Source organism: Leptinotarsa decemlineata, unplaced genomic scaffold (genome assembly GCF_025532065.1).
Source record: "Leptinotarsa decemlineata unplaced genomic scaffold, Ldec_3_MD MMD2_tig00000218_RagTag_RagTag, whole genome shotgun sequence".
Taxonomy (NCBI): domain Eukaryota; kingdom Metazoa; phylum Arthropoda; class Insecta; order Coleoptera; family Chrysomelidae; genus Leptinotarsa; species Leptinotarsa decemlineata.
Genome location: NW_027412545.1, coordinates 5,792,168 through 5,936,346, shown reverse-complemented (window position 1 = coordinate 5,936,346; position 144,179 = coordinate 5,792,168). Strand labels below are relative to the sequence as shown.

Sequence of the window (144,179 nt, the reverse complement as noted above, 5' to 3'; positions counted from 1 at the left end):
CAAATAAATTAGTAACGTTAGATTCGTCAAAAAATCTTTTTTTCGGAAATTGCTTGTTAAAAAATGGTCGCCATTTGAAAAATAATAGTTAGACACGAAAATGTTATTTTGTAAACTTGTCTCATTCATATTCAACACACTAGTCACTAAAACTCCGCTATTGCAATTTTCTGATATCACCTGAGGTCCATAGATTAGTTTACGTCCGATCATGGCCACCTAGATGCAATTTTAAAAGTGACTCTGAAAAAATCAAGTAGGCTGAAAAACTTCCGGAAATGTCAGTTTCTGATCCAGAATTGTCTCAGAAATCCAAAAATGTTACAATATACAGGGTGTTCCATTTAAAAATTCAGAACCGGAGCCATTTCCGCTGAAACCGGAAGTGACCGGAAAGTGAAAAATATGTGAAAACATTAGTCTCCACATACTATTCAACTATACCAAATCTCATTTCAATTCTCCTAATAGTCTAGAAATTATGACTTGTCTAATAGATTCGTTGACACCCGGTATATATATATATATATATATATATATATATATATATATATATATATATATATATACGTTTATATATCAAGACACTCAATAACTTTCATATTCGTATAATTTCCTGGACCCGGATGTCACACAGGTAGCTATAGCTGCCTCCGTGGTGATTTTGATAGTTTTCTTGTAAACACAAGATCTATCAACTGAAACCACAAATGTGCGGTTGGCTCCTGCTGGTGGCTCCGTGCATTTGTATTTCTATCTTTTGATAACCAAGTGTTGCCCATCCTTACACTTGGCTGCACCATACTGATGATGGGCCAAAAGCCCGAAACACGTGTCTATGGTTTGCCACTTTCTTGAGTGCTATGTCCGATATTAACTTCTGTTTATATATATATATATATATATATATATATATATATATATATATATATATATATATATATATATATATATATATATATGAGGCCAATAGCCAGAAACACGTGTCCGCGGTTTGCCTCCATATTTCTTGAGTGTTCTGTCCACGAATTTCCCCCTTTTGATGTATATCATACACACTCGATAATAATCTATATCTATGTATATATATATGTATATATATATATATATATATATATATATATATATATATATATATATATAAATATATATATATATATATATATTTTCTATTAATGATTCAAGAAACGTTCAAAATGATTTCCATTCTTTTCAAGACAATAATAGTTTTTAAACATTTCCCGAACTAATAATAGAAAACAAAATGTTAATTTCAATAAATAGTGTTGTATTCAATAAATCAAAACTCACTACATCGGATGTAGCTTTATAGAGTACCATTGAAGAGCAGTTATCAAGAGCTTTTAGTATCACAAATAGGGGGTTGCCATTCAAGAATAAAAAGTTGGGTTGGCGGGGAGCGAGGTGATGGGTGAAAAAAGTTAGCTATTACATAATTTTGTTTCCCCTTCCCTATTACGGAAGTTGCTTTCACCGATTTCTCATATTTCATTTGGTTGTAAATTGTCACCCTGTATATTAATTTTCTACGAATATTCCAATTCATTATGGGTTTTCATTGATAAATCAATTTTTTGAATAGATTTTTTATTTTCATTATCGGATACATCAGTAATTACTGTGGTTGATTGTAATACCGAGACACAAGGTTTATGGTACGAAAAATAAAATACATATGTTTTTGAATGAAAATTAGAAAGATATTTGGAGAAAACTGCATCCATTGTTGTTCCATGTTCTTGTAGGCTCATTTCGGTTAAAATTCATTTGTAGTTCTAATTTATTTTGTACAAAGTGTACCTAGAGTTGTCCATATTCGGACGCTTAAATTAATGGCAGCGTATGACAGTTTTCTCCTAATTCTTCAGAGCCTACTCGACCGTAAATGTGTGCTCGCACCTCTCTCTAGCGCTAACAGTAATATATAAGTAACGTGACTCTCTCTTCACCAACTTATCTCCCTCTCAACTTTCGTTCGCCTCGCTCGATCACACTTTTCGTAACGCTCTCGTCACGCATTCACCAGCTTACTCCCCAAGTCAAGGGCGAGTAAAAAAGTTTTACTCCAAAAAAGAATTATTCCTATTGACTTTGTAATCCAAACATTCGTTATGAATTTCAATCTGGAATCATTCATAGAAACGCTACATCCATATAGTAATTTATGAAAGAGTTACGACATAAAATTTCACTTGCTTGTCATCCTCAAAGGCGGACTTCGAAGTTTCAGAATAAGACACCTGTCTTATTACCTCTTAAACAGCTAGGTGGATAATATAATCTATTTCATTGGTAACGTTATGACTTCCTTCCTTCCTTTGGAAGTTTTCCACAATTTTATGTCTGAATTGGAGAAGTGAAAGCCAAAAAGGCTTTTGTTCCAAAAACTCATCTCTCCTAAAAATACCCCTTTCAATTCAAATAATATTGAATCAAATGAGCGAATGAATGTCTTCACGTATCTCATGCGTGAGATAAAATAATGTTATATATAAAATAATGTCTCGCCTTGTGATATTATCCAGATAGGTGCTGAAGATGTAATAAGACAAGTATCTTATTCCGAAACTTGGAAGTCCACCTTTGAGGATGACAGTGTTCCATGACAATTTATGAGATAAAATTGGCCGATACTTTTTCCAATAAGACTTCATTGTCAGGTTTTCACGTACATGTAGTATGAAAACAGTTGATAAAGCTATTGTATAGTGAAACATGTGTTGCGGTCTTGTAAACTATCTAGTGGAAATTTCACAATTGCTAATCGAATGAATTCCCACAGGTTTTTGTATAAATAAGTGAAAACCAAATGGTTTCTCCCTAAAATTTTTATATTTGTTTTCGCGATACTCGATGGATAGAGAAACAAACAGTATGAAGTCATATATTGGTGGTTGATGGCGACAGAAATCTCAGACTCGAAATATTTCGAATAGTCCGTAAGCATTCATTCACTTCACATCAATTATCATGGTACCTACCTATTGTTTATAATACACATAAAAGGACTGATATATTACCGTTCACCATTCAAATAAACATTTTTATTGTCCATTAGCCGAATTATTCTGCTGTTCTTTCAAAGTTTAACAGCGGATGTCAGAACGTAAACCTTTATCAGTTTTGTTTTATAACCTCCAATAAGTACCCCTTGAAAATGCAATAAAATATTGTTGAACCACATTGAGATGGCTTCTGGTAAATCGGTTTTACAAGGTGGATACTAATACACTTTTTAAATTGATAAAACAGCCTTAAAGAAGCGGTTCAGCGAAAGAAGGCGTGACATCACCAGATATACGAAATGCGTAGCCAGCTAGGAATCTTCATTAGTTTCAGATGTTTCTGTGCAAGCGGTATGAAAGTTCAATTATTTTCCAATGGCTCGTATTCATATGCCTATATTATACCAGGAATTTTCAACCCATTTGCGCCCCAGTATAATTTACCGTAAAAATTGGTTCTTCCATCGCGACTGGCGGGCAGTGTATATCACTTAGGCCAACACCAATTAGCCGATGAGTGTATTTTCAGTATTTTCATCAATCCTGTGAGTTTCATCATTCTACCTTGATAATTACGGAAGTTACGGGGGTGCTTCAATGAAAAGTGAGACAAAGTTGGAATTTTGTAACATCCCTGATGATGGAAACAATTTATTAAATTTTCGAAGGCTTGGAAAAACTTCAAAGAGTACTCTTTTATTTGCTGCAATTGAAAGTAAATCTGATAAAAATCTGTTTGAAATCTGTTTTTCCGTTCACCAGCTGTCGTACCCCTACGAAAATCCACCCTGAGAAGTCGAAACTTGTGCGAGCTAAAGATTAACGAGGTCTTACCTTTTAACGTGTGATTCCTAACATGGAATGAACGATAGCAAGTGAAAATAGATTGAAAGTATTTTTCGTATTCAATAATTTTGCATATCAAAATAAACTAAGAAACTGTACAGATACTTGTTGGAACGTTTCAGAGGCCAAAAATATGTCTCCGTCATCAGAGTTGGTTTTATTTTCAAAGTTCCACGTCAGATGTGAGAATTCAAAGAAAAACTACAAGTTACATTTGACTTTTTCAGTTCTGAAGATGAAGACAGATTTTTGGCATCCGGAACGTACAATCTGTACAATTTCTCAACTCTTTTTTGATAGGCAAAATTATTAAATACTGTTAGTTAGTTACTGATAAATAATATTTTCTTTGTGAAAAAAAAACCTTTAGTTTTCGCAATAACTTATCGGGTGTGAAAAAAAAATAATTTCTTGACTTTTAAAAAGTTTTTCTCCGGAAAAAATCGACAAAAACTCGTATTTCCTCCTTTAACATAACTTTGGTTCAATATGTAAAATTCAACAGTTTGTATCATTCTTTTGTTGGACAATGCAAATAAACTGTTTATTGATTTTTTTCACATTTTATAAGGTCACTAAAACTATCTTGTCAAACAAAATTATTTGTTGGCCAGACATCTACAGAATGTTTCACATACCACCCCTAATTGAATAAATAAATCTGACGCACCATTGACCATCCCATTCACATTTCCTCGAAGCGAGAGCGGATAAAACTTTAAGTGGGCACTCGGGCCTCCGCTGGCCCGTACTAAACTTTGATATTGTTTTATTTGCTGCCCTCTCGCGGGTCAAACGTTAACAAAATTAGTTTCCTGATCCTATTTGTATTCCAGAATTGCCTACGTTTTGTTATTACCTCGGGAATAGACATTCTCAGTAAGAAATCGCTCCTCAAGCCACTCCCGAAGAATTCTCGGACCCGATTGTATTGCTTTAACAAGGTAAACGGCGCAAATCGATTTGGTCGCCCGACTCAGCGACAAGGGGAAGAAGAAGTTTGGTGTTTTGTAGAAGAAAATTTGAATAATATTCTAGTGAATAAGTGCCATTTCACCAAAAACTTTGTATCAAAGAGTTATTCAATATGGAATTGTAATTGACTATTGGGTCCGATGTTACGTTTCAATTTAGCACTAGATCAAAACTGCTCTTATGTGACCTTTCAAAACACTACGTTACCTTTTAAGATCTTTATTCAACGGATATTAACAATGTAATTAAGTTACAAGTAGATTTTATTCATTTAACATCATAGTAATGGGAATCTTCCGTTCCATAGAAAACTATACCTGAAATGTACAAGAATATATGTATGCTCCCTCACTAACTGCTTTGACCAGTACTTACACATTCTCCTATTGCCAATCGACGTTGGAGATCCGAAAATTCCTCGCTAGGTTGAAATAGTTGTTATTGTTTGTTTCTCAGTTTACTTCGCCTATCATTTTTCAGCCGTTGCCTGCCTTATTCTCTATACCTTTCCGAGAATATTTCTTGCAAAGATTGTTATTCATCACTTCCAGAAGGTTTACTGACATATTAGAGCCATATCGCCTGAAAAACAATATTAGTTAGCTCTGGGTTTCTGAATACTGTTTGATATTTTCGGTAAATATTCTGCATAATACGAATGCTTAAATATTTGTACTGAAAGGGAAGGATGTGGCGACTTACCTTATATGTTTCTATTCCATCGCATGAATAAGGATTGGTAAATAGTTGAAAATAGGTTGGAGCAATATTTTGTAAACATTCGTAAACAAGGTTAAGAGACAGCTGTTGGTTGACATCTGCCGAACTTTCGTAGTGTCGTTCCGTCGACTTACACCGAACTAGTTCTACAGTTGTTCACGGGTTAGGGATTGATCGGCTACTCAAGTTGTCAAGGGTTGTTTAGGGTTGCATTGCTTTGAGAAGGAGTTTTGATGGGTCATGGACTTGTTGATATTGACTCAAGTGGCTGTGTAGGAATTGATAGATTTATGATGTTGTGCACAGCGCCCCCTTGGTGCTTGTAGGGTAGGTTGGACGCACTGTGGCAACAACTGGTTAGCTGTCAGATGTGGCAGTCTCTTAGTATTCGGAAGTTGGCCTTCGATGAGTTTGGTTCGGAGTTCAAGCGTACCATCAGACTGATTGTAGGATATATATGGTTGTATTTGTGCCATCCTTCACGGGGATTATTTCTACAAGTCAGGATTGTATAGTGGAAGACTGATTGGTCATTTTGGTGTGGATATTTGCAGTCTGAAACTTAAGCTCTTTTGAGGATTTGTGGTGGTTACCGAACTCGTGCCAGGTGGAAGGATTTCCGAAATTAGGTATGTCTGAATCACTGTCGCATCTCTCATGTGGTCTTAGCTATGATATCACCTCTTCAATTCTACAACCTTCGTTTCTCGTCTCTAGATTCATAAGAAACAGAAGGCCCTTAGTCACTCATCAAGTCCCAGTAGGACTTCCGTGCAGAGCACCGCACACGAAGAAACATATAGAAAACCCCTTGGCCAGGGTAAGAATTTTACCATTAAATGTGTTTTTGATGATTTTAGTAATTTCTGATTCCATCGTTATATCTCAACTGAATATTAGTATTGAAGAGAGGTTTCAACACTCATTCAATTTTCTTGATTTTTACGGGTTATATGGTTATACAGGGCACCCAAAAATATACTCTTGTTATCTTGCTACTTTGCTTAATGAAAATATACCAGGGGTATTGATTAGTCAAATAGTCCTATTGAATGGGGGTTGAATCTCACCTTGTTTTTATCTGATTCTGATTCTTCCGTAGGGTTTTTTTTTCCTGTTTTCCGGTTTTCTTGTTTTCCTGTTTTCCTTTTTTTTTCTTCTTCCTTTTTTTATTTATCTTTCTGGATCTTATTTGGTGATCCATTACTGGTCCAGCTTGGTCCATCTTAGCAGTATTACAGGGTGATCCACTTCCGTCGAACCACGGGGTAGCCTAACACCATATACCGGGTGGCCCAAAAGGAGCACGCAAGTTATAATTGATTTAATTGAAAATTTGTGATATACTGAGATATTTGAATAATTGTTGCCCTTCTGTTTATTGATACCTGTTTGATTTAGTGTTTGTTTATCGTTTATTGATTAAGAGTTTGTTTATTGATACCAGATTGATATAGTGATTCATCTGTGAAACGGAAATTGAGGTATATTCTTCCTTTCACGATTGCTTATTGACACCGATGCGCCTACGCCTGAGCTCACGCGACGCAAACGAGATTGTCTTACCTACCGATACTAGTATTTACGATTTCACCTACTCAATTTTCGTAGTAGTTTTACTTGACGTATTGTAGTTTCTTTTGAGCGTCGTTACTACCGTAATTTATGGCTGATTGAATTCGAGGTATATATACCGCGCTCTTGTATTGACATTTGAACATCGCGTAGTAGTGTGAATATTGCATTGTTGTCTTAGAAGCGTTGTTGGTTAATCCATGTAAGTTAGGATTACTGAATAAATCATATTGGGGATCTTTATCTTTTATTTCCAATATTAATTGGAAATAATATTGATATTGTGAGTTACTTAGGGTATCTGGAGGATTAAATTTACTTGGCGTCCATTAAGATCTATTTGAAATTTGCTAAGTTGTTTAACCCACTCCCGTCTCCACTGTTTAGCTTAGCCGCGGATACCCATCTGTCTTATTTGTTACCGACAGATGATTTAGTCTCCTCTTGTGGTTTTTGAGGTGACACCGAGAATCATATACCCTTAGCAGACGCAATGAGCCAAGAAGGACAGAAATCTTCATTTGTACTTTCAAGTTTTGGGTATGATATTGAAATACTATCAAGGGATCCAATAAAGAGGACATCCATCCTAACACAGTTGTCTGGACAGAGTCTGCTTAGTTCGAAGAGACAATATTTCATCTGTTTCTCATTCGCACGTTTGGGGTCACGTTATGTCGAAGGATATAGGCTGCGACCGTATATGGCTGCCAATGCATACAGGCACCTAGCGGTGTCGGGGGCCTAGTGGCAGATAGACTAAGGTTTTGAAGAACCTATTCTGGCAGACCATATTGAATTCCTTAGTTTCTGATTCCATCCCGTTCGGGCTGAGAAAAGCAAATGTCCTTTGCTTTGATGAGCCGGGAAGAGCAACACAAAAAAGTTCAAATGACTTTTTCTTGAGTATAATATTGCCAGTGGCAGTGAACCATATCTGGAGTTAATCATATGACATTACGGAATATACCTAATATAGAATATTTCAGTTATATAGTCTATCCATTCCCAATTGGAACGGCAATAAAAATAAGAGCACTACGAGGGGTGTTCATAATCACTGCCCGGCTAATGGGAAATGTATATACTAGCAGTGCTTTTATGTTCAAAGCGTCCCTGGTACAGTCATACTCATTTCTTGCCTGTGGCCCCTAGTCGCCCAGATAGTTAGTAAACGTGATATCAAATGTAGTTGAGGAATAAAGGCTCGGCTAGCTGGACTGCCTGAATACTAATTTTTTGTTCGTTTCACAATATTTCTTTATCAGTGCCGTGTGTTCGTGGAATTAGGTGAGGTAGTGAGTGGTTTTGAAAACCGATTTTCGAAAACTTTTTCTAGAGATCAATTACCCTGACACCAAACTGATATTTTTGCACTCGACGCGCGTTTTGCTAACAAGGTTAGCATCTTCAGGAGAAGCAAATTGATACTGAATCTAAAGACAAGGGTTAGCTGTTTATATACCTATAAAGTTTTTTGGTCCGATGTGGACTTTGTTTGTTAAATGATGATTATCCTAATTGATTTTTCGGTAATTAACTAGTGGAACCACTACCTGCAAATTAATTTGTCAACAATAGATTAAAAAGCGGACAAATTTAACAAACAAATTCCACATCGGACCAAAAAAATTTAGGTATATAAACAGCTAACCCTTGTCTTTAGATTCAGTATCAATTTGCTTCTTCTGAAGATGCTAACCTTGTTAGCGAAACGTGCGTCGAAGGCAAAAATATCATTTTGGTGTTAGGGTAATTGATCTCTAGAAAAAGTTTTCAACTTTTACACCAAAGGTTCCAATCTCATCGTTTCAACCACTTTTTGTGAAAATCTTAATGTTTTTGGGTGATTTCATCAATATGGCTTTCTGGAGACGAAAACAAAGGAATAAAAAATTTGAAAACGTTGATGGTGCTACAAAAGATGTGATTCGGCGAACAATTTATGGTATATACCAAAAAAATGAGGTACCAACCTTGGAAATGATTTGGTATAAATTACTCGACTATCCCGATTACAATTACAAATCTATAGAAACTTTACGAGGTGTCTTATTGTCTTGTGGTTTCAAATATAAAAATTGAACAATCGAATGGTCATAATGGAATCGATACGCATTGTTCAACTCCGACAAGAATATTTGGGGCAAATGAAAAGCTACCGAGAATCCAGCAGACATATAATCTACCTCGACAAAACTTGGTTTGATACCCATGATGTCAAATATGGCTGGGTAGACGAAACCAAGTATTGTGCTTTGAACACACCTTCTTCGAGGGGAAAACGTGTTATAATTTTGCATGCCTGGAATTGAAGTGATTTCGTACCTAACGCTTTGCTTCTGTCAGCCAAAAATATAAAAGATTCGTCTGCTGATTACCACGAAGATATGACTGTGATATACTTTATAAATTTTAAATAGTTCATAATTGAAAACGTGAAAATTACGAGACAGATTCAAATTAGGTAAAAAGCAACGGGATTGGTAGGATCTTAGGATGACGTCAAAGTCCATGTCAACAACATTTATTTACATGCTGTTCTGTACTATTATATTATTGTTTGTCTGTCTAATTAGAGTTTTGCAGGCAGTTATTTGGCTATTATCATTTTATCATTACTGTGAACGTCCCAGAAAATAAATACAATGACTGAAGCCGGATATGTCATGGCACAATCTGACAACTTGCCGAGAATAGATGTCTTCATGAGTTTTTTCGCAAATCATCCCGATTTCACTTCAGCTGAGATTAGAGGCGTCAAAGCTGCAAGGTATTTGAATAATTATTGTGTATGAGTGTCTTTAATTTCAGCTTTTCGTTCAGTTCTCTAGTTATTTGCTTACAAACATTGAGAAAGTTTACATAACCTCAAATAATGTAAAGAAAAATTTGTTTAAGAAAATGTTTACAATCACTTCTTATTCTAACCTGATAATATTTGTGTTATAAGGTCCGAAAGATATTCTTATGGCGATTCAGCTATTGGATATGTTCAAGTAAATATGTGCAAACATATGTGTAGTGAACGATCGTATTACTCCCGAACATAATGTGAAACAGAAGTGTTAATCTTGGTTTGTTCTGGTTCTACGAAATTCAGGTTCTAGGACGTCAGGATCACGCGCAGTTGATATAGAGCATTCTGATTTATTGAGGATAATTTCGGACTGATTAATCCTCTGTTCTGGTTTCGACTGCGAAATGATCCTAAACTGTTTTGAACCGTCCCGAATCGTTCTTGCTCTCAAGGCTGAACTGTTGAGAACTGTTCCCGTTGCTCATGCGCATTCGTGTGGAAATTTGTTTAGGCTGTTTGCTAGGATGTTTTTTTATTTATTTGATGATTGAGGGTAGATAACATTTGAACTGACTATAGGGATACGCTACATAACAAAATGGACATGATTAATAGTATTTTCTTGTCTTCATCTCTTCATATATACGATAGGTGGCACAGTGGTTTCCTCAAAAGCGTTCTGGTTTAAACAAGTGTCCGAGACTATTTCGGACTGTTTGAGATTTTTTGCTTTTACGCACCATGTCTTACGCAGTTTCGAAACAGTTTCGGATGTTAGAACCAGAACAAACCTTCGTAACAGCAGTATGTTATGAAGCTGAACAAAGAATTGTCTCTGCAGAATGTGAAGATTGCGAAGCACATTTAGGTACATATAATTGATTGGTAAAGTATTATTTAGAGGGCACGAATGAGTATTAACACAAGTTGCAACTTACACATTTTGTTTCATGAAAATAAGAGTCTGATTTCAAAATGTGATCATGTTTTATCCAGAAAATATAATTATTATACAGTGTGTCCAAGATAAGGATCCTAAGCATGGGAATCTCAGTACCTGTTGGAGATACAGCTTAGGTTAAATTAGGAAAAAGTTGTGTTCTTTAAAGCTTATTTACATGCCGTTTAAAAACTTGAAGAATTTTCATGGCCTGCTGAGATATTTGGGAAAAACGAGAATTTGACAATATCAATTTTATTTTTATCTGACTTTATTTGAAAAGATATCAAAAAACGAATAACACTTTTTCATTGGCACTTTCAAGGTACTACACGATGGTATTTTTAGTTTTTATATCCGACGTTTCGTTTTCAAAAAACCATCATCAACTTTATTTTTTTAAACAGCTCGAAAAAAAAATACACCCTGTATCTGATTCCATTTTTTATTACGAATTCAACGATGTAACACATGCCATTGTTTTCTTTTTAGTTTAAGGGAAAATTGCATTTTTTCTATTTTTAAAATGTATTTTTAAGTAGGTTAATAATGATTTTTTTAAAGTAATGAAAACAACAAAGAAATTAACGCATTTTTTATTTAATTCAAAGGAGGTGTTCAAACAGGTTTCCGTTATTTTCCAAACATAAGTATGATCTTCTAACTGTAGAACTTAAAACATCACGTAACATCTCTGGTGTAATACTGCTAAATGCGACAGTTACACATTCTCGTAACTGCTGTTCAGTTTCAAAATAATGTTGGTAAACCCGATTTTTAACAAAACCCCATATGAAGAAGTCCAGAGGAGTTAAGTCAGGGGATCGCGCTGGCCAAGACACTTCACTAAAGGTTCCAATCCACATTCCAGGAAATCGCTGCGAAAGATACTCTCGAACTTGTCTAGAATTATGTGCAGGAGCACCGTCTTGTTGAAACCAACAGTTATTGACCTGTGCCAGAGGTAAATTATCTAAACAGTCTTCTACATAGTTTTGCAATAAATGATGGTATCGTTCGGCGGTCAAAGAATTATAGTAAAAAAACGGACCTAGTATTTTAGTTCCTAAAATTGCACACCACATATTAAACCCAAAACGTTCTTGATGTCTTGATATTTTCTTAACACGCGGATTTTGCTGAGCCCAGTAATGCGTATTGCGGCGGTTGAAGATACCATTATTAGTAACCATACTTTCGTCGGACCATATTATTTTTGAAGGGAAATTATAATCTTCTTCACACGCGCGTGTATACCATTCGCAAAAATTTCGGCGCCGTTCGAAGTCCCCTGGTTTAAGTCCTTGGCAAATCTTAAATTTATAGGGGTGATATCTATTTTTACGCAAAATAAATTGAGCTGTGGATTTGGCTACTCCTACATTATTTTCGATTTGCCTAGTTGATATTTCAGGGTTCTCAACAACTGCTTGTAAAACATTATTTTGGGCTTCTTCTGAAGATTCCTTTTTTTGAGATAAATCAGGCTTTTTAAATGAACCATATTCTTTTAAATTTCGAGCCAGCTCTAAGAAAATGGACTTACATGGCTGCTTTCTTTCTGGATATGTATTAAGATACATTGCTGCTGTATTCACAGTATTTTTGTGACACAAAATGTAGCACGTTAGCATGTCAAACTTTTCTTCATGGCTATAATGCTCACCCGGCATATTCGACGATAATAACACAATTCAACAATAAACAATAATAACGACAACAGTAACAATAACTCTAAAAACAACAACTCGACAAACAGGCTAACAACAACGACAATTACTATTTCATCGTGTAATTAAATAATATTTGACAGGCTCGGTGACAGGTATTTACGTCAAAGCGTTTGTTTGCAACGCCTACTTGAATATTTTTTTTATAATAGAAAAAATGTAATTTTCCTTTGAACTAGAAAGAAAACAATGGCATGTGATACATCGTTGAATTCGTAATAAAAAATGGAATCAGATACAGGGTGTACTTTTGTTTCGGGTCATATAAAAAAATTAAGTTGATGATGGTTTCTTGAAAACAAAACGTCGGATATAAAATCTAAAAATACCATCGTGTAGTACCTTAAAAGTGCCAATGAAAAAGTGTTATTCGTTTTTTGATATCTTCTCAAATAAAGTCAGAAAAAAATAAAATTGATATTGTCAAATTCTCGTTTTTCCCAAATATCTCAGCAGGCCATGAAAATTCTTCAAGTTTTTAAACGGCATGTAAATAAGCTTTAAAGAACACAACTTTTTCCTAATTTAACCTAAGCTGTATCTCCAACAGGTACTGAGATTCCCATGCTTAGGATCCTTATCTTGGACACACTGTATATATTTTTAATTTTCACAGGTGGATGTAAGCATGCAATAGCTTTTATAGCTTGGCTGCACAGGCGTAGCGAAGACCCTCCCTCTACTAGTATCGACTGTTACTGGAAGAAGTCCAAATTATCCACGATAGGCACAACCCTAAAGTATATAAGAGCTAAAGACTTAGGTAGTAGTTCAAAAGCCAAACCTGCTCCATCTGCCAATACTCGAAGCCTTCTGCCAACTCTAATAAACCATAGCAAAAGCATCGGTCACCTGGAAAGTTAACTCATGAAATACTACAAGGAAAAAAGCAGAGTAGAAAAATTATCCATTCATCATTTAGTAAATACACTACCAAATAAACCGGCTTACGCCACAGAGTTCATCAACTATTGCAGGAGTATGATGGACACATCATCTTGCAATGAAGCTAATCTAGCTACAATTGATCAGAATGACTGTCCGCTGTGGCATGAGCTACGGTATGCTAGAATTACTGCTTCGAAGATGCATGAAGCAGCACACTGCAAAGTTTTCGAAGGCACTTTATGTGAAAGTATAATGGGAGCAATTAAATTAAAGGACACAGAGGCGATAAAAAGAGGGCGTTTTCTAGAGAAAAAAGTATTGAAAGAAGTCGAAAAAAAATGAAACTAAAAATTAATGGGTGTGCTTTGATCTTAAACCCTAATTATCCCGTATTTGGTGCATCTCCTGATGGCGAGAGTATTGATTACAGTATTGAAATCAAATGTCCATCATCTGAGAAAGCCATGACTAGATATATTTCAAAAGATGTTATATCCTCAAAATATATGGCTCAGGTCCAAATGCACATGTATTTTTCAAAAAAAAGGGCTTTTCTGTGTTGCACATCATGATTTTGAAATATCAAAGGAAGTAGACATTTATATTGTAAATTATGATAAGAACTATTGTGCAAATATTTTGGAAAAAAGCATGCTCTTCTGGAGTAATGCTATTTTTCCTATTATATGTAAAAATATCAAGTAAATCATAGTACGAGGAGCGAGTTGAAATTTTAGTTGTCAGTTAGCCAAGTTACTTGTAACCTATATTCATTCTATTTGGAGTTTGTACATTGAAAATTAAGTACCTTCTGAGTGTGCCACACCAATATGAATAAAAATAAAACAGTTGAAAATTTTATTTATTTTTTTTTATTAAAACGTTTTACATATTGATTATGCCACATGCTATTACTATTACTTCATCTACTATCGGAACTAAGTTGTGATGTACACATGCATGAGGCAACAACATATGAAATTTTCTCAACCTGTTTATTACACGCTCTACATGAATTCCTAATGCTGCTATTTTTTTGGACTGCTTCACCTCATGTGTTGTACTTGCTGTAGACTTGAACACTGAAGGAGGCCGAATAAGGGTACTTTTTTTATTTTCTATCATATGAGACAAGTCTTTGAAGTCTCTGTTTGCCATAAAAGCTGTGTTTGGAGGTAAACATTCTAGATAGCCACAATTTTCTACTATTGTGATGTCAGAAGCCCTTCCACCATATCCTTCTGAAATAAAATTGACTAACCCATCTGGAGTACAAGAAATAAGGTATTTCAGAGTATTACATTTCTTATATTGTGACCATGACAGAGACTGGTGGATTGCATTGGACGGTTTTTCAATTTCTATTTCTAAGCAATCTATAATTGAAACAACTTTAGAATACCGTGCTCTTAAAGCGATAGGTAAATTTTTAACTATGTCAGATGGTTTAGGCCACACAATTAACTCCCTCATTTTTTCTGCTAGAACAATTACTGTTTTCGAGAATATTCTACTTATAGTGCTCTGTATATAGCCAAATCGTATACCTAATATGTCAAATGATTCATTTAACTTTATTTTCTTCAAGGTTATTAAAATGTCAATAGTGGGATCACTTAATAGTTTTATCAAATGGTAACTGTCTTTAGGCTGTCCTAACATCATTTTAGGCTCTTTTTCCACAGCGGTCAATGTTGCACTACGCATTACATTTTGAAATTGTCTGTCCTTGTTATCTTGAGACCAACTCGCTTCGGAAGAAGTAGTTTCTTGTTCATACTCACTAGGGATTGATGAAGATTGCGATATAATAAATAAATCGTCTTTTGGTTTTGTATCTGGGAATAACTTCCTTTTCATACCGGCAATCTGGGCGGTTTTAATGGGTGAAGTTGATGTGTTTTTAACTGGTACTAGAAACGGTGATAATGCTACATTTTTTGTCTTAGAACCAACAGTGACACCTTTAATTCTTTATTTTATTGTCGTTGGCTTCATTGTGTTAACTTGAACGGCTTTGTCACAAGCAAGGCTTTTATTTTCTGTTGAGAAAACGTCTTGTGAAGATGAACTAGGACCAGATTCATAATAATTTATTTCTCTGGTGATTGTTTTATCTGCTGTATCCACAGGGCCTACACATAAATTAGTTTCTTCCATAACTTCTCTGGGAGCAGCTTCTGATAGAGTCTCTTGAAGCAACCTAAGTCTTTATCTTTTGAGAGCAGCCTCTCTCACAGGTTTTGGCCTATTTACTTTCTGACACTGAAATTTGTGGGGCAATTAGAAAAAAATATGCATGTGACCTATTGGTATTGGAAATACTATACCTAACTTGTACTTGTTTTTAATGCTTGTTATTACCCTTATCGAAACTTGTTTTTGTATAATATTCAGATGTGGAAGTTAGTCTAGTTGATATACAGGGTGTTTCGCAATTCGATGGACAATCGATGTATTTTTGATGAATGTATTAGATAACAGAATTGAGGCGACAGCGGACAATGAAAGATAAAATTGGAACCCCTGTTTTCTTCCAAGTTGGCGTCTTCGGGAGATGAAGAAAACTCTTTTCTCCATCTCTGAAGACGCCAACTTGGTTGGTGAAACGCGCGTCGAGAAGAGTATTGCATTTCAGGTAACTGGGAAAAGTGCTCGTTTTGGAATGGAGTGATAGTTTTTCAAAACATTTTTGTACAACTGTGGGAGTTGAAATATCGTTTAAAGAAAAGTGAATATTGATGATCTATTGGAAAGTTGAAAATATCAAAAAAATCAGCAACAAAGTGATGGGGATTAGAAGAAAATATTATCGGATTTTTACTTACGAATCGGCTATAAATATGAAAAATCTAGTAACAACAATTACTCATATCAATAACCACTACAATAAATTCAAATAATGGAATGGGAAGTATAGAAGAAATAAGTAAGTAAGTATAAGAGTATGTTCCTATCATTTTCAAACAAGTGAAAATTTGAACTATGTAACTAGCTCCGTCTATCTCAAGGAATTCTACAAAAATCTGAACGGTTTTTATAACTACAATAGTACGGAAATTACCTGAGGAAAAGTGAAATTTGTTTTTAAAAACTGCTCTGAAGGCGCCTATACATTTATAACAAACGAACACGTGTAACACATTAAGTTACACCTAGTGGAAATGGAGTACTGTTTGTTGCATTTTATTCTCACCATTTGATTACGCGTAACAGTACGGGCCTAACAATTTGTCAATTTATAGCCGTCGGATTAAAGGATTTTCAGTTATGTACAGCGACAGGTTGGGAAAAGTATACTTGTATAGGATATTCACGACACAGTTACAGCGTTGCCAACATATGCACCATTTCGAACTTTCAAAAGTCCTCCATTCTCACGTTCTCTTTCAAAGTAGTCTATTGAATACGCTACTATTTGTTGAGACTGAAGGGGTTATATTTTTTTTTTGAGACTGTTTCAACAATGCTTTAAGCATATTGAATATACGCAGGTCTTATTTAAAGAATTGATTAGTTCTGAAAAGAAAAGAAAGACTGACAGTTTTCGAGTGCTTTTAGATTCGGCAACGTCTGAAACTTCACTATCAGTTGAGCAACTTACAAAATGAAATTTTACTAGTTTCATTGCTATTGAACGCATTTCATTGGGAATTTTAACGTTGTTATGTCAGATATACAAAATTACCAAAAAGGCGGTATTCTCTTCTCAACGTGAATATCCTATATCACGAATCTGTACCTGTTGCAAGAAGCGTTGTTTCGTTCCCCGTTCGGTTGGATTATGGTTCGGCAACCAGCCGAACATATACGGTAGTACGATATGGTCCATTGGATCATATAGCCTACAAGCCAAACCACCAATACGCTTTATTAAGGTAAGGTACTTTACAGAATTATTTTTACGGCCAAAACTCAAAATGCTTCCGGAAGTGAATAGTGTACTTTCGTAACAAGCCCAATATATGCGGAAGTACAACTACAAGCCAAACCACCAATGCGCCTTACTTCGATTAGTTCACGGAATGATTGTTACGCCCAAAACTCTGAATGCTTCCGAAAGCAAACCGTGTTGGATTCATCAACATCACATCAAGTGGGCTCAAGCTGAAATCATCCCCAAGGAGGAACACTGTTTAGGAGAAAATTCAAAGAAACCGCATAAATGTTGTCCAACAACGCATTCAGCCAAGCTAGTGTAGAGATACGCAACATATGGAAACCTCTAATCAAGCGGAACACGACCAACTCCCGCCAAACGGCAAACTTCCGCTAAAACCAATGAAACGGGAGAAAGAAGAGGGGATAGGTGAAAGCACTCGAATGACCTATATGTAATCAGAATATTCAAATTTCGCGGGCTACAACGTACATTCGATTAGCGATTTTTTTGGTTTTTTTATATTGGTACACTCGTCTCGAACATATATGTTCACAGTTTACCATGTTTGGTTTGTTGGTGAGAGTCATGAAAGTTAGAAATGTTTTGCGTGTTCGGCGATTTTCTACAATCGAAAAAATTAATCAAAGAATTTGCATCTAATTTTGTATAAAGACCGGAATCGAGTGCACAGAGGTCATAACTGGTGATGAATCATGGATATATGACATCGAAATCAAAGTCCAATCGTCCCAATGGAAGAGACCAGGAAAGCCAAGATCAAAAAAAGTAAACCAAGTTCGATCAAATAACAAGGTTTGGCTCACCGTTTCCGTCGATTACCATGGCTTAATGCATCGGGAGTTATTGCCACATGGTCGTACGGTTAATAAGGAGTATTATCTCGAGTATTATCTGCTTGCGAAAAGAATTTCGAAAAAAACGTTCGGTATTGTAGAAGAACCCTTCACGAATTTTGCATCACGATAATGCACCTGCTCACTCGTCATTGCTTGGTCGTAATTTTTTTTGGCTGAAAGCAACACCGTAATCATTCCCTAGCCACCGTATTCACCAGATTTGACCCCTTGTGATTTTTGCCTGTTCCCAATATTGAAGAGACCCATGAAAGAGCGGCGTTTTGCGACGAGTGAGGAGATAAAATCTGAATCGTCGAGAGAGCTCAAGGACATACCAAAAAGTGCATTTCAGAACTGCTTCGAGGAATGAAAAAACGCTGGCACAAGTGTATTAAGTATATCTGAGGGGGACTATTTTGGAGAGAACAAAATTGAAATTAATGAATAAATGAATGTTTTTTGAGGAAAATGAAAATTTTGAATAGATTTCGTATGTTGTTACATTACTGGTCATTGCCTCATAATACACGGAACATTGGTTGGTATAAACTGAAAATATCAAAATACTTACAGAATTTGCGAAAAAGTATTTTGGCTTTTCACTTCTCCATCAAAAAACTAATCTCTTCTAAAAATATTTCTTTTTTTCCATTTTACTTCAGTTTCTGATAAAAATGTGAAAAAAAGCTTCATTATCATTTTCTGGTCAATTTCAATAGAAAGTGGATAATGTAATATAGGAAAATATAAGTTTCATCATAACTCATAATTCAATCTAATATAGAGTTTAATATTTTTGAGTTGAGTTGTTGGTAATTTGAAAATATTTGTGCCAATATCAAGAGAGATAATTTGTACGTTCCCAAAGTGAGATTATTCTATTATCATAGGAATTTGAAAGCTTTATCAAACTAGAAATAAAAACTTTTTGAATAGATATGTATAATTAATAATATCAAAAGCTATCCTCTATATTTTTCTAATAAAGAGAGTCGTTCCAAATAAATTACTCACTAATAACAGGAAATTATTGGACCAAGTATTGTGCACTTTTTTATTATTATTAACACGCTTTTATTAGTTTCACCTGTATATATGTTTGTATTTATGTATGTTTGTTTTTTATTTGCTTGTAATTCTCAAGCTCAGGATCGTATTTGACAGAAATATCGACATTATTGCTCGATCTATTCGCGGGCAGATGGCGCTGTACGTAACCCCCTTGATATATCGACATTATTTCTTGATCTATTCGAGGGCAGATGGCGCTGTTCGTAACCTCCTTGATATATTTCGAACTCACTTTACATGTATTTCTTCATGGGTATTTTTTTTATTAAACAATATACGGCTGATCCCAAAGTTTAGATAAGATAAATATAGTTTAAAAAGACTAAAAAACACGCTTTTATGGAATACGAAACTACAAAATTAAAAATAAATGTAGTTTTAAAAACACGCCTTTAAAGAACATCGAACTAAAAATTAAAAATATTTTTTTTAAATAAGCTTGAAACAATAACGAACGAAAAATACTAGTACCTATGTGAAAAAAGCGTGGGCGCCATATGTTTTGTATATCAAGCGCCCGTCGCTTTTCTTACAATAATACTAGTATTTTTTTTTTAGTTCGATGTTCTTTAAAAGCGCGTTTTTTAGTTTTTTAAACTATATTTATTTATGTAAGTAATTTGAGTAAATACGTTTTCGAAGGCTTATAATTCTAGACTCTTTTCTTCTTTTTCGGTGAGAAACTTTCTGTAGGAGAAAATGAATAGATATTTTTTATGAGATTCTTACGTAATTAAACATACATTTCCAAAAAAAATTACTTATTACTTCATAATTCATAGACAAATTACCGAGTCAAGTTGAATTCCTGGCCGAATCGATTGAGTCGTTTTCACTCCACCTCTTTGAATAATACATTTTCGCCAAATTAAATTGGAGCGAGTTCTTCGAAGAAAATTAAAATATAAAAATGACTCTTGGGTCGATCTAAAGCGCTGTCTATCTCAGCAGATTCCCCATGGCAGCTTAATTCCGATTTCGTATTCTGAAAGAGTATTGTGCAGTCGTTCTCTTGTTTTATTCCAGCGAGTTTGTACATGTGGTTGGTCGGCGAGTCATAGCTCACTAGATCCTCCAGCCATCCGTCTTTGTTTCTCTCTAACAAATCCCTTATCGCCTCACTCGATCTGATTGTTAGTCTTTCGTCTTTGTCGACGTCACATCAATTTTTCAAACATGGCGCGGAAACAAATGAGCAGCACGGTAAATTGAAGTAAGAAATAGCGGTTAGCTTTTGTTTTATGCGATGCCAACTGCCGCGCTATTGTTATGTTTAAGGGTTTTTATAAATCTTTGAAAGCCACTGAATTGTTCGAGCAGCCTGAAACCGTCTGCTTTTTATTACTCTACGGGATTACTTTTCTTGCCCCAATAATTCTCTGCTACCGAGCCGGTTCAGTCACTTTATGATCTAGTCTTGTTACGACTGCTTTCCAAATTACGAATGACAGCTAGGTACATAAACATGCAGTTTCAATCTTATATTGTAGCCGTAATCGTAATTTATGACTGGGAACAGCAACATTTTATCTGGATGAGAAAGGACTGCCTCTACGTGTTTTGAAAGAATGGAACTGGACGAACTCTGTTACCTATGTTTGAAAGTTTCATTTAATTGAATTTGCAGATTCATAAATCGCTATGTAATATTTCATGAAGATATTTCAGAAATGTTTCAAGATCTCTACTTCATTTCACGAGAAGAAGTTGACCATAGCAGAAGAACTCTAATAGTTACCGCGTTCAATTATTGAGATTCTTAATTAGATGATGTCCTTTCGACTTACTTTTCATGGTGTTGCTGCATGTTGTAGACCTGTTTTGTGTTGTGTTGTACCACTTCCTGATCACCTTAAAATGTTCAACACTTTCATATCCTGTCAATGACATAAAATAAATAGCAGTATATGTCCACTGACTAGTCCTAACAACACCGCGGATCTTCCGGATCCCTTTCAGTTGTGGATGGGTCTACATTGGGTACACGAAGAGGATGTCCCTTATGTATAACGGCAAATCAACAGTATCATGGCATGCACTTGGAGAAAACATCCACGTGATCACGTTTGATGAGATCCAAGAACTCGATAGAAAACTACTATCTAGAACAGCTAGACCATATATCAGTGATTCCCAAAGTAGTCCAGGTGGACCCCCAGGAGTCCACGAGATACTCGACGGGGTTCTACGTTGGCGTGACCAAAAAATGTGGATTCAGAATTCTAGAGCGGGGGTCCACGAAAATGTATCTGGTTTATCATGTAGAGCTACTATTCGCAAAATTTTTGGAGACAGACCCTAAAGGGTCCACCGAGACCAGCAAAATTTTGAAAGTGGTCTATAATTGAGAAAGTTTGGGAATCTCTGGCATATAGTATACAGGAGGTAAACATTCAGAAACAGGTACAACCGAAAGTAAGATGGAATTAACATAAATAAAATCTGAATACCTGCAATTAATTGCACACGTTTATTAGAACGAGATAGAAATTCAGAAATACAGAAATGATTTTAACCGAAGGGAAGATAGGATCTACATGAACCAAATCTGGTTTTCTACAAGTGATTGCATGAGTTTATTTAATTCAACCAATAGGAACGAAGCCACGTCATTAATGGAATAAAAACGGAGAACAGAGACACATACCAATAATGCAGTATATAGTGTGAAGATAACTATAAAGCTCTTCGTCTCTTGCATTTGATGTCTCCTGCAATTGTAGAATGTCAGTCATAAAAACCGGCATACCACAAACCCGGAAAATAGTGTTAACATAATTATTCGGTTTTATTATTAACATATTTTCCATCATTTTTCACTAAACAAAAAAATTGTATATGATTTCATAATTCTATAAGAGAAATATTATATACAGGGCCTTCTATTACATAAAATGGTTTTTAATTCAAAAACTCGAAATGAACTATTCAGTATTTCAAATCATCTAAAAGAACAATTCGTTCAGGCCAGCCTCAACACCCTACACAGTAGGTTAATGGACTGACACCTATCAGAAAACAACTACTCCCCTGGCTAATACCACGAAGGGCGTTGGATTAAATCCGACAGGTGTCAGTGCAGGATTCTTCACTGAAGTTATTCCTGCATATGCTGTTGGCGATACAACTGCCGCAATAGATTTTCAATTATTGGAACACACTTGCAGACCGGTTTCGGGCTGTTTGGCCACTCGTCAGTGCAAGGTAGTGTATATCATCAACATAAAGTCGATGATTTCCGATAATTGAAAATCGAATTCCGTCAGAGTATCATTCCTCGAACTAAGCTGAAGACTACAACAAACAACAGGTTTGTCGTCGCTCCATCTGCCTGTGAACGAGGTAACCAACTGCATATCCAAATTTGCCCAATTCCTCGTAAAAGGAAAGAAATCTTTCACGTATAGTCAGTGGGCATACTTGAAGACTGGCTATAAATCAAATCATCTAAAAGAACAATTCGTTCAGGCCAGCCTCAACACCCTACACAGTAGGTTAATGGACTGACACCTATCAGAAAACAACTACTCCCCTGGCTAATACCACGAAGGGCGTTGGATTAAATCCGACAGGTGTCAGTGCAGGATTCTTCACTGAAGTTATTCCTGCATATGCTGTTGGCGATACAACTGCCGCAATAGATTTTCAATTATTGGAACACACTTGCAGACCGGTTTCGGGCTGTTTGGCCACTCGTCAGTGCAAGGTAGTGTATATCATCAACATAAAGTCGATGATTTCCGATAATTGAAAATCGAATTCCGTCAGAGTATCATTCCTCGAACTAAGCTGAAGACTACAACAAACAACAGGTTTGTCGTCGCTCCATCTGCCTGTGAACGAGGTAACCAACTGCATATCCAAATTTGCCCAATTCCTCGTAAAAGGAAAGAAATCTTTCACGTATAGTCAGTGGGCATACTTGAAGACTGGCTATAAATCAAATCATCTAAAAGAACAATTCGTTCAGGCCAGCCTCAACACCCTACACAGTAGGTTAATGGACTGACACCTATCAGAAAACAACTACTCCCCTGGCTAATACCACGAAGGGCGTTGGATTAAATCCGACAGGTGTCAGTGCAGGATTCTTCACTGAAGTTATTCCTGCATATGCTGTTGGCGATACAACTGCCGCAATAGATTTTCAATTATTGGAACACACTTGCAGACCGGTTTCGGGCTGTTTGGCCACTCGTCAGTGCAAGGTAGTGTATATCATCAACATAAAGTCGATGATTTCCGATAATTGAAAATCGAATTCCGTCAGAGTATCATTCCTCGAACTAAGCTGAAGACTACAACAAACAACAGGTTTGTCGTCGCTCCATCTGCCTGTGAACGAGGTAACCAACTGCATATCCAAATTTGCCCAATTCCTCGTAAAAGGAAAGAAATCTTTCACGTATAGTCAGTGGGCATACTTGAAGACTGGCTATAAATCAAATCATCTAAAAGAACAATTCGTTCAGGCCAGCCTCAACACCCTACACAGTAGGTTAATGGACTGACACCTATCAGAAAACAACTACTCCCCTGGCTAATACCACGAAGGGCGTTGGATTAAATCCGACAGGTGTCAGTGCAGGATTCTTCACTGAAGTTATTCCTGCATATGCTGTTGGCGATACAACTGCCGCAATAGATTTTCAATTATTGGAACACACTTGCAGACCGGTTTCGGGCTGTTTGGCCACTCGTCAGTGCAAGGTAGTGTATATCATCAACATAAAGTTGGTTACCTCGTTCACAGGCAGATGGAGCGACGACAAACCTGTTGTTTGTTGTAGTCTTCAGCTTAGTTCGAGGAATGATACTCTGACGGAATTCGATTTTCAATTATCGGAAATCATCGACTTTATGTTGATGATATACACTACCTTGCACTGACGAGTGGCCAAACAGCCCGAAACCGGTCTGCAAGTGTGTTCCAATAATTGAAAATCTATTGCGGCAGTTGTATCGCCAACAGCATATGCAGGAATAACTTCAGTGAAGAATCCTGCACTGACACCTGTCGGATTTAATCCAACGCCCTTCGTGGTATTAGCCAGGGGAGTAGTTGTTTTCTGATAGGTGTCAGTCCATTAACCTACTGTGTAGGGTGTTGAGGCTGGCCTGAACGAATTGTTCTTTTAGATGATTTGATTTATAGCCAGTCTTCAAGTATGCCCACTGACTATACGTGAAAAATATTCAGTATTTGTTTGTTTCCAGCATCTTAACGATATATTTGTCAATTTCAACGATTTCTGATCGTCAATAATAATCTACGCATCTTTGTGAAGAGCTCATTTTAAAACAGATTGCTTTCTTCCTTCCTTTGGAAGTTTTCCAAATTTTTTTGTTTGAAGGTGGAGAAGTAGAAAGCTAGAACCTCCCTTTCTCAAAAACTGATGTCTCCTAAAACCCCCTTTCAATATCAACAGGAATATCTTATACCAAAACTTTGGAAGTCCGCTATTGATGATGATAGTGAATTTCATTAGTTCGGATTTCCATTGTCTACTATCATATAAAATGATTTGAAATCCTTGATAGAACTAATACAGATGAAAAATTAGAAAGAGAGTAGCTGAAATGAAATATAGTGTACAACTCGGCACTTTTTACTCGTAGTTTTTCCTATACTTCCGCTAAACTGTATAATAAGTTCCCAGTGACTTCAGACTTTACACGATGATGACATTTAAAAAATGCTTGAAACTTCTTAAATCCTGGTAATTGGTGCTCGGTATGTCGATTTTTGCATAACCCTTAATATTATTCATTTTAATCAAGCTTTTATTATTGTGTTAATTATTGTATTGGTTAATTTATCTTCTATTTTATACTTGTTATTATTATAGTTTTTTATTATATACTTTTGTAAAGTTGATTTGAAAAACAGCTTATGCTGATAATCCGCCTGTTCATCTAATTTATTTTTGATTTTTGATGATTTATAATAATTATTATTATTATTAAATAAAATACAAGTAAAAGTAGAACAAATATAATATAATAAACAAATATAAAAAACAAAAAATTAGGAGATTCCAAGCCAAGTTACTTCACGATGTTTCTATTGTTAGTATCCACATTCGTCTTCGGGTAATGACTGGACTGATTCCTCCGAGAAATTACTATTTACGGGTTATTCCAGTACTTTCACTTATCTCCTCTTTCCAGTTACAGCTTCAACGGTTTAGCGGGAGATGACCAACTCCCGCCAAAAGGAAGAGAAAATAGGAGATTAGTGAAAGTACTCGAATGACCCATGATAGAATTCGATCTCACTTTACATGTATTTCTTCACTTGAAAAAAATATTTTTTAACACGCGCACCTACTGCCTCATTTATAATCCTCCTTTACGTGCCTACTGCCTTTCTTGGGCTTGGTACCTGATTTTCAGGCTCCCTCTCCGGAATCGAAAATATCAATGGTCATTTTTCGAAACAATATACGGTTGATCCCAAAGTTTAGATAAAATAAATATAGTTTGAAAAGACTGAAAAACACGCTTGTATGGCATACGAATCTAAAAACTGAAGAATAAATATAGTTTAAAAAAAACTAAAGAACACGCTTTTATAGAACATCGAAGTGAAAAGTTGAAAATATTTTTTTAAATAAGCTTAAAACAATAACGAATGAAAAATACTAGTAAAATTGTGAAAAAAGCGTGTGCGCTTTGTGTCATATTTTTTTGTATATCAAACGCCCGTCGCTTTTTTCCCAATAAACTAGTATTTTTCGTTTGTTATTGTTTTAAGCTTATTTTTAACTTTTCAGTTCGATGTTCTTCGAAAGCTTGTTTTTTAGTTTTTTTCAACATATATTTAAAAACACTTTATTGTGACATATAATCAATTCATTATAAGATTAAAATCAGCAGTTCAAAAATAACTTTTCAAAACGCTCAAAGGTGGGAACTCGTTTCCTCCTTTTCATTAAAAAGGATGTATGCATCTCCACTAACAAGCGATTTTGGTGAAATTGGTAACACGTGTAAATCATTGTATTCGTGCCACGTACCAGTATAAGGATGTCTGCAGAATGCTGTACAATGTCCGCTGTATGAAGACCCACTGTGATTCGAAAGTGCATATAGATTATAACGACAAAGAGTCAAATTGTCTGCTGCATAATTGTTAATATCTGATCCATCTATAGTCTATTTCAAAAGAGTGTAGAGTAATAAATCATGAAGTGTCATAAAATTTGCCTGAATTTCGTTGTCGTCCATGGGCGTAGGCAAATCTTAGGATTATTAAACTTAATAATTAAAGTAAATTAAAAATTACAGACATAGATAATAATAAAAGGCCATTTTTGGGAAGTAATTTGGTCTAAAACTAAGTACCTACATGTATTCAGGTAAGTAAAATTTCTTAAAAAAAGATTAAGATGAATTTTAGTGGTTCTTGTAAACTTATTTAATATGCAATTTGGGTTCATATACTTGAGCATGATTTCTCAAAATAGGGTTAACACTTAGTTCCGAGGTGCCATGCCATTATAATAATCCCTTTTTGACCCTGCCCACCAATCATGCAATACCTATTAAACCCAGGTAATTAAGAAAAAGGGTTTAAATATATTGTAATAGTGTCTTAAACATTCGAGTTATAATAGTAATTGTTACTACACCAATTAAACGTACAGTGATATTGTGATATAGAAATAGTGAAAAAGTTATAAAATGGGGACATTTACTCCAAAGAAAAGAAGTGTAAAAAATTCTCCGCTATCTGTTTGCGAAAAAGTTATAATTTTAAATGTATATGATTGCATAAAACACGATCACCCTAGTTTGTCTGTGCAAGAAAGTGTTGAGCGATGTGCCCGAATGACTGGAATTGGACAGTCTACGATTTTTAAATTATTGCGAGAAAGAAAGATATCTGGCCAGGTAAGTCCATGCAAGAGAAAATCAGGAAGACCAATAAAAATCTTAGATGAAGACACCAAATGTGACATTCGAAGAAAAGTTCATTCGTTTTATTTTAAAAAGGAAATACCCACTCTTGAAAAAATATTTATCGAGATAAGCCAAGATAACGATATTCCTTTGATATCCAGAAAACTTTTATGGAAAACTTTAAAAAGTATGAATTTTGCCTGGGAAAAGCACAATCGAAAGGCACTATTACTGGAAAGTGATGAAATTGTTTGCTGGAGACGAAAATATTTGACAACTATAAAGCAGTACCGCAGAGAGCAAAAGAAAATTTTTTATCTTGATGAGACGTGGATAAACGAAGGTTATATAGTCAAAAAAATGTGGCAAGATAAAAATATAACAAGTTCTCGCCAAGCTTTCATAGAAGGCCTTTCGACGGGTATTAAAGTGCCTTCGGGAAAAGGGAAGAGGCTTATAATTGCTCACATTGGAAGCGAAGACGGATTTTTAAAAGAAGGTTTGTTAAGCTTTGAGTCGTGCCGGACGGGAGATTATCATGAGGACATGAATTCGGATGTCTTCGAAGACTACTTCGGGGAAATGTTAAAATTTCTTTCAGCTGATTCGGTCGTGGTTATGGATAATGCAAGCTACCATTCAAGGCGCTTAGAGAAGGTACCAACTTCAGCTTGGAGAAAGCAAGAAATTATTAACTGGCTGTCAAATAAAGGTATTCAGTTTGAGACGAATTCAGTAAAGAAGGAACTACTAGCCATAGTAAAACAACATAAATCTCGCTTCATGAAATATGCCGTAGAAGATGTAGCAGAAAAGTATAAAGTAACTGTGCTGCGCCTACCGCCATATCATTGCGAATTAAATCCTATAGAACTTATATGGGCACAAGTTAAAGGATATGTTGCAAGGCACAATACCACATTTAAAATGAAAGATGTCAAGGTATTGTTTGATCAAGCCATTATGGAAATCACATCAGAAAACTGGCAAAAAGCAATCCAGCATGTTTTAAAAGAGGAAGATAAAATGTGGGAACTGGACAACTTGGTCGATCAGGTGGTTGACCCTATAATTATAACACCAGGGGATGATGACAGTTCTTCGGATGAAGACTATACTGATGTAGAATAATTTAATTGAATTGTAAATATACTGTAGCGGGATAAGCAATCTGGACAGAGACCAGTGTATCAGTGACAGTGACACTTTTGCTTAGGTTAGGGTTTAGAATTAAGGGTAGTCTGAATAATTATTTTCTCGGAAGGTTCTCGAAAATTGTACCTAGTAATCTCTAGAACATTCAATTAGGGTATAAATAGAGTGTTGTTAAACGTTAAGGGAAGTTCACAGTTTTAGTATTGTTCAAGTGTCAAATTGTAATAACGTATCCAGTAAAGTTCTTGTCGTTTTTGTGAATAAATTGATTTAAAGTCCCCACAAGTGTTTCAATACGTCAAGTTCGTTCGTGTGTGTTTGTGAGTATTTCCCGATTTCGGTTCGTATATATTTTATTGTTACATTTTATATTTTTTTAATAACACTGTTCTGCTGTATTAAATTTTCATTTCCTTTAATATAATTTTTATGAATGCATATTCTTTTGGCAATTATCCCACTAGCGCGCCTCTGGCTCAGTATTTATCCGTCGATAACAATGGACAAATCCCTTAAAACAGGGTGATACCTACCTGCTCTTTATGAAACGACATAATTTTGCAATGCGGACTAGGGAAGTGACAGAATTTATTGACGGATCACCCTGTAGCGCTTTTGAATACTTAATGAGATTTTATTACTCTACACTCTTTTGAAATAGACTATAGAGGAAACTCGATGGCAACATTTAACTTGCCTCTAAATTTTTCTGTCAGAGAAAATCTTTTAAAATAAATGACTAAAATACGGGGAAACTTATGGATCAATAGAGACTTTGTGCATTTTCTTCTTTCCTTGAACACACCGGTTTTTCATGCATGTCCATCTAAAGTTTTCTCTCTTGTGAAGAAATCCAAGCACAGTGATAAACTCAATTGACCAGTTCTTTGTGGTATGGGTAGTGACAAATCCCAGAAAGAATCAAAGGTTACAGATGAGTGTACACAATGTGTCCACTTCATCGTGAATTTTAATTGGCCAACGAAATTAGCTACAATCTTAAAGTTATATGTACTCAAATAAATCAGCCATGACACTTGTGCTTTTCCGCTGTCGCTCAATTTTTCGTTAATCTCCGTTAAGGTTGGTTTAGGTCTCGATAATTCTATTAACGTCATCATGTAAACCTTCTAAAAGATAACGAATGAACTCCTGGGCGTCTTGATATACATGACCCATGAATCGAGGGGCAAAACTCTGAATCTGACTTTTTAAGGAGACTGTGTTCACTGCTCTATCAAATTAATTTTCTGACCATAATTCCTTTATAACTTCTGCGAAAGCTATGATTAAAGCATCCACCGTATTAGAGATATTAGTATTGATATCTTTCATGTACTCATCCTTTTTCAAATATTCCAGTAACCATCTCGTATTCGATAAACATCGAATTACACTGTTCATGAAACAATATTTGCCAATATTTTTCAAGCCATTAAGCCCAAAAGTTTTGACTGAGGAATGTATCACTGATCTAATTGTGTTGTAGCGATGATTTTTTCCATCATTGGACCAGCGGAATGAGGAATTTGAAGTTGAATTTCTTGAAACTGAATCAGATATATTTGCATGGTGTTTTTTTTATGAAAGAAAGATAATTCCAGAACTTGCTTACTTTCCTTTGCATCTTCTGAGACAATTGGGAAATGATCTGCTTGCTCCATTTTGCGATGTTCATAGGAAATTTTGATTTGATTTGTGGGTTGAGGAATATTTCATCTAATTATTGAGTAAACGGAAGAGTACTATATTTATTAATTTTTCATTTATATTGGTTCTTTCAGGGACCGCTGTGGATTGTGGCTTATTCGCATACACCTGCGACTTAAGAAAACCCCATAAAAAATGTCTAACGGGGTAAAATCGCACGATCTCAGTGGCCAGTTCACATCACCTCCACGTGAGATGACCATGTCCTCAAATCGCTCATGCAGAATATCCAATTTCGTAGGCGTCCAGATCATCCAGAAATCGACTGCCTCGAATTCTCCTGCACACTCTCGCAGACAGTGACGATGTTTTCGGCACATCTTGCGCCTCGTCGACGCACTCAATAGAAGAAGTGATTTTTCTGTGATTCAATGTTCATATAAAAATAGTTATTTTGGGAGGGGTTTTTTCTTTCCGTTTGTATCTGAAAGTAGCTTCTATTCATGATCTATACATCTTTGTAGAGAGTTCATTTTGAAATAATATTTTTGTAGAAAGAAGGAGAATAAGTAGAAAGCAAAAAACATTTCCATCACAAAAACTAATCTCTCGTGGAAATATACCACTTTCAATTCAACCATATATATTCTCAGTCATGCACATTTTTCAACGTATGTCATTATGCCTAGCGCATAATCGAACTAAATGAATTTTAAAGCGCATCTCAATCCGTTAGACTCGTCCCAGAAGTTCCTGAAATATTAATCGACCCCTTTTTTCGGGTTCATTGTCATTTCCATTTTAATAATTAGCAGCTATTTGGTCGCTCGAGACTGCTATAATGTTTAGAAACGGTATGGAGTCAACTGTTTAAAGCCTTATGAAATATTTAGCCGACCCTTTTTAACTTCAATTAAGTCTGGAAAACGGTATTGGTGATTTACCATATTTATTATACATGGCTGGGGATCCGGTAATGCAAGCGATAGAATTTTGTTTCGAAGACGACTATTAATTTAATCATCAGAACAATGGCAACTTCGAAGTTCGTACATACTAACCGGAAGGAATATTGAAAGCATATAATTATTTAGAATGAATTGTTCGAAACCCCTTACCTTCACCTATGCATTATTGAGTGGCACATTATTGATTGATTTCATCCATGAGCCCATTTTGTTTGTGTGGTGTTCATAATTGATGGTTTTCCTTACTTTGAACATTCATTACATCCATACAATTTTTTTATTGATCGTGATAGTAACTTTTGGAAAAAATTGGAAATAGTAAGTAAATAAGTGTCTGTTTAAAAAATCTGTTTTTCCGTTAACCAGCTGTCGCACCCCTACGAACGAAAACCCTCAGAAGTCGAAACTTGTGCGAGCTGAAGATTAACGAGGTCTTACCTTTTAACGTGTGATTCCTAACACGGGTTGGACGATAGCAAGTGAAAATCGATCGTTCAGACTAGGGCTTGAACCACCGACCAACACAGCAGTCAATTCGAGTGAGTGAACAAAGCACCCACGCCGAACCGCTTGGCTACCGACCGACCAATATTAGGGTGTTTCGAAAGCGACATTTGAATCATTGCACTTTACCAACGTACTAATACAACGTAATACAAGTCGACTATTCCGTCAGCATGAAAATTGAGTTATTGGGATTCGATGAAGTTAACGAAGGCCGTTTATGCCTGGTTCTGATTGGCAAAGGTTCTACCGGTGAGAAAGTTATCGAAGTGCTTGAAAAGATGGTAGTTGAGAGGTTTGGGGTTTATGGTGGATGAGGTAGAACTTCGAAGCTCAATTCGTTTAACTTTTAGACGGTGATTTGCGGATGGGAATTGTCGTAGAGCAAGATCAGACCTCTTCTTTTGACCAGTGTCGGCTGCTGTGACGCAATTTTCAGTAGGTACATTTTGTTGATTTCCTCACAATAAGACTCTGCTGTGATGGTTTGGCCCAGTTGCAGAAAGTAACAGTGACTCACACCAGACGCTGACCATTATAGAGTAAACAAAGACTTTTCTGGTAGGTTTTCGCCTTTGGGATGTGCCTGAGTGGCATGTCTCATGTTAACGTAAAGGGTCTATTCCGTTAACCACCAATCGCACCCCTACGAACGACAATCCTCAGAAGTGGAAACTTGTGCGAGCTGAGGACTAACGAGGTCTTACCTTTTAACGTTGATTCCTAACATGGGTTGGACGATAACGAGTGAAAATCGAGCGTATCTACTGCCTGCCGCTTGAACCATTGATTCATACATCGACCGATTGACTGACGGAACACAGCATCCACGTCGAACCGCCTGGCTACCGACATAACACGATACGATCCAAAACACGATCGTTTTGGTTGTGCAAAAGCAAAGAAGAAGAAGAAGCAACGAAACGTAGCAATTTCTGTCGATTGTTCAAATCGTGGGGCATCCACTTTTCGAGCTTTTTGACCATTCCAATACGATTTAAACCTCCAAAAACCGCATGGGAGTTGACGCCCAGTTCTTTCGCTATAACACACACCATTTGTGGTGGTCAGTCTCCACAAGAGTCCTAGACTAAAATCTCCGGAACAAAATTTCGCAATCCAAAGTCGAACAGTTCGTTTATTAACACCTTCATTGCCAAATGCCAGGTTAATTTTTCGGTCTTTTTTGGCAACGCTTTAGATTCAATTTGAATTCGTAGAGAAAAACTGGCAAAAATCGCTTAACGACATCATTTAGCGATAGGATGAAAAAAAGGAAATAATCAAAATTTGGAGAAAATAAACAGCACCAATGTACCTACAGGGTGAGTCAACAATTTTTCGAATTGAGCCCAGAGGAAATCCCAGAGGATACCTGGAAGATGTAGAGAATTTGTTAAAAAAAGTCTGACATCATGGATTGCAGGAAATGGTCGCCATTTTAAACATTTTTTGGACTCCCCTATTCATCAAAAAATTCAGGCGTTATTGTTCATATTGAAAAAATTTTGAGTAAGTGAACGTAAACAAATGATTTTTTTGTGGTTACAACAATTACTAAAACTTGGTATAATTTGTAAAATATCAGTTTTTCGTATAGTATACGGATACCTATGGTAAAAGATGTAGTGAAATTTTTAAACATTTCATACGAATGAAAAAATACATTTGAAAAAGTTGAATTATGTCTATTTAAAAGTGAATGAAACTAGACCGGTTTTACCGATCACCCCATATATTGTTTGCGAAAGTCGAAATTCCCGAAATTATCACAGTAATTGTCTAACTATTCTTAAAAAAAACACTTAATTGCTGTAGACATGCGGGTGGTGAATAAACAAAATATTGTTTATTCACCACCCGCATGTTATTGTAAACAAAATATTGTTACATATGTAATCGAATGACGTATTCATATAATGGGTGTTTTATAGTATTTATCGATATGACTGCAAAAAAAATTCAACAGTTCAAAAGTTTGTTTCCTCTGATAGCAATGGACCGACGGAATCTTGTTGACTCACCCTGTATAGAATAAGTACAATATTATCTATCGATCAGATGTTGAGCTACAACAACATGACATTATAACAGTCAAAAATTTGGAAAAAACTTAATATTTACTGACTAGATGTTGGAATATCACCCAAAAACTGACAGATGACGGATATTCAATATTTTTTGAAGTGTTACCATTTCAAAGCTCCTTGTAATTGCAGATTGGACACAGCATCCTATTTTTTCATACCATACAAATAACAATTGAAAGTATTTCGAGATAACCTTATAGTTTATTTCCACACCTTATGTACAGTTACATTTACGGCAATACACAATACATATCGGGTGGTATGCATGAAGCGAAGTACTGGACGTCAAACGTATTGGAAATTGTCACGTTTCAAAGTCTGTTCTTCTTTGCTTTTACGCAACCAGAACGATCCTTTTTTGGATCGGATCGTCGCATGTAATGAATAGTGGATCCTCTACGAGAGCAGGAGACGTTTAGGGTAATGGTTGGACAGCGATGAGTCAAACAGGCACTTCCCATCTTTTCAAGCACTTCTATAACTTCCTCACCGGTAGAACCTTTGACAAAGAGGACCAGTCAAAAACGGCCTTCGCCGACTTCATCGAATCCCGATCACACAATTTTCATGCTAATGAAAGTATCTACTATTCCAAAAAGTTTTATCACGTTCAGGTAGTATCTCTCTCTGTAGAGTAGGATGGGTGAGTGTAAGCCCACAGTACTTAGGCCACGTGTGACCCATTGAACAACCTCCCGGGGAGTTGTGCTTCTAGGTCATCGTCCATCCTGTCGTTTCCAGGAAGGTGGACAGGTCGCTGGGAGACATTTCCTTTATATCGGCAGGTGTAGGCCAAGACTCGCCGAACACACACTCTCTTATTGACGATAACTCCGGGCACTCGCACAGGACATGCCTGACAGTATTATCTTCCTGTTCACACATCCTGCATAGAGGTGTGTCCACTAGCTCCATATTATGGAGATGTTTCCTTAATTGACAGTGGCCAGTCAGAAATCCTACTGTTAGGCGAAAATTTTTTCTGGTCATTATCAGATATTTCTTCGGCGCAAGCTTCCTAGGGTCGCCCAAGGTTATCCTGGCAAGATTAAATCTTTTGATTCCATCCCATCTCTTCAAGGATTGAGCATGAGTGTAACATTTGACTAGTTCCGCAATTGTCGAAGTCATCAGGCTGTAGGTGCCACTGGGTCCTAAAACTCTTAGTCCAGCCGCTTCCTTGGCTAAAGAGTCGGCAATGCGATTACCTTTACTCCTGTCGTGCCCTTTAACCCACCTCAGGATAATGTTATTATCTACCGAGGCTTTGACTAAATCTTGCTGACACTCTAGTACTAGCCCTGAGGTTATACGTTGTCTGTTCAAGGCTAATACGGCTTGTCTGCTGTCAGTGCAGATTGTTATGTTTTTGCCAGAAATTCCTTTCTTAGTTATTTCTTTTGTGGCGATTGGGATACCAGCCAGTTCTGTTTGGACCACGCTGGTATTTCTTTCCATTCCCCACTTAATTCTTAGGATCAGTGATCTGGGGTACACTCCACACCCTGAGCCTTCTTTTTTGAGCCGTCTGTATAAATCCGTATTGAATGTATCATCTGACTCTATGTTCAGCTTAATTTTTATTTTGTAGGGTCTATTAAACACAAACCTGGGTTCAATTGCATAGCTTGTTGCCTGCAGCAAAGGTTGCGCAGTAAGCGCTTCCCGCCACAGGCCCAGCCTCAATTGACCCATTCCTACTTCGAGGTTTACACCAGCCGTGCGGTATCGTACCATGGCCATTAACGCAACCTCCTTGGTTGTTGTTCTCATGGCTCCTGTGATGTTTAAACAAGATAGTCACTGTATTTGGTATAATTTTTGGATGATCGTTGCTTGTTGAACTTTCGGTCCCTATGCAATGGCTCCATACGTTAAAATAGGTCTTATTATTGCACTGTAGATCCAGGTGACCACACGGGGTGAAAAACCCCATGCGCGTCCCACTGTCCTCCGACATTGCTCATAAGCCACGTATACTCTTTCTGCTCTACTCTGTAGATGAGAGTTCCATGTTAGCTTCTTGTCGAGGATAGTACCAATGTATTTTACCTCTTCAGAGAAGTGTACTTTGCTTTTGAAGATTTCGGGAGGTTTTGAGCCTGTTGAACTTCTTTTCCTGGTGAAAAGGACCATCTCAGTTTTCTTGGGATTGATCGACAGTGAGTGTTCCTTATACCATGTTTCTATTAATTTGAGCCCATCCTGCGCTCTATCGCACAGTGTTTTTACAAATTTGCCGGTCTGCAAGATAACTATGTCATCTGCGTATGCAATTGTGTAGAATCCATTTTTGTTAAGGTGATTAATCAGGGTGTCCAGAACTATGTTCCAGAGAAGGAGTGATAAGACCCCTCCTTGTGGACATCCCCTCATGACCAGTCCTTTCATTGTGATGTCTTCTACATTAATACTTATTGCTCTGCTAGAGAGCATCTGGAGTATCCATTCTCCTACTACCAGGGGTACATTCCTGAAGGGTAGTTGCTGGGTAATTGTTGGAAAGGTTGTTTTATCAAACGCTCCCTTGATATCTATGAATATACCAGGGTGAATTCTTTGTTGTCCAATGATCTCTCAATTCTGCCAACCACATGGTCATGACCTGTGAGAAGCCCTTCCCTCAAAATGTACCGTAGATGTGTAGAAATCGGTTATCAGTCTGTTATTTTATTCGAGCAGTAAACTTAAAATTCCTTTTTTTCCTTATACATTCTTTGTCACAAACTTTACGCAGATACGATTTCTCCCACCGGTCATGAATCCGTCCGGTAACTGTATATCTTAAATTATTCAAGTAGGCAAAATTAACGAAACCGCCTGTTTACGCTGGTAAATATGAGAATCAGTGTTTGTTCAATCAACGTTCAAGCTAGTTGTGATGCTAATGAATGGTTTACTAGTGTGGATGCATCATTCACCCTGAAGAGGCATAGCAGGGCCCCACACAAAACACATTCACAATATTTTGTAGTTAATCTTAAAAACTAATAAACATTTTTCACTTGACTTGTGAATGCATCTTGACGGGGCTCAGTACACGAAACTTAGCTATCTGAATAATTATGTTTGATAATTGTAAGGCGATGGAGGGTATGGTGACGCACCACAGATGCTTTAAACAATTTTCGAACCCAAAAAGAAGCTATACCTTATATGCGAGAGAACGAGTTGTCATAGAACGTTGTTTTGGACAATTGGGACATTGTATAGTTTTATTTGCATTGTCCAAAAACTTGTGTTGTATTTCGAAAGAACTGAGAGAACCTATCAAATGGGCTGATTAGCTTTGAACGTGGAGGAAATTTACCATTTTCATGAAGAAAAATGAAGAAACAAAAGTTAACCCTGCATACTCGCATATAATATACATATACCAAGAATGAAATTCAAAGGGTAACATGAAAGTTATGATAAGAGACATGAAAACACATACTTCAATGAATCAATTGACTCAAAAGTTTGAAATGTCAACATAATGGTCTGCTGAATTGAAACAATAGTAGTTATCTATAGCAGACATTTTTTGATCACACTTTCAAATGTCATGAATTATTAGTATCCAATCAAGGCAAGAAGGACATTGAAAATACTTATTTCAGCAGTAATGGACCGCCTTTTCCTAGCTACTTGTAGGACCCATTATTGACTATGAAGTAAACAAATATTCTGACCGTGACTCTGTAGACAACAACTGTCATTTACTCTTGAAGAGGCGATAAGAGAAGGGTATCAAATAATGAGCTGCAAAAACAGAATCTGCAGCAGAAGAGGAAACAAACTCCCGTTCAGCAAACGTTGACGCTCAAAAAATGATTCACCTAAACTAGAGGCAAGAAAGCCAAGCATGGTTGCATCAGCTATAGCTGATTCACAAATGTCCTCGTATTGGAAGGTTACTTTGGGCAATAAGTTGCGAATCTGGTACCTTCAATATTCTGCAACCTTGATATGAACTGATCAACTTCATAACGTCTTTATGGCTGCTAGAAGATAATCCACAAGTACGATTACAGAGCTGCATAAGCAAATCCTAGTAGGTCTGGATAGCTGAAGTCTACCTGGAAGCGACTTCTGGCTGGCGGGTGTAGAATCCTGTAGCCATCTGAGAGCTTCTTCCTAAAATAAGACCTAGGAAGACCTAGTTGCCTAGTACCTGTACTTGTACCTGCACTTGTACATGCACGAGTACAGGTACAAGTGCGGCTTTCAAACTCGAAAAGCAATGACACGGAAAAAATATATTTTTTTAAACTGCTTTCTAGACAATTCTGACGTATTTTTCCACCTCAAACACCATTCAAAAGTCATGGAGTTTCACAGCGAGCATTCCCTGAATAATAAATTGAAAGAGAAAATATTTCATACAACCGTCAATATAAAGTTAATTTGGGGTGAGCAAATATCGAAATGTGTCCCTTGAGCAGAACGTTTCATATGTTTGTCGTATAACAAAATAGAGCTCATTTTTCCGTGAAATGCAATTTTTAATTAAGCCCTTATTCGCGAATATTGCGCAAAATGAAAATAAATTTACAGTTTTAATTGGTTGTCAATTATGAGAAATATACCCATTTCAGTTATCCGGTGTATTATACTTTGCGAAAATATGGATGCGTATTGAATTTTTTTTGCATTACGTATTTGAAAAGAAAACATAACCCGAAGTTGTTGGATTCCATCTAGAAAAGAGCTATCCGTCTGATTGGAGAAGCAAACATCACGTGCACCCTTGATAGCCTGGAACATCGAAGAAAGGTTCGAGATTTGTCTCTCTTCTATATAGATACTTTCACGGGAGGTGTTCAAGTGATTTGGTACATTTGATTCCACCAAGAGCGGTAAATATCAGAAATACGCGACGGACTGTATCTGCTCATCGTTTCGAGGTTCAACGCAGTACACCTCATACACCACTGTTCAAGATCTCTTCTATCTGGAGAACTGCGTTTATGTGGAATAAACTTCCTGAGAACGTTTTTCCAAATGGATTTAATCTCCATCGATACAAATCCACTGTGAATTGCTACTTTCGAACAGGCACCACTCTGAGAGCTTGTGTTCTGTCCTTAAAAAAAATGTGAGATTTCCACTTAAAATTTTCATTGTTTCATGGGGTGATATTTTCAGTATTGAGTTGATACACTCGTCGTAGATACTTTTGAAAATGCAAAGCATACAGTTATAATATAACATCATAGATCCACTGCTGCACCTCATAAATCAGTAATTTCTTAGCGGAGAGTTTCCTAATCTCCTCAAAATAGCTTGTATAATCCCTATTTTTAAAAAGGGCTGCATGAGTGAAGTAGAAAATTATAGACAAATATCCTTGCTAAGTGCATTTTCAAAAATTTAAGAAAAAATTCTCTACTGGCGCATTTTAGCATATACTGAAGTGAACAAAATGTTTACAGATTGTCAACATGAATTTAGGCCATTAAAATCAATAGAGACAGCATCCGCTAAAGCTTTTGATTCTGTGGACATGAACATACTTTCTAAAAAATTATATAATATCGGTATAAGAGGATGTCTCCTAAGCTATATCAACTACTACATGGAAAATAGGAAATTAATTGTAAAATGTAATGAATTTCAATCGGACATTCATCACGTAACTCTTGGTGTTCCACAAGGCTCTATTTTAGGCCCACTACTATTTTTAATTTATGTCAATGATTTACCAAATCATATTCAATATGGTGCCACCACTTTGTATGCTGACGATACCACTGTTACTGTGTCGGGTGTTACTGAGGAGGAAGTTTACCACAAAACTCAGGTAACGCTTGACGAAGTATATGCGTGGTGTCAAAGAAATAAACTTATTTTAAACCATGGAAAAACGGTGTTTATGAATTATAACTATAGAAGACCATTAACACCCGGCTGTAATTTTGTTTTATCTGTAACAACTAAGTTCCTTGGCACCTTTATAGACAGCAAGTTAACATGGGAACCACACATTGACCACATCTGCAAGCTGCTTAATAAAGCTTATTTCGCCATTTTACAGCTAAAAGACACAATTGCCAAACAGGGTATTTCAAGTGTGTACTATGCTTTAGCTTATTTTCAATATAAATCGTTTAGATAGCTGTAAAGAAATTTTTATAAATAATAATATTTTTACGGGACCTAGTATTCACATCTATAAATGTACGAAACATGTACGAAACACGACATAAAAAATTATTGTCGATACCTGGGCATAAAACAGCTGCATTTAAAAACTCTCTATTCTATACTATGACTGTATTATTTTATTTTATTGTATTCCTTTGCCTATCAAAGAAATGAAGTTATATTCATTTGAACATGAAATAAAAAAATATTTGATGCTGAATGCTTTTTATAGTATAGATGAGTTTATAAGTAAAAATAAATGACCTGTTAAATTGAAAATAGGAGGAATGAGGAATCTAAATTATTTCCTCATTGTGTAAACTTTTTGTGCAGTGTAAATATTTTGTTTTTCCCATATACACCTGTTTTTTTGTGAAATTTACAAGTATAAGTTATATTATACAATCATATTTTCAAAATATTTTTATGTGTAACATTGTGATGAATTAGTTTTCAATCTATCTTTTCATCATTTATTTTTTACATGATACTATTATATTTAATTGACGTGCCAAATGTACAATACTGTATCAAATATTGGTAAATTAATATTCTATTCTATTCTATTAAACAAAAAACCAAATCCTAATTGAAAAAATGAGCGTTCCAAAATATTCATTATCCGTTGTTGACAACTTCAAATTTTTTCAAATATCTAAGGAACAACTGAAGTCCGTTCAATCAAAAATATAGATAGTCAATGGTCTCTCAGGTCATACGATATTATTGCCCACGACTTTTTTCTACAATGCTATAGATATATCCCTTGCCTAATGTGGAAGCCAATTGAAAATGTGGCTTTACCCGGTATACGAACATATAGCCTCTAGGATACAAGAACCTCTAAGAGTACTCAAGCCTTGCATCCATAAACAGGTCTTACAAACCAACTTACATTGTAGCAAAATGGGGCTTATGTGAATTATAGGGAATATGAGAACATAAAATATGCTTTCCCGGCCGAAGTCCCGATTGAAGAGAACAAAATCTGGGATAGTAGGCCGTGATCGAATGGAACCTGAAGTACCAAACGTTTCGTCTGCTACTGCGGTATTATCAGTGTGTGTTGACTGCTAGACCGAAAGGTATATACAGACGTCTCAGCAACGAATAAGACTTGCGGATTTAAATTGGTGGGTTTAGTCGTTAATACGTAATAGGGAATCATATGGAACGCCGTTTTACTTTTCATTGTCACAAATATTCATTCCTCAATTTATTCAACTAACAATTTATTTGTTTGAATTTAATTGATTCATGAATTCGTTGGACACATTAAAAACGATTGTTCGCAAAATTTGTTCTATTTTAAATGACACTTGATTTAAAATGTTACATGAATTAATTTGTTTGATGAAAAGTTACGAACAGTTATAATATAGATTCATTGTTTGAAATTTTTGGAAGTAGGTAAATATTTGTTATATATACTTCTTTTGTAACTATCGAATAATTCACTTCAATTTCTGTGAAACATGAATAAAATTGTTTGTTGATAATTATAGTTACATGAATTAAAACTATTGTTGATAAATTTAATTCGGCGCTAGCGTCGAGCGGATTCTTACAGAAGCTGAATTTTTAAATCTGGCAACATGATAGTCTAGTGATAGTAACACAATATTCCGTCCGACCGCAGCACAGAATGAAAATTATCAACAGACAATTTAATTCATGTATCACTGAAATGCAACAAACAAATTAGTTCGAATCTTTCCAAAGAAATAATAATAAAAAGTAAAACGGCGTAGCACGCCGTTTTGCTTTTTATTAATATTTATTTGAAATGAGCTGAATTATTTTGTTTGTTGAATTTCAGTGATACATGAACTAAATTGATTGTTGATCATTTTTATTCGGCGCTGACGTCGGGCATATATTTATGGCGTTGGTCATAGTATGGTAATAATCCGTTCGACCGCAGCGACGAATAAAAATTATCAACAAGCAATTTATTTCATGTATCTCCTAATTGCAACAGTCAAAACAATTCATTTTTACAAAATACCAATAGAAAGTTTTTCAGACAAACGGAAGTCTATTTTTATTACCAAAAATGTTTCATGGGAAAACTTTGACAGTCATTCAAATATATTCATTGAAATTTCATTCCCAAACTTACTTTTAGAAAGTGAATTTGAAGTTTTATTATAATTCATCAGTCATATAAATAACTAACATTTTATCCAAAGGTCAAAATTATATGCGGAATTGAAACGTTTGTTGAATTTATTCGAATAATACATTCCATTGCCTGTTGAATAAAAATGTTTGTTCATTGCTGAGTTGAACTATATGTATATAGATTATTTTTCAGCATAATATATAGTAAATTGGCGTTCCATTTTCCAATACTCTGAAACAATATTTTTCTTCGGAATCAATAAAAGCTTCAAGTTATTTCATTAGCCTTTTTTATTCAAATAACAATTTTATTCATGTAACATTTTAAATCAAGTGTCATTAAATAGAACAAATTTTGCGAACAATCGTTTTTAATGTGTCCAACAAATGCATGAATCAATTGAATTCAAACAAATAAATTGTTAGGTGAATAAATTGAGGAATGAATATTTGTGACAATAAAAAGTGAAACGGCGTTCCATAGAATCATCATGAAAAATGAGAAATAAAACTTCCTATGTTTTTGTATAAGTTTGAAAATGTCCTTGTAGGACGACACTGCAGTTACGTTCGTTACAAATTCATAAGAAGTTTTATTTCTCATTTTTCACTTGCGGATATGTTGCGTAAAGTTGAAAAATATTAAAAAATGAAAATAAATAAATAATGGGTATGATACTAAAAAGTATAAGAACACTAGTTTGTAAAGAAAACAAATTATTTTGATCTGAAATTGGAAATGAATTGATTAATAGGTTAAACAATAAGTGAAATGTCAATATCATACAAAAAAATTGAGAGACATCATGATGACAATAATAAAAATAAATCTATTGTTTGGATCCACAGTAAAGATAATGAATGAATATTTCGAGTCTGGGATTGCTTGATAATTCATTCACTTTATTCATTAATTTCATTCTTAATTAGATTTCATATCTGTTATCACTTTTTTGAACAATCCTCACAAACTTCGCATTCATAATAGTTCTAGAAGTAGGATTAGTGGGATTACCAATGTATTTCATTCCAATCTTTTCAGCTGCTGACCCTAGGATCTTGAAATATGCTGGTAGGTTCTTTTTATAAGCATCAGAAATTTCACAAACTACAACTCACAATTTGATCCTCACAAACTTCATTTGAAAAATATATCACAACATGTTTCGCTAGCACAGTAGCTTTTTCAAGTTACTGTGTTAGCAAAACATTTTGTGATAGATTTTTCAAAAAAAGTTTGTGAAGAACAAATTGTTAGTTGTAGTTTTTGAAATTACTATGGATCTTCATCAAGTTAACGGCCGAATCAATCAGGAAAAGAAAAAAAGCATAAGAAATTTCCACCCCACGGGGAAGAAATAGGGGTTTAAAGATTGTATTGAATTTCTCAGTTTTGAAATTGGAAACCTGAAGTTTTGGGATCATGAAAAAATGTTGTAACTATTTGTTCTAAATAGTCTGTCATGCATAGGACCATTTTATTGAAGCTTTTCAAAAGTAAATTGTGTTTTATTTTCGATAATTTTGAAAAATTATTATTTTCATAAATGTTGCATTTGAATAAGTAGGTATTAGACTATTAACATTTCGAATATACAGGGTGTCCCTGGACTTCCTCTTTTCCTCTCGGGAATGTATAGATGGGGTTCCTAAAAGTCTTCGTAACCAAGTTACGGGCCCTCGAAGTTACAAAATGAAAAATGTTTTTCTTTGATAACTTTTCAAGTGAATATTCAAAATCATCTAAATTTTGGTAATTGACTAAACAAATGAATTCCGTCGATGAGCTTTCATGCAGGAGTCAGTTGTTTTGCTACAAAGTCAGGAACGGACTACCGCCGATGGTCCACACCCCAAAACTTTGAAATGACAGATATTTTTCAATATTTTTCAACAAAATAAGGTTACTTGGACAATTTTATGAATAAAAGTACTCGTGTGGAAAGTCGATCGGAGCAACGAGTCTTGATAAAAATGTAGTTCTACTCGACGACATCAAACCCGCTCGTCCACCATTATTTGAAATGAATAATTATCAAAGCAGAAATAATAATGATAACGTTAATTCAACAACATTTATAACAGGAATAATACAAAGTATGCTAAAATGAAGTCGTAAACAAAAAGTACAGTACCTATATGGAAGTTTAAGTCACAATTGTGATAGCAGATATTTTTTCAAAAGAAATATCAAGTTCTTTAGATTCGTGGTGTTTTTAAACTAACAAGCTACTCTACTATGAAATATCGAATTCGTTCCATATTTTGTATGTACATAATACGTGTGGAATAATCACGTTTCGTGTTGATCAGTTATCTGAATCTCATGAAACTCAACATTCGAATGTTTCAAATTCTTCTTCACAGCTAAACTGTTGAGGAGTTTCACTGATAATTATAATTTTATGGGAAAAATTCTTTAACACGAATCTAAATTCAGCTGAAAAAACGCACATCGGAAAAAATATTTACTATACTAATAAAAAGCAAACGAATGAACTACAAAAACGGCTGCACATGATCAGGTGAAAAATATCCAGGGAATAATTATGTTCCATTTCTTTCACAGATGTTGACAAAAAACCTTTTAGAAAGTTTTGATAAAAAATGAGAAACTGGAATGCGATTTTGTTTTGTTGAGTGGTGCGTTGTCATATGACTATCATTGTATTGTCAATATTCTATAGGATATTTTGAATTTTTTTGATATGGCCGAACAGTTTACATTCAATGAATATGCAGATAAGCATGTATTTTATGGACGAGCATTTTGTAATGCTGCAGAAGCTCGTCGTCTGTATTCCGAGCATTTTCCCAATCGAACGGTACCGTCAAGAGAAACATTCGAGCGTGTCGATCGCAGCTTGAGGGAGACAGGTATGTAATAATTGATAATTAATTTGAGCACGTTGTTTTATTTCGATATTATTGTAGGTACAGGTTTGCCAAAACGAGGTGGTGAGGGCGCTCCTAGGACTGTACGTACCATTGTATTGGAGGAAAATATTTTGGAAGCCGTCGCTGATGATCCTTCAATGAGCATCAGAAATCTATCAGAACAGTTCCATACATCCAAGTCCACTATTCATAGAATAATTAGGGAACAACTGCTCCACCCATTTCACATCCAGAAGGTACATGCCATGACACCTCAAGATTTTCCAGCACGACTGGAATATGCCAATTGGTTCATGGATAGGCAAAGAGAGGATATGACTTTTATTAATCGAGTTTTATTCACTGATGAAGCAGGTTTCAGTAGAGATGGAGTTATCAACTCTTATAATCTCCATATATGGGCCGAAGAAAATCCCCATGGGATATTGCAAACCAAACACCAACGGAAATTCAACGTGAATGTTTGGGCTGGTATCATAGGAAACCATCTTATAGGACCATTCGTTCTACAGGACCGATTGAATGGAGAACGTTATTTGAAGTTCATTCAGAACGATTTGAATGGACTTTTGGAACATGTTCCATTGCAAACCCGAAGAGATATGTGGTTTATGCATGATGGCGCTCCTCCTCATTTTAGTTTGATTGTGCGTGACCATCTGAACCATATTTTCCACAATAGATGGATTGGTAGAGGTGGGCCATATTCATGGCCATCGCGGTCTCCGGATTTAAATCCATTGGATTTCTTTCTGTGGGGGCATCTAAAAAGCCTTGTTTACGCTACACCTATTCACACAAGAGATGCATTGTTGAATAGAATAACATTACATTGTGAAGCCATACGAAACGACCCTGGAATGCTATTTCAAGTACCGAGAGGGTGTCTTCGCAGACTAAGAAAATGTATAGAGAGAGAAGGTGGTCATATCGAGCAGTTTCTGTAGCGGATTTTTCATTTCTGTTTGCTCTTGAGGCTCTTAAGTTTCGTTAGTTAAACGTGTTTGCATTATAAAAATTCGTTATGAACATTTTACCTATCATTTCCATTTTCCTTAAAAACTAATATTTTCGAATAATGGTAGACATCTCAGGATAAATGTTGTTGAATTAACGTTATCATTATTATTTCTGCTTTGATAATTATTCAGTTCAAATAATGATGGACGAGCGGGTTTGATGTCGTCGAATGAAACTACATTTTTATCAAGACTCGTTGCTCCGATCGACTTTCCACACGAGTACTTTTATTCATAAAATTGTCCAAGTAACCTTAATTTGTTGAAAAATATTGAAAAATATCTGTCATTTCAAAGTTTTGGGGTGTGGACCATCGGGGGTAGTCCGTTCCTGACTTTGTAGCAAAACAACTGACTCCTGCATGAAAGCTCATCGAAGGAATTCATTTGTTTAGTCAATTACCAAAATTTGGATGATTTTGAATATTCACTTGGAAAGTTATCAAAGAAAAACATTTTTCATTTTGTAACTTCGAGGGCCCGTAACTTGGTTACGAAGACTTTTAGGAAAAAAAGTTATATGAAGTACTGGTGATATTTTGACCCCATCTATACATTCCCGAGAGGAAAAGAGGAAGTCCAGGGACACCCTGTATAAGTAAAATACAGGGTGTTCCTTAAACACATACTAATATTCGAGGAGGTAATTCTTAGACCCATTTTAAGGAAAAAACGTCCAATGGACGTATGTCCTAAACGCCTTAACTTTTGAGATACAGAGTGGCAAAGTTTTCAAAAATAATCAGTTTTTTAATAATAACTGAGATAATTTTGTAGACATCTTTGGCATATTTGGTACATATGTTCCATGCCTTAAGGCGCATTTTCAGATGTACAATTTTCTTAATTTTCTCTGCCAGTGGCGTACGTACGAGTTTTGAAATGTATATTTTTGGCGAAAAAAATACTACGCCACTGCTTTATCTTGAATTAAAAATTATTTTTAAAATCTCCATACAATTTTGAGCATATTTGATTTGCTGGGTTTTCTTTGTCCGACGCATGGTTTTCGCTCAAAAAATTAAAAATCGCTTTACTTAAGGATAAATTCATTAAAAATCTGATGCGGTATCGTGCATCGACTGAAAGCAAACTAAGAGATCAGATTTGTTGCAAAATAATTGAGGATCTAAAAGGTATTTGTTTGTTGTCAGATGCACTGCTCTCAATTAAAATTACGTCATAACGCAGCACCGCTTAATAATTTTTGAAAATATAAATTTAGTTATCCTGGAATAAATGACGTGTAGCAGAATTTATTTACTGCACCTCTTGGAAATATGGAGTTTGTCGATATGTGATTTCTTTTAAAGATTAAAAGTATAAAAAACAGCGTACCCACCATAGCAATAAAAAACGAATTCTCTGTATGTACAAACGTCAGTAGCTAATATTGATGTTGGTTTAAAGTAAGGTGTTGGTGTTACAAACTGTCACAGCGCGTTTTGATTGATTTTGAAGTGTTATTGAAGTTATTTTGGTTGTCCGCTGTTTTTCTGAATATCAGTAAATGTGGTAAATTATACGAATGCGGAAATGGCGCAAATGCATTACGTATATGGCCTTGCCGATGGTAATGCAACAGAAGCCAGGCACATTTATCAGGAAATATATCCTAATCGTGCCTTACCAGATAGCCGAATCTTTTCAAATATTCATCGTCGACTTGGGGAAACTGGTAGTTTGAAGAAAGGGACTCCAGAAGGTAGACCTCGTGTAGTATGAACTCCTGAAATTGAGGAAGCGGTTCTGCAAGAAATTGAGGAACATCCTGAGACGAGTATGAGGAAGATCGCTAGATATTTGTCATCAAATTGTTTGGCGTTTTTTGGTTGATTTTTTGTTATACCCATACCATATTTCAAGAGTGCAGGCATTACTCCCCAGATATTTTCCACAGCGTGTGAACTTCAGTCAGTGGTATCTACAAAGTATTGCACTAAATCCGCGCTTTGAGATACAAATTTTGTTCACAGACGAAGCAAATTTTTCTCGGAGAGCCATTCGAAATTTCCATAACAATCATGTGTGGGCTGAATAAAATTCCCATGCAATAACCGAAACCCATTTCCAACACCAATTTTCGGTTAATGTATGGACAGGAATTATAGGTGATCATCTAATAGGCCCATTTTTTCTACCAGGACGCCTTTCTCGAAGAAGACTTACCTGGGTTACTGGAAGATGTGCCACTTGCGTTAAGGAATCGAATATGGTACATGCACGATGGCGCCCCTGCTCATTTCAGTGTAATTGTCCGAAACCATTTGAATACAGTTTATTCTAATCGTTGGACAGGTCGCGGAGGACCTCAGCAATGGCCAGCAAGATCCCCCGATCTCAACAGTTTAGATTTTTTATGGGGTCACCTTAAAACTCTTGTGTATAAAACTCCCGTTGATACTTTAGAAGATTTAAGAGAGCGAATAGTTGCCTCGTGTGAAACTATACGAAATACGCCGGGAATATTTGAACGGGTGCGTAATTCCATGCGTAGAAGGGCGGAAGCATGCATACTAAGTGCAGGTGGCCACTGCCAACAATTTTTATAATCAGTTTTGGTATTATTACTAATTAACAAATTTGTGCTATTCGTTTAGACTTACTGTCACAAAATAAAATAAAACTCGTTTTTTGTGAAAAATTTATTTTTTTGCAGATTATGTTTTCAAATAATATTAGGGAATTCGTAATGCGTTATGAAGCAATTTTCAGATTCTCATTCATTTTAAAATTGATCTAATTTCTTAATTTGCTTTCTGTCGATTTTTATTTTTTTGAGTGAAAAACATGCGTCGGACAAAGAAATACCAAGAAATCAAATTTTCTCAAAAATAAATGAGGATTTTAAAAATGATTTTATTTTGAAAAGAAAGCATTGGCGTAGTACTTTTTCCCCAAAAATATTCAATGCGAAACCCATAGGGATGCCACTGTTTGAAAAAATACAAATTTGTGTACATCAGAAAATGTGCCTTGGGGCATGGAACATATGTACCAAATATTCCAAAGATGCCTACAAAATTATCTCAGTTATTATTAAAAAACTGATTATTTTTGAAAACTTTGCCACCCTGTATCTCAAAAGTTAAGGCGTTTAGAACATACGTCCATAGGAATTTTTTTTCTTAAAATAGGTCTAAGAATTACCTCCTTAAATATTAGCATGTGTTTAAGGAACACCCTGTATAAAACATCATAAATATAACATATCAATTTCATATGGACAATTACATATAAACATTACATTTCAAATTGAAAATATATAGTAAATGTAATGTACCTACATACTTCATTATTGGTTCGTAATAGTTTAACCTAATAAATTTAAATAAATTTAACGTAATAAATTAACCTCTAACGGAAGCAAGAAACTCTTTGGAAGGTTCGAAATAGATGAACATTTCAACCTAGCAGACCACTATTATAATATTCATGCAGTCATTGTTCACTGTGGTTCTGGCGTTGAATTTGGTCATTATTACGCCTTGGTCAAAGACGAAACGGACTGGTTTAAGTTTGACGATAGTCGTGTCACGAAGTGTTCTGGCGATGCATTGAATTTATTGGAGCCTCTAGAGACACCCTACATTTTGTTTTATAAGAGAAAGAGGACATTGTTGGATCAAGATCTTCAGATGATGTGGTGCTGTAGGTTTTTCCAGGTTTTTCTGCAGCTGAAAAAGCAAATGCGCCACTGAAATCAATGAAGTCGCCCCGGAACGCCAATTAAATTTTATTGTTGTTTTTATTTTATTTTTATCGTTGTTTCAATAAAACGTTAAATTTATTCAATATTCTAAGTTTACATTACTTCACTTTGGTTGCAAATTGCTAACGTTTGATTATGAAATTTTACAAGGATATTTAAAATGTGTATATTTGTTTTTTGTTATTCACCTACAGATATGTAATTTCATAGCTAAACGTAGTTAGGTTATATCAATTCATCATATGTAATTTAACGTATTCAAAAACACACTTCAATGTGAGATTTCCACAATACTTAGTAGTCAGGCCCGAAGATGATATTGTATAGCGAAACAAGTGTCGCAGTTTTGTAAAATTTCAAGTAGAAATCTCACATTGAATTGAGTTTTTGAATACGTTATAATGGATTTTCATCAATATCGTTCATGATGCACTGTTTGGAACCTTTGGTATAGTAATAAATATTACTGTAGTTTTTTCCCAACACCATATCGTTATTTTTAACACATCGACACATGTTTCTATCACCAAGTTATCATCTTCAAGAGGAAGATTAAACTGGAAGAACTTGTAAGGCTACCCCTATTTATACTGTACAGGTAATGTAATAATTTATTTCGTAATAATTTTTTCAATATTCTAAGTTTACATTACCATAGATTTCAGTTCATTAAGATTAGTTAGGCAGGTTAACGAAAACTGGCAACTAGTTGCCTATGACAGTGTAGAAATAAGTAAACATAATAATATTATGAATATCGATGACGGACCAATACCAAATAGCATGTTAAAGTAGCTTGTTGAAATAATAATATTATATTTACTGACTATCACGTAAGGACACATTGTAAAAATAAATTTAGGACAAATAGATAGGCAGTATTGTGAAATTAATTTTCATATAGCTTGAAAATGGTTTTATATATATATAGCTATAACATTTGAATATTAGATTAGATCAGACGTATTGTAAAATGAATAGATTTTTATTTATTTTTATTTATTTATATATATATATATATATATATATATATATATATATATATATATATATATATATATATATATATATATATATATATATATATGAAAATAATCTTTCAATATTTTTTGGCAGTAAGCAAAGAAGTATTAAAAATATCGAACTAGTTTGCGAGAGAATTACCCCATTTAACGCATCGACATAGAGGAGAGTTCTGCGAACAGTTTGTTCTCTTGAAAGGTAAATTAAATAATTAATGTGCTCTCATTGTTCTATTTGGAACATTTAAGTAAATGATTGATAATAACTATGGACAATTTATTTTGTTTGTTATTATTTTTTGTAAAAATAAAATATCTGATATGTTACGCCTATGTTCCAACGATACTAAGTGGAGGTCTCGCCTAATTCGCAAAGTATCACTGTTTTCAGTAATTCGAATACCTTGTTTGTAAGCAACGAGTTTTAAAAATCGATTTTGAATACGTTCTAATCGATCGATGTATATATTATACTGTGGACTCCAGATGGTTGATGCAAACAATAACTTACTCAATACAAAAGCATTATAGAAATTTTGTATTGATTTTGTTTGATTGAAGAATTTACATTTTCTCTTGACATATCCCAGAGCTCTACTGCTCTTATTTATTACATAAACTATATGTTTATCGAAAATAAGTTTGAAGTCAAAAATAACTCCTAAATCTTTAAATGTATTAACTCGTGATAGCAAGATACTATTTATGTGATATGAATATGTAAGAATATTTTTGTTGCGGGTAAATGATATACAACTACATTTATAAAAATTGAGATGTAATTCGTTTTGTTTACAAAATTCAAATAAATTATTTATGTCACTCTGAATTCTCAAGCAATCTGGCAATGATTTTATTTGAAGATTCATTTTCAGAATAAGGGCCCTAGAGGGGACCCTTGTGGCACTCCAGAAGGTGTTGGATAAGGTTCAGATGAATAACCGTCTATAAAGATATATTGAGTTCTGTTACACTTACACTTACACCGACTTCAGCAAGTAGTGTATTATGACTAATTTTGTCAAAGGCCTTGCTGAAATCTGTGTAAATAGTGTCAACTTGAATTTTATTATCCAAATTATCATGTAAAAATTCAGAGTAACAAAATAAGTTCGATTCAAGAGATCGATTTTTAAAAAAGCCATGTTGCTCAGGTATAATAATGTTTTTAATTAAATGAAATATATATTTAGATTGAAATATATATTTATAGATAAGGCAAATTGTAAAATTAATTCAAAACACCAAAGGTGTGATATACCTGTATGTGTGGTACACCTGTATGGTGTACCTGTATAGTATAAATAGGGTTACCCTTACAAGTTCTTTCAGTTTGATCTTCCTCTTGAAGATGATCACTTGATGATCGAAACACGTGTCGAGGTGTTAAAAATAACGATTTGGTGTTAGGAAAAAACTCCAGTAATATTAAATATTGTTCAGTTGTATATGATATTTATGTAATTTATGATGGCTGTTACGTGAAATAAAGTATATTAAGTCGATTGATGACCTATTTGTTTTGTAGAAATTAATATCGAACATAAAACAATGAAAATACGTTTGTCTAATTTCTACCAAGTTTATTATTTGTTAGGACCGGTTTCAGTTTGTTAGACCATTCTCAAATAACTGGTCTAACAAACGGAAACCGCTCGTAACAAACTTAGTAGAAATTAGACAAAAATATTTTCTTTATCCTATATTTTTGTGTTGGTTTGCCTATGAAATAATAGAACAAAATGAGTTTCCGCTGATTTTTCAAACACAAACATGCTCTAGCAGGTGAATCTTATTATGAAATTGATATAATTCTTTTCCATATGAATACCTATATAAATAATACTGGAGTTTTTTCACAACACTGAACCATTATTTCAACGCCTAGACACGTATTTCAATTACCAAGTGATCATCTTTAAAAGAAAGATTACACTAAATATTCTTACAATGTTATCCTTATTTATACCATAGATACATCTTCTAGGTAACTTGAGTGTCTAGAATTAATTTCACAATATTGCTTTATCTAATTAGTATCTACTAGTCTTAAATTAATTTTACAATGTATCCTTATGTATCCTTTAACATCTAAAATAATATTTTGACAATCTATATAGTATACCTACTATTAGTTAGTGGTCCACCATCGTAATTCAAAATATTATTATGTTTACTTATTTTTACACTCTCATAGGCATCTAGATGCCTGATGTTGTTAACGTGTCTAACTAATTTTAATGAATAAAATCTATGAAATGATTTTGTTGGAAAATAAAATGGGCGACTGCTGATTTTTCTAGCAATATTGTGCAATTATTTTAAGACACTCAAGACACAGGTATCTAGAAGAGGTATATGTGGTATAAATAAGGATATTTAGTTTAATCTTCCTCTTGAAGATGATCACATGGTGATTGAAACACATGTCGAAGTGGTAAAAATAACGATTTGGTGTTGTAAGTGCAATTTGTTACCATTCATTTAAAGTAGAACTCATGTGAATGATATCTGATTTTTATTCCACAACGAAGTATCTTCTGTATAATTCAGTGTTCATATAGAAGTATTTGTTTCGAAAGAATTTTTTCTTTCGTATTATTCAATGTTTATATGAAAGTAGCTATTTCAGGAGGACTTTCTTTCAGTTTGTGCCTGAAAGTTACTTCTTTGCATGATCTGTACATCCATATATAGAGTTACTTCCTTCCTTTCTTTTTTTTTGTATCAAGATGGAGTAGTAGAAAGCCAAAAACTTTCTTTCCCAAAAACAAGATTCCTTTTGGCTGGGATTTAATCAAATAGGCGAATGAGTCATTACGATGTCATCGATGACATAAGTAGATCAAACTTATTCCGTGACATAAAAATCGTAATTTATGAATAAAATGTGTGTTTGTTTTTTCTTATAATGTTATCCAGATTGGTATAGTTCAAGTAAAAGATATAGTGCCCCCTACCTTCCAGCAGTTCCCCTTTAATAACACATACAACGCGGTATAGTCGAAGTAACCGATATAGTAATCTTAAAGGTGTCGGCGAAGTCAAAGGCCAAAAAAACCAATACAAAGGAATTATGCCGCAACGAATTAGTCCACGTGGGCTGAAGAATTGGCGGTTTGTATTGGATAATTTTTACTAACCGAGTTTTATGATTGGCCGAAGAGTCATAAAACTAAATTTGAAGTCATGTTACGGTGACCAACAGAATGTAGCGATGAGTACCGCGTTGTATTTGTTATTAAAGGGGAACTGCTGGAAGGTCGGGGGCACTATATCTTTTACTTGAACTATACTCATCGCTATATTCTGTTGGTATAATTCAGTGTTCATATTAAAGTAGTATTTGTTTCGAAAGGTTTTTTATTTGGTGTAATTCAATGTTTATATGGGAGTAGCTATTTCAGGAAGGCTTTTTCTTCCAGTTTTGTGTCCGAAAGTTACTTTTTTGCATGATCTACACATCTATATATACAGTTACTTCTTTTGAAATTTGTTACTTCCTTCCTATCTTTGGAAGATTACCACATTTTCCTATATCAAGATGGAATAGTAGAAAATCGAAAAGTTTCTGTCCCAAAAATTAGTCACTTCTAAAAATATAACCCTTTCAAATTATATAAACTTCACTTGTCGATATCCGAATCTAAACGCTCAAATGACCAGTAATAGTAGATATCTTATCCGTAGATAATGGAAGAGATGAACCCTCATGACTCGATACTAAATAATTCAGAACAAGGAATTTAAAGTTAATTTCATTATGAAAGAGTTATTCATTTATTCAGTTGAGCGGGCATAATTGGACAGCGACTCTAGGAAAATCAAAATGGCTCCGACGAGAAACAAAAGCAAAGAGGTTACCAAATGAAAAGTGACAATTAATTCTCAAAACAAAACACTTGACTTGCTTTTGCAACGCGGAGAATCGTTCGTTCTGAGTGTCTTGCCCATACAATACGGCAGCGTTGCCTGATTTCAGTAAATATGTAGAAAACTTACGAAAACTTACGTAACTTCCTTACGACTGGTTCCTTCATTTTTAACAGATTTCAAACCGCTCGGATTTCTTAAACCATATACAATGCGATCTCAAAGTAAACCATAAACTCATGAGAAGCTAAACAGTTGAAAAATTATCGAAACAAGTCGATTTTTTATTTTGATTTACTGCAGTTTTTTCAATCAATGATATACAGGGTGACCAACCTCCCTCTAATAACGTCATAACGGAATGTTTATAAAATATTCTATTTGTTTCAATTTTCAAAGATATTCGCTAATCTAGTTTCTTGAGTTGTTTCCAACTGATATATACTGACCAACAATATCAGAATTATCCATGATTATAATTATAAAATTTTCACAATACATTTTATTTGAGGTACGTTGCGTTACGCGGAAGCTTCATCAGTTAGACTGAAATTATTATCATGGATAACTCTCATCAAGCAATAGGTTACAGTATTCATAATTTGAAACTAGTTTCCACAAGAAATTTGGCCCTTTGGTATTCCAAACTTTTTCTACAGTATATGCAATAGATAACCAAAATCTAGGGTTTTTAAACGAGTGTCCTAGTTAAGCACTAGTTCAGAAAACTCAAGACAGCAAATAAGAGACTTCCAGCAAGAACAGGTACTCAGCATCGAATAAAAAAATATATCCAAAAGAAAAATATAATCCAATATACACCACCACAGTCTAACTGATGAAGCTACCGTGCAGCCTAAAGCGTCTTGAATAAGAAAAATTATAATCAAAAGTCTATAATTATTATCATGAATAGAGTCAGATACCATCACAATATCACAATTACAACTTACTTGCAAAACACTAATTAAAGAATTAACGTATAGACGCACCCAAAGAAATGAAAGTCTATATTGTTAATAACCTAATAATAACAATAATGGCAAATAACCTAATGATAAATACTAATGATCAAAGAATGTGAACTTTCACGGCCAGAGATACCTGTGTGAAAGCTAGCCAGACTTTATTGATGTTTATTGCCTCTTCTTTTCTACTGAAATTATCTCCATGCTTTTAAATTACTATATATTGCCTCTCCAGATAATCTCGGATAGTAATATTGTATTTTATCGAGTATCACCTTATCTTTGAGTGCAATGATATTAGTGCCTTCCTTGTTGAGAGCATCTTCGACTACAGCAGATTTGCCGATTTTTCCGTGTGTTCAGAGAGCCGTGTACCTGCATTTCTTTCCGTGGTTCCCATGAAAACCGACCCACAACTAGATACAAGGAATCCGGTATATCCCGGGTGTCGCTAAAGTTTCTCTGCGGTTCTTAGCTGACCTTAGACTTTGTCTGATAGTTTGTCTTCTTCTAAATATTGGTTTCACGTCATGTCTAAAAACCTTCTCTATGAAAAATTACTTATACATGTCAAGTTTCATCATGATCGGTTGAGCGATGTAGAAGTTTATCACCAACCAACAAACATCCATTTATATATATACAGGCTGATTCACGGTGGATGGCACATTAGACGTTTCTGGTGAACCAGACAACGGATCACTTTGAAAATTTGATGGAGGGCATATTCGGACATTCTCTAGCCAACTAAAATATTTTCGACAATGCGGTGTTGCCGCTTCTATTAGAAAGCAGTAGCAACTTTGATTTTTTAAATGGAACACTCTGTATATAATATTATTTTTGGAATCTCCAACAATTGCCCGACAACTTTTCTTGATATTTCCCTATACCTATCTGTTACCGTTTTCGAAATAAAAATTAATTTCAATTTTTTTCTTCGAAAATCATGACTTCTAAAAATGCCGATATCTTTTAGATAAGAAGTACTATGAAATCGAAATTTGGTTTGGAGTTAGGTGATACTTGGACACTTCCCACACGTCAGCCTAATCTCCTTTACTTCAATACAGGGTGGTAAAAAATACAGTTTTTTCGTTTGCTTGAAAAAGTTGCTGAAATTTGATTATTTTAAATGGAACACCCTGTATATTATTGAAAATTCGGAAAGCTGCTGAAATTTGCTTTCTTTCTATGTATATCATACCTATACTTAACTAGTCAAGTTTCGGACTTATGAACATTTATTTGTGAAAATGTCCCTTCAGAATGGTATTTCCATTCGGTATTTGGTAAGCAGGCCATGATTACTATTTGACAGTAGCGTTGTGACATTCTCCTAATAATATCGACATTTTCGTCACTTCAGAAGTTGCAAATACCTTCAAAACGATGGAACAAAACTATTCAAACGAAGTTCTTATGAATTTGTTTATTATTTTTGGACAGTGTGACAAAATTATCAGCAGAACATGTAGAAAGTTCAATGAAATGTATCCGAATCTACCGCCAATGAACCTCAAGAAATTTATACGAATTCAGAACAATTTCAATGCATTTGGATCAACTTTAAAAAAGCACCAAGAAACTTGAAATTGGAAATATTGATATGAATAATTATAAAAAAGTAAAACAATCATGTGGAATATTTCAAAATATGTTCGAATCGCTGGCCGTTCACTTCCAAGCACTTTAAAATGCGGGTGTTGACTGCTTTCAAAGTGATCCGTTGTCTGGTTCACCAGCAACGTCTAATGTGCCATCCACCGTGAATCAGCCTGTATGAAAAGGCCACGCAAAATGATTTTTTCATATATATATATTGTAATAATATAATCTTAAAACAATGAATATAATTTTGTCTGAGCTTCAAAAGATTTCTGACTTTGAATAATATAAAAAACAAAAATTTAAAAAAAAATCAAAATCCGAACAATTTTAGAGGGCTTCCAAGAAAAACACTTCTTGGATTCGACTAATTATTCTCAATACTTTCAATGGCCCTACTATTTTTCATTTTACCATAAATACCTACCAACCACGTATCCATCTATGTTCTTTCTTCAGTAATTTCAAGATTTTTACAAGGTAGGTATTGTTAAAATCTGTTTATAAGATAATCTTAAATTCTATAAGTCCTATAAATCATCAACAAAAAATACAAATGTCGACGTATCCATATCAATTCTTTATCGTTATTTGTCATAAAACCCATATGAAGTTCACATCAAATCAAAAATTGACAAGACAATTTTATATTCAAAGGCAAAACACTTCGAAGAACTTTACAAACCGCTTACTTGATCTCCAAAAAAGTAAACACAACGATATCCAATTTAGTTGGAATCAGTTTAATCCAATGGGAAATGGTATGGGAGGAGCTAAAATAAGCAATCTGGCCAATGATTGGACCTGAGTTAACTACGCTGTCGATGCCATGGCAACCGTTTAGTTGGTGGCTAGTGTTCAGCTGACACTCGCTTGAGTTTGCAGAGTCAGATAACTGCTATTCGTTCTTCACCTCGTCAATTTATATGTTTCACGTATCCCTCAGAGCACTCTGAACTAACTTGCGGAACCGAAAAGTAAAACATGATCAATTAGTCGTTAATTGTTGAGTGATAGTGCTAATTAATACTTTATTATACGAGATGATTTATTGAATCTGTGATAGTTTTAGTATTAACAATCATGTCTGATCACGAGCTAACCGAAGATGACCACGAAATAAACGTGTTAGATACGGACTCTAGATTGTCTCATAGTGACAGTGAAGCGAGGAGCTCCAGAAGCCACTGCAGTAGTCCAGATAATGTCACTACTTCCCATCATGGTTCCTCGAATGCTTTACCCTTCAGTATTTCCAACTTGTTGGGCAAAAATTTCGAACAAAAATCCGAAAATGACTCGGGGTCGTTATACCAAAATCCGGCGGGAATTTTTCAACACCGCAGTGCTCTCGGATTGGTTCCGTCGGGTTTTTACGGACATGGTGTTCTTCGGGTACCTGCACATCGGCCTCTAGGGGGTCCTGGGAGTCCCCCAGGACCGATGTTCAATCCGTGGTCTCTTGGACTTGACCCGGTGTTGCAGAGATCTGCAGCAGCTGCAGCTTTCGCCACGCAAGTTGTAAAAGATAGATTGGCAGGTATGTGCATTTTTCATAGGTTTTTGATGTGATGACGACTTTATCATACAGGGTGGTCTTTCCGAGAAATGTGCTGAAGATAAGTACCTACAGTGAAAAATTTCGTGTGAGAATGACATCGGGAGTAATTCAGCTGAAATAGTTTCATGTCCGGTGCACCGATTTTGATGAGTGGGAGCAAAATTATTCATATTGTTCAAACAATATTCATGATATTCGTACAAAGAATGGTGTTTTGCGTAGCTTTATATTATATAAATTAATTATAATATACCTAATGATGGTTGAAGTTGTTTTTGATAAATGAATTGATGATGGAACTAAATTGTCTGAGAGAAATCATATAGGTACCTATGAGATGTAGGTACCGTGAGATACATTTCAGTCGATCATTTATTTGAACAAGGTACATCTGCGCGGGTTGCTTCATTTTGATTGATTTGAAGAAGGTGATATCTTTTTCAATTTCAATAATATTTTTGTATCAATAGATAGTGTTTTATACTCATTTGAACAAAAATATTCTTTTTCTCTCCAACATCATCCATAGAGCAAATATAACAGTTCTTAAGGAAAAAATAAGTGCGATTTTTAACCCCGGGTCGGGGATGGTTGTCGCAGTATATGGAGCAAGAAGTCATAAAAGTAGGTAATTGAAAGTTATGAAAAACATTCAAATGATTATTTTCATTGAAAGTGGAATAATATACGCATATTGGTAATTATATCCAAAAAAGAAAGAAGTGTCTCATTTGTAGGAAAAAAACATATTTGCTCCGAATAAATAACTTCCTTCCGGTAACTAAAATACCAAAAATATTCATCAGGCCGCAATGCTTGTAAACTAAAAATACCCATCCTAGCGAAATTATACCTATTTAGTCAGTCTAAAATTCCGTGAATATTCGAAACCACAATTATGGAAGGTAAATTTTTGAATACCTATGTATCTTCTTAATTCTTTCTTCTATTTGTCGGTGAAGATTTGCCTATACCTTTGAGGACCAATTTTTGTTGATGGTATTGATAACACCGTGTGAATTTTTTACAAAACCGTGTCAGAGTGCGATAATAATTAATCCCAAAATCAATTCTTTTGCAGCACGCAGTATCAGATACTAGTATACTAGTATACTCGACAAAAATGCACAACAATTTACATTTGTCGTCCGAAAAAAACAAATGTAGGTACCTCTACGTATCTCTTTCACGCAGTATGAGATTGAACTGAAGTGACGTTAGGACAGAAAAACAATTGCTTTCGCGATCCTTCGATTTTGTTCGATAAACTCTTTCGTTCGTTCAATTTTCCAATATGGCCGCTGTGACAACCAACCCGTGAGACAACCATATCCGGTCTCCCCTAAGTGTTTTCGGAGACATATGCAAAATGACCAATCGCCAATCGAAATAATTAAATAATATGAACACACGTTGAGTTAACAATATCAAAAATAAATAGTTATTGCTTTACTTTAGAATATTCATTTTAGAAATGCCGAGGTCGGGAACGGACAAGAGGCTAATGAGTTAAATAAGTCTTTAGTCTTTTTTTAAAGTTTACGATGGTGTATGATCGAAATTCGTAGGGTAGTTGATGATTTGTGTTTGATGATGACTAGAACTGAACTGTTCCTTGTAGTAAAGCTCTTAATCGTAGATAATGTTTTAAGCTTCTTCAGTAAGTAATCAGGTTGTCGAGTTATCAAAACTTTATGTGCACTGGTAAAAATTTTTCCACCGGTACCGGTGGCAATTTAATTACCGCCCATATTAGCGAGAAATTACTTTCGTGTGTGATCTTACATTCCATGCGGAATATTATTTTGTAATTCTACCCCGAAGACAAGTGTGGAATTTTTCAGTGTAATTTTTCATTTTGAGTGTACTTTTGTGTTGAAATAAAACTTTATAGGGTAAATTTGCGATATAAATTTATATCGAGATATTACACTCTTGACAGAATTTTACAGTAGAATTTTACACTCTTATATAATTTCACAGTGGAATTCTATACTCTGATAAAATTTTACGGTGTAATTTTTCATTTACGGGTTATATTACTTTGGGATATTCCGTTGTAAGAAGGTCCGTATTCAGTATAGTTTTGAAGATAATGATACCTCAATCGGATGTTGACTCTTGACTCTTAAGTGGCCATTTTTCCTCATAATTTAGATAATTGAATGCACAAGACATATTACACATTGATATATTAAAAAAATATGTATATACAAAATTAGTTCATATACATTCTTGGAATGAAATTCTACAAAACATTTTTTTTTCATTTTCAAAAAAGTCAAATACCAGTACAAAATAAAAAAAAACATTCTTCAAATTAACACATTTTCTTTCTTGCTCATATTCCTTTTTCTATTTTCCTCAATTCCTGTTATTATCCTAAAAGAGAAATGAAATATCATCAAATGAATAGGTTTAGAAATCTAAAAACACAGTAAGTTGACGAACACACATTCCTAGAGAAAAACTACTACTAGTTTGACTTCAATATTAATATTTCTCAAAAATTTTTGATACATATTCAACCGTTTAAATAAAAAATTTGATTTTTCCAAATGTTTTCCAACATTTTCTGAAATACAGCAAATATAGCAATAATGATATGGTATGAAGTGGTGATGAAGTGTTTTGTTCACCTCTTAAACAGAAACAAAAAGGTCCTAAAGTGTTTCTCGATTCCTTCAATTTTGAGTTCCAACTTGCCTCCCATCGCAAAAATGTTTTCAAGTTCAATAATAAGAATCACAAATCCTCAAATTCATCCAAAATTATGAGAGATACGAATAAAACGTTCATATATTTTTTAGGTGAATAAAATTACGATTTAACATTGTCCGATATTTGCAACAATCAATACGAAACTTTATTCCTCATCGAAATTCATTTTTAAAATGGATCGTGCATACGGCGTCACTGATGAGTCACGCCACTGCTATCGAGTATATCTCTTTTTCTCTTTTTCTCAATACCATTCAGTAATTATCACAAACATTTTCAAATATATGTTCTGTAATTATTTGAAAATCAGTTAAAATATGTTGTACTACTATTCCATATAGTATGAAATAATTCGCGATGTGAGGTTAGGATATACTTGTAATAAAAAAACACTCTATAATGCATAACGAGAAAACTCAATGAATTCATTTGTTTATTGGACTAGTTATTGAAATTTTACAAGGAATGCACTCACCTTCTTTACTTATTTTCACCAATAACAAAAATATTCTAATGCACACGTCAGACAAACCGATGCGCTTCTGTAGACAAGAATGAACAATACAATAATCGCTCACAAATACAAGCGTAATTTTACATTCGATAAAGAGATGGCGAAAATTTACATTTCACTAAGGGGGAATACCCATCGTCCAGTTAGTAATTCTCTTCACATGAAATAATACTTTATGATTTCACACATATATTAGATGAATATTTAATTCTCAATGAAAAGTACATTGCCTACTGAAATTACGCTCGGGGATGTGAATTATTCAATAGAGAGAGTATATTTTCAATAAAACTGAAGTAATTTTCTTCGTTCGAAATGAAAATTCCGAGGTAGATTTCAATCATTTTTCCCGGTGTGTGTTGGTAAGAAGGTGTAGAGTTCTAAGTTTCTTAACATTTAACCATCCTGATTCTTGCATTGCTGGGGATATATGGTCATATTTCCGAATATAAAATGCAATTCATAATTTCATTAAAAAGTACCTACTTTCTTCCTTCTAAGGTATTAGAAAAAGCGAATGAAATAGATATATACCACATACCTACATCACAGTAAATGCATGAGTGATGAAAGGATGAGTTGTTGTAGTGTTAATATCATTTCACCCATATAGTTGTATTTAGAAGGCATACATGTTTTTTTCAACTAGCTGAATTATATATCTATTCCATCTTTCTAATTTCATATAAATATTAAAAATAAATTTGAAAAGGAATAATCAAAATCGAAGCTGTTTCTGAGTACCTACTCCCGAAGAAAAGGCTCCGTTGAATCGAATAGATACTATTGGAATCGCATTTCATCTAACTTTTATATTAATTAGTCTATCTCACATTCAAAATATTTGATTTGTTATATAGAAAATGACATGTGCAGTAACAATTTAGATTTATCTACTTCCACTTTTGGTATCTATACCTACCCACTGAGACTCAGAAATAAATTTCTCGGTAGGTACTTATATACTTTGAAGAAAAGAGAATTGCACCTTTCTATGTTTTTTACCACTTTTATTTGTAACTAACGTTAGATACTGCAATTTCCTCCTATAAGGACATTTTCAAACTTATATTTTGTTGTTTTCTATCTAGTGCTGTCTGCAACATTACGAAACATATAGAAAAAAGTCTAACTTGGATAAGTAGGTAATAGTCAGAAATTCTCAATTTTCAATACAGGGAGCCCATATGCCAACCCCATTATTTTATTACTACTCTATCACAATTGATATGGTGAGAAATGATAACTTTCATTTACAATCTATAAAGGGTACGTATCAACAAAAGGGTTATTTTTTTTCCTACACTTCTGCGAAAAAAATCTAAAATAATGATAATATCTTTCAACATTTTCCAATAACTTAATGCTCACACCTCTTTTATTATAGGAGAAAATAGTACGTGGATATATTGAATATATTGAAGTAGCTCTTTTAGACAATTCCCACTTGCTACGAGAAGGATTTTTGTCAGTAGGTACCTACAATGGTGTCTCTCCTCACAATAGGGAAATCATAGTTTAATGTTCTAACAAGACCGTTCGATCGCTTCATCTTTTAAGTAATGAGCAGTTTTATGGCTACACCATTTTTCCGATCTAGTACCTACATTTTGAAATGTTTAAACATAAACGAATAAACGTAAAATACTAAATGAAAAAATCTCTTTAACGAAACCTATGCAATGTAGGTATAGAGAACGCGAATGAAAGTTTTTGATTGAAAATAATTTTCTTGAATAAGTTCGGTAATGTTTTTCAGAATGTTTAGATAGTTACTTTGCTATTCTAGGCGGAGACATATCCAACAAATTGAAAATCATGACATATAGGTCCTGCCGTTTTTGAGTTATGAATGGTATAACTAACACGACCTAGATTATTTATTGATATACAAAGATAATAGTGAAATCATCTCGAATAAATCCTACCTACTATATGATAGGAAAATGGTTGAAATTGATTTCATGATTGGAAGTATTGCTATAGGTCTAATATATTCTAGATGTCCTACAAGTGACAAAATTCTATTCCCACCCCTTTATTGATCGAGAAAAAGTATTTTCATGATAATTGATGAACCTTTTAACCAATTATCAAGTATCTGAATAGAGGTATAGCCACCAAATAAACCCAGCTTCTTAACGAAATCGATTAGTTTGTATGGTGAGTGATCTTTCAGGTCAGATGGTATGAGAGTACGGCTCTGCCTAACTCTAAAAACCTAATTCGGTCCCCAGCGGGACAGGCACAAAGTATGTGCTCTGCTGTTTCATCATTTTTCAAACGGAGGTGTCACAGACTGTCTTCCGACAGTCCGAGTCTCTGATGCATATGATTATTCAAATGACAGTGACCTGAGAGGAGGCCTGTTAGACATCGTTATACCAACAACTGTTTGGTATAAAGCTTCAAAGGGTGAATAAACGCCTTGGAGCGAGCCAATCCTGGAAGATTCTGCCATCCAGTTGTTCAATGTTTTTTTGGCAAAGCTTGAAGCGATGTCATTGGCAGGTTCTGGTCCGATGAAGCTGCTTGCATCAGCCTCCTTTGCAACGGAGTCAGCAGCTCATACAAATTTAGCATTGCGAAAAGTCAATTCAATTGTTATATGTTAGAAAGTACTATGTGTAATTTTTTTAGTTATATCATCTCAATGAAAATTTTTATTTGGACCGATTTCCAATATATTTCTAAATGTTGACAACTTGGATTAATACAAGTGAAGTTAACTTGGAATATGTCAAACTATATGCACAATACTAAAGCTATATATATATATATATATATATATATATATATATATATATATATATATATATACCTAACTATAGCTATACTACTACTAGAGTTAATTTTTTGTTACAAAACTTAATATTATTTCAACTACCACACTTTCACAGAGAGCTTTGAAAGCAATACTATCCTAAGAAAAGTTGGTCATAAGCCAGCATTTGAGGAATATTTCAATAAGATGCTAGTAAGATACCCCCTTATCATCAAAGAAAAATGTTATGACTTGAACCAACCGGAAATGTATAAACTAGAATATCAACCTGCTGTTGAGAAAAATGTGACCCATACATTTCATAATAAAAGGGCTAGCAGGTGAAGGGCACAATCACATCAATGCGAAAACCTCTACTGGCACATCTTTTGCTAGAGCAAATGATGGATGGGTTTTATGATACTCTGAAGAAATGTATAGGAACATTGGCTTTCACTGCCGGAGTGATGATTAGAAAGAACTTCGGAGAAAACAAAATCCGGGCTATTAGGCCGTGGTTGACAGAAACTTAAGAGGAACATCTTCAGTGGTGCATTCCTTGACGTCGAGATTTTATTTTATGTAGATTAAACAGTAGTGACCAGTAAGAGTCTAGTCGGAATTTTCGAACTACCAATGATGATATTTCCCAGGAAAAGTATGAGTTGAATTTCAATGAAAGAAGCACCTGTAAGATCAATTGGAAGAACATATGTATTGAGACATTAGTGGTTACATCATTTTGTTGAGAATACGTAAAACTTAATGAAGGCTCTTCAGTCCTTCATAATTGATGAACGTTTCCGGCATACCAATAAGGATATAGAACTTAAAGAAAAAGTACGAGAAAATCATAAGACATTGATATTGCTACCTCCACACTGTAATCACGAAGTTCAACCCTTGAAATCCTCATCTTGGAGATCTATTATCTTGGATTCTGGGAAATTCATAAGAGTTAGGAAATTTTGTGTGGTTACAAAAGTAGATAATTGTTAGTTTACGATATTGCTGACTCCTGTTTGAAGCTTATCATGAATACCACACAGAAGGAATGACAGCTAAACGATTCAGTGTTGATGAAATTTAGAACAAGATGAACATAATTCAACTGCAAATATCAGCGAGATATTTAACCAATCTCCAGTAACTTCGAAGAAACAAAGACAGTACACAATTCGAAAGCGATACATCCAATCTGTCGCGCACATCTAAGTGAGTAGGTTGTTTTAAAAGTTTGTCAGTTTCTATGGGTCTATTTAAAAATGTAGTATTCCATTTAACACTCATTCAATGTAATCGAAATGAGCCCCATTTGAATCAGGACACTTTCGTATAACACAAGTCATCATGAAAATTGCGTGCTCGGAATTCAGTGAAGTCTATGAAGGCCGTTTTTGCCTAGTTCTAGTTGGCGAAGGTTTTACTGCTGCTTGGAAAGATAGTAGTCGGTTGGCATGAGATCTGGGAAGTATAGTGGAAGAGACAGACCTTCGATGCTCAATTCGTTTAATTTTTGGACTGTGCATTGTGAAACGTGCGGACGAGCGTTGTCGAGGAGCAGGATCGGACTTCTTTGGTTGACAGTGCTGGTTGCTGCTGACGCAATTTTTGGTACTTTTCGTTAATTTCATCACGATGGGAGTCTGTTGTGATGGTTTGGCCCGGTTGCAGAAAGTTATTGTGAATCACATCACCCGCTGACCACCATACAGTAACCACTGACTGACTTTTTTGGTGAGTTTTCGCCTTTGGGAAGTGCCTGGGTGAATCATCGGTGTTCAGTGTTCAAACATTGTCCTGAACGTCTCCTGTTGTCGTAGAGGATGCACTTTTCATCACACGTGACGATCCGATTTAAAAAAGGATTATTTTGGTTGCGCAAAAGCAAAGAAGGACAGACCTTGAAACGTGACAATTTCTTTGATTCCTTCAAATCGTGGAACACCCACTTTTCGAGTTTTTTGGCCTTTCCAATACGTTTTAACCGTCACGCGTTCCCACACACCTTTTGTGATGGGTCAGTCTCTACCAGGTTCCTAAAATCCTTGTCCTGGATTACGAATACCTTATGTTAGGTACTGGCCTATAGTTTTCTAGCGATTGAGGACTATTTTTTTTATAAATAGCAATTATTTTTGCTATTTTTGAAAAGTCCAAGAATATTCCAGTGAAGAAAGATATATTCACAATGCAGACCAAGAGACTTATTAAAACTGGTGAGCATTTTTTTTTGATCATTCATTATTTTCTGATCTACCCTGTTGAATCCTATACAATTCAGCTTCCAGCAGTGTCCCTAACTATCTCCTACATTATGTTTCCAACAATATTTCTGAAATAGAGGAGACTTTTTAATTTAGTAATTGTTTTTTTTTAAATTTTTGAGTTCACATTTAGACTCTGTAGTAAAATGGCATATATACCCAAAAGCCACTTTGGGCATATAGGTATATTATCGGGTGGTTTTTCTATTTCATTCTGAAAACAAGTTTTCTTAGCCGATTCAATACACTTGAAATGTTTTCGTTCCATATCTTTTTACAGAGGTTTTTACCAGAAAGAAGCATTTTTCAGATTGGAAAGATCTTTCGGATTCTGACTTGACTTTATAATTTCATTATTAATCTAGTTGTCGTTCTCACTATCATTGAATTAATGATGAACCATACAAAAAAATTAAAAATATGAAAATGATTTCAAACCAAGTTACTACACGACGTTTCAATTGTTAAATATCCACAATCGTTTTCTGGTAATAACCGACGAAAACGATTGAGGATACTAACAATCGAAACGTCGTGAAGTAGCTTATGTTTTCCCCATATTTTAACTATTTGCATTTTCCATGATTATTTTTCATTTTACTTTTATGTGATGGAATTGGCCGTTACTTGATGAACGTATCCAAGTAACTGTTTATTTTATGAGTTTTTCACTGGCTGAATATCTTACAATAAAGTGTTGCTCGAATATTTTGGTTTTATTTTATTTTCACTATTTGCTATTCGACATTTTATCCACTTTTCGATCCATTTATCAACTCATTTTCATTTCAGGTCACAATGATTTGTTTTCTTTACAAATCAGTGTTTTTACATTTTCTTTTGATTTTTGTACTCATTGCTCATTCGATTTCATTCATTTTTTACTATTTTTGTCATCATTTCGGTTTTTACCCATTGATACAAATATTTCGGTTCGGTTATTTTTAGTATTTTAAATATTCCACGTGAAACTATTCGGTGATGTCTCAAGGCGAAGAATATTAAACCTTTCAAGCCAAAATTTTTACACACACTTCAAGAAGGCGACGAAGCAAGACGCCTGGAATATTGTTCATGGGCCAAAGGGGAATATTTAAACAATAGAAATTTCCTAAAAAATATTTTATATACCGACGAAGCCACTTTCACTACAAATGGAGTAGTGTCATCACAGAATTGTCGCTATTGGGCAGCGGATAATCCTAACTGGGTTATAAACTGCAAAAGCCAGTATTCCCAAAAAGTCAACGTCTAGTGTGGGATATTGAACGAACAAATTATTGGTCCTTTCTTTTTTGAGGAAAACATTAATGCGTAGAGGTTTCTAGAATTTTTAAACACAGAGTTTTGGGATGCTATTCACGAGCTGCCAATCAATGAACGATCAAATTTAATTGTCCAGTTAGATGGGTGTTCAGTTCATTATGCCAGAGCTGTGAGGCAATGGCTTAACGAACATTTTCCAAACCGATGGATGGGCCGTGGTAGTCCGTTTATAGAGTCGCCACCCAGATCTCCAGACCTCACAGTTTTGGACTTTTTTCTCTGGGGACTTCTCACACAAAAGGTTTACAAAAACCGCTCAAGAGATAGAACGCCAGAACCACAGTGAACAATGACTGCATGAATATTATGATAGTGATCTGCTATAGGTTGAAATGTTCATCTATTTCGAACCAAAGAGTTTCTTGCTTCCGTTAGAGGTTGAGTCTTGTTTGAAAATCATCAGTGTTATTATTAAATTGACTGGTGCCTCAGCTATACTTGTTTCCTTATAACAGTCAGTTAGTTTGGCGCATGTTTGACGATACAGTCGATCATCACCTGTTAAAGCCAGATGATTTAACACGGACTGGTTATTAGTCATATTAGGAAAAGCTAGATGAAGTTCCAGAAATTCACATAAGTTTTCGGTACTTCTTGGACATTTACCACAAAGTAAACAAGTGAGGATTTTTCCAGCAAAAGATTTACAAACACAAGACGAGATGCTGTACGGAATCATTCAGTCCAGAGCGGTCAAGAATTCGGAACAATCTTCTTGTTGCCCTAACGAGTATGTAGTGGACTTCAAAGACTCCAGGAAATCGGTTGGAGGGAAAGATGATACCTTCTTACGAAACTGCAGCTGCATGAACAGGTGTTTGAGTTTGATGAATAAGTAGGAAACATTCCCGTTCTCGTTCATCATTAAAACTTCGTTCTTGAAATTCTTCGTCATGAATAACACTTGTAAAATGCTATTCATGTAGCAAGTGTTTCCTAAATTATCCAATCCAATTTTCTTCTCTAGATTTTCAGGACAACTATCTACTTATCCGTAAGGAAGAACATGTTTCACAGAATCTCCATAAGAACCATTTCTCAAGCTGCGATCGATCCTTCCAAGTGAAGAAGGGTTTCGTAGAGGGATCGATTCGGCTCTTGCTTCAAGAAGCTCTTCCACTGAAAGGGTACCAGTTCTACGAGGACTGCAACTCATTTTTTGGGGGCAAGAATGACCTGAGTCCACTGACCGCACTGAAAAAGAAGAAGGTGGATCAATCACTTGTGAATTAACCTTTATAGGAGACTGATGAATATCCACATATCTCGGCTTGTTTCGAAGAGGTTTCAGTTCTGTACTGAAATTAGGGCAATGCATGATTTCATCAAAATTATGTGAAGGAGGAATAGTTCCAAGTACTGAAGCAGCATTGCCACGTTGAATAGCAATACTAATTCTTTCTATCAACAGAGAGGTAGAACGGTGATTTTTCGTTGCTTGGTCTATTCTCCTTCCGAGTTCATGTACGAATAACAGAGACTCCAGGCCATAAACACCAAAAGTTTCAACCGCTTCTGGATGAAACAGATAGTTGTTTTTAAGATTTTGGTATTTTTTTTTTTTCAATTTCTCGCCAGACAATGCTGCAGTTTCAGCAGACTTGGAACTTTCGCATAGATGGAAAAAGCTGCGTCCGTGTCAACGCAAGTGAACCACAGGTTTACCTTATTTCCATGGTATGAGAGACATACCATCTGGTCGTTTACCATCATCTCGACTATTGAATAGAATAGGTCCAAGTTCATCTGAATACTTCATTTTATTCGAGTTATTCCATATGACAACTTGAGAAAATCACACCAAAACCTTGTTAACAAATATCCAATTATAATTTGACAAATGATTCATTAACTAATATGATACACATATTGTCAAAGCTCCAAATGAAGTATCTTGTGAATTGAATGGTGCAGTTATGAAAAAAAAATTATTTTATATATTTATTGAATATATAAAAGGTTTTCGCAGATACAATTCTGATAAATTATGTTAGTGTGTGAGGATAATTTGAATAATTTGGCAAAAACTCTTATGTAACGCAGGATTGAACTGAGAAAAACTTCGGCTGGAAACACCACTTTTTCAAATGCTTGTGAAGATAAAAAATTAAATCATTCTGAATATTTTTCCCAAATCGTATTCGAACTAATTTCATGTTTTATTGAGTACATATGAAATTCTGATGACCGTCATTAGGTACTGTTTCACTTGGAAAAAACTATTGTCCATTAAACATTCATAAATGAACATTGTCAATATCAAACGAAACAATGTACATAAATACTTATTACTATTGATTCAGGTTGGTAGAAGCCATTAATACAACAGGAGTAAATATTTCATGTAAATAGGCACTTTGAGGGTTTCGAATAATACATTAATAAATGCTCCATTGCATGTCAAGATATAATAATAGACCGCTAACGAAATGGCGTCTTCAAAATGGCGGTTTAAGTTCGTAATTCCTCAAATTATACAGTAGACTTGGTTTATAAGTATTTCATGAAATATTCATGAATAAGAGAAACTCGAAGTAACCATTGAAGAAACTGTAATAACTGTAATACAAACTCAATTATTTGATTAGGGTATTTCCAGAACGAGTAAACTGATTTTGTCGAGACCCAGTATCTATACTTAATCTGATAACTTGTTTTTCAAATGAGATATTTTGGCTGTTCACACAACCGATCAGAAAGGTTCCCAAAAATTATTGATTTGATAAAGAATAATTGTTTTACAATATATATCTATAAGAGCCTGCCAATTTTGACTGCTTGAAAAAATTTTACGGAATAAATGGTGAATATTGCTTTTCAAACGCATATCCTGAGTTGAAAGTATGACAAAATTATACTTACATAATAAAAATTCTATTCATTCCCTGCAACTCCGAGCACTATCCGTTTTTTACTATAAGTATATGAAAGGTATTGGGCAATAAATATCAAAATTCTGGTAAGTGCTATGATATTTGTTCTAACTATAGAACTCACATATCACAGAATACTTTTTTTAAATTCTCCTCTTACTTGATACAAATTTTATGAATACATGTATTGACTGATTGGACATTCTTCAGAAGTTTTTATTATGTAGAAAGTATTTGGTGTGAATGTTGGATGTTGAGGTTGTTTGAAAACTAATATATTCTGAAGTAAATGAGGTTATTCTACCAGGCATGGATGCATAATATTTATCTTTAATGAAGCGGCCTTCTAACGACTAATGGATAAAGTAGGTGGTTAGCATTTCACGAAGTCCACAATTTCAGCAAAAGTCTGCTATATCCAAGACGATTTAACGAATCAATGCTTTACTATAGGTAGTTTTGGATTTGCAAAAGTAACTGTTATTGAATTTAAAGACAAACTCTACTTGACATGTTGGGTTATTATATTCTTCATTCAAAAATAAGTTAAATTCGTGTTACGATTGTGACATGAATAGTTATTCTTAAATTCAGTAACATTCAAATTTATTTCGAATTTATTATTCTTATATCAAGATTAGTTACTTCATTTCATATTGCTTCATAACCGAAAATCCTGATAATTTTGTTAATAACAATTGTAATTGATTGAATCCTATTCAGATTTGTCAACATAATTTAGTTTTTGAATATTGAACAAATTATTCCGTGTCATGAAAATCGTATTATCCACATTGGTACTGAAGAGCCCTAAGGCAGTGTCTTACGGCGAAACATCGATGTCTACCAGTGAGGATGATAGTGTTCCATGTGAGTGAAATTTTTACCTTTCATTTAGTATAATGTGTAGAAATCCTGTGAATGATATTTGATTTAATTCCATAACGAATGTTTGGAATACAAACTGAGTAGAGCAAATTGTTTTTTGTATAATTCAGTGTTCATATGGAAGTATTTGTTTCGAAAGAATTATTCTTTCGTGTAATTCAATGTTTATATGAAAGTAGCTGTTTCAGGAGGGTTTTTTCTTCCAGTTTGTTTTTGTAAGTTACTTCTTTGCATGATCTACACATCTATGTGTGGAACTAACATCATAGCTGTGATTTAAGAGTATCTGAAATGAAGACCAGTTTTCCAATTCATTCTATACATTATATTATGATTATTTTCAACTGGTAGATCCATTGCATCAATATGTGATTATCTGAAAACTTGTGTTTCTATATAAATGGTAATTTGTATTCCCATAAGAGGTATTAACTCTTTTTTAGAAATATTTTCAGGAGCGAATTAGTTTTCTAAAATAAAATAATGTATCAATCGGTAATGAAACGATATTTGATTTGCATCATGAATATTTAGGAACGCAGTAAATCTATATAGTATTCGTGTCTTGCGCTGATTAACAAATGGTTGCAATATTTACAAGTGATATATGATGAAATTGACCGATACATGGTGAAAATACGTAACTATCGTATTCGAAAAACAATTTATTGTGAGATTTTCACTAAACGATTTTACAAAAAACGCAACACGTGTTTCGCCATATAATGGTTTCTTCTTTACTCAAGTAAAGTCACGCCCGAAGAAGCCATTGTATGGCGAAACACGTGTTGCGTTTTTTGTAAAATCGTTCAGTGAAAATCTCACAATAAGGTGTTTTTGGTGTTTTTGGGTACGTTATTTACAAGTGAACCTAGAAACGGAAGAGTCTATTTCACAATTTTATAATAAATCTATATAGAATATATTCATGGTTAATTTGAACTCGTTTGATGAAACACATCCTGTAATCTAACAACAAAAGATAGTTGTGGTACCGTTACTCGGCAAAACGAAAAATACATGATATTCGTACATTGGGATGAACAAATTGTGAATTGACAAATTGACATTGATTCAAATCATTCTAGATTGAATTGAAAGTACTAATATTCGTTTACCAATGATTGATTTCGAATAAAAAACAATTGAAACCATACGTTTAAACCAAAAAAATATTTAGTTCGGTCACATATTTTTTTTGAAACAGCCACATACATAAGCTCCGTCACGCTGGAACCCGCTTTGAAAAAAATCTACCCTTTTTTAGCCTACTTTACCTACAAACGATACTAATAAATGTAGTAATGTTCATTTTTTTGTAGTCTTATCGGTTACTGAGAAAGCACTATTGATATTGGTCAAACTACGAAATACAAGTAATAATGCGCTGAAAAGTTTTGAAATAGTTCCTAAATTGATTGTAGTTTATTGTAGTAACAACACAATATCAATTTATTTTATATTATTTCGAAGTATAGTAAAAAAACAACGATAACAAGACTTCAAATCATAAAATAACAATTATTGTCCTCAAACTACAAACGATGTAGTTGATTGTAGCTAAAATTAGATGTTTAAAGTTACCATTAAACACATCAAAATTGAATGAAATAAAATCGAGTATTTTTCAACTAAAATAACCTAACATAATCTATCCCAACCAATATATGTAACCTGAAATCTAAAGTAATAACTAACCTATTTAAGAAGGCTTTATTTGGAAAAAAACATCTACCCTCAACATCTAACCTGACTTCCGAATTCAAAAACGAACTCGTGTTAGTATGTGAAAAATAATTCTTAATCCTGAACATCTAACATGAGTTCGTTTTTACTTCAGATTTCAGGTCACATATGTTGGTTAGGATAGCATATTTTAGGTTATTTTCGTTGAGAAATTCGATTTTATTTCATTTATTTTTCATGTGTTTAATGGTAACTACAAACGTCTAATTCCAGCTACAATCAACCCCATCGTTTGTAGTTTGAGGACATAAGGACAATTGTTATTTTATGATTTGAAGTCTTGTTATCGTAGCTTTTTTGCTATACTTCAAAAGAATATAAAATACAGTAATATTTTGTTGTTACTACAATAAACTACAATCAATTAAAACCTATTTCAGAACTTTTTGGCACATTATTACTCTTTCGTAGTTTGAATAATATCAATAGTGCCTTCTCAGTAACCGATAAGACTACAAAAAAATGAACATTACTACATTTATTGATATCGTTTGTATAGGTAAAGTAGGCTAAAAAAGAGGTAGATTTTTTTACAGCGTGTTCCAGCGTGACGGAGCTACAGACATCTTCAAATATTACTTAGTGTAGTACTTGAATTTCAATAATATAAGTGCTTTTGGAACCAAAAAGATATTTTACTAAATGAAAACTACTGTACTGAAACAATTTGATTTAATATTGTTGCAAATGCAATTTTAGAAGTATATGAAGTTTTTCTCAATTATAAATTTCATTTACCTTCTTTTCTGTGCCTCCCTTATTCCTACTGAATCTACGATACTGGGATCGTCTAATTAAACGACTTCTGAAACAGCTACAGAAGACTTCTGTTACTGATGAAGTTATACCTACAGTTGCATTTAAAAACTTCAGTGATTCAGTGATGAATTTGCACCAGTGTTTTCAAGGTTTTTCAACTGACCTAACAAAAAAAGAATTTACCTCATCAGAAGAATACTGAAGCCTATAGTCTGTACCTAAAAAAAAAAAAAACTAAAAAATTTTCGAAATCATGAGTTAAGATCTGGTTAATCCTCAGCTCGCACAAGTTTTCACTTCAAAAGTTTTTCTTTACAAGATGACGATAGTTCCAGAAGCAAAGATCATATATACACGATCTTCTTTCACTATGTCAGATCATTTTCTTTCACGGTTATACAGTTCTTCTTATGTCATTAATGCTGATGGTTCAACTTTACCATCAACACTGGTGTAACCCAGTCAGTGATCCATATTGTCTTCGAACTGTTTTTGTCATACACCAACGATCTTTTGATAAAGTTTAGAAAATAAATATTTCAATTTGAAAAGGTTATATTTTCAGGAGTGAATTATTTTTGAGAAAGAAAGTTTTTGGCTTTCTACTACTCCATCTTGATACAGAATATTTAATTTTGCACTTCTCTTTTTTTCAGTTAGATGTCCTAACAAGACGATTAAATGTAATGGAGGGAATTTCATGACCTGGAAAAAATTATAATAACTCTTTCCGTGACAAATTCATTTTCGTTTGTTAAAAATAAAGTGAATAGACCGATAAATAATGATTTGATGTTAATGTCACAAATCTTACAAATTCACTATACCTTTGTAGCTTTCTCGATTTACTGGAATCGTTATTTCATGTCTCTTCATATTTCGTCGGTATAGTTTATTTCTATTCCAAAATATTTCTAGTCGGGGTAGGTGCATAAAATATGTGATTGAGTTTGTTTTTGTATGTCATTATACGAATCAACTGGATAAAATACATACTTTGCATGTGTAGCTACATTTGAATGTTCAACTATGTGATTACGGTTTGCTTTGCTATATGTGGATCTTTTTATTGCTGTAGATACTGGATGGGTCATTTCTAGTTAACAGATAACATCATGAGTGTCCAGAGCAAAACTTGAATTTTGAGCCACTACAAAACAACATGATAACTTCACAATTAAATCTAAGTTACACATTTAAGCATTTGTTTGCAATTGAAATATTAGAAAAATCACTTTTGACAGTCATATTGATGTATCACTCTCAAGCAGACCACCGCATCGAGGTCGATATGCGTTCATGAAGGCCAAGGAGGTAACTGTTGCTTTCTTGGATATTGAGGGCGTTTTCAATAATACACCGGTCGAAGAGATGAGAAATCGACATAAAAGTAGACACTAAATTCTTGGAAATATTATTCCATTTAAACGAAAACATTGTTGTCAAATTTGCGATTCTTTAAAATGTATTATCAATTTTCCTCATCTGTTCACTATAATTTCCATACGCCACTGCAATTCACAGATTAAGGCAAGAACGTCAATTATTTCCCAGAATTTAGTGCATACTATTATGGAATTATAGTATATTCGAGGTAAACGATATTGTGCACACTTAAAGTTGGCGGCACTCTCGAAGGCCAAAAAACCAATACATATAAATGAACCGGCTGCGAAATAGTCCACGGGTACTGTAAAATTGGCGGTTCGTATTGGATAATTTTCACTAACCGAGTTTTATGATTGGCTGAAGAGTCATAAAATTAAATTTGAAGTCATGTTACGGTGACAAATAGAAATCGGGGAATGCAGGAATGGTTATCGCAGTCTTGTTTATTTCAGGAATTGATCGCGATTTGTGTTCGAAATTCGATATTAGTGCAGTTTTTGTTATTTGTTTCAAATGTGGCGTCCTTGTACAGGTACTAATAGTACCTAATAACGAGTGTGATAATAACACAGACTTTTTCCAGTATAGTGATTCTAATAGCGATAGTAAACAATGCGAATAAAAGATACCAGTGAATAAATAACATTCAGATGCATTTGAATATTGAAACACAGAGATAATGTTTCGATGTATATAAGACTGTACATCTCAAGTTTGGTTTCGAGAGCTACAAACTATTACAAGCAACATCAGATTTGACCGAAATTCCTTTCTCAACCGTAACTAAAATAGTAAAAAACAAACGTAAGACGCGGTGTGATACAGGATTACCAAAACCTTTAGATGTTCATCTAATGAAATCATTGAGAAAAACAATATATACGACTGTTACAAAAGCAATGAGATTCCTACAACACTGAAATCATAAGGAAGACATTGAAAAGGTACTTCCGGCCATAACGTGAGCTGCTGTGATAAAATTTTTCAGAATTGATTAAAGGAACTAGGATTTAGATTTGAAATAATAAACAAAACGTCAAGCAGTTATGGAAAGCAGAAGGATAGTGGAATTGCGTAAAAAATACTTAGAACAAATAGCTAAATATGGACAAGAACAACGGCAAATTTTCTATTTGGACGAAACTCACGACACAGTTACGAAAGGTTGGACTGATGGTTCGAGAATGTGTACGCCTAACATGCCTGCGAACAAAGAATCGCGACTAATCATTGTGCATTGCGGGGGAAATGAAGGATGGGTTCCAAATTCTTTGAAATTATGTGGAAAAAAGTTGAGGACTGCAGTGTTGACTATCATAAGAACATGGAAGCTAATATTTTTGAGGAATGGTTTGAAAACACATTGATCCCAAATTTGGATGCGAATATTGTAATAGTTCTTGGCAACGCTTTCTATCTTTCGCGACAGCTCATCAAACTACCGAATACAAATTAGAGGAAACATGAAATACAAAGTTCTTTAATGATTAGCAATTTGTATTTTAAAAATTACTATATATGCTAAAAACCAACTACGTATATCTTATTTCTAATTATTTATTAATAAAGGAAAATTCTTCGATATTTATAACAGATAATGTCGGATGTCTATTATCCAATATATGTGTTATGAAGACTTCCCAATGAGATATTGATATGTTGAAATTGAAAAATGAAGATAATGCAAAATGGATTGAAATGGCCTTAATATGTTGTTCAAGAATCCATCGCTTCCTCGGCAGTCTGGAGAGGTGTTGAAATATGAGAAAGTTAAAGCTTAGTCCGTGGTATAACTAGTTGTGAGCCTTCTAGGCTTGGTATTGTAGATATAATCCTAATAGATTTATTAGGTATCTCAGAAACCTCATGAGAACTTGGATTTGCATTTCGCAAAAAAACCCTGACAAAAAATGAAGTTTCTTCATTTTCCTTTAATGTTAGCACGCTTTCACCTACCTCTGCTTTCCGGAGGGTTGTAACCATAAACTAGGAATCCCAGCACAGATAAATGGAGTGATAATACTAATACTTCGATTAAGGTCTCAAGAATGACATATTCTGGTACCTGTCAGTTCAAATTTTGGTAATGATAAAAAAAGGGATGCCACAGTTCAGTACAAAAAATATTTCATAAGGATGATCTTCTTGAACTGCATCAAAGTTTTCCATGAATGAAGCACATTGGATGGGTGCCCTTGACAGTTTGAACAACACAATAATAATCACTCAATCCCGTTGAGCTCGCGGATATTTTTCTCTCCTATCTCTCCTTGTTTCTTCATTTAAAATAAGTTGCCAAAAACCTCCTCGAATAAAATACCGCCTCTCTTAAATTTTTGTTCAACCAGAAAATATATTTTCAATTGACATTCCGTCAATACATAGAATGCCTACACATCCATTACAATAGCAAAGATCAAGAGTAGGAAAACTGAAGCTGAGATAAGCATAATTTGTTTTTTGATCAGCATCACAATGATACAATAAGATGAAATTTTCAATGAAATGTAAATATTAATAGATGGATATCGTGAATGCAAAAAATGTGAACATTATTATGTCGACTGTATTTTTAATGAAAGGTTATATTTCGCTGTGCTGAGAAATGTTTTTACTAATTGTTGCATTACAGAAACCAACAGTCAACGGTCAAATATATTTGAACAAAGACAACCATTCATTGAAAGTCAATGTATTTCGAAAAGTCTTCGTATGAAGTGAAATGTTTAGAAGTAATTATTCGTGTAACTTTCAATCGTTAATAAACCAAATTTGCATTTTGTTGATTACCCGTTTTGTATCATGAATAGCGAACAGTGTGCATTTAATTACGAAACACCAACAAATAAAATTGTTACTACATGAACTAATCGTGTTCCGGTATGTTGATTTAATAAAATAATAGAGCAACTATAATTACACGAATCGCCATAACACCAAAACGTCGTGTTTTTATAGTTACAACCGTCGACATTCAATTGTTATATTATGGGTTTATTATGCCCGCCAGATGGTTATCTGGAAAAAATCCTATTACCTCAAGCGTTCCCATTGGCTGATTTCTTAATGATGTTTTTACGTGTGGTTGATACAGCCAGGTTGAAATGATCATTTTTATTATAAAATTCAAAATGGCGGATAATTATAGAGTGCTGGACGAGAATCGAACCTTTTTAACAAATCTCGAAGGGAATTATTTCATATTTTCCATTATCTGCGGATAATTGATAATATTTAGTTGAAGTAGGTATATTACTCTCAAGAATATTATGTACTTACATTTGAACGCGCACTTGTTAGATAATAAGTACCTTATTATCTGACGTAACCTGAATATATAATTCCACGACTGGCGTCTAATTTTACATATCTACAGGTGATTGATAGTAGATGGGCAGCTGGTCATTAAATGAATTCCTTTGAAAATCAAGTCGCGCCTTAATGATTTTCACCACCATTTTGTAACAGTTTCGGCTACCTACTAAACGAAGAATAGGTAAGTAAGTATGAAAGTTCTATACGACAGTTGAAGATAAAGTAAAAATTTAGGGAAGCAGTAAGGAGACAACATTTACAGGATGTTTGAGATTTCGATAAAAAAACATTTTCCTTTCGTCGTTTTTTTGCATTGTTTTTTTGAACGATTGTATATACAGTGCTTTTCTTTCATATCCCACCTCCTTTTATTTTTCGAACGGGCTTAAAAAATTGAGATTTGGGATAATGAAATTAATGCATTAATACTTTATTTTGAAATGAAATTGACAGATGAAACTTTCAAGATGGCGACTGGGCTCCATCTGGGAAAAAAAATTAATAGAAAAGGGGGTATTGTGACACATCTTTTTGAAGCTCCTGACAAATGCTTCACAACCCTAGAATATAATGTCAATATCTTCAACTACTACAAAATGACGGAACTTTTATTAATTGCCTGAATACATTGACATTCAACTACATTATATGAGGTAATAAGCTTGAGGTTTGTTCAGATGATGCTCGAAATCGTTGCCTCGAACTTTTTGACATATGGACAGCCTATCCGATATTTCACGCCGAACATTTTCGAACACAGTAACGTCAATATCTCTACAAATATATATTATTCTCTGCCGTATATCCAATATTGGAGCAGGTTCAGTTTCGTACACCTTCTGCTTCCTTTAGCCCCATAAAAAAGTCCAAAGATGTCAAATCTGGAGAGGGGGCTGGTCATTCTGTAGGACCTCGACTGTCAATACAAATACCGGGAAAAGTAGTATCCAAATAGTTTCTTACTTGTCTGGAGTAATGTGGTGGTACTTCATCTTGTTGGAATACAATATCCATATCGAATCCATTAGGATTCGCTTCGACGATGAGAGGGTCAACAATAGTTTGCAGCATATTCAAATACAGTTTTCCTGTTGAATTTTGATCAATAAATAGAGGTTCTACAATATGGTTTCCCAATTTCTCAACACAAACGTTAATTTTTTCTGAATATTGGGTATGTGTTTCCCAGAAAACGTGAGGGTTGATGTGACTTCAATAACGGCAATGGTTTCCGTCATGATTTCGCAGAATTTTGTTCTTTGATCAGGGTCATCTTCAGTTAATTGGTGTATCATTTTAATTTTGTATGCATGATACCTATTCCTCTTCAAAAGTCTCCACACAGTAGAAGGAGACACCTCACAAACATTCTTGACGGAATAAGTAGACTGTTCAGGATTTACTACCATCCCAACAATTATATTTGCACTTGCTGTTCTTCCGGAATGGACGGATGACCTGGAGGCTTTTTGTTATGTACACTACCGGTTGTTGTGAATTTGGATACAAGTTCCCTCTAATATCTTCTACAGATAGGACGATTCGAAAAACATTCATTGAAAATCCTTCCGGTCTCGTGAAAGTTACGCGTCGCGCCGTAAATAAACATCGCTTCAATTTTTTCTTCCAATGGACGAGAATTGGCCATTTTAGAGATTATTGACGTGGTACTTTTCTACAAGTAAAACCGAAAACTAAATGAGAGTATTCTAACTGAACAATGTTAATTGTCGTTCTGAAATTTTTTGTCATTTTTATAAACAAAAAATAACTTGCCATATGGCAGATAAAAAAGAGTATTTCTATAAATATCGATATTAATGTGTTTGTCTTCAGGAAATTATTAAATGTTTCGCCATTTTGTAGTAGGTGAAGATATTGACTTCATATTCTAGGGTTATGAAGTATTCGTCAGGAGCAAGATCCCCTTTTCCATTTATTTTTTTTCCCAGATGGCGTCTGGTCGCCTGGTTTCATCTGTCAATTTCACTTCAAAATAAAGTATTTATGCATTAATTTCATTATCTCAAATTTCAATTTTTTGAGTTGACCCGTTCAAAAAATAAAAGGGGGGGGCAATAAAGAAATGCACTGTATACATGATATATATTTAACACATGGGTTGAAGAGTGCCGGGCCTAAGAAAAAAAACTTTTTGTTCGAAATTGGCTTTATTCGTTTTAATCAGTGTTGATATTAGTAAATTATGCTCAGTGTATGAATTAAAATGGCTACTTCAGTTTTCTCTTCAGTACAACTAACGAGCAAATGTGATTTTTTTAAACGAAAAGATTATTATTCTCAATGTATATGACGTTCTCATACACAAAAATTTTTCCTATACCTTGGTGGAAATGTGTTCGCAAATGACGGAAGTTTCAAAATCATCCGTATATATGTATATTTAAAAATGAAAGAAAAAATTAATCAGTGAAATCACCAAAGAAATCTAGGATTAAACATTACAAACTTACAATTAGAAAAACAATACATTCATTTCAAGAAAGTAACCGACCCTCGACAAAATAATAGGAGCCTTGAAAGAAGGAAAAAGTATGTGTCCAATGATAGGCAGAGAGAACTTGTGAAAAAAGGAACTGAATTCAACCGAAAATAATAAATGAAGTCGCTCTCGATGAAAAATGAATAAATTACATGCTGGAGGAGACATTACCTAAGACATATAAGATAGTTTCAACGTGAGAATAGAAATATTTGTTGTGTGGAAACATTTAACTTTTTCTTCCAATGTGAAACATTATCACTGGGAGGTTTTCGTGAGATATGTCAATCAAAATTAGTTTTTATTACTTTCAATGTTGGCGGCAGTAAAATCTGCCACTTTCAGTGCCGCCAGTACTTAAATAAAAACTGTAACCATGTTGATAATTATAATTTGATAGGAGTAAGCGTCAACTTAAGTATAGTAACTTTTGACGTTTAAAGAAAATGAATGTCGTTGAATGTTTGACTTTGATTTAGATTCACTCATACTAGGGGGTTGTTAAGGTGAAGGTTATTTATATCTTGCCGTTAAAGATGCCATCTTTGAGATCGAGGCTCCCCAAAGCGGCCAGTCAATCTTCGACATCAACCGCCGAATGATATTAGGTCTCAATTTTTCTCTACAGTTTTAGCCACAAGGAAAATATGAAACCAGATCCCGAAAAAGCATCCGTGATCCAACATCAGACATCAGTGCTTTTCATCCCCCAAGACCTCATCAGTCTTTGCCCATTTCCATTTACGATGATGCCATCTTTGGGATCGACAGAAGACTTAATGCAGGAAAATCAAATATGAACGAGGTTTTCCAAGGCGGTCAGTTGTAAGAAGAGTTTCCGGAAGAGATTGCAAGGCAACTACATGAAACCAGAGCTCAAGGACAAAAAATTCGTGATCTAAAACTAGTCAGTACTGTTTCGAATCACCAAGGTATATTCAGTGATGCTAGGCTAAACCACGAATGCATTGCATGCCGTCTGTGACTTTTTCAGTAAATTTGCCATTTCTAATAACCCTGGACTATAAGATACTTTTTATATACTAGTATATTCACTTATTACTCTCGTATCGTTCATTCGAGATTCTCTATCCAAAAATCGTGCATTCGTGCTCTCAAATGTTTTTATCGTTCACGATCGTCTCTCGAAAAAACGAACACCGAGAAAGTAGGAGGCGATTATATGCATACATTCGGAGTTCTCCTAAACTGCCTCGCTAACTTTGAATATAAAAAGGCCCATTTACATCGCTTCTTCAAACCAAGCACATAACTTGGGAGAATTTTAATATAGCGTTCGGAATATTCAAAGAAGTGAATTACTTTGCCAACCAGAAGAAGTTTAACGGGCGCGCCATTTTGTCCCTGGAGAAAGCTCACTTTAAAAGTTCCGCTGCGAAAAGCTGCAGCTTGGATTTAGAGTGACTTCATATTACATCTAATATGTATTGATCTCGCGCTTTGCCGGCTTTTTATATCGTTCCGGAGCCATCTACTTTTCGCGGTTTCCTTTCAACTTTACGTTTAGCAAATTCTATAGAACGATGATAAATAGCTTTACTTTTGGTTATAACGTGCCACTTTGGATATACGTTCAATATGAATAAACAACGATAAATTGTTTCTGAGGTATAAGGCTGTTTTCGAGTGGAAACTTCATAATTATTCGAACATGTAATAATAATCCAGAACCTCATTAACACCTAAACAGTATAAATATGTTAATTATTGTCATTGTGTGCCAAACCTCAATGATTAGGTTCTGGCGTAAAATGCGAATTTATATATGTTTACAAGGTTGCGATGAATTTGATTTAACGATGTTTCCAAACATAAATTGCATGCAAATTGTTCTATTAACATTCACACTGTTTATTAAAAGAACATGAAAAACATACATGCCCTTTGAATTATAGAAATTAGAAGGTACTTTTCTTCATTTATCAAACACGCAAATAGTCATGAAATGATGTGTACTGAATGACGCTTGTTATCAAATAACACGCAGTTGCATTTGTGCAATATCGGTTGTATAATGAAACAAATTAAGTTTTTTGTAAAATGATGACAATGTTGAAACCAAACTGACGGATTCTCTTTCTGTATAAATACCATTTCCTTCACCGAACACGAAACAGAAAAAATTGTCAGTGCTAGCTAGAGTGTATATTATCATTGAACATATCATTTAATAGTTATTGCTTTGTTTAATTGAAAAATAATTCTAGGTAATAGTCGACACGAAAAATGTTAAAACAAACTATTTCAATTGATGAAAGGGTTCTCGCATCTGCTATTATTTATTGTCAGTATTAGTAGAAATCTAATAACGATCAATAAATTAGGCAATATGAATATAGAATGAAATTCATGAAATGATTGAATCACTATTGGATATAGAATTGATTAATATGGAATTTGAAAGCTTTTTGGAGTTAACTGATAAATCCATTACCGGGGAATAGTTATTTGATGTATTGACGCAGGCTTATGAATATATGTTTAGGTTGACACTGAATCATGTATAGCTATTACGAGTTATATTAATTATTCAGTCAGTTGGAATTCTTCTAGGTTTTCTCCATTGCAACTTTGTTGTTCGCAAAGCATAATTTCATTTCAATCGCATATTATGTTGTAGGAAGCCTTGAGCGTGAGGTTGTTCTTCTCAGTTGACCACAACATTCGAAGGTACTATCTCAGAACACACTATCCACAAGATTCTTGGACTCAACGATCACTCAGCCCACGGTTGTGAGAAGGGGCTAGTACGATCTCCGAATGTATCGGAGCTGCGGGTCCAGCCGTACTTTGCTCATTCCAATTTTTCAATGTAGGAGTTTGAAGTATCATATATGTACTGGTTCAACAATTTCATGCAGAGATCTTTCATTCCATGGCCGTTCTCAAGAACATATTCAGCAACAATAGAATCTTTTGGTTTCCAATATCGAATGAGCAACACTCGTGTTAGAATGAGTTTCAGTAGATTGTTGGGACTGACCAACGTTTATGGATTAGCAGATTCAAATGATGCAGAAGTCCGTCGATAGATATTAAAACAAAGATATTCCAGCAAAAAGAAAAGAACTCTCACCAGATTCGGATCATCAACAAAACAGGCTGAGCATCCTGGTAGACGGAGGAGAATAATGCCACCACAATTAGAGGAAGGAATTCTTTGAAAAGTTAACGGCAATTCTTCAACAAGTACCCACAAATTAGCTGCACAGTTCAATATCAGTCATCGAAGTGTTTGGAAGGTTTTGCATACACATTTATTGTATCTGTTGCCGCGAGCTTTTCCTAGACGAATGGATTTTTGACAGTGGTTCCTTCAAAAACATGTACAAAATTTCAATTTCACTTGTGAAGTTTCATTCACAAATGAGGCAAGTATTTCAAGATATGCCATCATAAACTTTCATAACATTGATTCGTGGATCCCTATGTTACTGTAGAAAGCTGATTTCAGCAGGAATTTTCGGTGAATTGCCAGAATTGTTAGAGGATGTACCTTTGCTATAGTAAGACGAACTATGTGGTATATGAACGACGGGGCACCTACCCATTTCTGTGTAACCGCTCGTGAATATCTTACTGATACTTTTGCTTACCAATGAAAAGATCGTGATGGCCATGGCCACCTAGATCTCAAGGTTCTCATTGTCTCATTGTGTATGCGCGCGTGTATGTGTGGAATTGTAAATTTACAAGGTGTTTTTCCCAAAAAATCAACTATGGAGTGGGTTGTTCACTAAATAAATTTGTTCTTTTTCTAATATTTTTTACACTTACGGTTTTATTCATTAACCAGTACAATCTGAAACTGTTGGAACTGGTGAACAGACTTATGCAATAAACTAATATGAATTAAGAGGCACCGCTGTAGGTATACGATATTTTCAGTGACATCAGCAGCTTGATGAACTATGACTCGTCTCAGAAGTTATTTCATTATGGAAGGAATATATTCGTTCATGTCACAAACTCACAAAGATCTTTCTATCAAAGACCTTTGTGACTTTAGAGTGCCCGTCATCGTAGTAAAAAAGTGCGCAAATGAACGTACACCAGTATTTTGAAGACTTATCAACCTGTCTTACAAGGAAGGGGGTATTCCTTATTATTGGAAGATTGCTCACGTTTAGCCTATTCCCAAAAAGGACAAGAAAAATTTTACAAATAACTATAGATCAGTCGGTTTGCTATCAGTTATATCAAAAATCATGGAGAAAGTCGTAAACCACCATATCCTTAAATATTTAGAAGGATTCAACATCTTGAGCGATCATCAATATGGTTTTCGGAAACAAAGATCAACAAGCGACCTTCTATCGTATGTCACCCATACTTGAAATAACGCAATCGAGAAACATGGAGAATCAAGAGCTTTGCGCTTGATATCTTAAGGCCTTTGACCGTGTGTGGCATGAGCGTTTGCTGGTGAAATTTCGATGTTATGGCTTGTCGGATCATTTCTGTGTATGGCTCTTCAGCTTCCTGAAAGAACGTTCTCTGCAAGTGGCCGTCGATGGATATCTCTCGAATACTTTAACCATCAACGCTGGGGTTCCCCAGGGATCCATATTTCACCAACCCTCTTTTTATTGTATATCAACGACTTATTAGACAAAACCAAGAATCCACTATATTGTTTTGCTGACGAGAGCACACTTGTCTTGTCATTCCATTTGGATTCCAGAACATCGGCTACGGAAGCACATCTTCACCGGCAGCTTGAGGTTGCATATCTTAATGAAGATCTAGAAGTGATCTAGAATTGTGGTGAAAGTAACCAAGTTCAATTCAATGCCACAAAAACCCAGGCATCGGTTTTCTCCAAGAAGATAAATGATAAATGACCTGTCAGGTCAGCTTTCTGCTTCGATAAGTTTGTTGAGGGTTGAAATGGACACCAATATGTCTTGGCACAATCATGTCGCTGGAATTGCAAAGGCTCAAAAATTCAAAACACTGTTCCGAACCAGAAAACTGTACACACCTCAGCAACTTTTGATGCTTTATAAACCTCAGATCAGAACTTCTTTGAAGTATCGTTCTCATGTATGGAGATTTGCCCCAAACATATCCTGAAGTTGCTGGATTCCATCCAGAAAAGAGCCATCCGCCTGATTGGAGACGCGAACATCACGTGCAACATTGATAGCCTGGAACATCAAAGAAAAGTTGGAGATTTGTCTCTCTTCTGTAGATACTCTAACGGGAAGTGTTCAAGTGACTTGGCACAGTTAATTCCACCAAGAGAGATTACACTGTGGTTGCTCATCGTTTTGAGGTTCAACTCAGTACATCTTGAACTTCACTGTTTAAGAACCCTTTCACCTAAAGAACTGCGTTTATGTAGAGTTAACTTCCTGAGAACGTTTCTCCAAATGAATTTAACCTCTAGCGATTCAAATTCAATGTGCTTATGTTTTGTCCTTAAAAAAACTTTTTGATGGATAATCAAAGAAGACACGAACAAGTTGAGAATCTTGAATTTACTGCAAACTGAACTGTGTTTGTTGTGGAATGACCCCAACGAAAATTGCTTAGTAACTATGTTCAGGGTTGTTTGTTGAATGCAGATTGAGACGACATCAAATTTGAATTTTTGTCGAACAATTATAACCAAATATAAGTTAAGGGTTTTTTTGGAGGAAATTCATACTGAGAATATACCAACAAATCCAATTGTTCGCAAATTTTTTATTCAAAAATTCACAGCAATCAAATATAAATAAATGTTTGTAACTTTTTTATTTGTAAGATGAGAAATGTATTTCCCTTCCAATTTTTCGTTCAGTTGTCAGGTGTATTTTCTTTCTCGTAACCAAACACAGATTTTGTGGTTTCTGTTCACATGTATTATTGTCAACAAAGTGTGGCATTTCCGCTTTTAGCGACGACCTAGAGTTAGCGGTTAACTAGGGGGTGGATAATGCGCCGAAACACTTTACGATATCACCGCCGCGTTCTAACGACCTAATAACTTTCCAGCACACCATCTTGCGGGGCTTTTGCCCAAAAACGCTCGTAAAATTACAACTTTACTGCCGTTTTGGTAATGATCATTTGTTTACATTGTTATTACTACTCATCGCTGTATGATTACCATACTCTGTTTAGGTGAACGTAAAGTACAACTTGGTAGTTCTCCATTCATTGTGAAGTTAGGTGGTGTTTCAAATATAATTTCTCAAGAAGTTCAGGTTCCTTGTTAAATTTATAAAACAAAGTCGCAAAATCGTGGTATACACCATTTGTAACTCGAGACTGGCAGCACCGATTTCTATTTTTGATTTGTTGGATTTGTCTATGCCCGAAATAGTAGAATAACTATTAAACATTTGATAAATCAAGAATATATAATGTTACATTATATTATTATATTATGATATTTATATACTTATAAGAAGGTCATCGAGTGTCTTGATAAGAATAATAATAATGAGAATCATAATAATAATAATAATAATTTTATCCGAAGGAACAAAATACATAGGTATCTATACTAAATTCCAATCATTTACAGATTTGTGTAACGATCCATTTACCCCGAATATGTTATATTTGAAAATAAAATGGTTCAGTCATTTATAGGTTCTGGCGAACCTGCGAATTGATCCATTTTCATTTTATTGCCTAAATATAATTATTCGTGTGGATTCAATCTACTTCAACTAACCTCAATTTATACTTTCAAACTTTAATTGTAGAATATATACACATACATACACACGTACATATCAATTTATTTATACCTATTACATTTAAGATTGCGCAATTACAATCAAAGAAAATTATAAAAAATAAATGAATTATAAAATTTAAAGATAGAATAGTAAATAACAATGCTTTTTTCTTTCAAAATTCAGATAACTAATTTGTTAGGTCCATACGTTTATTGATAGATTTACTCCTAGTTCTTGGTCCTGTTGATTTTGTAGGTGTTAAGTCCATCAATTTACTTTCTTTATACTGTGCTTCTTTTTCTGATTCACGAAGATATTTTGAAGAGTTCACTATTAGATTTTCCACTATTGGTTCTTCAATCAATACTTCGTAAGTATGTAGAGGATATTTTTCCTTACATTGGCTTCTGAAGAGTGTCTTCTGGCTAGTTGAGGATTTTTGTATAACAATTTCCAGACGTTTTTCGATATTTCGTTTCAGGTTTCTTTCAAAATTTTTTACAGATAGCTGTTTTGAAGAACGGGTACAACTTGTGTTCTACGGACAGATTTTTTCTGCGGATTTCTTCAAATTTCTACTTGCTATTATGAGTATCTAGAGTACACTTACTCTGTTTTTTGGAAATGTATATTTACTACATGTCCATTTAGGAATCATATGAAAAAAATTGGTTTATAACTAGCATATTCACAGTTACACTCGGAGCGATTTTAAACGCGTTTGCTAACCTCACATTCAAATTTGATAATTGGATAAGAATACAGAAGGTAATTCATCTGACATAGCACTCAAGAAAGGGGCAAACCATAGACACCATGTTTCGGTCTTTCGATCCATCATCAGTATGGTGCAGCCAAGTGCAAGGATGGGGCAACACTTAATTGCCAAAATAAATACGAATGCACGGAGTCATGAGCACAAGTCAGTGCACATTTGTGGTTTCAGTTAATAGATCTTGTGTATACAAGAAAACTATTAAAGTTACCATGTAGGCAGCTATAGCTACCTATGACATCCTGTCTTGATATGCATACAGAAGATAATTAATCGGACACAGCACTCAAGAAATGAACAAACCATTGACATAGACACTTTCATACAAAACACCTCTTCGATTTATTCATTCAATATGTGTATTCAGCTTCCCAAATCTATTCATTGACAAGTGTTTCAAGGTTTTGGCTCATCATCAGTGCACCATGCAGCCAAGTGAAGAAAAAAATGAGTTAGCATGTATTGCAATAGATAAGTGTTAATTTCAAGGGTCTTATACGTTAGTATTTTATTCCAACCTCGTTATTATTATTATTCTTATACATGAAAAATCATTTGAGCAAATAATTAAGTTTTGGTAATTCCGTCTCCAAATATTCATATTGTCCAGGTTGCGTAATATAAACTTGTAATTCTAAATAGCCCAGGAAAAAATCATGAGGAGTCAAATCCAGTGAACGAGCAGATCATTCCTACGGACCGCTTATACCAATCTATACCATACCATACCAATGCCTTGGTATAACCAATCCCTTACAAACCTAAAAAATTGTGGGAGCGCACCATCTAACTGGAACATAACTAGATTTTCGAATTCATCTTGATTACTAACCATAATTTCTTGAATGTTTGGGTAACAGAGGTTTTGAAAAATTTACAAATATAAAGCAACAGCAAGATTTTCTTCTAGATATACGGGACCAACAATATAATTTTTCAATATTTATGTCCAGCAATTTATTTTCTCAGGAGTTTGAGTGTGACCTTCTCGAAAAATATGTGGGGTTTATGTCTGACCAATATCAAACATTTCGACGGTTGACATCTCCATAAATAAAATGTATTCGTCTATAAAACAAATACTTTTTATGCAGTTTCAATTCGCGATCAAATGTTCGAACATTAACTAAGAAAACTGAATTCTTATGTCAGGATCACATTTAATTCATGTGATATCTTTAGTTCATAAAGATGAAACTTATGTCTTCTGAGGTATTTCTTGCTGGTGGTTATTTAGACTACAGGGTGTTATTCACTACTTATGCAACAATTCCTGTTTCTCGTTCGCAATAGATTATCTTCCCATCTCCTCTAGCTCTAGCGACACTTTCAGTTGTTTGAAATTTTTCGACCGTGTATATACTAATGGTTTCTGTTTTTTCCTCTAAAGATATGTTGCGAAACATTTTTTAAATTTCCGTGAACAATTTCTTTATATACATTACGAACTTTGTGTTACATGTGATCACTAACTTTGGAGCTGTTTCAATTCTCCTTCTGTTACAAAGTTACAAATTATCATTTTCTTAGTCTTCAATTCATACACCAACAACTCCACAACCGGTTATTCAGTTCAAAGCAGCAAAGGGGCACAGTACCCCTCTTTCTATTTGATAAACAATAATGATAGCGCCTTCTATGCGGCGAGTGATGACTTTTTTTATCAAATAGTATTAAAATGAATCCTTTTCATAAAAATTCTGTCCGACTTTATTATCTTGCCCCGTTCAAAAGTTAAGAGGAGGGGGGCTATTTACGTCCGCACCGTATGTAATTTTAGAGTTCAATTTTTTATTCCATGTATTAAAGAAGTCAATCTGCCCTCGGGGCAAATTATTAATCAGTGAGTACATTCTGTATGCGAATGTTTGTATTATCATAAATTATAAGATGCACGTCGAAGATATTCGTGAAGAGACGAACTTTAAACATTTGTGGTGACAGATGTATAGTTACGCTTCTTCTTTTTTGATGGAAGCTTTGCTTCAATCTCATTATAACAAGCCATCTGCAAAATAGTAAAGTGGTCTCACAAGGAAGTAAATTGTAATAAAACTAGAGTATAATACTCCCTACCTTCGATTTGCGAAGACGTACATCACTATTGAACTCAGCGTTATTAGCGATATCTATTTACGGTACAATGAATAACGCAATGGTGAAACAACATACTTAACCGTGAAAGAGCTATTAAAATCCCATCATTATCAAACAGAAATTAATCATGGCCGTTTTAAGTTGGCCATAAAGTAAGACAAAACGTGATGCACATAATCAGTTGTTTAATGCAAAACAACATAAAGCTTTCTAGTTGGATAACATCGTTCTGCTCATCTGTAAAAATACAAGACTTATATACTCTCATGTTTCACAGTTAAACAAAAAGCGCTGCCATAATCTTATTAATTGCAGCTTTTAGAATATCGTAGTCATTTATTTTTTATATTGTAGTTACTCATTTAAAAAAGCATACCTGTAATAAATTTTACTTTAAAGATATTATCTTTAATTATTTATCTTCGGGTTTATTTATGACTTAATATGTTGAACGAGTCTCAAGTCATTTGTTACATTAGCGAATGGAAACAAGAAAGTTACTTTCTGTTTTTGACATAAATTAATGTACCAATATGAAATGTTGAGAAGATGTAGAGGAGAAGGTAATAGAACTTCCATCATGAATTTTTCCGAAATTGTGGATACAATTTCCATTGACCAAATGAAAATACCGAAACATTATAAAAAATAGCAAATTATTTAACTTATTACATCATCAAAATGTAACTCCTAAATTTCTAAATACCAATCATGCTCCATACAAAAAAAAGAAAGTGATCAAATATCTGAAAAACACTAATATGTTGAAAAAACGGCTGAAAGACTTTAGTACGAACAACCCGAAACATGTGTGATAAGTGCATTATTAGAAGAATAATACTCACAGTCGGTATATGTTTACCTCAGTCATACCTTCTACTTTTTTGTATCAAAATATTTCTGTTTTTATTTATATTTTATATTATATTTATATTTTTAGTTATATTGTTCGTTGTCATATCCACATATTGTAATTTATTCATTAATTTTATTAGTTTATTTATCTATGTATTGTATATTTATTCAAGTTTCTATTTTGTACTAGGCGAAAACACACACAGGAAACATTTTTCCAAAATATGTCTTTTGTGATACCATTTTCATTGCCCAAATAAAAATACCAAAACATTATAAAGAAATAGCAAATTATTTACCTTATTACATCATCATAACTCCTGAATTTCTGCAGACCAATCATGCTCTACAAAAAAAGGGTTTCACTGACTGTGAAAACATTACTAACGTTAGATGCTGAACCATATTATAGTCTAAAATTCTGCATTTAAACATCTCAGTTTCTCACAAGAGGAAGTTTGACAGTTCGAAAAGTACTTGGGTGAGTGAATATCAAACAGAGCTTTCTGTTACTCATGCTCACTTTGTTACCGAAAGGTGTTCATACATTCGTAAAGCATTACCCAAAATCATCAACCAATGACAACTCCCTTCACCATGACTTAAGCGATCATTAGATCCGGGAAACATGTGCCCTGAAAAACGCAATGAGTCTAGAGTAACTGATGACCTTCTGCATTTTCTTACCAAGATTTCTGCCATATTGCGGAAAACCGGTATGATCTTGAGGTTCTAGAGAAGGAGAGCATGACGATTTCTATATTGATACAGATAATCAGTTGTTATTGTTATTGAAATTTTTTAGAAATAGTGAAAAGTACCGGAACTAGTTCATACTCCATGGAATTTAGTAACACAAAATTTGAAATCGCTCTGGAAATTTTCTTATGGTTATTTTTTCAACGTTGTGAGAGACTAAGTAATGATATATTATGCCGAAGAGAAGAGGGATAATGACACACAAACGTAGTTATCCTAGTCCAAGGACATGCGGTGTTCGATTGAAGACATAATGTGAATAACCAAGAAAAGTACTTAATAAAAATAAGTAAGACATAAGTGGAACCACCACCTAGATGTGTGACAACCAAGTCGACTTGCCAAGTTTTTATGTCAGTGTTGGGGGTTTGACCAATCAACCGACAACTGCGATAGCAGAAACTTGGGAAGCTTTCCAGGAATGCCATCGGAAAACGAATCCACATGTTTCTAGAAATGATATGAAATCGAAAGTTTATTGCAGTCAAGCTGCTCAAAAAAAATCCATGAAAATCAAAAAATGAATAGGTAGGTACCTAAGTAATATTCTGACCATTCCCATATTGATTTCAACCTTTTGGGCCCCGTCAATACCGGAAGGCGGTCCTCGATTGAAGACAAAATGTGAATGACCAAAAGAAGTACTTGATGAAAATAACTTCGTAAACCACCACCTAGAGGTGTAACACCCAAGTCGACTTGCCAAGTTTTAATGTCTGTGTTGGTGGTTTGACTAATCAACCGATAAATGCGGTAGCACAAATTTGGGAAGCCATACTGGAATACCATCGGAAAACGAATCCACATGTTTCTAGAAATTTTATGAAATCGAGAAAGGTTAATGCAATCAAGCTGCTGGAAAAAAATCCATGAAAATCAAAAGGTAAATTGATGAGTACTATTCTAATCATCTCTCATATTGATTTCAACGTAAGAGCCACCGGTAGACAGGTGTTTCAGCCTTTGGGGCATCGTCAGTACCGGTATATCAAAAAAATCCTTGTGCAATATTCCTCAGAAAACAGAGATCGAGTTACATGGGCATCCTAGCTGAAACTTTCTATATATCTGAATTTTGTTTCGATGCGGGCAGGGTGACCACCTGCGGGCAAATATCGGTCAGAAAACAACCGAAAACAACCCCTTACTGACATTGAATTATATCTGGCATTTATTTGTACAATTATTCTCAAGGTGGACAATTTTGCAGTGGAAATTGTAAAGCAATGAATATTATTCTTTATTTAGTTGAGAATAACCACCTGCGTACATATATGTCAAACACTGCCACTGGCCCGTGGCAGGTAATTCATGGTAAAACTGTGAGACAGAAATATCAAAGGTTCCGACACAAGTGAAACTACTGGTTCTTTCAGCAGTATACTTGTAACCAGGCATTGACGATCATATCGTCTCCATTGGCTAGAATCAACTCACTTACCCTTTCAACAACTTGATGCTCACACCACGATTAGGTGACTTTGTAACGACCATATTACAGAAGTTATCTAACTAGACACAATTTCCAAAGTATGTTTTAAAAATAATAGTTTTCATGCATAGGTTAGGTTAGGTTAGGTTAGGTCGAAAGTTAGTGGGTCTATTCGACCCTCCACCGCAACTCGCAAGGGTTTATTGTGCATAAATAACTAATATTGTTAAAATATATGTGAAGAGTATGCTGCGTATAAATTCTTGCACAAACAAAATCGTTGGTTATTATTGTTTTTAGTGATTTTACAAATGCGATGAATTCAATTTTTTTACAAAGTATAAGTCTGATTTTAAAACACAAAGTTAAACATTGGACCAGAAAACAACTTTCACTCTTATTTGTTATTCAATCTCATAAGGTCTCCTATATGTAATCAGATCAATTTTATTTTGTGTAACTCAATTGGATTTTGATTTCTGTGAAAGTATATTCATGATTGAATATCATGTTAGGTTAGGAATGTTATGAATCACACCTTAAAAGTTAAGACCTCGTTAGTCCTTAGCTCGCACAAGTTTCTCAACTTCTGAGGGTCGTCGTTCGTATGGGGACAACAGCTGATTAACGAAAAACATTTTTAAACGGATTTAAACAGTACTTGAATAGTTGAAAACAATTCGATGAAAACATAAAATGAAGAATCAAATTAAAATTGTACTAATGACAAGGTGATTTTTTATTCAAGGAATTACGGATACCGCATAGTATTTCATTCCTACAAACTGTTATTCCATTTTTTCACGTTCACCTGAAGTTACTAAGCTAACTATTTGTAAAATTATTCACTTCCACTATTTTTTTTCAATTTTCACATATACATGCATAAAGATTTGAATTTCAAACAAATCATCATACTTTTTGTTTCAGCATCTTTCCCTATGACGAGGCGGATAGGACACCCTTACCAAAACAGGACACCCCCTAAGAGGAAGAAGCCTAGAACTTCATTCACAAGACTGCAAATTGCCGAGTTAGAGAAGAGGTTTCACAAACAGAAGTATCTGGCGTCGGCGGAAAGAGCGTCTTTAGCGAAAACGTTGAAAATGACAGACGCTCAAGTTAAAACGTGGTTTCAAAATAGGAGGACGAAATGGAGGTATGTGCTTTTTTCATATTTTTCTCGAAAGGCCGAAATTTGGCAAAATTACGAATGCTTCTCCAAACATTTGTATCTATCTTGTGCTATTAAGGATAACCCCCAGTTCAATTCCATGAGCCAAAAACACATGTCATTAGCAAATCATTATTTGATCAATTATTTATTTCTAATGAATTTCTTATTATTCTTTCTTGTTATTTGATTTTTCTTCAGTATCTATCTTAAGAATCTATAACAAAGCAACCAACTAAATGAAAATCTTCAAAAACTAACTGAAAAACCAATAAATAAATCGATAAAAGAAAAGATGAGAATACCGAATCAAATCAAATAACAAGAAAGAATAATCAAGAATCTAGAAATGTAGGCTTTCACGTCTGGCGTCAATGTTTTGGTTGATTTCCGGGTTTTGTCTTGGTCTTCTTTGGTTATAATCTTCAAACCTTTCAACTGCAACTGCGGCAGTCATCTTCAGTGGCGTGGTCGAAATACTCTTCTTGACACGTCAAGACGTGTCAGTTTACACGTCGAAAAGAGTATTTCTACCACGCCACTGACGCAGTTGCAGTTGAAACCAAAGAAGACCACGGCAAAACCCGGAAACCAACCAAAAAAAAAAAGAATCTATAACCAAACTACCGAATAAATGAAAATATTTCAGAAATAACTGAGAAACCAATAATAAAATAAATAAGAGAAAAGATAAAAATACCAAATAACTTTCTTTCATCATAGGTATTTTTGTTTTCAAGAGTAAATGTAAATAGTTCTGGAAAAATACACCTTGAACTGGTTTTGAAAAAAGAACTGAAAAACTACTTTATGCAGGGTGACATTTTGGAAACTATACATTTGGAGGACACCTGTACACCATGTAATGAAGGAGCAGAGACAGCTCATCATGTTTTATGCAAATGTGAGGCACTCGATCACAGAAGGCGAGCAATTATATCTAAAAGTGGGTATAAACATCTGATACATTCATTCGTTGTCAGATCATTTTTGTGTATGGTTCTCCCGCTTTCTGAAAGAACGTTCCCTGCAAATGGCCGTCGATGGATATCTCTCGAATACCTTTACCAACAACGCTGATGTCAACCTGAGATCAATTTATAATCTCCAACTCTCTTTTTATTGTATATCAACGACTTATTGAAAAAACAAAAAATCCAATATATTGCTTTGTTGATGACAGCACACTAGTCTCGTCATTTCATTTGGATTCCAGGACATCGGCTGCGGATGCATATCTTCACCGGCAGCAGAAGGTTGTCTATCTTAATGAGGACCTAGAAGTGATTTTGAATTGGGGTAAAATTAACCAGGTTCAATTCAATGTCACATAAACTCAGGCATCGGTTTTCTTTAAAAAGATGTCTCCAAACCGGATATAATAATGTCAGGACAGATAATTTCGCTTTCTTCTTCGATAAGTTTGTTGAAGGTTGAAATGGATACCAATATATAAGTCTTGGCACGATCATTTCGCTTGAATTCCAAAGGCTACACCTCAAAAGCTTGGAACACTGTTCCGAACCAGAAAACTGTACACACCTCAGCAACTTTTGATGCTTCTTTGGACTATTGTTCTCCGGTATGGGAGCTCCACCTCTAAGCAACCCATGAAGTTGCTGAATTCCATCCAGAAAAGAGCCATCTGCCTGATTGGAAACGCGAACATCACGTATAACCTTGATTGCCTGGAAAATAGATACTTGTGACTTGGGAAGTGACTTGGCACATTCGATTCCACCAAGAGCGGTACATATCAGAAATACGCGACGGACTGTGGCTGCTCAGCGTTTTGAGGTTCAACTCAGTACACCTCGAACTTATTGTGTTACTTTTAATTGTTCACTGTAATATTTTACATTTATACATTTTTACTTTTTGAATCTATTATATGTGACGTATGTATATACACTTCTGTGTAATGACATGAATAAAATATCTATCTATCTATCTATAACTGTTGATGAATCCTTTCATCTGGAGAACTGCGTTCAAGTTGAATAAACATCCTGAGAACAGAAAACATGATTGTTGGAGTGTGTCTCATGAAAAGATGGAAGAAGAACACAATGCGCCTGTGATACTGTTAAAAATAGTTAATGATTTATTATTCGGAGAAAAATCTTCAATTTCGCCCTTTTAAACAATTTTTTGCATAATTTCAGTTACTCAAATCAACAAAATTTCTCATTAAACTGGTTGAATGCAATTATTTTCTCCAGGTAGATTTATTCGGTGGTGAGAATCCAATCTAATGGTGAGACATCTAATTACGAGAATTGCGCCCCTCCAGCTCTTTCGATCTAATAAGCCCCATTTCTGGCTGCGAAAGTAATTAATGAAAGTGGGCCGGACCCGACCGAATTCGACTTTTGCCGCTTCGTCGCTTCCTGCATGGAACTAGAGGAGGCGTTTCGTTAATCGCACCTGACGTTCAATTATTAACAAAGCACTAACGGCAGCCGCCTGCTGCAATGTTGTGGTCTCAGGAATATTTTAATTATGATTTACATATCCTACTCTGATACTGAAATTGTCATGTATTATGAATTATCGCAATATTACGTCACTTTAAATACTATTAACAATTAATTTCGCGAATTACCCCCAACCTTGTTTAATTGATTGTCTATTTGTGTTATGAGATATAGGTACGTTAGCAGGAATAATTACTAGTAGTTGACAAGTAGTTAATGAATGATGCAACACAGAAAATTATGTAGGTAATATGCAAATTGTCCCTTCACCGCGGTATTGATTACGGCAACCCAGTCATTGAATGCTTTTTTCAGTATTATAATAACACCAGAAGACAATCAGTCAATAATCATATATTCTGTTGAGTATTCACATGACTTTTTATTCGAACGTGAAAATGTTAAATATTTCTCGTTCCTGAAACAAAATAAGAAGCTCGCCTAAAAGTATGCACCATACCTGGCAGTCTTCAGATGAGAACTACCAAAGGTTTGCTCCTAATATGTTAGCAATACGATAGAACAAGCCCGTTCATCTTCTTGGTCACCAAGTAACTTGAGGCTAGATTCCTTTTACAATCTGGAGTTAGAATAATTACAGGAAAAACCTCTCTATTCCTCTCTATTCGCTTTCTGTATCTGGTCGCAGGCAACCTGTAGATATGAATCAAATAATAGAACTGATGGTAGTGTCTTTTCCCTTCCAGTCATTCGCTCTTGTGTGCCAGGAGAAAAAATTTCAGGACCCTTTCGCCCCAATATTTCCGAGTCTCCAAAACAAACAAAGACAGTCACTGTCCAATAGGCAGAACAAATAATTACGGCAACCCAGTTACTGAATGCTTATTCAAGCATTTGAAATTCAACCCAACTAATCAGTAATCAGATATTCCGTTTTGGATTCGCAGGGCTTTTTATTTGAACGTGAAAATGTTGCATTTTTCGCAATATAAATGTCATCCCAACCAGTTTTAGATGCTAATTTGGTTAGCCACACTTGCTTCAAGTGTAGCAAAAGTGTTTTCAATTGAGGTACAATCTGATTTCCTTGTGAGGTGATTCCTAATTTTCGCATTATTTCCTTCTACTGCCCTGACTCAAAATCTCATCCTTGACTGGAATGTTATATTGGATATCATATTAATTTTTGGAAAATAAATTTTACGCCTGATGTTTTGTTTCATTGTCTACTATATAAAATGATTTGAAATCCCTGAAACAACTAAAAAAGACGAATTAAAAATAAATAGCTGAAAATGACAATTATATTAAGCAAAAAAATGTGAAATGAAATAATAGTGGAATAAAATACAAGTAAAAATAGAACAAAAAATAAATAAAAGTGAAGAAATGAAAAAGAAAATAAAAATAAAAAGTTGAGAGATTCCAAGCCACGTTAGTTCACGACGTTTCCATTGTTAGTATCTACAATCGTCTTCGAGTGATGACTGGACTGATTCCTCCGGGAGATGACTATTTATAGGTCGTTCGAGTACTTTCACTTATCCCCGCTTTCTATTTTCCACTTCACTGGTTCCGTGGGAGATGACCTTTTGGCGGGAGTTGGCCATTTTTTGCTTGATGATGGATTTCCATATGTTGCGTATTTCTACGCTGGCTTGGCTGAATACGTTGTTGGACAACATGTATGCGGCTTCCTTGAAATTTCTCCTAAACCAATGTTCCTCTCTGTGTAAGATCTCAGCTTGGGACCACTCGATGTTGTGTTGATGGGTCCAAACATGGTCTGCTATTCCTGATTTGCTGGTTTCCCCTCGCTGTGTGTGTTTCTTGTGCTCGGCAATGCGAACATTCAATGGCCTCTTAGTTTCACCAATACAGGATTTTCCGCACTCACAGGGAATCCGGTAAATGCAGTTCTTGGAATCGCAGTTCGCGTTTGGGGGCCTGGTTTTCGTGAGGCTGCTACGGATACTGCTACTGGATCTGAAGCAGGTTGTGATGTTGTACTTGAAACCAATTCTTCTTATTCTCTCCGATAATCCTCTGATGTAGGGAAGTGCAAGCACCGGTTGTGACGGCTTCTCTTCCTTGCGAATCTCCTGCTGTCTTTTAGCCAAAGTCTTTTCTACCATCGCTTTGAAGTAGCCATTCCGTTGAAAACCATTTTTGATGATGTCTACTTCCTTCTCGAGACCTTCCTTCGTATTACAGAGTCCAAAAGCACGGTCTAATAGGGTCTTGATGATTCCTCTTTTAGTCGATTGATGGTGGTTGGATTCGTGGTGGTTGGATTCGTGGTTCAGATACTGTCCCGTATGAGTGGGTTTTCGGTATACAGATGTTTCCCACTTAGTGTCGGTCATCTTCATCAAAACGTCTAAGAATGGCAATTCTTTGTGAATTTCCTTCTCCACTGTGAAAGTGATGGAAGGTCTCACGTTGTTGATATGTTTCAGGAAGGCATCTAGTTCAGTATTCCCATGGTTCCATACTATGAAGGTGTCGTCAACATATCTCAACCAGACTCGAGGTTTCTTCTGGGCTTCTTCAATGGCCAGAGTTTCAAACCACTCCATATATATGTTGTCTACGACTGGTGAAAGTGGCGATCCCATTGGCAGTCCCTCATCTTGTGTAAAGAATTCGCCCTTCAGTCGGAAGTAACAGTTTCCTACACAGCATCCTAGTAATTCCATAATTACTTCTATAGGTAGATACAGGTTCCCGTCTTCGGATAGCTTCGGAGTGCTTCTTCGACCAGAACGTTGGTGTAAAGACTTTCCACGTCGAAACTAATTAGTTGATCTTCCTGTGCGACTTCAATTGACCCTAGTAGTAGACAAAATGCCTTGAATTATTCACAAAAGACGATGTTTTTCCTTGTAATGGTTGTATTAAGGGAAGTAAAAATTTTGACAAGTATTGAGTAGCCGAGTCTCTGGAGCTGATGATCGGTCTAAGCGGAACGTCCTTCTTTTGGATTTTGAGTAATCCATACAAATGCGGGGGCTTACTGTGGTGCGGTGTTAGCGATGACCTTTTCTTGTCCGAAAAATAGACTTGGTGTTTTTTCAAAATCTGGTACAACTTCTTTTCAATTGATGCAGTAGGGTTCCGTACGATCTTTGTGTATCGTCCCTTCTGAAGAACATCTTCGATCTTTTGTTCGTAGACAACGGTATCCATCACCACAGTAGCGTTTCCTTTATCTGCTGATGTTGTTGTCTCTACGTAGGCCGTTCAGAGCTCTACGTTCTTCATCCAGCTGTTCTCTAATTTTCCATCTGAACTCTTCTGCCTCGGTCTGGTCAATAAAGGAACTGGTGGATTCCACTGCAGTAATTATCTCCAAAGTGGGCACAGATGTTGGCGCAATGGCGAAATTTAGGCCTTTTCTCAACAAGGATTCCTCTATTCCCGTGAGCGGGCGGGAACTCATGTTGATGACGTTGGTGGCTTCATAGTGTGTGTTTCTTGTGCTCGGCAATGCGAACATTCAATGGCCTCTTAGTTTCACCAATATAGGATTCTCCGCACTCACAGGGTAACTTTGGTACTTTGGTAACAGTCGTATATTGTTTTTTCCAATGATTTTATTAGATGAACATCTAATAAAACAGAACAGAAATAACGAAATGTTCAAATATACAAGATATTCCATTTAATAATAATAATATAGATCTCAGGCTTTATCCATCGACAAAACGCGGCCCTGAGGGTGATTTATTTATCACTAACTACAACACATTTACGGTTCTGACGAGACACCGATGTTGCTCTACGTTCCGGGGGATATTGAATCCGTTGTGGGAAACGAGAAGTGCCGAATTTATTGGATCTATTCGTTTCCCACCCACAGACTCATACAAGCTGATAAGCCTGATGTATTCCTTCTCGATCAACAGAGCTGGACAATATTTGTTGTAAAGTTTTCAGCTCTTGGTAGACAAATATCTTTCGAAAAGGTGAGGAAAAACGGATAAAATATCGAGATTTTCTCTTTAAACTCTGCAGACTGAATCCAGACCACTCTGTCGAATTGGTTGTTCTGATTATTGGAGTCCTTGGTGGAATGATGTCCTTTTTACTCTCAATACTTAAAATTATGCCTGCTAGCCGCACTAACGCAGAAATCTTAGCCAGACAGATGCAGAAGGCATTTTGGCTCACTTTGCTTACTCAGGGCACATGATATTTGGACCTAATGATTAGGTACCCCAGGGTCTGAGGAGTGGTCGTTGGTTGATAATATTTGCATGCCCACGGGACTTTGGGTGATAGGGCCTGACCACCGCAAACTTAGGTTAAGGTCAATATAATAATAATATTAATTAAAACAATAGCTGTGAATTGGCGTTGTGGTAAGGCGCCTGACGCTCGATCGAAAGGTCGTGAGTTTGATCCCACTCTCGACCAGATATTTTTCTCGAGAGAACATGGCTAACGGACTATGAAAAGCCACTGTCCCTGGATGGCTCGAGGAGTTATCAACATTGCCTAACCAGAACACGCAGCTGATGGCCAAGTAGTTGCTGCCGTTGATATAAAAAATGCAATGAAAAATGTAAGCGACCACATTTATTCCAAATGTTATTGTTTGGATCAGATAATAGCGCTCTTTCACTTCATTAAAATTTCATTTCGACACACATAATATTTTAGTGACTTTTCTAAAAGATTCAGTATACGCGTTTACCCGTTAATTTTTATTCTCAATTTCTCTCTCATCTATTTCTTGAGTTTTTTCAGAAATCATTGAAATATATTTTCCTTATCGATCGTTTTCAATAATTGTTTTCGAAACATTGCCTTCTCGTTTATATATTGCCCGATTTCTTCAAAAACAATCTTCAGTGCTTGGAAAACACTTGGATCTCATCAATATTTCAAAATCAAATTCCCACAATTGTATTTCATATTCATTATCATATTAACATCAATTCATACACCAAATTCACAAGTTAACTCAGATCGTGTTTAATTTATTGTCGGTTTGTAGTAGGAAATGGGTTTAGCACGGTGATTCCTGAATAATTATTGATAGTTAACAGGCAGTGAATAATAAGCAGAGGGTATATGGATTATGCAACTAACCAATTCAGTTGATTGTTTCGTCAGTACAGATTCCCTTTCAACATCTTAGCGGTGATTATACAATCAATTATGCCTTCCAAATAATTCTATTTGGACTATTTATGAATATTTCTTTTGAAATGTGAATAATTCTAGATGTGATATTCGAAAGCTAATATCAAATAATACCCATGATCAATCAGTAACTTTATTTTCAATATGTTATTTTCAATATGTAATGTTTATAGATTTTCCTTGAAAATATAAGCATTCAAATAATGAAAGAACCGAATTATTCCAACCGAAATTCAAAAGGAGATAATTACACCTTTGACAATATGGAAAGCAAAGTCGAGTTGTTTCTCTGTAGAGAATACAATCAAATGGGGCAGCAATGAAATTCATCATTTATTTCTTTGATGCCTGTTTCAAAACGATCGTATTGAATAAAGCACTAATCCATCTAACTGTGAAAAAATCCAGCTCGATCGCATGTTAATTCGTCGAGATAAAACAGAAACTCTAGCTAAATGAAATAAGGAAAAGCACAAATTCGATTAGAGCGTGTTTTAGTGGGAAACGCAATGGTTGACGTCGTTTCAGACAACCAACCTTCAGTCAATTACACTAATACGATCTGGTATCGCCTACTCACTGCTGCCAACTTTCCATTATATTGTTCCTTTTCGACTTTGGTAGGAGAAATTTTGGATGAGGCGTAATTCTCTTTTATTTAAGTATTTCCTTAACTTTATAGCTCCCTTCACTTTACTACAGTAATTAACCAACGAATAGGATCTTTTGATATAAGAGGTAGTCCATAACTACTTAGGATGATGAATTTGTTGTTTGTTTCAGTATGATTATTTCATATGCCCCGCTTCTGTCTTTGTATTTCTAACAGGAATCATTTGATTTAAAATATCTCAATATTTTGCTAGCAGCTCAAACCATCTACCCTCATTCGAACGAGAATCACAAAGCTGAGCGAATCTGAGCAGTATAATTTTGAAATAATTATTCCCAAAAAAAGGACTTTTCAATTTCAACAATAATCCAAATGAGACTTGGTGTTCCATTCTCGAAGAGCATCGCTATACAAAATTCAAAACTTTCCTTTTGATCCTGATGTTTTCAAGACTTTTCAGTAGATACTGGTTAACCCCTCTTGAAGTCAACTCTTCCCAAAGACCTCTATTTGACCGAATCTTCACTATCGAAATGTATCTTTCAGTACTTACATGTGTACCTCAAACTTTCTCTGGAACCGTTTTTTTTTTCATTAAGGGCGATCTCGGTTTTTGCTCAACTGATGTTATCTTGCTGTGTGACCAGACGAGCCCAGTTTGCTGCTATGGTCTCATTTGCTATCTTCAGTTCCGATGATATGTGTTTGGTTTCTCCGAATGTATTCTGTCATATAGATTGATATCAAATTCTTCGTAAACTAAAGAAGCGTAATTTATAATTGATGGTTTGGTACCATGAATTGTTCATCTATGTATAGTCAGATGGGGCAAGTCCTTCATAGTGTAAAATTTAGCGCGTAACAAATACCGCTGTCAAAATTAACTAATACACTTTATTGTATGATTTTCAGTATGAAGGGTTTTACAAAAACCATGACACGTGTTTTGCTATACAATAGCTTTCTCGAGCGTATAGTATAGTATAGTAAAACCCTTTATAGTGAAAATTTTTTGCCAAAAAAATTATCCTATCAAATTTGTCTATTTCTAGTCATGTGTGTCGAAATAACCAATGAAACCATCATTACACTGAAAATTTTTTGCCAAAAAAATTATCCTATCAAATTTGTCTATTTCTAGTCATGTGTGTCGAAATAAGCAATGAAAGCATCATTACACTGATAACTACCCATGGATAGTTTTCACGGGTAGTTATCACTTATGTCATGACATTGCTAAGCAACCAACACAATAAAGTTCAACGAAAGTCATTTTTTGTGGAGGAAAAAATCAGTTTTTTATCGACCTTTTTTTGGGTAATGGTTACCTTCCACAATCTGAAAAAATATAAAAATTATAATGGAGAACTTTATACAAGTGTAGAAGGGCAAACTTTTTAGTTTACCCCGATAAGTTACTGCGTAAAAATCAAAGTATTTTTCACAAAGAAAAATGTTCTATTTATCAGTAACTTGTCGTATTTCACAATTTTGCCTATCAAAAAAATATTAAGAAATTATACTTATCTTTTACGTTTCGGAGGCCAAAATCTGCCTCCGTCTTCAGAAATGGATAAAAATTCGAATAAATATGCAGTTATTCCTTTTTTGAGAGCTTATTTCTTTACTTCTTCGACAGATGTCAAAGAAGTTTTGAAATAAAAAATATTGATCCTGTCAATTGTCTATTTTTTATATAATCTCGATGTTCATTCTCACGCACTTTCAATGGTCTTGAGGTTTCACCAATGTAACTTTTACCACAAGAACAAGGTATTTTATAAATACAATTTTTTGTTTTTTCTTCAGTGTTGTTGGGTTTTGTATGTGTGAGTATAGATCTCAGTGTATTTTTTGTTCTGAAAGTAGTTCTAACATCATATCTATTTCCAATTCGTCTTATTTTTTCAGATAGTCTTGGAATGTAAGGTATAACGTTAGTTGTAAAAGGTGTCGTTGGATGTTGAGAACTACTTAGGATGATGAATTTGTTGTTTGTTTCAGTATGATTATTTCATATGACCCGCTTATGTCGTTGTATTTTGTATTTTGACAGAAGTCAAAACTTCTTTGACATCTGTCGAAGAAGTAAAGAAATAAGCTCTCAAAAAAGGAATAACTGCTTATTTATTCGAATTTTTATCCATTTCTGAAGACGGAGGCAGATTTTGGCCTCCGAAACGTAAAAGATAAGTATAATTTCTTAATATTTTTTTGATAGGCAAAATTGTGAAATACGACAAGTTACTGATAAATAGAAGATTTTTCTTTGTGAAAATTACTTTGATTTTTACGCAGTAACTTATCGGGGTAAACTAAAAAGTTTGCCCTTCTACACTTGTATAAAGTTCTCCATTATAATTTTTATATTTTTTCAGATTGTGGAAGGTAACCATTACCCAAAAAAAGGTCGATAAAAAACAATAAAGGTGTTTGACATTTCAGTAATTCAATTTATTTCGAAAATGTCACTTCCTCGCTTTGGTGTTCAAAATGATGCGGCAATTGACAAAATCATTGAAGAAAATACACAAAAAAATACTGTCAATAGTAAAAAATACACTTGGAAAATATTTATGGAGTTTTGTGACGCCAGAAAATATGAATTGGATGGAAATCGTACTCTCGAAGAGCTTGCATTAATACTCAAGGATTGGGCGATTAATATGAGAAAAAAGGATAGCACAGAGTTTAAGGAGGCTACTGTTAAAACCGTATGGAATACAACAAGCAAATTATTACAAGAAAAGTATTACAAGGAGTATAATATCATGCTAGACCCCTTTAAAAGTGTTGCATTCAAACAAGCGCGGAATGCACGCGACGCAGCACGAAGAAATTTACAAACAGATCCCACTAAACGCAAAACAAGCTCAGTACCATTAACTTCAAATGAAATGAGTAAAATTATAAACTTTTGGGATGAAAATACCCCTATAGGACTCCTACGCAAATTTTATCACATAGCAGCGGTGGAATTGGCTTGGAGAGGTGGTGAAGGTGCTGCTTGCTTAGTTGATTATTTTCATATCGAAAAGGACAACAATGGATCTCCAACTAATAGGATAGAATATAATCCAATTTTCAGTAAAACCTGCCAAGGGGGTTCAAAGAACTGCGCCTCTAGCAAATGGTTAGTTCAAAATAGTGATAACAATGCTTGTCCTGTCAGATTATTCATTAAATTATTATCAAAACGAGGCACAAATATCAAGACAAATAGACTATTTTTAAGGCCAAATCGTCACTGGAAGACAGGAAGCGATAACTGGTATGACAATATGCCTCTGGGTAGAAATATAATCAACGGATGGACGAAATCTTCTGCTGAAGCAATTGGCTTGGATACGAAACAGAGGAAAATAACCAATCACTCTAATAGAGCAACTGCAGTCAGTCAACTAGCTAAGAGTGGAGTTCAAGAACAGCAATTGTTGAAAATTACTGGGCACAATAATGAAAATTCCATAAAACCTTATTTGAAACACCTATGCAGTAACCGAGGCAAATACAGCAAGATCAACGGAATATCATTTTACGAATTGTTCTTTTAATAACTGTGTGTTCAATAAATAATTTTGTTCGAATTGCAAAAAATTTTCTCACCGAATATCCCTCGAACATTGATAAATAACTCATAATTTTATCACAACTTCCTCAAGCACGTTATTTTAGGTAACATCCAACCAAATAACGTGCTTTCGAAAACTGTGATAAAATTATTTCGTTAGTTATCAATGTGTTTGGGATATTATAGCTGATAACTACCCATGGATAGTTTTCACGGGTAGTTATCACTTATGTCATGACATTGCTAAGCAACCAACACAATAAAGTTGTTTGACATTTCAGTAATTCAATTTATTTCGAAAATGTCACTTCCTCGCTTTGGTGTTCAAAATGATGCGGCAATTGACAAAATTATTGAAGAAAATACACCAAAAAATACTGTCAATAGTAAAAAATACACTTGGAAAATATTTATGGAGTTATATCATTATACGAATTGTTCTTTTAATAACTGTGTTTTCAATAAATAATTTTGTTCGAATCGCAAAAAATTTTCTCACCGAATGTCCCTCGAACATTGATAAATAACTCATAATTTTATCACAACTTCCTCAAGCACGTTATTTTAGATAACATCCCTCCGCCTTCGGCGTCGGGATGTTACCAAATAACGTGCTTTCGAAAACTGTGATAAAATTATTTCGTTAGTTATCAATGTCCTTGGGATATTATAGCTGAAAATCATACAGTAAATAGTATCAGTTTGTTTCGATACGGACTTTCATCAAGTACCGGTCAGTTCTATTTAACATATTTTACTATAAATATAAATTTATAGTGAAAATTATACAATAAATATACTCGGAAGTTGCTGTATTTCATCCAGAAAGAGTCATCTGCCTGATTGGTGACTTTGATAGCCTGGAACATCGAAGAAAGGTTAGTGTTCATGGAAAGTGTTCAAGTGACCTGACACATTTGATTCCACCAAGAGCGGTATATATCAGAAATACGCGACGGACTATGGCTGATCATCGTTTTGAGGTTCAACTCAGTGCACCTCGAACTTTACTGATTATGAACTCTTTCATCTGGAGAACTGCGTTTATGTGGAATACATTTCCTGATAACGTTTTTCCAAATGGATTCAAATCCAATGTGAATCGCTACTAAGGATTTTCCTGTAGTGCTTGTGTTTTGATCTTGAAAAAATAAACTGTATTTAAGATTTCTATGGTTGTTATTCAATCAAATAAGCGAATGAATGTCATTACGTATTGTCATCGATGACATGAGTAGGATCAACTCATTCGTGACATAAAGTCGTAATTTTGTGAATGTGTAATTTTGTGTACTTCATCCTATAATGTTATCCAGATTGGTGCTAAAAAGGCAATGAAGCAAGTGTCTTATTCCGAAACATTGGACGTCCTCCAGTGAAGAAGATAGTGTTCCATGTAATTGAAATTTTACCTGTTCCATATACTATACTGTGTAGCAATCCTGTGAATGATATCTGATACAATTCCACAAGGAATGTTTGGAATAGAAAAATAATGTTTATGTATAAATCAGTGTTCATGCTGAAATAGTTTTTCGAAAGTATTTTTCTTTCGTATGATTTAATGTTAATATAAAAGTAGCTGTTTCGAGAGGGCTTTTTTTCCAGTTTGTGTCTGAAAGTTACTTCTTTGCATAATCAACACATCTTTGTATCGAGATAATTTTTTGAATTTGTTTTCTTTCTTCCTTTGGGAGATTCCCACATTTTTTTTATATAAAGATGGAAAAGTGGAGCGTCAGAACTTTTTTCTTCCCAGACCTCATATACCTTTTGTCAAGTACAATACGGAGGATTCTTTTTTCAAGAATTGTTCCAAATCTATCAACTGTTATTTGCCTAAAACAGACTTGCCTTTACTCGACATTCCCAAACATCTTTAGAGTTTATTTCTGATACAAGTGATCAATGAAACTGCGAATAACATGCTACGAAAGAAGTTATTGCCAGTCTTTCATACTAGTCTGGCCTACCGTTTTGAGGCAAGCGCCAAAGTTCAGGAGTGGGATATCATTCATTTCATCAAGGAAACCTATACTGAGAACAACCTATACTGAGAACTATGACCGGGACAGTCTTTTCATTTTGGCGATTGAAGAGGATAACATGAAGCTTATTAGCCTGTATCTGCCTTAAGATGGAGGAAATTATGGGAACAAATTTGGTGATTCTTAGTCCCTGCAATTAATTTGATTCGGTTTGGAGCATGTGGCAAAACTGCTGTTCGTTCAATATCACAAAGGTGTTAAATATGGTTATGCAAATTTTGATATGACCAAGTTAGGTCAGTAGACATACTGGACATTCTGAAAAAATGCTTAGAAGTCTCATACCTCTCGCGGCAAACCTTGTATCAGAGTTTTCATCTCATCAAGATAGACCAAGGTGTTGGAGACACCATCCAAGAAGGCATTGATGAATTCTTCGGTCTCTCACTTAGCCTACTATATCTGCAGCTTTGAAGTGGTCCTTTTATTGAAAGAGATTCAACGCGGAGACACCGAACAATATCGAAATTCAAGCCAACCAACCAAGACAATCATGTGAGCCGACTCACAATCATGATTTTTCAACTTTTATTCAAGTAAAATAACCATTTCATCAGAACTTTGCTTGTCTGTTGGTCAGTACAAATGAATAGTGGTAAATCATTTTCAACATTTGCACTGTTAAACGAATTAGCAGCACTTTAAAACTCATTAATGAAGACCATTTTATCCTCAGCTGGAGAGTTTTTTTCATAACATAAACTGTTACAAAAGATGTAGTTTTCATCCAGATTTAGAGATTCCAAGAACTGAATTTTATTGAACTGAATTCATTGTAACATATTCTGAGTTTTCAAAAAAAATATTTGAATGCATTCAAGAGGCCATCGTTCTGGGCAGCAATAATATAGTTCTGGACATGATACTATTTTAAGATTATTTTTGAACAATATACGAATTTTTGAATATTCACGATAGGAGACACATAGCTTCTCAGCAGACTGTGAAGAAAGTTCAACTATATCGCAAATAACCCAAATTACTTGGAAGTAAATTGACCAAAATTCCTGAAAACAAGTCATTTTATGTATAATTGAGAAGGAATAATTTTGAAGTCATGATTGCAGAAAGGTCGACTCCGGAAGAATGAAAACAAGCCCACTTCTTCTAATTTAATGTTTCGTTGCATGTTGCTACCAGAAAATATCGCTCATTCCCTCTATGAATAGGACCTCAACTCACTTGTTTTATTCCAATCAACATCTGAAAAATGTCCAATCGTTATACCGAATGAGACAGAATAAGATTAGTAGAAATAAATGTAGGGCTAAAGTAGTTTCAGAACCTAACAACTTTTTCTGTTGTCGATTAAAACCGGAGTTATGTCGAGTAGTTCTTCCAAACAAACTGCCTGGACTTTTAATTACCTGTCTGGTAATGGACATACCGTGTATAACAAGAGAGTGGCGCCGTTCAGTAACAATTGACAGTCGCCCCACATAGCGACAACACGGTTCAAATCGAAGTTTCTTTGGTTTTATTATACGAAACAAGTTTCAAATATAAAGAAGGAGTAAAGATCCATTAATCCCTCCGAGGAATTTCTTAATGGGCCTATTAACAAGGCATTTATCTTTATCAGTAATACTACTACTTTATTATTTTTTACGGATCACCACCTCCTTGAAGGCTCTCTTCGAAGAATATGGATATGCGAAACGGCGCAGAATATGTTTTTTAATGTCAAATTATGGAAATGAAATGAATGATATAAAACCATCACATCTATACTTTCAAATAAAATTGAAGTTAAAAAATATTTGCGGAAAAAATTATCAAACTACTTACGTCTCATACTTTACGAATTATAAGTCTCTTTACATTTAGGCTTTTTTTTTTAATGCAGAGGGAAATTTTACATGAAAGCAAGCGCCAACGCAATCACATCTACTCGTATAATTTAGTGATTTTTGTACATATTTCAATTTACTAGATATTATGTCTTTCTTATTGGGCATATTAATACATGACATGCACAAGTCACTTCCAAAACAAAACAAATATCAACATAACTCGTTAAGATATAATGTTAATAATAATAAATTCGAAAAAACCACCATGAGCATTTCTGATTCAATTTGAAGAAATTTGACTTCAAATTCCTCATTCCGTTGGTCCAATAATGAGAAGAATCATAACATCCGTGATTACTGGAATGAAAACAGCGGTGGCGAACGTATCACCAACAGCTACAACAGAATTGAATCAGTGAGACATTCCTCAGTCAAAACCCTTGGGCTTAATGGGTTGAAAAATATTGGCAACATCTGTTTCATGAACAGTGCAATCCAATGTTTATCAAATATGAGATAGTTACTGGAATATTTGGAAAAGGATGAGTACATGAAAGATATCAATACTAATATTTCTAATACGGAGGGTGCTTTAATCAAAACTTTCGCAGAAGTTATCAAGGAATTGTGGTCAGAAGATTCATCTGATAGAGCAGTGAACACAGTCTCCTTAAAAAGTCAGATTCAGAGTTTTGCCCCTCGATTAATGGGTCATGCGCATCAAGACGCCCATGAGTTCTTTCGATATCTTTTAGAAGGTTTACATGATGACGTTAATAGAATTTTTGAGAAACCTAAACCAACCGTAACGGAGATTAACGTAAAATTGAGCGACAGCGAAAAAGCGTAAGAGTCATGGCTGATTTATTTGAGTATATATAACTCTAAGATTGTAGATAATTTCGTTGGTCAATTAAAATCCACGATGAAGTGCACACATTCTGGAGACTGATCTGTAACATTCGATCCTATCTGGGATTTGTCACTACCCATACCGCAAAGAACTGGCCAATTGAATTTATCACAGTGCTTGGATTTCTTCACAAGAGAGGAAACTTTGGATGGACATGAAAAACCGACGAGACGTGTTTAAGTTGCAAGGAAAGAAGAAAATGCACAAAGTCTCTATCGATCCATAAGTTTCACCGTATTTTAGTCATTCATTTCAAAAGAAAATGTGACTCCTTGTCGTTATAATCTATATGCACTTTCGAATCAAAGTGGATCTACCTACAGCGGACATTATACAGCATTCTGCAGACATCCTTATACTGGCACGTGGCACGAATACAATGATTCACACGTGTCACCAATTTCACCAAAATCGCTTGTGAGTGGAGATGCATACATCTTCTTTTATGAAAAAGAGGAAACAAGTTCGCACCTTTGGTTTCGAAATGTTATTTTTGTACTGTTGTTTTTAATGTTATAATGAATTAGTTATGTAAGATTTATGTTATATTATATTTTCAGATGTAGGTGATATGAATGAAGTTATTGATAAAATGTACGAGGTCTGTCCGAAAAATAAGTTGAATTATCATTTTTTTCGAAAAATAAGAATTTATTTATCAATTTTTATTTTGCCTCCTTCAAAGTAGTCCCCCCTCAGATATAACACACGATATACACTTGTTAGTGTGTCCTTGATCTATCCCAACGATTCGGTTTCTATCTCTTCGATCGTCGCAAAACGCCATCCTTTTATAGGCCTCTTCAATCTTTGGAATAGAAAAAAGCCGCAGGGGACAAATCTGGTGAATACTTTTGCTGAGGCATGATTACGATGTTGTTTTTGGCCGAAAAATTACGAACAAGTAAAAACGAGTGAAAAGGTGCATTATCGTGATGCAAATGCCATGTATACAATACCAAACGTTTTCTTCGTATTGCTTCTTGCAAGCGGCACATAAATTCAAGATAATACTCCTTATTGACCGTAGGATCATGTGGCAAAGACTCCTGATGCACTACGCCACGGGTATTAAAGAACGGTGAATAAGTTAACAAAACCTTGACATTTGATTGACCTTGGCGTGATTTTTTTAGTCTTGTCTCCCCGGTACTCTTCCACTGAGACAACTGGTCTTTGGTTTTGATGTCATAACCATATACACATGATTCATCATCAGTTGGCACCTTTTTCAGCAAATTTGGATCGCCATTGACGTCATTCATCAATTCCTAGGCGATGCTTATGCGACGGTGTTTTTTTGGTCAAATTTCAGCAATTTTGAAACGAAACGAATGTACGTAGCCCGCGAAACTTGAACATTCACCTTATTTTTTGTACGGACCTCGTATACCTACATGACCGTAACTCTTGCTCTATATTATGTTCATTTATATTTATGTTAGTAATGTATGACAGTTCAAAAGTTATTGCTCTAGTGTCAAACCAGTCTTTTTTGCAATATATTGCATACAAGTTCCATTCGTTTAATTGTCCAAATGTAGAGTAGCCTTTAATGTTACCTTCACTCCGTTGAGTATTTGTTCAGAACACAATAATAATTGGTGTTCTTCTGGGTGCGGTGTTAAGATCGTTACTATTTTCAGTTTTACCATTGCACAGAGTCTTCTACCTGTCCTTTTTCTGTTTATCACAGTTGTTACAAGCAATGACCTAATACTAATCAACCAAATCCAATGGCAATTCGTTACCATTGGACATCCAATTGCCATTCTTGGACGTATTGGTGAAGAAGACCGACACCAAGTGGGAAACATCTGTAGAAAATTAGCTCACACGGGACAGTATCTGAACCAGGAATTCAAGCACCACCAATCGACTGAGAGAGGAATCATCAAGACTCTAGTAAACCGTGCTTTCGGGCTCTGTAATAGAAAAGAAAAATGAGAATTAAAACTTTCTGACTTTGAAAATGACGAAACTGCAGTAACGTTAGTTACAAATAAAAGTGGTAAAAACATAGAGAGTTTCAATTCTCATTTTTCATGATGATTTCCTGCCACACCCGTCAGTTTACGAAAGAAAGTTTCCTACATCGGTGAAACTAAAAGACCATTGGAAGTTTGCATTGCCGAGCACAAGAAACACACAACGAGGAGAAACCATTAAATCTGGGAAAGCAGAGCATGTTTGGATTCATCAATATAACATCAAATGGTCCAAAGCTGAAAACATTCACAAGGAGGAACACTGATTTAGGAGAAAATCGCATATATTTTGTCCAACAACGCATTTAGCCAAGCTAGCGTAGAGATACGCAATATATGGAAACACATAATGAAGAGGAAAACAGCCAACTCTTGCCAAACGGACCGCCCCAGTGAAGCGGAGAAGAAGAGGGGATATGTGGAATCACTCGAATGACCTATAAGACTATATAAGACCTATAAGAAATAAGTCCATCCGTTAGTTAGTTAGTTATGCTGTAGACGACCCCTCTCGATATAGAAGGCCCCGACACTCTGTCGAATGAGGCCTCATGTCCCCCGTTAACGGACAAATAGCTTTTTCATCTATCCCACCCCAGCCAGGTAGGGGTACCCCGTGAAGGGCGGCACTGATGTCTGAGGACTTCATGCCGTCATCCCCTCAGTCATGAACTCATTTGTCCTTCTTCAACAAAAATCAGCCAACAGGGTAAGGGAGCTGGGCTCCAACCTGAACAAAACCAAGACGACGTGCAGTAAATAAGCCCAGTCATCACCCGAAGACGATTGTGGGTACTAACAATGGAATCGTCGTGAAGTAGCTTGGCTTGAAATCTTTTCATTTTTAATTTCCATTTCATGTTAATTGTTCAGTTTTCAATTTTTGCTTGTATTTCATTTGATTGTAATTTTTTTTTTTGCTTAATACAATTGTTATTTTCATCTAATCTGTTTAATATTATTGAATGTTTTTAAGGATTTCAAATAATTTTATATCACATTAGACAATGGAAGTCCGAACTAATAAATAAGGAAATATATTGTTGACTTTCTATTCAAAGTGTCGATGAAAACAAATCATACGAAGAGAGTTTGCGAATTCCCTCCAACTTGAGGATTTGGTTGATAAAGGTATTCAACAGTATTCAAGGTACTGAAAATATTTCGTCCTATAAATCTATGGATGGATTTGAGTATCCTATAGAAAGTGGTTATTATAAATTTTCATTTATTCTTCTCACATGTCTCTTTACCAATTTCATCTTTCAAACTTACAAAATCGAAGATCAAAGGCGTAAAAAATTATCATATGATGTCTAGGAACAACACCAAAATAAAACGATGAGCTTATTATTGAAATAACAATATTTCTGTTACATTTGCAAAAACGGAAAAAGGCTATAGTGAAGGTTGTTTTCAATCGGATATTCTGAATATTTGAAAGAACGCCATATACACTGACAAATTTAATACTGAGATAGTCTTCTGAAGTGACGAGGGATTTCGTCACTTTAAAATGTTGACTGTGCCCCAAACTTCTGACAAGCGCGGTTCAAAAAGCTTTTAATAATTCCTCTCTACCATAAAAACTTTTTTTGGGCCTATATTTTATTCAGGACAATGTGAATGATGTATAGATACTTAACACTTGTATAGGAGCATCACATGTCCATGCAATAACATTATCCAAGAATAAGTAGGTAAGTAGCATGGTACACTATCTTCATAGTCCAGTCATTCTGGCAACGTTTTAATCACAAAAATAAGATGGTTATTTTTCATGAGAACCCGCACACTACGATTGTTTAGTTGCGCTAACTAAAAAAAATCGATACATCCAATTCTTCTCAAGACTCATTAGTTTTTAGCTGAAGAGATACTTATCTCCTCACATTGGCGACTTGGTTGCAATTTCGAAGTGCATCATCATGACGAGAGATATCGAAGTAACCGTGAAAGTATTATCGTTACGCGTTGCATGTCACAAAAATTAATAAAAATTTCAGCAGGAGTTTCTCAAAACCTTTATCGCTCATGCGAGAAAAAATCTATGCAACATTTTTCAAACTATAAATCAATTCATAAAATTGTTCCTCTACATGGAGGATTCAACATTTTCTGTATATTTTTTCTGTTCCTTAAAACAAGAGAAAAATCACATTAAGTCTCGATGAAATCCAGTTTTTTAGTTTCCAGTGTGAAGATATCCAAATAAGGTGTGAAAGATCTCAGAATTGAACAAAAACATCAGAACGTTCTTTTTCGTGTCTATATGTATTTATCAACTTTTAAGGGGACTGTGGATGAATTGGCTGCATAATATTTTCGTTATAGAAAAATTACTCTGTATTACTTCATATATCGATAAATGCATTATTATTATTAATGTAGAGCGTTAGAGAGAAGGAAAAAATCGGAATCACGGAGCAATGAGAACTACTCTGCATTTGCAGAAAATTCGTACTTTCACACTATCATTTTTACTATTCTGATAATTTTTGCTATATGGTACTACCATTGAGTGATTTTTTTGAAACATTTTGTTCGTGAAAAAATATTTCGTTTGGGAACTGAATATTGTTTGTAGTACCATTTCGATTTCTTTCGAACTATTAACCTACAGTTTTTTTTCTTATATATTCATTCATTTTCATCATTGAATATTTTCGAATTATTCCTGTCATTGTTGAGTGTTTGCTGAAAATTATTCAATAAATATTATTGGATAAGGATTCAATTTGAAGCACATGTATTTTTTTTTCAGTTGGTGACTCTAGGCATTTTTCATCTATCAGCTGTCACATATAGATGATACATTGTCAGTTTTTTGAGATTTATCGTCCATATCGATAAGTATTTCAAAACTCATTATTTCAGTTTATTGCATGATTTTCAGCATAAAGGGCTTTACAAAAACCTTGACAGGTGTTTCGCTATATAATAGCTTTCCCAAGCTTTATAGTGAACATCATATAATAAACTGTATTAATGAGTTTTAATATGGATTTTTATCAAGTATCGGCCAGTTCTATTCAATTAGATAAGTATTTTGTTTGCAGCTCATGTTAGTTTCTCTGAGTTGGCTGCTCTTTGTATTCATCACTAATGTCAGCTGTCATACGTTGTTGATGTTTGAGGTTTCCCATTTTCATTTCTATTTGTTGTTTTCATTCTTCTCATTTTCCAACAATAAACATGACAATTGACACTTATGACAGATAAACAGGGTAGCCAACTGTACAAAATCACATATGCTTTAAATGAAATTCTTATCTTATATTGAGGAACAGTTTTGAAAGTTCGATTTCAACTAACGATGTGCTGCAAATTCTTTTCCAATCTATCTCAATAAAATCTTCTAAGTTGAAACTAGGAGTCAAACTGAAGGAAGAGAACATTGAGAGTTTGAGTTTGAAAGGAAATTTTCACAACTTTTTCAATCTTTAATATCGATTGGAATCTTGAGTTATAGATTAAAAACTGAGTTTCATATAAAAATAGATGAAAGAATTGTCTGGCAGTCCTGAGAACCATGGTCAAGCGATGAGAAGAAGAATTTAGTACATTTTAATTCAATTCAGTACTTTTATCTTCAAATCTCGTACAAATAGTCATTTCAGAAACAGCAGCACTGTGCTTGGTTGAGTTTGACGTGGAAACCAGCTGTGCGTCCGTTTTTCGACATTGGAAAAGCTGATAAAAAAGTTTATGCATTTTGATAATCAACTTTATTTTCGTAGTAATCCGAAAATATTCGTTTGCCTCCCATCATCCCATTTTATAAAGTTACAATAATTTGTTTCAGAAGTCTCAAAAAAGAGATAGGTTTTAGAGACATCTCCGTAAGAAGTGCCAAAATTGTCCAGGTTTGTTAAATCGTGCTGTCTATAGAGTTAATGATAACCGAACTATCATAAAAATGAATTCAATTTGATATATTTTATTATCACTAACAGATTCTTCTTGTTACAACAAATTTAAAATACTGATTACTGAACCATTTCTAACAATTAAATTGAGTGATATTAAGAGTTTTACATTTGTATATAATCGGTATTCCATGTTCGGGCTAACGGATTCCCTCAACCAATCTAGTAAAACATAATTTACTGGTACACATACCCACCGTTTGTAATAATGTCGACACAAAAGATTTTCAAACGTGAAAACGCACAACAAATTGTTACTTTATGTTGTTTAAGTGCTAAGTCAACGAAGTGGTCGTTTTTAATTAATGGTAGTGGCAAAAGTTGTGCTCTGTTAACCAAGAAAAACCCATTAACGCGAAGACTAAAGTGACAAATCCACTTTCAGGTGAAAGACATACAATCGCAAGAGTTGTACCAGGTTTTTAATTATCTTTGGTATTAAGTACTTGAAATAACAATTAAATGTTGTCTACTTGACTGATTTCCGTTTCCGCATTTCTTTTCACCTTTGTTCATTTGAGTAAAACCAAGTGTTAGACCCTGATTAAGTTTTTTATTGCTTTTAGCCTTCTTGTGAGTACCATATTTTGCATGTCCAACGTTATGGGTGATCAACCTGATGACGAATACGTAGCACGATATTTCTTAATAATTATCGTTCTTAATACCAAGAAAAAATAAAAATGTTAATTATTCTGGCATCCAAAATAATATAAAATCAAAGTTTCAAATCTGAAAGGTATTTCAAACTTTATCTCCTATACAAACATGTGTGAGTTAATTTCATCTGGGAATTTAAAAAAAATATGTGAACTGTTCAGATGAGAAATAACTTTTGACACAAATTTTTTGTTCATGTTCTCATCATGAATAAAACTCAATTTTTAACAGTTTTAATGTTCTTTACCTTTCATGATTAGATAAAACATGAGACAGTGTTCTAGGTGCTTGAGGAATTGTTGTTTACTGTTTTCATTATTATTTATAGCCAGTTTTCATTCTCTTGTCATATGGTGACAATAAAAACCCTACTCTTGAGAGACACAAGCAGTTCAGGGAAATCCTTCAAACGCTCTGACAGTTCTTTCTTGTTAAGGTGGTGGTTTGCATTGTATTTGAATTGCTGTAAGTTATATACATTCGGAAAAACCTCCACATAATATTGTTCTTGAAAAGTGTAGTTCGATATGCTTTGAGTTGATATAGAAAATGATAAGCAGCTACATTTGACCCCATACACTTTTGTGGATCAAGCTGTTACTTCCCGTTGAACTTCCCAGTCGAATATTTCCCTTGAAAGTGCCTATAGGAAAGAGACAAGTTCCTAAGTTTTCTGGAATGTAGTAACTTCAGTGTATGCTTAGGGGCTGTGCTCCAGCTCTTACACCATCAAACGTTCTATTTGTGATGGGTCAGTCACCGCCAGGGTCCTAAAATCCTCGTCCTCGATTACGGTAGGTCGACCACTTCGAGGCTCATCTTCGAGACTTAAATTTTCCGAATGAAATTTTGCAAACCAACGTCGAACAATGCTTTCATTAACTATCATTGCCAAATGCCTGGTTGATTTTTCGGGCTCTTTCGGCAACGCTTTGGTTCAATTTGAATTCGTCGGGAAAAATTGGTCGAAATCTGTTCAAACAATTTGTTTTCCCGTTAATCAGCTGTCGCTCCCATACGAACGACAACTCTCAGAAGTTGAGAAACTTGTGCGAGCTAAGGACTAACGAGGTCTTACCTTTTAATGTGTGATTCCTAACACGGTAACGACATAATAATATAATAATAAGCTGAAACGAGGCAAAATATTTAAATTTGGAAAAATTATCTAGCCATCAGTATGTATCACGACATAATATTTATTGACAGATGAAGCTACAAAAACACATGACATTAGAACGGATGAAACTTTCGAAGCAATCTAACATTTTGGATTCCACCAATCAAACCTTTCTTTACATTTACATAACATGACTTGTACTACTCAAGAAACTTATGCCAGTTACTTCATGTTCTTAGTTTAATTTCGTCTTTTATGTTCTCATAGAGATTTATTTCTCATTCGGCAAATACTGACTGTTAATGGAGATTTAAATTATTGTCGTTGAATTTTTCCCACTTTGTCCGTCCCATTTAAATGGTTGTCGTTTAGATAAGTCCCACTACGGTTGACATAGTTAGCATAAAATAAATGTAATATGTACTTTTACGATAGCCTTTCAGGTCTTCCAACCAGTTTAAATCGAATCTGCATCAGTTCTCTTGCAATCTCTCTAATGGGTGAGTTAAAGATATCTTCAACATACACTCAAACCCCATCACATAATTCCCTGTTAATTTTAGCGAACGAGTTTGATGCGATTGTTTTTTTAACTATTTGGTGGTGATTAACACTGTAATTCTATCATTTCAGTAATATTTTGCATTTATACAAATTGTATATCCAATTTAAATACCTTGTTGCAAGGGTGTCATCTCATAATCAATTTGACGGAATCGGTGACAATTTATCATTAAATAATATTGTAATTGAGTGTATGTTCTCAAATTAATGGTACCTGTAATGAAATTCAACAATATAATTTATTCTGATTATTATGAATCAAGTGCTGTGGGCATTGTCATGAATATCAAAATGAAAACAGTAGCAATATCTCACAGAATTGAGGAGGTGAATCACATTTTGAAAGAATTATTAAACCAGGAAATATTTAAAGATATGTGGAAAATAACAACTGCAGCGATATCACTGAAAAAGACTCCTGAAACGTCCACATGACTTGGAAATAAAACATATTTGGATGAGAACCAAGTACTGAGAAAACTCAACCTGCAACTTCCACATCATTCGAAATTAAAACTTATTTCGATGAGAACCAGGTACTTCCGGCTGAGCAGCATTATGGGCTTATAACTATTGCGAAACCAAAAGGAAACATAACATGCAACTTACACATCACTTGAAATCAAAACATATTCAGATGAGAACCCAGGTAATTCCCGCTGAGCAGCAGTCAGGGCTTCATAATTATAGCAATACCAAAAGAAAACTTCACCTGCAACTTCCACATCACTTGAAATTAAAGCATATTTGGATAAGAACCAGATACTTCTGGCTGAGCAGCAGTTTAAGCTTCTAAATACAGCGAAACCAAAAGGAAACGTTACCTGCAACTTCCACATAACTTGAACTCAAAGACTCCTGGAACGTCCACATAACTTGGAAATAAAATATATTCGGATGAGAACCAGGTACCGGGCTTCATAGTTATAGCAATACCAAAAGAAAACGACACCTGCAACTCTCACATCACTTGGAATTCAAAGATATTTGTTTGATAACCACTTTTTTCCAGCTGAGCAGCAGTCTGGGTTTCCTAAAAACATGGGGCTCACCTACTTTTGTTAGTTTTGTTAGTAAATTATACATCTTTGGACAGCAGTCTGGGCTTCGTAACTGTAGCAATACCAAAAGAAAATGACACCTACAACTCCCACATCACTTGAAATTGAAACATATTTGGAGGCGAACCAGGCACCTCCAGCTGAGCAGCAGTCTGGGCTTCTAACTATAGCGAAACCAAAAGGAAACGTCACCTACAACTTCCACATTACTCAAAATTGAAACATATTTGGATGAGAACCAGGTTTCTCCAGCTGAGCAGTAGTCTGGGTATCATAACTATAGCCAAATCGAAGGAACACAACACCTACAACTTCCTCATCATTTGAAATCAAAACAAATTTGGATGAGAACCAGGTACTTCCAGCTGTGAGCTTCATAAATATAGCAATACCAAAAGAAAACGACACCTGCAACTCCCACATCACTTGAAATTAAAATATATTTGGATGAGAGCAAGGTACTTCCCGCTGAGCAGCAGTTTTGGCTTCATAACTATACCAATACCGAAAGAAAACGACACCTTCAACTTCCACATAACTTGAAATCAAAACATATTTGTATGAGAACCAGGTACTTCCAGCTGAGCAGCAGTCTGGGTTTTCTAAAAACATGGGGCTCACCTACTTTTGTTAGTTTTGTTAGTACATATAGTTTTGTCATACATATTTGTATGAGAACCAGGTACTTCCAACTGAGCAGCAGTCTGGGTTTTCTAAAAACATGGGGCTCACCTACTTTTGTTAGTTTTGTTAGTAAATTAGACAACAAGGCAAATTTTGAATTTGAAGTTTGTATATGGACAGTATGTCCACCACTTGAATACACTATAATTTCATTAAGTTTGAAGGATGTCTCTTCTTTTCAAAAACAGTTAACCGCCTTAGGAATCCGATAGATTAAAGATGGAGTTTTCGTAAGAAGAGATGTCATCGCTTTCATTTACTCAGGCCTCTGATACCTTGGCGGGTCATAACAGCGCAATCTGATTGGATAACGAATGTTTTATATTCATGTTTTATCTCTTTCTCATATATTACTCTCAAATTACCTGAACGAAGTAGATATACTTTTGAATTGTTTTTATAGTAAATTGAAAATAATTGATATCAGGTTCTATCAAACTAAAATATTTTCAGCATTGCGACATTGCCGCTTGTATCAAAAAATCCTTTTTTTTTTGTCAATCACGCCTTATGTTGATACTTTTTTAGAATTACCATTTTATTACAATTCTATACCTCCCTCTGTAGGTTTTCGAGATTGAAAATAATTTGTGTTAAATATGGTCCGAAACGTAACCTTTATTGAACGTGCGAAAATTAGTAATTTCATCCCATGAGAAGTTTATATTTTGACAGTAAGTTGGAAAAATTGAAATTGATATTATTTTCGTTATGCTTAAAAATGGTCTGAAGTAGGTTTTTTCAAATGAATCCTCCTGTATATTATTCGATAAATTGAAAGATGAAAAAAAATTAATACCCTTTCAGATGATACTTAAATCATCAAGTTTTCTCAATAAAGTCACATTTTGAGATTTTTTTAAAGAATTTAACTTTAGCCATGTAAATCTCAAGGTTATGATAGTTTGGTGACTCTCACAAAATATCACAAATATCATGGGAATCCAGATCTTCAATGAACCGCACTATTCGCCGTTACATTTCTTCTTTGAATAAATTCAAAAAGCAACCAAGTTTCTTGAACAAAAGCATGTTTCAAAATGTTTGGAATTTCACAGACATTTCCACCATTTTCTATGAAATTTTGAAATATTCTAAGGCTCACCAAACTGTCATAAACTTGATATTTTCAAGGCTAAAGTTAGAAAGTAAAAACTCTAAAGTAAAAAGTTGAAGTTAAAGTATGGAAAAATATTTTTTCTCAAAATGTGGCCTCATTGAGAAAAGTTGATGATTTAGGTGTATGGACATGATATGAAATTTGAAAGCATTTTTATTGCTTCCAAGTTATAGAGAAATATACAGGGGATTTCGTTTTAAAAACCGAAACATTTGACCACTTTCATGCACAACGAAAATAATATTAATTTAAGCACGCTCTGTTTGGTGTGATTTCTCTGTATAAACTAAATACTTCCAGTTTGCCTAAATTACTGTCAAAATATAAACTTCTCAACCATAAGAAATTTTGATAAAATGGTTATTCTGAAAAGTTGTTACTCTACAGAGTATTTCATTTGAAAATATTAATTTCCTAGAACATTTTGATAAAAGCGGCAGCGTCGCAATACTGAAAATATTTTATAGTTCGATAGAACAAATAAGGAATTGTAAGACATCTAACCTACCATTGACTCTGAATATGTCTGTATGTAATAATACTGATAATTACTGTAAAATAACTAATAAGGGATTTATTGCCAAATAATTTCAGCCAGTGATAACCACGACCCCCAAATGAAGCATTAGTCGATTTTTCACCTATTTCTATATTTTATAAAGGCATGACAACGTTTACGACGGTTGCTGTTTTTTATGTCAATATAAACATTAATTTTTCAGTTTGACACTTTAAAATCGCACGCCTAGAAAATTCGAATGAATTGTGTCTATCCCGCCAAGTATTTACTCGATACTCGAATATTTAAACAATCGCATCGGATTTTTTCGTAAATTAAGCGACACGATGTATACATTGAAGCTGAAAAATCAGCTTCTATGGTGGCGAGAGTACTCATGAATATTTTAGCTCTCAAACACTAGACCAATGTCGGTCTATATTATTCAGTATATTGCTCTGTCGGCTCATGATTTATGCAGCAGCTTTTAGGGTGTCAAATTGGCAGTGCTAAAGCCGACCCCGGTCGCTACCCGTTTTAGAACATAGCCTGGACACTTGGCCATAATGGCACTCCAGAGCATGAACGGAACACCAACACATTCTCACAAATCTACAAGTTCGAGGTATTTGACAGCCTAACCACGTTGAAATGTTCGGTTGATGAGTTGATAAGTGGTTGGATATATTAGAATGCAAAAGGGAAGAAAATGAAGATAATATCTCTTTCTTAGGGGTCTTTTAGCAATTGATGAAGTGTTATCTAAAATAAATGTTCTTTCCCGATTAAGAATGACCTAAGAATGACCGATTTGATTCACCCCAAAGTTGTGTATTTTTTCCAGATTACCCAAATTAGAAGTTAATATTTTCTTCAGTTTTTTCATTCTTGATTTATGATGTTATCTACAATGTTACATCGAAGAAATTTCATGAAACAAAATCGATGAAATTGACATTAACAGAATTATTGTTAAACTTCTTGAATTATCAACCAGCAACCAAATGAATTTTCCAGAAAACTCGGATAGGCTTTTGGGATGTCATCAAAATCAAATACTCAATTTGTAACAAATATTATTTTTAATTAAACGGTTTCATTTAGCTGGCTCTATTTGTTAGTTTGTTTGTTTGGGTCAAATTTAGTAGAGGTCGAATAGACCCACTCACCTTTGACGTAACCAAATTTAGTAATTAAAGTTTGACCCCCTTACCGTTGACAAATTGATCTGATATTTGCTATACATTAGTTTTTGATGACAATACAATTTAATAAATTCTGTTCCATTGTAAATCCATCATAAACCTCAATGTGGATATCAAATGACAGTTCTTGACTAGTAGAATTATGGACGTAGAAAAATATTATTTTTCTACATCCATGAGTAGAATGGTAATACACTTTGGAAAAGATGCAAATTCAAAATGGCCGCAGCTACAAAATGGCGGATTACATATTACATTGTAATACAATATATGGAATATTGGAATTTAATTTTGGATAGAATTGTTTCACCGGAAGTGAAATTTTCTCTGCAAGTTTTAGAACCGTAGTAATAATGATAAAAATACTTAGAAAAGTCGTTAAATTATTATGATAACCATTATGTCAACTGAATTTTTAAAAAAACTCTGCTGCAGTCTATTAGAAGTCCACCTAACTGATTTGCAAAGCTCCGGGACCGCTATTTTTGATTTTGATAGAAAGTAGTAACCCCTTTCACTTTTTACTCGCTTGTTTCTCTACCACTTTTCAAAAACATTTTTCTTCAATATCTGATGATTTAATCACTTTTGAAATTCATTAGTTCGGACTTCCATTGTCTAATAATATATAAAATGATTTGAAATCCCTAAAAGAACCAATACAAAGTGAAAATTAAATGGAATAGCTGAAAGTAACCAATATTAACCAAAAAAACCCTGAAATAGAATTACAATGAAGTAAATACAAGTGAAAAAGTTATTTCGAAATGTTTCGATTGTGGATACTAACAATCGAAATGTCGTGAAGAAGCATGGTTTGGAATCTTTTAATTTTTTTATTTTTCATTTTTAATTTTTATATTTTTTCATTGTTCTATTCTTTACTAGTATTTTATTTCACTGTAATTTTATTTCAGAGTTTTTTTGCTCAATATAATTGTTACTTCTAGCTATACTTTTTAATTTTTCAAATCTCAATTTGTATCTCAATTTGTATTTTTTTGTAATATTTCAAAGTATTAATAAAATTACTTAACTATAAAATACTTACAGAACTTTCATCGATAATAGTTACGTCAGGTATATTGGTCAAACTGGCAGAACATTTAGGAATCGAACCCAGAAATATCATACGAGCTATGTAAATAAGAAAACAAATTCAACATATTCAAATCATCTTCTAGATGAAAATCATATCTTTAACGAAGCGTTTGAAATTTTGCATATATAAAATAAAGGTTTAAAAGTGAATCATGTGGAAGCAATGGAAATTAATAAACTTAAAAATTCAAACATTCTAATGAATGACCAACTGGATTTGAATAGATCATCATTATTGAACTTGTTTTCTTAAAAACCGAGAAAAATTATTATTGATGTAGATGTAAGGTAATATGCTTCAGGTGATCATGAATGAGCAGGTACCTTAGGTAGAGGTTTAGGTAAATTTTTGGGGTCTTAGTAGTATATAAATATTAGTGTAAGAAGCAATTTGAAGTATTCAAATCACTTGATAAAGCTACTGTGTCAGCGAAACATGTTGTGATATATATTTTTTAAATAAAATTTGTAGAGATCAAATCGTGAGGTGTAGTTTATGAAAGTTACGTTATATATTGTCGATGGGATTTCTGCTGCATCTTATTACTTTCACTATCAAGTTTATTTCCTCCCTATGCGAAGATAATTAGGCAACTGATAAAAATGTGCTATATTTGATGTGTGTTGTAGAGAAAATATAGCTATGTTAATTGTACGAAAACTAGCCTTTTTTCATATGTCGGTACTCATGCCGTATTCATATTGTCTATTGCTTCCAGTTTATATATTTTGTATGATTTTTTTCAATTTTCAAAAAGTTGATTTGTATTGAAGTTATTTCGCGTTGTTATGTAAGAAGGATTTTTTTCCTATAGGAAGCGGTATTGATTAAAAAAATCGATGTGACTCAGCATTTCTCTGAATGGGTTTCATAAATGATTTTTTATAACAATTCGGTTACGTATGGGAAGCACTATACAGGCTGATTCACGGTGGATGGCACATTAGACGTTTCTGGTGAACCAGACAACGGATCACTTTGAAAATTTAATGGAGGGCATATTCGGACATTCTCTAGCCAACTAAAATATTTTCGACAATGCGGTGTTGCCGCTTCTATTAGAAAGCAGTAGCAACTTTGATTTTTCAAATGGAACACTCTATATATAATATTATTTTTGGAATCTCCAACAATTACCCGACAACTTTTCTTGATATTTCCCTATACCTATCTGTTACCGTTTTCGAAATAAAAATTAATTTCAATTTTTTTCTTCGAAAATCATGACTTCTAAAAATGCCGATATCTTTTAGTTAAGAAGTACTATGATATCGAAAATTGGTTTGGAGTTAGGTGATACTTGGACACTTCCCACACGTCAGCCTAATCTCCGTTTTTTTCGTTTGCTTGAAAAAGTTGCTGAAATTTGATTATTTTAAATGGAACACCCTGTATATTATTGAAAATTCGGAAAGCTGCTGAAATTTGCTTTCTTTCTATGTATATCATACCTATACCTAACTAGTCAAGTTTCGGACTTATGAACATTCATTTGTGAAAATGTCCCTTCAGAATGGTATTTCCATTCGGTATTTGGTAAGCAGGCCATGATTACTATTAGACAGTTGCGTTGTGACATTCTCCTAATAATATCGACATTTTCGTCACTTCAGAAGTTGCAAATACCTTCAAAACGATGGAACAAAACTATTCAAACGAAGTTCTTATGAATTTGTTTATTATTTTTGGACAGTGTGACAAAATTATCAGCAGAACATGTAGAAAGTTCAATGAACCGCCAATGAACCTCAAGAAATTTATACGAATTCGGAACAATTTCAATATGTTTGGATAAACATATTGAACATTTGGATAAAAAGCACCAAGAAACTTGAAATTGGAAATATTGATATGAATAATTATAAAAAAGTAAAACAATGTGGAATATTTCAAAATATGTTCGAATCGCTGGCCGTTCACTTCCAAGCACTTTAAAATGCGGGTGTTGACTGCTTTCGTGGTGGCAGATCTGATTTCATTGGGATCCAAATCTTCAAATGTTTGGGCAATCCTTTCTAACAATTCATCTCTCGAACGCACGGGTATTTTGTAAACTTTTTCTTTAAACATTCCCCACAAATAAAAATCTAATGGATTAAGATCGGGTGATCTCGCTGGCCAATTCGATGGCTCCAAGCGCCTCATCCACCGATCGTCAAATAGTCTATCCAGTTCTGCGCTCACTTCTCTTGTGCAATGTGCAGGAGCTCCGTCTAGTTGGTACCAACAGTTTCGATAATCTTCGAGTGGCAGATTTTCCACGAAACTGTCTACAGTATTCTCCAAAATATTCAGGTAGCTTCTGGATGTTAATGACTCCTCGTATATCACGTACCTCAATTTGTTGTCCATCAACATGCAGAAGACATTAAAACTAAATTTTTCTTGAAATCCGGCTTCTTTTGTGACGTGAGGATTTTCACTGGACCAATAATGACGATTTTTTCTATTGAAAATCCCTTCTCTCGAAAATTTCGATTCATCAGTCCAAATAATTTTATTTAAAAAAAGTGGATCTTCTTGAATGCGTGTCAACAACATTTCACAAAATACTACTCTCTGTTGAGGATCTTGAGGCTTCATTGCTTGAATTTTGGTGAATTTATAATCATGCATTTTATGTCTTCGCAAGATTCTTTGAACCGATGAATATTTTATACCCAAATCTTCTTCAGCACTTCTCATCGATGACTCGGGAAATGCGTGAAAATATGCTAAGACATTAATCTGGTTGTCTTCGAAAGTTACGGGTCGAGGCAAGTTTCTTGGTGCTTTTAAAGTTGATCCAAATGCATTGAAATTGTTCTGAATTCGTATAAATTTCTTGAGGTTCATTGACGGTAGATTCGGATACATTTCATTGAACTTTCTACATGTTCTGCTGATAATTTTGTCACACTGTCCAAAAATAATAAACAAATTCATAAGAACTTCGTTTGAATAGTTTTGTTCCATCGTTTTGAAGGTATTTGCAACTTCTGAAGTGACGAAAATGTCGATATTATTAGGAGAATGTCACAACGCTATTGTCAAATAGTAATCATGGCCTGCTTACCAAATACCGAATGGAAATACCATTCTGAAGGGACATTTTCACAAATAAATGTTCGTAAGTCCGAAACTTGACTAGTTAGGTATAGGTATGATATACATAGAAAGAAAGCAAATTTCAGCAGCTTTCCGAATTTTCAATAATATACAGGGTGTTCCATTTAAAATAATCAAATTTCAGCAACTTTCTCAAGCAAACGAAGAAAACGGAGATTAGGCTGACGTGTGGGAAGTGTCCAAGTATCACCTAACTCCAAACCAAATTTCGATATCATAGTACTTCTTAACTAAAAGATATCGGCATTTTTAGAAGTCATGATTTTCGAAGAAAAAAATTGAAATTAATTTTTATTTCGAAAACGGTAACAGATAGGTATAAGGAAATATCAAGAAAAGTTGTCGGGCAATTGTTGGAGATTCCAAAAATAATATTATATACAGAGTGTTCCATTTGAAAAATCAAAGTTGCTACTGCTTTCTAATAGAAGCGGCAACACCGCATTGTCGAAAATATTTTAGTTGGCTAGAGAATGTCCGAATATGCCCTCCATTAAATTTTCAAAGTGATCCGTTGTCTGGTTCACCAGAAACGTCTAATGTGCCATCCACCGTGAATCAGCCTGTATATAGGGGAGACGGGGGCTGGTTCTAACAAATTTTGAATTAAGCGTAATATTTTGTAAACTACTTTAGCAAGAAACATGGTTTTTTGGTAAATGATGCAAAATTTAATGAGCTTTACGTAAAGTACAACAAAATGTATATAATAATTACCATATCTGAGAAAACACGAGTTTTGGCAAACAAGTTACTTGTTAGATCTTACCCCCGGTTTGAGGTTGGTTTTAACACCGCTGGGGAAAGTTTTAACAGCGGGGGTAAGAAATAACATGTAGTTGGGAATGGGATTTTGGTTAAGATAAACAACAAAATAATATTCAATGTTTATTAGAAACACTAATAAAATTAAATGCGGTTCCTTACCGTTCATAAAATAAACAGAAAACTTAAATTATATAGTTAAACTAACTCACTTAATCAGCATTACTCAAATCAGAGAACAAAAAATAATGTTTGATCATCAAATGATCATTAAAAATCCAAATAAAATGAAATTCGGCTCCTTGCCGTTTAAACATGTGTAATAAACTTGAAACTTACTAAATCTATCTTTATCAAATAAAATAACAAAACATTACTCCTCTAATAAATCAACATAGGTACAACTTTGGTTGTAACAGTGAAACTTTCTAATCAGTCTTACTCAACCTACTCATTAGTCAGTCTTCAAACCAGTGATAAAAATTAGTCATCGTAATCGGAATCTGAGTTGCAGTTTGTGCAAACATAAGCAACTGCATCGCCTTTTATGCAAGTTATATGCGACCATTGTTTACAGGATATACATTCAACCCAGTCCACACCAGATATATCTTCAGAATATGATGAGCCACAGCCTAAGCAAATGGTTTCATCCTCATCATCGTCGTCTTCTGAACTCTCTTGTAATACTTTCTTTTTCACTCTATCCCTAGGCTGTTTACTGGACTTCTTCTCTTTTTTTTCCACTTTACGTTTCTTAACTCTTTGCTTTTCCTTATTGACTTTTACTTTCGCAGTAGATTTCTTTTGTTATTCTTTAGCTTAGCTTCTTCTTCTAAAGCACTCTTTTCCGGAGTGTCGGTTAAGATTGCACATTTTCGCTTGCGACCTCGATTAGACTTAGAGCGGGGGGCCGCTTTTGGCAATGGCCGTACAGCTTCGGGACTAAAGAATGTTGTTGAATCTCTTGGACGAGACGTCACTGCAGTACAGTACAGTAAGAACAATATTACCTACGTTTAAATTTTTTCAACTGTTAAAACCTGCCCGGTGTGCGGGGCAAATATTAACGCGTTAGAACCTACCCCGTGCATTTTGTTAAAACCAACCCCACGACCCCATTTTGCACAAAGTTATAGTTTTTCTTTTACCAGTTATATTCTCTATTAAAACTTTAACATTAATGAAAAATACAATAAATACAGATTTATGCATAACCAAAGCCAATTTTTTACGATACATATTTAAAAAGTAATGCAAAAAATTAAACACGTTAAAAAGTTCATTTACCTGTGAAATTGGAGGCGTCTGACACAACCTGCTCCCGTGACGCTCGGCCGGCAACTGACAGGTCGAGACACGTTCGCGCGTATTCGTAAGCACAAAGTGCGTTGGAACTAACATGGTAAGTCGAATAGGTTCCATGTAATTACGCTGTTAGTATTTACCCCTGTTAAAACCAGCCCCAGGGTCCCCTACCTTATAAAAAAAGAATGATGTGTGTGGAGGTGACAAGTTTTCCTCCTCAAAATAGATATCGATGATTTCCAGTGATCTATTTATTCAAAACTATGACAAATTGTCCTTATTTTGTTTTCATTGGCTTACCCTGTATTATTCGTATATTAGGGGTTGTTTTCGAACATGAAAAAAGATGATATGAAATTAATCACCTGACACTGCATATAAACAAACATACTGGACAATACCAGTGATTAAATACAGTTGCTTTATGAACAATTCGACCACAAAGAATTCAGTAATTTGTAACAACGTAATTAATTATAGGGTCTTTATGATGGACTTGAAAAATAGCTCACAATCACTTCGAAACATTGCTTGAATAAATCACCTACTCGCTTGAATAAATCAACATCACCTTCAATTTCAAAGTCGTTTGTATTTTGAAACAGTCTAACTAGTTAATATCAGAGTGAGTTTGCGGAAGTTTCAGACAGTATATAAATTCACCGGTGTCAACTAATTTCTACAAAAACAAATTAAACAATTCCGTAAAATTGGGGAATACTGACTACCAAAAGCTTCTGAATAGCGGAGAACATTATCTAAATAACGTTAGGTGTTGATACAATGAAGCTTTCATAATTAATTAAAGCCCTAATTAAACTACGCGGACGCTACGGTAATTAGGACCCTTATTAGGGATGAGCGGAACGGCTCTGCAGCGTCCCAACAATTTTAATTAGCACTGTGCAATTAATAATTAACAGCAATTCCTTGCACAAGCGCTTTTTAACTAAACTAATTCCGAATGGAACAACCAAGGTTTCTGTGAAAGATTTTGTGGAAAACTGGAATTAGAAGTGTTGGGTAAGGATTTTTGTGGAAAAATAATTTAGAGTTCAAGTAATAATTGAAAGTCGCAGTGATTGAGAAAAGAAATTGCTCAATTTCAGCTCAACGAATTTCAACGAGATAATATAATTTTTCCTGAAATTAATATTTATTCAAGCTTATGACCAGAGTAGTCGATGCTGTTGACACAAAAAAATTAAACACACCCCGTTGAAGCAAAGTTGTGATAGTATAATATAATAAGTATTTCAGACAATGACGTCTTCAAAAGTATTAATACTACATGTTGTGTTTGGCACATTTTTATAAATTCCTTCTATATCATTTTTATATCTATTTTTTATGGGTATGATCTATTGAAAACGCTACTGAGTTATAATAGCTATTCATGAAAACTTTTTCACTCACAAAACAAAACTTCATTTTTAACACAAATATCGTACAAAGTTTTTTGTATAACTGCCCTGTTTCCATAATAAAATAGATAAATTTAATATTTCAATGGAAACACATTTTAACATCTCTTGTCAGTTAACTATTTTCATGTTATCGCATTTACTGTGAAGTGGCCGTGTCAGGTGACGCCGGATCACCTGGTTACCAACTAACAGTTTTGTTTACAGCTCACGCATTTTATTTAAAGTCATATTTAAAGTTCTTGCTGGTGTCTAATGTCTTGCATAATCTGTTTAAAATCTGTTTTTCCGTTAACCAGCTGTCGCACCCCTACGAACAACAACCCTCAGAAGTCGAAACTTGTGCGAGCTAAGGATTAACGAGGTCTTACCTTTTAACGTGTGATTCCTAACACATTGTTCCTAATGAAGAACAATGTGAGGAATTGTTTGTTCCTAACGATATTGAACAGGCTGCAAAAATAACTTCAATTGAATTGTTACCAAAAAAATCGGTTCAGCAGTACGACATCGCAAATTCCAATTTTCTAAGCTGGTGTAGACACAATAAAAACGTCGAAGAAAATTTCAGCGAAACCGTCTTTTTAACCTATCTAGAAGAGAAATCAAAAATATGGAACTAGTCAACTTTATGCAGCAAGTTCTCAATGATGAAGTCGAGTTCGCTCGTTGATAATTGTGTTCATACAAGCAAATATTTCAAGGTAATAGCATTCTCAAAGCGGAAAAATGTATATGCCCAAAAAATCGAAAACTCTTACGTTTGAAAAGTCCAGAGGTTTATAAATGAGGCGCCAGATAAAAAATATTTGATGATAAAAGTTGCTACTATTTTCGGAATATATGGAGTCTGCCGGAGTGAAGAGCTGTGCCATTTATTAATAGAAGACAATAAAATAATGGATAAATAAATATGATATTTCTGGGTTCGATTCCTAAATGTTTTGCCAGTTTGACAAATATACCTGACGTAACTATTATCGATGAAAGTTCTGTAAGTATTTCATAGTTAAGTAATTTCATTAATACTTTGAAATATTACAAAAATAAATTACAAATACAAAAACGAAAATAAGTTGCATTGCTGCAAAAAACATTGACTATTTTAATAAATACGTTGCATTACACCCTTCTGTTATCAATCATCAAAGTTTTCTGAAATACTTAAATTATAAATGAAGGGCCAACCCAGTTGGTATAAACAAGTTTTTGAAAATGCCCTCTATCATTGCTGACTTTCTGAACCTCCCGGAACCAAAGGAATATACAGGTCATTGTTTCAGAAGGTCTTCTGCTTCTTTGCTATCAGAATCAGAAGCATCAGGTTACATTGATCAATCTATTTCTTATAAAAAGGCTATTTCTGAAAGAACAGCTAACTCCAGCGTTACGGCGTCGCCCTCTTCACTTCAAGAATTAAATGTTAATGCCCATGAAATTGTCAATTCAGCTAGTTCAAATATATTACAAGGCTCTTCAACATCGCAAAGTATTAAAATCATCAGTTGTTTTAATTGTACTTTTCATAATGATGTTCATAAATAATAATAATGTAATTATTGTATATAATACATTTGTAACAGAATTTAATTGTATCAATATCTATTGTTCATAATAAAACTTCCTTGAAAATTGAATAAATATGTTTCGTTCTTTGCTATTTGCTCGAAAAAATACTTTTAACACTTGTTAAGAATATTTTTAACACGCTACTTTGTAAACATCATCTTTTAATACACTTGACAACCATTGTAGAAAAATACTTTTTTTTGTTCAAAGTTAACAAGATCACTCATTTGAGCATTTTTTATGAACTAGACTACGACAGGCTTGAATATTAACACTCCATGTATTTTTTCAAAATCGGGAAACATTAAATAAAATTACCAATGTATCATTTACAAAAAAGAAATTGAAAGTGGTATATTTTTCGGAGAGATTGATTTTTGGAAAAGAAATGTTTTGTTTTTCTGATCCTTCATTTTCCTACAAAAAATACAATTGATTTAAAAAAAATTCTACAGAAAGATGTGTAGATCATGCATAAAAGTTATCTTCAGATACAAACTGGAAGGAAAAACTCTCTCGAAACAACTTATTTCATATGAACTTTGAATTATACAAAAAAACCTTCATCCATTCAGTTTTTACTCCAAATATTCATTGAGGAATCGAACCAGATATCTCTCACAGGAATGCTACAAGATATAGTAAATGAAAGAGATACAACTTTACTTCCATGGAACACTGTCATCCTCAATGGCGGACATCGATGTTTCGGAATGAGACAATTGTCTTATTGCCTCTTCAGCAAAAATCTGGATAACATTTCAAGATGAAGCATCTATTCATTCATAACATTACACTTTATATCACGAATAAGTTGAATGTATTCACATCACAATAATAGTACGTATTGACATTCATTCGTTACTTGATTCAATCTCAGCCATAGGAATCTTGTTTAAATTGAAGTGGGTTTATTTTAAGGAGAGAATAATTTTTGGCAAAGATAGGTTTTGGCTTTCTACTTCTCTATTATTATACAGAAAATGTGGGAAACTTCCAAAGGAATGAAGAAATAAATTACCCGCACAAAACAGCAACTTCTCTAATTTCATTTATAAATAATCAATTCGAAGTACAATTTTTTTTCATTCATCACAGATGGTGTCTCTCTGAACTTGGTAACGTATTTCCGGTAAACGTGCTTATCCGGATTTTGACCATTAAAGAACCGTTCTGTAATATTAGCGCACTTATCGTTTTCATAATAGATTCCATTTATCTAAGTTAAATAAACATTAGTGGAGAAAATAAGTCGTAAATTACTAAGAGAGAATAAATGCTAGTGAATCCAGATAAATGGATTATACAATACTTCCACTTTCAGAAAAGATAGCAAATACTGCGTTAATTTCTTATTGAATTCCAATTCATTCGAATATTACGTCCTGTTATTCTCAAATGTTTTCTTCAATATTTATTTCACTTTCCATTTCATTTTTTCCTCCATAGAAGAATGGAAGACACAATGGAAGAAACAGTCAATCCAGATTTTTTTTTTATATCTTTCTTTCAGTCGATCAGAAATATTATACCCTCTCTCTATTGTTTCAGGAGGCAAACAGCAGAAGAACGCGAGGCAGAGCGACAAGCTGCTAATAGACTGATGCTATCCCTTCAGGCGGAAGCTCTGAGTAAAGGCTACATGAACGAGGGAGCAGCTTCCCAGGCAGGACCTGGTGACACCGCTCTCAGCGCTTTGCAGAATCTTCAACCATGGGCGGGTCCTTATAATGGTCCCCAGCCAGGCCTAGCGGAATCCATTTGTTAGGAATTCTACGAAAGAAACTCGTGCAATATTAAAGCTGTTCGCAAAAAGCCCAGAAATTTCAGAAGAGATGAATACTGAAAGACAAAGTTTTGATTTAGATTGTGTCTTACATCAATTTGATGTCGTTTGAAATTTGAGAAAATGCATTTGTATTTCAAAAATGGTGAAAGTTACAGAAATTATGAATCTTGAAAATTTATATTTTCAACAAATTCAGTTTTTCAACACGTTACATTTAGAGATATACAGAAAATAAGGAAAATTTATTTCGCTTCTTTATTTATATTTGCTTCAATTGAATAGATCAGGGACCTCACAAAATTCTTAGTTATCGACGATATCGAATATTTTGAAAATTCAGAAGATATGTAGGTATATTATTTTCGACAATCGAAGTCCGTACTGATGAAATACAGCACGAAACATTGTCAATCACCTTCAAACAAAAGTCAGTGGCGTTATTCGGGGAGTGTCTAGTGAATGAGCACCTGAGAAATTTTGACATCCCAGTATTTTGAAGTAAATATCTCAAAGTTTACAAAAAAAAAATATTTACATTTCAATGAGCAATTCAATATTAAATTCTACAAAAAGGATTTGAAGCTTTATATCTTCTATAAATTATCTGAGAGCGCTTTCGACAGTTGGCAGTACTGTCATCTTCTAAGCACCCTTCTAGGCATAATAAGCATATCATCTCTTTGATTCTTCATTGAGTGATTGAGTACATTATGAAGTTGTAAATAATAGTTACGCAGTAAATGACCTACGAACGTCTCAATTTCACCGGAGTTGAACATAAACTACTTGAATAATGAAAAAATAATATCATCCAACAGATAACTGATTTGTGTTGCCGCTGCTTTTTAAATTTTTCAAATCATCTGAATATTTTCCTGCTTGCTGTTGTTGAAAATAAACACCGAAAATACGATCAACCAGAAGCTATCATAGGGTGTTGAAGTAGACATTTTCAAAGCTACTAATGACATCTAAAAAAATATTTTGTATGAAAATATCCGTGTATTCATCTTACGTAGAACATTGAAAAGGAAACTTGTGTTATTTATGCATTTTTTCGAGGTTTATCCAAACTGCCAACTAACTAAATCGGTTTCTGCTCGCCTGCTATGGTTCTGTGGCATTTCTTTAGTCAAGAGGCCGATTATTGATGAGACCATACAAGTTGTTGAATGAACAATCGTTGTAGCCTACTTTTCATCAACTGGAAAAAATATTCACATGATTATGATTTTCAGTAAAAAGTGAAAACACACCTAAACGTTGACGTTGGAATTATTGACACAATCAGAATATCTAGCTATTCATTCATGAAATTATGACCTGAATACAATAATATTACTACAACAAGATGTCTCTGAAACACATATTTTCTAAATTACCAAAATAATCAACCCTTTGGCTTTGAAACCAAAACAAGCACTTTTCCCAAATACCAGAAATGCAATACTCTTTTCGACGCACGTTTGATCAATAAAGTTGGCGTCTTCATCTGCATATTTTGAATTAATTCTTCACCAGAGGTTCTCGTTTTACCTTTTATGTCTCTGAAATGTGATAAAGATACATTTCCCTGTTTCAAAAAGTACTATTAGGGTAATCTCAAAGATTCACCTTTTGGATGTTTCCACACCCTTTTGAAAGTTCCACTGACAGTGGAAAAGTTTGTGAAAATCTATTCAATTGATGCCAGATGAAATAATGAATTTATATTTTTTTCCAGTTGAATATCTTTGAAACTGGGGCTATCTCAGATTTTTTATTGTAATAATGGGCACTATTCCTAGTCCAGTCATTTTAGGAAGTTTGTCTAGGAAAGTGGGCATACCCAGCTGTAAATTTGTATAAACTTTGTATTTTGGCATCATAAAAGTATTCTCAAAATTCACATATGATTTGACGGCCGCAACTTCAAAAATTGGGGGTCAAAAGTTAAAAAAAATAGGTTTTATGTTGATTGTATATGTTATCAATATAGATATAGAGAATTAAATGCTCTACAACTTTTGTTCCAAACATTCTTTCATACGTTGAATAATTTTTGAGATAGAGGGCAGCGCGAGGGCAAATTAAATATTATGTGAAATCAACTGGTTGTTCCGATCGAAATCAGCTCATTTAAGGTTTATAAATTATTACTTAATAAATAATTATAAATAATTTCAATTTTTTATTAACAAATACATTATATTTAAATATTTTTTTAATTAATTATTTATTTTCAACACTTACCTGCCCGTGTAGTTATAAATTTGTAGAGGTAAAAATATATATTACATTATGATTTAAATCTAATCTATAGTAAATATTCTTTAATAAATAAAAATGAATAGAAAAGAAATAAAATTTCAAATAATATTTTTATTGAGAAATCTCATTTGATACATTTGTGAATGTCAAAATTAAAGAAACAGATAAAATTAATTAAAAGAATAATGAGTTTAAATTTCAATTTTCTTCTTCTTCATCGTCGTCGTCTTCTCGCAGCTGTACAAATTCAAGGCCGTTATCATCTTCATTGTCATCTTCACCCAGATCTTCGTTAACATCGATCTCATATGGTACAGCATTGAGACAAGCTTGCCCATTACATTGGCCACAAGCTAAAGAGCATTGCAACTCCGTTTTCCTGCATCCACATCTTGAACCATAACCACTGTTGCAGTTACAGAATATCGTATTGAGCAACTCATCTGGAGCAGGTGGTAAAATGGTCATGATAGGTTCTAGCAATCCGTTACGCATTGGCCAACCCCATTACTGGGGTTTCCAATCATGTCCTAACCAAGTTTGAACTTGGTAATAAACACGATTGAAATGTTGGTGAGTTGCTACACTTGTTGGTGGGATATTTGATAACTGCACAGGTTCATTGAGCTTTGTTAGCTTGACATATTGTGCATAACGAAGATGATCGATAGTATCTACAGACTTTGGAGCATTATAAACAGCTAATAAAGTTTGCAATCCACTATCAAATAATCTTTGAACCGGGCCATTTTATTCTTCAAATGCTGCGGCAAGTTCATCCAAATTAGATAGTTTCTCGAATGGTTTTAAAAACTTTTTTCCTTTTTTAAAGAACGCAGATGTCGTATCACAGCCGCTTATAGCGTGAAGGAACAAAATGTGTTTTTAAGAATTCGAATATTTGTCGAAACTCTTAGAGGAGAATATTTCCGTTTTCACATTTGTTTTGCCAACTTTTTTGAAGAAAATTTCTAGTGTACGCCAACTAAAATCACAAGTAAATCAATATCCTCACCGACTATAATTGCTGTTCTTTGACGTTTAAATTCTTCAATAGCTGTCTCAATAATGAGAACATCCGTATCATCTCTGGCCTGTTTAGTGTTGATGTATTTGTTAAAAAAAATTAAAATTATTTATAATTATTTATTAAGTAATAATTTATAAACCTCAAATGAGCTGATTTGGATCGGGACAACCAGTTGATTTCAAATAATATTTAATCGGTTGTAGAGAATTTAATTCTCTACAATATTGATAATGAATACAATTAGCATAAAACCCATTGGAAACGAGATATTGGCAAAAGACGTGCAAAAAGTCGTTTTTTTCACTTTGACCCCCATTTTTTGAAGTTGCGGCCGTCGAATTATATGTGTATTTTGAGAATACTTTTGTGATGCCAAAATACAAAGTTTATACAAATTTACAGCTGTCACCTGTCGACCTAAAATGACTGGACAATCTGTAACTTTCACCATTTTTAAGATCCAATGCGTATTCCGAATTTCACTCGAGATGTTAATTTCTGAACAAAAATGAATCAAATATTATTTATTCTCTCTTGATGCGTTCAAATTCGGCAGCAGAACCTTCAATCGCTTAGCGTACTATTAAATTATTTATTTTCCCGTCCTGGTGTTTTTTTCTGAGAAAAAATATTTCGCCAGAGCTAAGATCTCTTGTAAATAGTCCCTAATATAGAGATATGTCTTTGACATTCGTGTACAGATAGACACTTGGTTTCGCCAGTGAACAACTGAACGTTCGTGATGCGTTCCAGATTCGTATATTCGATGAAAAATGTATGTAATTTTTCTGAAGTAATTACGAAGAGTAGTGTGATTTATGTATTATAAATGCTCTAATTGTAGATAATGTGAGTTATTACTGTAAGCACTAGAAATATGACATTAAAATAATAAAAAGATATCACAATATCACTTTGTTTCATTACAGGCGAGGTCGTGTCGTGCAAAATCTATTCCATGGAGCATAACTCAATAACATTCATTTCAGAGGGTGTTCCAAGACGTAGTTATATTGTTTTCTAATAGAACGTTCACGATGATAATTGCAGACTGTTCGCTGTTCTATTGTTTGTTATTCTATTCACTCTTGTAAGGTTTCACTCTTGTGGAGTCAAATTTTTTAATGATTTTAATTATCTGTAGACATCAGGAAAAATTAGCTCGAAAATTACGAATTCAAATCGGTGAAAAATTGACATACATCTTTGAAAGTAATTAACAATATTTCTTGTTGAGTTTTCTAGATTCAAACTTCCTTTGTCTGTGAGTCTAAAAGTGGAAATATGAGAAGTAAACAACGAGTATATGGAAGAAAAATATGATGAAGGGGAAATGTAAAATATCAATAACATGAAGAATTTTAATTCAATCACAAACTTGAAACATATTCCAAAATATTAGATGCAATCTAGCAATTGCAGATGCAGACCACCTCTAGCGCCTTCAAGATACTTCAGGCCTTTGAGGCTTTTAGGCAGTTTATTACAAAAAAGAAAGCCTAGTGGTCGAGCTAGATGACCACTAATAAGTATGTCTAGAATTGAACACCCCTAAAGTTCTTCCTACCGAAACAACTTTTTCCTAAGGGGAGAGTTGTTATATGCCCATGGATGACCTCCATAATTCATCCCCAAGGTGACTTCTAAAGTTCAAGCTGAGCAAGTTCACAGTTCCACACTTACACCATTCCAGGAGATAGCCAGAGATGCCAGTTAGGACTCTTTCACAAGGAGAGCTTCACATCTCTCGCTCCTATCACTCCAACCTTTCGCCCATTCACACCGGAAGCCTTTTTAGCTCCTGGCTCCTTGAGGTCAATCGTAGAATGTATCGCATTCGAGCTGTTGCCATATACCTTCTCTACCGTCGACACAAACCTCGACGACTGAAATGTCAACGATATAGAATAGATTGATGGATGTAGACATTACTACGTGGTAGGAGATCATAATGAAAAGAAATGAAAATTTCTATGTTTTTTACCACTTTTATTTGTAACTAACGTTACTGCAGTTTCGTCCTATATGGACATTCTAAAACTTATACAATAAACTTATTGTATTGTTCGAAAACAGTATTATTCTGTAACTTGAGGGGTAACGTACGTTATTTCTTCTCGAAGAAATGAAAGTTTCACTTTTAGACCTGACATGGATAAAAAATGAGTATGTATGTCGCGTGCTGAATATTCTTACACAAAATATGACACAAAAATTGTAATAATGTTCAGATAAATATGTTTTGAGGATGTTTTTGGTATCTAATAAGTTAATTGAACATTTGAGTTTCGTTGCAAATGAAAAAAAAAATGTTAATTTCAGCAAATTAACAAAGCAACCCTAAAAAAAGAAAGGGTACAAGAATTATTTTTCTTTCACGACATTTTCTCGACAATGAAAAAAAAAAGCTGATGAGTGTGCCAGACACGTATTAACAAGTCCATTTATAGGCTCTGAAACAACTGTGGCAGTACCGAACATTTCGAAAAATAATAAATCAGTTTGTTCAATGAAAAATGTTTGATTTATTCTTTTTAAAAATTTAAAATACGATCACAAAACTCTGTACCTATACAGGGTGTTTCAAATTCGATCCTCGCCTCAAAAAGTATGAAAGATACAAAGATGGTGAAATTGGGGCAAAGGCGCGCATTTACCTGACTAACAATATTCCGTTGAGAAAGTTCTGAAATTCCGAGTATACTTCATACATACCTCATGTTGAAAAAATATGACAAAAGTCAATTTCAAAAATGGAATGCCATGTTGTCTGAGTTCGGGCATGAGTCGATAGCTACAGTGCCACAGTCCCCCTGACGAATGTCTCGAAGATTTTTTCGGATCTGTTGAATTAATCACATCTGTTGAATTAATTGATGATGACGCGGATTTGCCAGTGGTTTAGTTAAGACATTAGCAGTCATTTTTTCGGTACATAAATGGTGCAAATAGTGTCTCCTCTCTCGACAACTTCACGAATAAAATGTTGTTTAATATCCAAGTGTTTTGATTTAGAGGTCACCATTGGATCAGTAACGATTTTTTCAGCTGCTTGATTATCGTAGAATAATGCAACCTAATCCTGAGTTTTTCCCATGTCTTGGATTAGACGTTTCAAGTGAATAGCCTCCTTGGTGGCTTCTGTAAGGGCATAGCATTCAGAATGAGCGGTGGCTAGCGCTACTGTGCTCTGTTTCTTTGAGCACCAACTAACTGGTACGTTTGCATAAATGAAACAGTAGCCAGAATGAGATCAGCCATCAACTGTACATAATCCCCAATCAGCGTCGCTCAAGCCAAATAAGGGTTTGCCACTTTTGGAAAAAACAAGCATAAAGTCTTTTGTGCCTTGCAAATAACGAAAAACTCTCTTAGCCGCTACCCAATGTTCTTTGCCATAGCTATTATCGAACTGGCTCAGGTAGCTGACTACATAACTGTCAGGTCTAGTTGCTACTGCTAGAAACATCAGGCTGCCAATGAGGTTTTGGTAGAGAAGATTTTCTGCTTCATTCACTGTTATTTTTTCAAGTTTCTTTGTAACGTATTCCAAAAACACTTTATTGTGAGATTTTCACTAAATTGTTTTACAAAAACGCAACACGTGTTTCGCCATACAATGGCTTCATCTGGCGTGTCTTTCAACTAATTCTACACATTCAATACTAAATATATATATAGTTTATGGAGTACCTGAAATCAAAGTACCTGTAAACGAAGTACCTGAATTTTAAGTAGCTGATATTTTACCTGAGTTTCTAACGAATTAAATTACCTGCACTTATGTTCCATTTTCACATTTGAAAGAATATATTCAGTAACGGAGAGTTATTGAGTTCTAATTGATCATTCAGTAAATTACCCGAATTCCTGAATCTATTGATTTCTAAACATTCTAGATGATTAAGTTTCAAACTCTTCTCTTCTAAATGTAACACCTCGTACTCATGATTGAACTCGTGTCCTTCTGCTAAAAGATGGTTTGCAAATGTGGAATTGGTCTTTCTATTTACAAAACTACTCCTATGTTCTTTGATCAAATTCAGTCTGATAGAGAAAGTAAAATTGCAAAATCAATTAAGCAAAAAGTTAAAGATAATGAAGTGATTTTTACAAGAGCAGATAAAGGTCGAACGGTGATTGCATTAAATAAAAAGGACTACATAGGAAAAACTCTAGATTTCCTTAATTCAGGAAGCTACGAGATTCTGAGGAATGATCCGACAACTATGTACCAGAAAAAGGTTAAGGAAACTCTCAAAACAATAGAATTGGTTATGAATGGAAAGGATAAATGCAGAGCATTGATCATGAATCCACAACCACCAAAACTGTATTCTCTTATTAAATTACATAAAACCAATTTCCCGATTAGACCAGTGGTATCGTTCGTAACGGCACCTACTGTTAAAATCTCAGAAATCCTGATTAAATTGATTCAAACCTATACCAATTTCAAGCCTAAATTTAGTATAAATAATTCTTATCAATTAGTGGATAATATTAAAGACGTAATCCTCCCAGATAACTCAAAATTAATATCGTTCGATGTCCAAAATTTATTTCCTAGTATCCCGCCAACTGAAACAATTGGACTAGTGGAGTGTCTCTTAGACAAAAACCATGTGAATCCACTGATAAAACAAGAGATTGTTGTTATAACGGTTATAAGGTAGATATTGTAAACTCCATTCTTTCCAAAAAACGACAAAAGCAAGCCATGGATCTGGTCTACCCATATTCAAGATGCGATAACGTGAGTTATAAGACATTGACATATGTGGGGGAACCAAACAGGAATATTGCCCGTTTTTTGAAGAAAGAAGGCGTAAACGTAGCTTATAGAACGAATAATAACCTAAGTAAATTTATTAAAAACAATAAGGACAAAACTTTGGTGTCGGATAGATCAGGAGTATATAAGCTGACTTGTGGCTCCTGTCCAAAACTGTATATTGGGCAAACAGGAAGAACATTTTTCCAACGAATTAAAGAACATAGGAGTAGTTTTGTAAATACAAAGACCAATTCCACATTTGCAAACCATCTTTTAGCAGAAGGACACGAGTTCAATCATGAGTACGAGGTGTTACATTTAGAAGAGAAGAGTTTGAAACTTAATCAT

The 144,179-nt window shown here is 34.5% G+C and overlaps 2 protein-coding genes across 2 annotated transcripts; both read left to right on the top strand.

Annotated features, from left to right (window-relative positions):
• The first annotated feature begins 57,793 nt into the window (after positions 1–57,793).
• Positions 57,794–139,659, top strand: C15 (homeobox protein C15). Its single transcript, XM_023158563.2, has 3 exons — positions 57,794–58,476; positions 95,109–95,337; positions 135,537–139,659. The coding sequence occupies exons 1-3, from the start codon at positions 58,020–58,022 to the stop codon at positions 135,751–135,753; spliced, it is 903 nt and encodes a 300-aa protein (XP_023014331.1). The 5' UTR covers positions 57,794–58,019; the 3' UTR covers positions 135,754–139,659.
• Positions 139,660–143,079: 3,420 nt separating this feature from the next.
• On the top strand, positions 143,080–143,730 carry LOC141481591 (uncharacterized). Its single transcript, XM_074173342.1, has one exon. It carries the CDS (start codon positions 143,080–143,082, stop codon positions 143,728–143,730), a length of 651 nt encoding a protein of 216 aa, XP_074029443.1.
• The last annotated feature ends 449 nt before the right edge of the window (positions 143,731–144,179 follow it).

Coding starts and splice junctions, on each gene's coding strand:
- C15 (XM_023158563.2), top strand. CDS start 58,020: ATGTCTGATCACGAGCTAACCGAAGATGACCACGAAATAAACGTGTTA. Junction 58,477..95,108: donor TGTAAAAGATAGATTGGCAG/GTATGTGCATTT, acceptor TTTTTGTTTCAG/CATCTTTCCCTATGACGAGG. Junction 95,338..135,536: donor AATAGGAGGACGAAATGGAG/GTATGTGCTTTT, acceptor CTATTGTTTCAG/GAGGCAAACAGCAGAAGAAC.
- LOC141481591 (XM_074173342.1), top strand. CDS start 143,080: ATGTTCTTTGATCAAATTCAGTCTGATAGAGAAAGTAAAATTGCAAAA.